Consider the following 142,192-nt stretch of genomic DNA (forward strand, 5'->3'; position numbering starts at 1 on the left):
GTAATGTTTCATATTTTATAAACTGATCATAACTTTAAATGTATTTGGAGTAAAAATAAAAAGACAATATCTGCCTCTGAAATTTAGTGGACTATAAGTATAAAGTAATACAAAATGAATATACTGAAGCATACTTCACTATCAGTGCTTTTACTTTCCATCATAATTTAATACATAATATGTGAAAAGTGCATGTAGTTAACAGTAAGTAATAGTTTCTTTACCCCTCATTACTTCTTCATGAAGGGTCTCAGTCCACCTCAGTCTGGACACAGTTCAGTACAGATAATGGTCATGTTGTTTTTGCCCAGTTGCCCTTGGGGCTCAACTGCTGGATTTCTGTTTTATCAGCTGGGTCATTGCCTTCACCTGCAGTCCCAGGTGCAAACTGGTCTCTGGATAGACGGCTTCAATTGAAACAAAAGATTTATTATGACTTCAGTGAACATTTGCAGTTTTTTCTGACTGAACCTGTTGCTGTGTCCCAATTCATTAATATGTATTTATAGCCTGTACTAATGTTTAAATGCAATATTTTGACAGCTTGTGACACAAAGAAGTAGTTTTTTTTTTGTTCTCTGACTGTCAATGCACACATTTACCATGTTGGGCATTGTGAGTATTATGAAAATATAATTCTAATAGTAACATATGAGGGTATCTGGTGGTCTAGATATTGAGATGCATAGACGACTATGTATCTGCAACGAACCTGGTCACCTCTCTCTCTCTATATCTACACTGTAAACTGTCCAATAAAGGCAAAACGCCAAAAAGTAATCTAGAAAAAACTGCAAAATGCCTTCATGTTTTAATCAATTTAATGTTTCTTTTATTATCTATGCAGCTAAACCAGCAATTTAACAGCAAAGCAAACACAAATCAGTCTCACAGAGGCTCAATAGATGATTTAATGACTAACTGTTGGCAATAATCGTTGATTCATCGGAGTCGTTCTTGTTTTTGTTGTCATTTTGCATCAACGTTTCTGCTGCAGTGGCGTCAAAAAGCAGATTCTGTGTGTAATTTAAAAAGACTGCAGAGTGAAAAGAAGTCCAAATTTGAAGTTAAATGAAAACATTCAGTTTGCAAGAAAACGAGTAATTAATTTACAAATTAATGAAAATATTTTAATACATTTAAAGATGTTTTAAGCAGTCCCAGGCCAACAGAGGACACATGCAGCAGACATAGAGCAACATTTGCATTCATTTGGGGTCATTCCTATGGCCACCAGATAAATGTAAGTCCAATATTTGCTCTTCTTTTAGCTCAGTTAAGGTTCAAGTAGTTTCTAACTTTATATGTCTGCTGGTTGGTGGTGTGCAGGTAGCGTATAAGGTTTATTAGAGCTTTCTCACTGAAAAACAACTGCCAAAAGAGATTGATGACTGTACAAATACAATAAATAAGTCAGAGATATATATGTACTGTATATATATTAATGGAGTTTTAAGAAAAGACCTGATCAGACACTGGTTTTTCATAGTCTGAGGAACAGCTAGATTGAAAAAAATGTGACTGAAAACTGAAATGCACTGTGGTCAGTTAATGTGGTGATTTGCTTCAACAGATGCACTTTGTTACTGAAGTGTTTTGAGAAATTTACAGTGTAGTACAAAGTCAAGAGGTTGTGATATGTAGCACAACGAGCTAGCAAAGCTCAGAAAGCAGAACAGCAATCCTGCACATGCTCAGTGGCGTCTGCCTTACACAGAGCTACTCTCTGGAGTCTGAAAACACGATGGCTATTATTAGACTTTGGAGCCGTTTCTAAACAAACTAAAGTGACCAAACTCTTCATAATGAAGGAATATGTCACCCAGTGCAGTGGTGTGGCTCAGTGATGTGTTTTTAATAGTTTTTGGACAACACTGGAGGTCTACGGCACAGAGGAATAAGATATATCAGACTTTGGATACACATACAATACTTGTTGGTTTGGCTCTGCACATGAGATTTGTTGACAATAAAAAAAAATATAGTAAATTGCAGCCTTACCCTTTAATTTCCTCATCCTGTCCACACAATAATACCTTCATTACTTCAATCACTTTTTCTTCTTCTTCTTCTTCTTCCTCTTCCCATTTCCAGTTACAGTACCACCTGCTGCTCCTGCAGGACAGTTATCAGCAGCCTCATTTCAGCACACTTGCTCCATGCTGTGTAAATGATTTAGGCCCCCTGGTTGAAAATCTTTACTATTGTCGCATTTTACCCTGCAGACAGTGCAGTAGAAGCAGCAGTAATGACTGAGCCTATTCACTCAGCATGGTGGTAACAGTAGGAGGGCTGAAGGAAAGACAGCACACACACACACACGCACACACACACAACACACTGTCTTGAATAAGGTGGTGCAACCTTTAACAGCTGAGTTTATGCTCATTTTTTGAGGCATTCAGCTGCAATTCTCTTCGACTGTATTAAATTTAAATTTCAGATGCTCATTATGTTAATAAGGTTCTTATCTGCTTTTTCACCCAGAGTACATACATTTCATCAAGGCGCCTCATTTAATATTCAGTGCTGCTGTCTATTCAGTTTTAGCCACGCTAGCAGCTCTATGAATGCCAAAGTCAGTTTGTTGCTTCACCGATTCGGTTCAGACTGAAATATGTCAACATGGATTGACATTAAATTTGGTGCAGATATTCACGGTGTAGAGAAGATAAATCCTACATTGACATTTGTGGGTTTTGTATCAAATGTCTCAACAACTGTTCGATGGATTGTCATGAAATTTGGTTCCCAGTCAAGATAAATTATAATAATTAAAACTGAAATTAAATTTTCAATTTTGATATAATTTCTCCTTTTTTTTCTTAGCTTTACTATTTAGTTTTATTTTCTATTGATTTATTTTTTCTGAACTCTTATTTGACTATTCAGAATGCTTCTACTTTAGCATTTTACATTTTTTGTTTTAATGTCATGTGCACAAGGACAAAAAAGGAAATTTGTCCGAAAGTTTGGTTCGGAGGATTCACGTCATATTGGGTTTATTGTAATTACGAGATTCTGACTTGTAAATATTGTTCACCTCAACTTCTGAGTTGTAATTACAAAAAAAAATGGGAAACTCTGACTTTTCTGAAGAGGCCGACATATCTGACTTGATGTTTCATAACACGGAAATACTTGAAAATAGCAAATAAGGACTCCTCACAAATCGCTTTGCAGTCTAAGACAATGAACATTATATCTGCTTAGCATCAGCATGTTAGCACTGTCATAATAAGCATGTAGCATGTAGCTAGTAGAGTCTTGTTTCATATAAAGTAGTGAATGCACCAGGAAACATTTGCTAATTTTCTGATATACTGACAAATCGTCATCAATGCACTGAACTCAAACAGACATAAATAACTGAATGTAGCTGCTTTTTAAAGCTCATTAACATTGTCTTTCTGTTTTTCATTCCAAGCAGCATCTACCATGTCTTGAGGCTGAAGCTAAAGTACCTTAAACTAAGTTGACAGTCACTTGCTGCTCCAACTGACTCCCATTCAAAAAGCCTCCACTTCTCTCTAGAAATACTGAGTCAATCAGTGTTTTCAATGAGTCATTATGGTCTCAATCTCTAAATTCAGGCTCTGAAGGCAACTGGTGGTCATTTTGGAAATTATTGCTCCGTTAATAAGATTTGAAGACTTTTATTAACTTTGATGTCTGCTGTGGTGGCGTTGATTGACAGCTGTGATTGACAGTTGGCTCACCTGCTGCTCTCCTCGACTCCGGGACTCACACTGAGTCAGACTATTGTCGCAATATTTAAGCTGAATGTTATTTGATTACGATACCTTCCCTGTTAGCACAATTTAGCTTAAGTAGCTAACGTTAGCCCAAGTGTGCACTGCTTGTTGTGGAAGAACCTTAAAGCCTCAACTTCTCTCTAGAAATACTAAGTTAATCATTGTTTTCAACGAGTCATTATGGTCTCAATCTCTAAATTCAGGCCGTCTAATTAGTGTGCTGGTGGTCATTTTGGAAATTATTGCTCCGTTAATAAGATTTGAAGACTTATAGTAGCTTTGATGGCAGCCGCGGGGGCGTTGATTGACAGCTGTGATTGACAGTTGGCTCACCTGCTGCTCTCCCCGACCCCGGGACTCACACTGAGTCAGACTATTGTTGCAATATTTAAGTAAAATTCAAGTTTAATGTCATTTGATTATGATATCTGCCATGTTAGCACAGTTTAGCTTAAGTAGCTAATGTTAGCCCAAGTGTGCACTGCTTGGTGTTCCCAGTAAGTTTGCGTTAGCTTGGGTCTGAGGTAGCGGGCTGTGTTTCCGGAGCATGAAAGGCAACAAACTCCTTATTTGGAAGCTCCTGACTCCAAACGGAAAAGATGGCGTTGACCATAAACTGCAACTCCGGGCTTCAAAGAGACTCCAATACAAACCTGTGTTTTATTCACATCACATATCCACAAATCTCATAACCGCATAAAACATCCAATTTGAACTTTAACAGTTTTATTTTGTATGTACACGGCTGAACTTTATTGTTCCTCATTGAACAAAGACCACGCATCATTTCTTGCAACATATTTGCATCATATGTTTTACACTATTCAGGTATTCAGGCATAAAAGATTCTTTAAGACTCCCATTAACATGATTTCTATGGATGGACTCTCTCTGTTCAGCTGAGATGGCTAGTACGGGTGATAATGACACTCTTGCTCACTCCTGGGGGTAATCAAACACACACACACACACACATGCACACACACGCATATGCACAACACAAACCATAGTATCCTTTCACGCTGGGCTCATTTGCATCCTCATCAGTATGCATGAAATTTCTCGCTGTACTTTAATACCCTAACTGCTGCATAATACACTTTAATGAGCATAAAAGTGAGCATGACAATTAAAACTCGCATTAATCACTAAACGCTGAGGGGTGGGGATGTGGGATGAGATGAGAGAGGGAGAAGAGAGGGAGGGTGTGGGAGGATACTGAGGACTGGAGGATAAAGAGCACTCCAGAGAGGATGGCGGTGTGTGTGGGGGGGGGATAGAGAAAAGACACTGAAGTGAAAAATGAAGAAAAGGATGGAGCCAATGGATGGTGAAGAGCATAGAAAAAGAGGAGGGGAAAAAGAGAAAGAGGATGGCGGTGAGAGCTCTTCAACATTAATGTTGGAGGTTGATGAGCTGGCAGAGTTGTCACCACGGGAACAGCGGATGAATGATGTGTTTTCATCTACAGAAGTGTGTGTGGACAAGCGAAGCCCTTCTCCTGCTTCCTGTTAGTGCCCCTTTATCCCTCCATCATTTCCTGTTTTCTCACTTTCTCCCTTTGTTCCTCCTCCTCCTCCTCTTCTTTAAAAGACTGACGGGGAGTAGAAGAATCATTCACAAAGAGGATTATGTTCCCTGAGAATGAAAACCAAGCAGTTTTTGCACCTTTACCTTCCCCCCGCTGTGCTCTTTTCCTCTCTGTGACACTGAGGGGAAGGAGCATATGAATATTCAGAAACAAATGCATGTTATGGTCTCATTTGGATTTCTCACACCTCTGATCTTCCTCCCCCCCTGTAGAAAAACACTCCCAAGCTCTGATGTAAATTTAATTTTCCTTTGTGGCTATGCTCGGTGCAAATCTAGGTTTTAGCAGCCAATATAAGCTGCAGCATTGAGCATGAAATCTTTCTGTCACACAAAGTCGTGCAGATGTCTGGTTATGTGCAAAAAGAAGGATTAAACACATGCATGTGAACAAACAAATTGCACTTTTTACTCCCCTGCATTTATTTGACAATTTAGGAACTGTTCAGATTAAGATTTTACATTAAAACGCATTTGATAACATTTGGAAATACAATGAATTGTTCAAGATTAAACCAGATTTGGTTTGTGACTCTTTAAAGCAGAAAAGCAGATTGTCCAATTGGGATTCCCTGTCACGTTGCAGATGTCTGTGAGTAGTTAGCAGTTTCATCCAAGAGAAAGTTTTGTTTGAGGCACAAAAAAGTGATTTTGGAAACAGTCTAAGAGTTTTTTTTTGCAGTTCGAACAAAAAGAAAATTCCCCTCCTAACTGTTTGAGACCCAAAGATGTAAAATTATCCAATATTCTCCACAAAAAACAAAGATTAGAGAAAAGTCTTTCAAAATTTAATAGAAATTTGTGTATCAGAACTTTGTTTTTTCTTCTTTCCTCTCCCATTAATCATCTCACGACCCCTCAGATTTATCTGCTGACCCTTTGGAGGGGCCTGACCCCTAGGTTGGGAACCAGTGGACTAAACTAGCTAACTGTATATAAAGTAGTGTAAACTAGCTCCACCTCCAGCAGCTACAACAGTAACATGCTGCTCTAACACTGATGCTTCACTATTAATAATCTAATGATGTCATATATAATAATATATCAGTCAGAGGGACCAAACCACTACTTTTACTGCAATACTTTAACTACATCAAGTTCATAATACTTATGTACTTTTACTGCAATACTTTAACTACATTTTACTGGTGTACTTTTACTTAAAGTGACTATAATCTACATTTCTACAATAATGTCTGATCTGTCCGTGTGTAATGTGTCAGTCGTGTCTCGTAGTGATGAACCTGCAGAGAATTATCAGCGACTCTGCAGCTCCCCTCAGCTTTATGGAGCTTTATAGTGACTTTCAGCTCATTGTTTATCTGTCTGGCTGCAACTTAACTGTTTTGATTCACTCTTTCAGCCGCAGCAGGCAGCTGTTTTCAGAGAAAAAGCTCTAAAAAGCCACTGTACACTACCTGCTCAGCACCAAACGGCAAACAGACACAGTTAGCTGTAGACTAGCTGGTGAACATAGTGGAGCATTTAGCAGCTAAAGAGCCAGATATTTCCCTCAGGAGTTGGTGGAGAACAAAAACAGAGCTAAAAGAGAGTGAATATTGGACTTACATTCACCAGGTGGACAGAAACACGACTCCAAATTAATGATAATGTTGCTCCGTAACTGCTGGATGTGGAAATAAGCAACTGTTAGCTAACAAGTTCAACATATCAACCTTAAAAGGTGACGATATGTCAGTGTTGTGTTCAACTCGTTTCTGCTGAATACGTGTGGACAAAAAATGCAGGTTTAAGTATGAATACTTCTTCTGTCACTGCAGAAAAAAACATAAATACAAATACTCACATGCAGACGACACACTGACCTGAACATGAATTATTTGCTGCCTAAAATACTGTATAATTTATGGTATTCTTTAAATGTTAATTACAGCAATTAAATATCAAGATGTCGTAGTATTATGCACGGAGCTAACACACACACATATGTTGGATTCACACACACACACACACACACACACACATAGAGCTCATGATCTAATCTAATCAGTTGACACATTTCTTACAGTGTTTGACCCTCCTTTGTCCTTCCTTTAGCTGAACCTATAAGGGTGTGTTGTGTGTGTGCATGTGTGTGTGTGTGTGTGTGTGTGTGTGTGTGTGTGTCAAGAGGAGGCACAATAAAAACTCAATCTGCATTTCCATAAATCAGAGAGGCAGGTTTGTTGTCACCCGGTTGAGGGGCCTGAGAGAAAGGCCTCAGGGCCTGTAGGGATTATAAACCATGCAGTGTGTGTGTGTGTGTGTATGTGTGTGTGTGTGTGTGTGTGTGTGTATGTATTCACTTACAGGATAACCGATGCTCTGTAACGGTACCCACAACTCATTGTCTGTGCTGCACACTTAATGTTTAAAACATATTTTCCCGTATTTTTTCCTTCTGTCTGTCTCTCTTCCTGTCTCTGTCCTCCACAGATCTCTGCCCACTTTTTTATACACCAGTCCTCCCACTACTGATGTACTGGTGCAATATTTCTTCATGTGGACAATTATTTATCATGTTTAGATCAAAGAAACCCCAGTCAGACAAAGAATATTGGGAAAAAAGGGACAATAAATGAAATAAAATTTAAAAAGCAGGCAAAATAAATAAATAACAACAATGATAAATATGATTAATAAGTATTAATAAGTAAAAGATGTAGCCCAAATGAACATTGAAACAGGTTTTTCTTGCTGTAATCATTCCTCCTGTTCCTTCATAATGCATTTACAGTGTAAGTGATGGGGGACAAAATCTACTGGTATGTTATTAACACTCATTTGGTGTCATTTTTGTGGACACCAGACTAATAAAAGTCCAATAGTCGCTCTTCTTTTAGCTCTGTTATCGTCTCCGCCAATTCAAGGGAAACATTTTGGTGTCTTTAGCAGCTACATGTTCGACTTTCTTCTCCAGGTATTTACTGACTTCTGCTGGTTGGTACGAGGCAGGTGACGGTCAGGTAATGTCGGCTTATCAGCACTGGCTTAAAAGAGGCTGATGAGAGACTGAAACAATCCACTAAATGAGGCCAAGGTGATGATTCTCTGAGGGCTGGCTGGTTGAATCAGTGTTAATATAAAAAAAATTATTCATTAATGGAGCTTCAAGAAAAGAAGACCTAATCTGGTGTCACTGGTGTTTCGTCACCCGAGGGAAAACTAAACTGACAAATGAGATGTAGTCTATCTTCACCTACCTAATAGAATACACCAAAGATTTAATATACTGTATATATATCTACATAAATGCAAAGTATTTACTTTAAAATTAAGTTCTAGTTAGGAATAAGCGACCACATCAATTTAAAGACTAAATTAAATAAGATTTCTCTTCAAATTTGACATATTCTTGAGGCTGTAAAAAAGGCTAATGTGCAATAAAGAATGACATATAGAATAACAGTAAAAATAAGAATGAGAAATATATATGTAAAGGATAAAAACTCAAAGATAAAACATTATAAATTCATGTAATATCAGTGTTAAAATGCTAAGATGTATATTGGCCCAGTGTGTAGCTGATCTGTGCAGTTTTCCCAGTAAATTAGATATAAAATGTAACCAAAGTCTACAATAAATTAGTGCAAATATACAAATCTGTAAAGGATTCACATTTAAATAAACATCCTGCTCCATTAATACTCAATATTTTGGCTTTAAATGTGGTCCATGTCTCAACTTTATCGAGTGAATCACGTCATTAACATTAATAAGCATCAACACCAGCGCGCTCAATCGATGCCTTTTGAAAATCTGATTACTGTGTGTTTTTGCTTGCAGCCAATCAACACGAGCTCTTTTTTCTATATCTAATGTGACGTGTGACCACAGCAGGCGTTCACAGACACTGAATATAACCATAATTGTTAATAATTCATGCTATAACGACAATATAATAATGTTAATATAACGATAATGTAAGCTATGTAGCAGACATGGTTTTTAAAATGAGCTGTCCGGATAAATAATTCATCTCATGAAGCTGATTAATAAATATTTTAATAATCTGTACGCTTTCAAAATCTATTAGTGTTACACAGGTTTAGATGTGTGGAGGTGCGTTCATATATTTCATTCACATCACAGACTGACGCTACCTGAATTTACTTTTACTGATATTTGTGTTAAAACAATCACCCAGCTCATTCACAACTTTCTCAAATGTCATTGAGTCCGTCTTCTTGTTTTGCTCGTTTACTGGAAGATTTAATAAACTACATTTGATGTGGATGTTTCTTTCAGTTTATCATACAGTTAACAGTTTGCTAACACAGTAATAATACATCACTGCTGTGTTTACAGCTTGTTTTGCTGCCCCCAGGTGGCCAAATTTAGATTAATGCCACTACAGTAGTAAAATAAGACACCAATAGGGAGAAATTTAAAAAAATATCATTGGTTTCATGATTGCGCCCCCTAGTTTTGCATTAAACTGTTAGGATACATTTAGTTCCTCACTTACGTAGCTGAAATCCTTTTTTCAATACAGCAAATCAAATCTTGAATAAAGCGATATCGTGTCGTTCTATCATCGGCAGAGCAGATGGTCGCACTGAGCCTGATTGCATCCGGCTACACAATAAACATCCTACGTTAGCTTTCCTTCTAAAGTCTCCTTCTTATCTAACTTACACTTCTTATTCTGCTAAAGTCTCCTACTTATCTAACTTACAAACATGAACACACATCTTGTCCTGCAGCCTAGCTTGTTGGATGAACCACCAAACAAACTTTCACTGGGGAAAAGTGCACCGCTGTTAGCAAGCTAGGTAGCTAATTAGCTGCTTTAGCATGTAAACATACCTGAATATGTCACTTCAATTTCTTTGTTTATGTTGTCTCCGTTCATACAGAGTAACACTAGTGGCCTGCCAGCTGCTGTCAATCAAACACAGACACCAACTCGCCCCTCCAGCTGTTTGAGACAAAACAGAGCAGTTCTGACATTTTTCCAAAGACCTTGTTTCTTCATTATAATAATACAAAACTGCAAACAACAACTTTTTAAAAAACATGTTGACATTATTTGTGACTACGAAGAGTGATGATTAAATGTGACTACAGTTAGACTCTAAAAAGAGGAAGCGTTTCTTCCAAAATAGGACTGTATGACTAATAATGCAAGAAGCAGTACAGATTATACTCAACCAACATGTCGATAAGTGGCTGCATCACAGTGTGCAGATGTCATCTTTAGGTCACTGGTGGCTTTTTGCACCCAGTCTGAAGATCAAGTAAGAGATATGCACACAATTCTGCGAAAGTATGTCTGGAAAAGTTTCTTCTTTGTTATGGCAACAGCTTCATTATCAAATATGATCAGAACATCAACATTTTAGAGCTGCAATTGCAATTATTCTCATCATTTGATTAATCTACAAACTCTTTTCTCAATTAATCGATTAATCGTTTGGTCTATAAAATGTTTATTTAAGCTCAAACTGATGTCTGACCAACCGAAACCCCAAAATATTAAGTTTACAAAGACATAAAACACAGAAAAGCAGAAAATCTTCACATTTCAAACACTGGAGCCATTAAGCATTTGGCACTTTTTATTGAAAAAATGACTTAAACAATGAATTGATTATCAAAATAGTAGTTTGTATCGTAAATTCAATTAAATAAAACCCTTTTCCCCTTGACCTTTTTACATGCAATTGTGTGACATGCTTCTTAAAGATTCATCTCAAAGTTTTATCGTCAAATTTTATATATTTTGTCTCCATTATTTATTTAAATAGCAGGTACAACAGGGACAGAGAGGAGACGGAGGGAGAAAAAAAAAAAAAAAAAAGGAAACTGACCCAGAACCTCTGGGCATGTCACGCAGCCATTTAAATTAATTTGAGACTCAAATACGTCTCCAAGCCCATCATTTAACTCTCATCATCATTTATGTTCTTTTCAATTACATGAAGGGGTTTTAAACTGTTATTAAACCACAACCTCTTCTCCCCAAAAGTTAATCAGAAAGTTTCAAAAAAGAGTTTTCAGAATCAACTCTTCTTCTCAGCGTGAAGAAGATCGTCCTCCAAAGATTTCAGCCCTCCGAGGGGCCGGAGGTAGTGATATATATGCTGTATATGTGTGTCCCATCTGATCTGATCCAGCGGGTTTGCAGTGGTGAAATTGATCCCTGTGGTAGAAACACTGACAGGCCCGAGGAGCCAAACGAATTAGGAAGAGGAGAAGAAGAAGAAGACGGTGAGGGCTTTCTGTTTGTTCTGCCTCTAAATAATACAGCACGATGACAGCTAGCAAACAAAAGCATTTGTGTAGCCAAGGAGTGATACTGGGGATAGGATATAACACAGAGGAATGCTTAAATTACAGATGAGAATAGAAACATCTTTTTTTTTTTTGCTGTTTTGTTTTCTGTGAGACATTGATGGCAGCCAAACCAGTGGGGACGGAGAGATAACCGTAGCGAGGAAGCTCAGTGTTTGACCATCCAAAAATAAAAAAAAAACACTGCTCTGCTCCCAAATGGACTTCCCTTTTTTAAAAATATTTGCAGCATAAAACGTCTTTCAACTTTTTTTTTTTTCCTCACAACTTAATTGCATTGCTTGGGGGTGCAAAAAAAAAAAAAAGCCAGCCAAATGATTGTATCCAAACTCCCTGAATGTGATTAAACATAAATGTGTAAAGTGTCGGTGGGGAGATTTATCCCTGAATAATTAAACAACGCTGTATTATATTGGTGTGAGAATTATTCTGCCTTAAAATGCTCATTTTCACTGTGCATGTGTTTTTTAACATTCATGCATCTGAAAAATAATTGAAGGGCCCTGCATGCTGAATATTTCATCTCCCCTCCGCCTCTTTTTCCAAAATTTCACAGGCTGAACGATGGCTTTTGCACCCAAAAAAAGAAGGATATGAATTTTTCAGGCATTTTAAATAATTAAGCCCAAAGTGTTTGGGGCGGCAAAGCCCTGATAAACTAATCTGAGGCAGAGGAGAGAAAAAGGTCTGAGAGGGACATTAGAAATTTATTATTTTATCAGCAGCTATTTATTATTAACATAGAGAGATCCCATTAACATTCATAGACAAAGGGACTCCTGGGAGGATGCCCTGTGGATTTCAAGGTGATACATTAAAACGGAGAAGTTAAAGGAGGGGAAAGTATCGGCTGCTGCCCCCTCATCTGCATACCAGCCAACATCTTTCAGTCAGTGGGGTTTCTTGAGGGGGGTTTTTTGTGTGAGTGGATGGCAGATTTAGGACATGAAAATGAATCGCTCTGGCTTCACAAAGTCACATAGTGAATACTTGATGTAAGAATTGCACAAGAAACACAGTATCAGCGCTGCAGCTCCGACTGAGGACACTGAGGTCAGTACTTTTTTTTTTCTCAGGATTTGGGTTTCAGCAGCTTGGGAGAAGTTTATACTCTGATACTGACAAATTAGACCATGTGACTCCAGAACGACACATAGGGGCGTTTTCTAATCTGGCGCCTCTATTGGCAGTGAACAGCAGGACTTGTCTGTGCTTTCCAGAACCATCACTGTTAAACAATAATGATATTTTATGATGTGACAATGTTGTGGTTAAGGTCTGGTTTGGTTTAGGCACAAAAAACACTTGGTTAGGTTTAGGGAAAGATCATGGTTTGGGTTAAAGTGATTTGTTAAGGTCAGAAAAACATGTGGTTGAGGTTAGAGTTATTTCGTCGCTACAATAATAACCGCGGGGTTAATGTCAGGGGACGATCATAGTTACGGTTTTTAAAAAACTGTCCTGACTCGCGGTTGGAAACGAACAGCGGTCTCCTGTGGTAAAGTCCACTCCCCCCTCCTCCTCTGAATGAGGAAATCTGTCCACATATTTACTATATAATTACTGCTAGATGGCATCTGTCACTCAAACGTAACTATGTCTTTTTTTGGGGCGACTGACATTATGACCTATTGTGACGTTTTTCTTGGGAACAGTCTCCTTTCAAGCTCACTATTTTTGGTTTTACGAGCCGTAAAACCAAAACAGTAAAGAAAAAAAGGGTCGTAAAAGGGAAGTTTTTCCTTGCCGCTGTCGACACGTGCTCACTCACACAGGGGGGAATGTTGGGTCTCTGTAAATTAAAGAGCACGGTTTTGACCTGCTCTATATGAAAAGTCCCCTGAGATGTTGTGATTTGATGCTATATATATATATATAAAATTGACTTGACTTGATTTGATGAACTAGTCCTCAGAATTAAACATGAAAATAAATCATTGGCTCATGCACTCTGATTCACCGGTGGGATGATTTCATTTCTCTGTGTCTTCCAAAACTGTTGGCGTCGCTCATAGTGATGAACCTACAGAGAATAACAGTGACTCTGCAGCTCCTCTCGGCTTTCAGCTCATTGTTTAGTTTCCCGGCTGCAACTTTACTGTTTTGGTTCACTCTCACAGCTACGTTTTGGGTCCACAGCAGGCAGCTTTAAAGGACAGACACAGTTAGCTGTAGACTAGCTGGTGAACATAGTGGAGCATTTAGCAGCTAAAGAGCCAGATATTTCCCTCAGGAGTTGGTGGAGACCAAAAACAGAGTTAAAAGAGAGTGAATATTGGACTTACATTCACCAGGTGGACAGAAACAAGACTCCAAATGAATGATAATGTTGCTCCGTAACTGCAAGATGTGGAAATAAGCAACTGTTTGCTAACAAGTTCAACATATCAACTTTATAAGGTGATAATATTTGAATGTTGTGTTCACTACTTGTTCTGCTGCCCCTCAGTTTGCCTTTATTGGACAGTTGGCAGTGAAGAGGCAGACAGGAAACAAGGGGAAAGAGAGAGAGAGATGACATGGCTGGGATCGAACGAGGGATGTTTCAGCAGCTACCATGGTGCTCCAACTTGACTGCTTTTTAAGCCATAATACAAAATACAAGGAGGGAAAAGTCAAGCGAGACCAGACAGAGAGATGTTTAACCATCAGTGAGAGATAAAAAAAAAAAAAAAAGATATCTGTTTATCTGGATTTAAAGGCACCTGCACCTTTAAATCCTACAAGAGAGGAGGAGAAAAGCTCAGAAAGACGTCCAATCCAAACCCCATCTCAGACTGCACACACACACACACACACACACACACACACACAGCTGACGGCCCTTTATGAAAATATCCTAAATTCAATCAGGATCTGCAAATTTCATGAGCCGGCCGTCCTCCATCTGAATTTCTTAACGGGGTGTCAGAACAATCTTGGAGGTGACGTCTGACGCTCTGCGCACTGAATCAGAAAATCAGCTTTTCCAGACCGAAATCGTCTCTTCTCTGTTATTAAAGGGGGGAGCGATCGGCTCTTATCTCACACCCTCACCGCCGCTCTCCTCCTACTGTAACCTCTCCCTCTCTGTTCAGGCCCCCAGAATCTCATTATACTTGATATGTGAAGGGAAAATGTAACACCATAGGATTGCCTATTATCATTTGGTGCTTGGAGGGAAAATCGAAAAGGTAAGGGGGGGGGGGTTGTTGATGTGTGTCTGCTGGTCTGTATGTGAATTAAAGCTTTGCATGTTCAACGTAGTTTCAAAAAGTTCGATCCAGTTTCTTTACTTTCAGTTGGTTCCTGAGACATGGAAACATTCAACAATCACCCAGAGTTCAAGATTAAAACACATAAAGAACTGAACAATTATCAAATGTTTCAGGTTCTCCTACATCAACTTCAACTTCACCCAGAGAGTCTCTGTACACTTTACAAGTCAATAAAAATGACAACAGAGAGGGCGGCCATTTTGGATCAAAGTTGCACCAATTTTGTCCTTTTTGGGCCGCGTACTTTAACGAACTCCTCCTAGAGATTTGACCTCAGCGACTTCAAATTCAGTCAGTATCATCTACAGACCTTGGAGATGAAAAGTTATCAAAACGGTGAGCGTGCGACATTCCCGGGGGGGGCGGGGGGTGTGGCTGGGTGGCGATTTTCAATCCTTCGCCATGAAAATTGAAACGGCCATAATTCCGGCATACATGATCCTAAGAGACCCAAACCTTTTGTGCTTGAAAAGAGTCCCGTCCTGAACAGATCCATGTGTCAATACTGGATCTGAGTCATAGCGCCACCTACTGTAACCTCTCCCATAACACCATAGGATTGCCTATTATCATTTGGTACTCGGAGGGAAAATCGAAAAAGGTAAACTGGGGGAAGGTGTTGATGTGTGTCTGCTGGTCTGTATGTGAATTAAAGCTTTGCATGTTCAACGTAGTTTCAAAAAGTTCAACACAGTTTCTTTACTTTCAGTTGGTTCATAAGACATGGAAACATTCAACAATCATCCAGAGTCTCTGTACAAGTCAGTAAAAATGACAACAGGAAGAAGAAAAAAGAGGCACACGATAATACAAGTAAAAGTACACACACATGCACTCACACATATATACTGGTAGTATAGATGTGCAGAGATCCCGGTATTTGTATTTGTATTTGTTGAGGCAGCAAAATTATTTGTGTTTGTATTTGTGTTCGAATAATCCTATTTTTGTTTTTATGACACTTTTAATTTTAGAATAGTGTTACAATAAGTGTTCATGAATAAACTACCTTATGAAGGAGGTCCCCACACCGGGTCTTGAACTGGAGTCTCCCAGATCATAGACGACTGCGCTGATTACTGAGCTAAAACTTTACTCATCGCCTCATGCAGACAGACCTCTACCTATTTATACACCCATAACACAGAGACAGCACAGTGTGTAATGTGTAGGGAGGAACTTCAAAGGCAATTATTGCTTTGCATTTTTAATTTATTGCCTATTTTTTACAATTTAACTTTGTGGAAAGGAGAAGTGGAACAACAGGTTATGGAGAGTCCCTTGGAAGCACTTTGCATGTGTCAGTAGTTCAGCTTTATCTCTGGGGAACACCCCCAACAAATCATTTTTAAAATATTTGTATGAAACAAATGTTCGTATAAAACCCACTATTTGTGCTTTGTCGAATAATGTATTTGTATTCGGGCACACCCCTAACCGGTAGTAATGTTAATATTACAACACAAGGTTTAGGAAATTGATTTTAAAACAGAGATAATAAAGCTTTAACAGGGTTGGAGTCGCTCCATGTTAAAGAGAAAAGCAATTAGTGATTTGGGTTCCCAGCCGGTGTAATTAGGAATAGTCACAGTAAACAGAAAAAACATATAAAAGTATCAACAGAGCTTCCCTCACAAATGTGCAGTGCTAGATTATTGTTACATGCTTGTGAGGGAGGAGCAGGAACAATAAAACTTTGATTTATTGTACTTAACGGCCTTGTTGAACACACCTAAAATAAACACGTTGTTAAAGAGGCTGAGTTCATCCAGGGATACTTCTATCTTTATCTTCATGACAGTCTCTGAGCTCTACTGATGTTTCTGTTTTAGTTTTCATGTGTGACATTTTGACATTGGTGTAACAAAATATACAGAAAATAACACAATAAACACAACTATTTCTATTTTTCACTGTTGTCTTCAGTGGTGGAAGAAGAATTCAGATACTTTACTTCAGTAAAAGTATCAATACAACAATGTAAAAATACTCCATTACAAGTAAAAGTAATAAAGTATTAGCAGCTAAATGTACTCAAAGTATTAAAGTAAAAGTACAATAACTGATATATTATTATATATGACATCATTAGATTATTAATAGTGAAGCATCAGTGTTAGAGCAGCATGTTACTGTTGTAGCTGCTGGAGGTGGAGCTAGTTTACACTACTTTATATACAGTTAGCTAGTTTAGTCCAGTGGTTCCCAACCTAGGGGTTGGGCCCCTCCAAAGGGTCAGCAGATAAATCTGAGGGGTCATGAGATGATTAATGGGAGAGGAAAGAAGAAAAAACAAAGTTCTGATACACAAATTTCTATTAACTTTGGAAAGACTTTTCTCTAATCTTTGATTTTTGCTGAAATATTGGATCATTTGAACATTTATTGAAATGAAAGCATGTGAGAAGTTTAGAGGGAAAAATCACTATTTGGTGGAGCTGTTAACAACTCATAGACATGTGAAATGTGACCCCGACTACACACTGCTTTTTGTAAGACGTCAAAAGCCAAAAAAGGTTGGAAACCACTGGTTTCATCTTTAACAATGTGTTGTATTTTAAAAGCTTGTTATATTATCCATTGTGTCAAATCTTCATCTGAAAAGTAAGTAAAGCTGTTAAATAAATGTAGTGGAGTGGAAAGTACAATATTTCCCTCTGAAATGTCGTGGAGTGGAAGAATAAAGTAGAATCACATGGAAATACTCAAGTAAAGTACAAGTACCTCAAAACTGTACTTAAGTGCAGTACGATTGTCTTTATGACTAATGTCACCATAACAACAAATACTGATTGATTGATTGATTACATATGTTTGTACAGTTTGCTCTCTCAGCCAACGGGTACATAAACAGTGTGAGAAATAATAAATATAAAACTGGAAAGTTTGACAATAAAAAGGGGAAGAACCTGAGTTTGAAAGGTAAATGTCATCGTTACCATGACAACGTATACGTTTGACGGAGGAAACACAGATTAAACGATCACCGGATTTCGTGGAAAATCGTCATTTGCAATTATTATTTTGAGGAAACACTCTCTTAAGCTCTTCTCTGCTTCTGCAAAATCATCCCGAGAGCAGAGAAAACCTACAGACTCTTGTCTTCGATTTATCCGCAGACGTTGCAGGGGATGCTGGGTAATGGCGGTGGATGATGTGCCTGGAGTGGTGGAGCTCCTCTGTGACCAAAATACTCATCTCCTCTCTTTCACCCAAAAGAACCCATTAATATTTCAAATTAATGCAAATAACCTTAAATGATGAATAATTGCCCCCGAATCAAAATTCAATTACTGTTAAACACTGACGAATTGCTGATTGAAAATTATGAATAATTTCTTTGACAGAGAAAGAAAGTCTCACCAAAAAAAAGTATCTCTCTTAATAAGGAGTGAGAGGTGAGACGTGAGGACAAAAGCACGTTGTCTGTGTGACGGATGTTTCATTCACTACCTGTAACTTTACCTTTGACGATATGAAATGTATTTTAATAAGAGAAGACCATGAAATAGTTTATAGACACTTCAAATTTAACCTCTTCTCATCTTTTTTTGACCAAAAACTAATCTGAAATGTGCAAAAAAAATACCAAAAAGACCATGTGGAGTCAATTAAAGCAGGCTTGTACATAAAGTTAGCAAAACTATGACTTTAAAGATGAAAAAAATCTTTTTCTCAATTCTTCTTTTAGGAGAAATTAGGAAATTAAGAGCAAAACAGCTCTTAAAAACAACAGTTTCCAGGTATTTTTTTGTTTTTTCATACAGACCCTTAGAAAATCACCTCCAAACATGCTCACAAATCCCTCTTTTGTGCAAAAATGCATTTAACCCATAAGAACCCATGGTGACACAGGTGTCACCAACCCTTTCTAAATGTTCTGGAAAATTCCTCATACAGTTTTTATCCTTGATTTTTCTGACCACATTTCTTGAACAAATTGATATAAAACAAGTTATGACATATATGTTACATTACAGATCTTTGACACTATAGGTAGAATTTCAAAATAAAATTCAGAAATGTGTTCCTTGTGGTCCATTTGGTCTGTTTTATATTCCCTATAATTTTCCTTTAAGGAGAAATTGGTTCTTATGGGTTAAAGTTTATTTGACACTATAAGATTTCAGCTGTTGTCAGTCTGAGTCAAATCATGTTACAGTCTTTTTAGCATCACGTTCCCTCTTTGTGTTTCCTCAGACAGTGTTTCCCTGTTGAGATGTGGTGGAAGAAAAAAAGAAGGAATTAGGCACTAAAAGGACAGTAACTTTGAAAGATTTGTACTTGATTTGACTCATTTTGACGATTGAAACTTGTGCTTCACACAAACAAAGGTTGTGGATTTTGTCGCCCATCACTTATATTGTGAGGATTTTTCAGTCAGTATGAGGAAGAGGAGGAGGAGGCGGAATGATCACGGACAGAAAAACCTGTTTCATTGTTCGAAAAACTATGAATCCATCCTTTAAAGCTTCACAGTTAGTTAGTATTTGTCTATATTGCACCAGTATTGGTACGATTCTGTGTCCACATGCTGTAAAAAACATGCAAACACGAACATCTTAACACGTTTGACGTCTTTGTGATATTTGGCTGCTTTAGAAATATATTTATTTTTCAGAAAACATGGTTTTATCTTTATTTTACTCTGTCAATACTGATAACAGAATGACTGATGATATAAAACTTCTACATCTGCTTTCTTAAAATCAACTACCAATGTGTCAGTTTTATACAAACTCTGTAATTGAAAAGCACAAAAAAATCTGCTACAAACATTGTGAAGCACATTTGATGTTTTGTTTTATATTATAATTTATCATAACTTATAATTTGAATAAGGAGCTGTTATGTGCAGAGTGTCTGTTATTCTCCCTCTCTGTTTGTAAATAAAGTTGTTTAAAAAAAAAGAAAAAAGAAAGAATAAGGCCCACAGGGAGGAGCTGTAGTGTGTTGCACATCTTCTTTTCCATTGCTCCTGTTTCTCCCAGGAGTCTCACAATTTTCACCTCCTCTCCCAGCGTCCTCCTGGGTCGTTACACTTCCTGTGTGCGACGCCTCCTTCGAGTTTCCACCAGAGTCGAGCGTTTGTTCTCGCCACTCCTCTCTCTCTGTGTGGTTACTCTGAGGAGAGATGAAGACACCAAAGAGGTTCGCTCTGTTATATATGCTGGTGTAGGCTTAAAAATTCAAGACAGAGACTTTAAACTTTGTCTTCAGTCAGGGGATCAATGAGATATTTGTCATTGGAGGGCCGGATTTGGTCCACAGGCCGCTAGTTGGCTGCCTGCAAAGAAAACAATAAAATTTGAAGCATTTGGAAGCTTCAACGCTGAAGAAGAGGAAGTTCATGCCCCAAAAATGAGAGAAACAAGTAAACGGATCCATCTGCAAATCAAGAATTCTTCTTCTGGATTCATATTTTTGATATTAAAGCAACTTCTTCTATTAAATCCTGTATTTCTACCATCATCCTGACGTCTGCTCTGTTACAAAAAAGTATCACTAGTCAGCCACTCATTCATCATTCACTCAGTGTAACATTTAAATGAATAAATGAATATCCTCTCAGTTAAAGACCTCCTCCCTCTTCTCTCAGTTCTGGTATCTGTTCAGTCCCCCCTGACGATTCTGTCAAAGATCTCGCTTCCACCTTTGATCCAGATCTTTCCTTTGAAAACTGCATCCAGGAAATAACTATGAGAGCCATTTGAAGTCCTTCACTGACCTAGAAAACTAATCTAAGCTTTTTGTTTCACGTCAGATCTAACTTATGCAGGAATTACTCTCCCAGTACACAAACTGTAGCTGCTTGTAAATGTGTCCATGTATTATTAACTGACTGAAGTGTTAAATCTACCTGCTGACTCCTTACAGGAGTTATTTTATTTCCTGCAGCCGAAATAAAAAGAGCTGAGACACATTTACATCCTCTGAACCCAGTGATTCTACTTTATACTTCCTACTCCACTACATTTATTTGACAGCTTTAGTTACTTTTCAGATGAAGATTTGACACAATGGATAATATAACAAGCTTTTAAAATACAACACATTGTTAAAGATGAAACCAGTGGTTTTTAACCTTTTTGGCTTTTGACGTCTTACAAAAAGCAGTGTGTAGTCGGGGTCACATTTCACATGTCTATGAGTTGTTAACAGCTCCACCAAATAGTGATTTTTCCCTCTAAACTTCTCACATGCTTTCATTTCAATAAATGTTCAAATGATCCAATATTTCAGCAAAAATCAAAGATTAGAGAAAAAGTCTAAAAAACTGAAAACAGATTTGTGTATCAGAACTTTGTTTTTTCTTCTTTCCTCTCCCATTAATCATCTCACGACCCCTCAGATTTATCTGCTGACCCTTTGGAGGGGCCCTGACCCCTAGGTTGGGAACCAGTGGACTAAACTAGCTAACTGTATATAAAGTAGTGTAAACTAGCTCCACCTCCAGCAGCTACAACAGTAACATGCTGCTCTAACACTGATGCTTCACTATTAATAATCTAATGATGTCATATATAATAATATATCAGTCAGAGGGACCAAACCACTACTTTTACTGCAATACTTTAACTACATCAAGCTCATAATACTTATGTACTTTTACTGCAATACTTAAACTACATCAAGCCTATAATACTTATGTACTTTTACTCTAGTAGGATCTTTCATGCAGGACTTTTACTTGTAATGTAGTATTTATACGTTGCTGTATTGATACTTTTACTCAAGTAAAGGATCTGAATACTTCTTCCACAGCTGTCTCTACCTGATTTAGAGCCAATTTTGTCTCAAAATGTACTTTTTCTAAATGCAATGAGACATTGTGAAGCAGAAATAGAGCAAATACATTTCTTCTCTTTTACTTTACTTTTCAGTTTAGCATATTGAATTTGAACAATGTCAATATAGTTTTTGGATTCTGCGCAGTTCAGTTTTTCTATCTGAATTTGTGAACCTTAAATACATGTTCATACACTCCCTGATTAAAAAGAGAAGAGTGGTTCTCTCATTCCCACATTTTTAACAGACTCCACCTGGATTGGATCAACATGCTGACATTACTCATCACTCTGCAGTTTCTTGCTAACAGCTGATGCAACTCCTCAGTCAGTAAGCATGTGTCATGTTTTTGCACTGGCAGTGAGAAAGACTTTCCTCTTGGGGGACATTACTCAGTAAGTAAAGGGCCAAAGACTGAAGACTGTCCGACACATGATGCAACAGCTCCATCTTCAGGCAAATAAGAGCAGAACAAGTTCACACAAACCAGTTTAAAGCAGGTTGTTTAATGACAGAATAAAACCAAACCAGTTTATTCTGTAGGATGATCCATAGATTTGTAGCTGACATTCTTTTCTACACCGTTTATTGACATTAGAAGACCAGAAGATTATAGACGGGCTTATTTCATCATGTCAGAGTATGAGATTTGCTGGGGGGGGAGTCCTGAAGAACTCTGTGGTTTCCTGTTTTTGGTCATGAGCTGAAATCTGGATTTAATTTATTATATTTATTTATCAGTTTACTGTGTTTCACTGTCTTTTGTTCCTGTTTTTCGTTTGTTTTTTGTTTCTCTGCAAACTGAGTTCTGTGTACAAAATATTTGATTTATTTATGGAATTTTTCAATTAAGGTTTTCACACACATTTATAAGCCTATAAACATGTGACTGAATTAAAAAAAAAACACATTCTGTGGGATGAGTTTAACATTATCAGAGGTAGTAATGATACTAAGACACAAGGGTGATATCAACAGCAAAAATAAACAATAATTAATTAACTAATTAATTAAAAAAACACAAATAACAAAAACAAAACAAAGAGAAAACATCCAATCTACAAGTGTTCTGTGTATATTAGAGTGACGTTAATTCTTCTTTTACCTTTCATGGGTCATAGTTGAGGAAAACTTCTAAGTGCCTCTTTATTTCTTTATTACTTGTGCAACAATCAACATGTATGATGTATGTTTTTATGTCTTTGTATGTTTTATGCTTTTATCTGTTTATCTGCACATTGAGCTAAGAGTAAACGCAGTTTGTTTATGGTCTTCAGTGACAATAAAGTCTAATTTGAATTCTGAATTTATTAACTGTAGTTCTGTTTTCTGCCACATGATGGAGTTAAAGAGACACTCTGTTGTTAAAGTGTAAATAGGTTCAACTGTTTTCTGATGCAGTATCAGAACAGATACTATATGCCAAACATATTAATGGAAAATGTACCTTAGACCCTTTATTTTTGTAAAAGTATCAATAAAACTACACAAAAATACTCAAATACAAGTGAAAAATCCTACATTTCAGCAGCAAATCTTACTTAAGTAAAGTAATATCAGCCATGTTTACGTAAAGATCCAAAAGTAAAAGTATTCGTTCTGCAGAAAAATGTCCCCTGTGATGGATTTTCAATCATCAGGTGGTTCTGATGCATTAATGAAAACTTTTAGTCGCATTTTACAGTTGCAGCTGGTTGATAAATCGATATTAAAAGATGATTAATGGGAGAGAAAAGAAGAAAAGTGCTGTTACATAAATTTGATTTATTTCATGGATTCTTCTCTAATCTTTGCATTTTTTGTAAAATATTGGATAATTTTACCTCGTTGGGTCTCGGACAGTTATGTAAATGAAACTATGTGAGAAGTTTAGTGGGGAAATCTCTCTTTGGGAAACTGCTAAAAACTCCTACAACTAAAAACCACTTTACCCAGTCTGTGTCAATATAGCACCAACACAATACTGGGTTAACGTTACCCAGTTTTTGACCCAGTTTTAGTGTAACTTTTTATTCTATTGATGTGTTTTTACCCAGACTAAAGCTTTATAATCTACTCTACTCTTTTTAAACTTCCATCACAGTTTGTTATTGATTGTTATGTATACTTCTGAATGTCATATGAACATTCTGTTGTACCAGAAACAACACATTTGTGACAGTTTTCAGCTAAAAAACTTGAGCTTGTTGTGTGTAACACTTAGTCAAAATAACAGATTACTACTTGGTAAAGTTAACCCAATGCTGTATTGGTGCTATATTGATCCAAACTGGGTAAAATCTTGATCCAGAGATTTTTAGTGTGCAGGCTGTGTCCAAAATCTCTCACTGTTCACTATACAGGCTGTTTTTGGTCGCCAGAGCTCCAAATCGGATGTCAGTGTGATCAAAGAGCACTGTTTTGGATTTATGACTGAAGATTTCAACACGTTTCTCTCATGACTGTCAACTTTCGTCTCAGACAGTCTATAATTGAACAGTGTGAAGAGGCTGGAAGGCCGCAGAAAATATTTGACGTTTAACCAGCTAGAAGTATAAAGTAGAACAAAAGGGAAAAACTCAAGTGAAGTGCAGTACTGTGCAAAAGTTTTAGGCCCTAAAAGTAAAGTGAGGATGCTTTCAAAAGTGACGCCATGGATACTTTTGTGCAGTAAACAGCAGAAACCTAAATTAAATCAACATTTACTGTGAGCAGCTTCGCCTTAAAACCAGCAGCAGTTCTCCTCGGTTCACCTGTGTTTCAGGTACTCGGCAGGTCGGTCGTTCCTGCATCTCGGAGAAGTTGCCGCAGTTCTGTGGATTTCGGCGTCTCAGCTGCTTCTCAGCTCTTCATGTGATCCCAGACTGACTCCATGATGTTGACATCAGGGCTCTGTGGGGGTCAAACCATCTGTAGCAAGACTCCTTGTTCTTCTTGTGGCTGAAGATAGTTCTTTATGACTCTGGCTGCATGTTTGGAGTTGTTGTCATGCTGCAGAATAAATCTGGGACTGATCAGACGCCTCCCTGATCGTATTGCATAATGGATAAGAATCTAAACATCTAAAGTGCCTAAAAATTTTTTGCACAGTATTGTATAACAACCTCAAAATTGTACGATTTGTTCCACCACTGATCACACTCACATTTAAATACATGTGCACTAGATTCAATGACGACAACAACCCGACAACTTTCTTTTAAAATGAGAAAAATATAGACACTTTATATAGTAATACTGAACTCTAACATACAGTATGTTTCCAGCTGACTGAGAAAAGCCTGCAAAACATTTATATCAAGACTAATTCCAGTGGAAATGACAGGAAGTTCACAGAAAGTTCATAAATATCACCTCCATTTGTTTCCCCACTAGTCCACCTTTTGTTCACTACAGCTGAACCGCTCTGCCTTAATAGCTTTTATGAACCAACTCCCACAGCAGTCATTTGTTTTTAGAGCCACTTCCTCTCTCCCTCCCTCCCTCCATCTCTCCTTTTTTCTCATAAGCTGTCTTCCTCTCTTTCTTTTGCTCTTAATGGAGCATCAGATTCCTCGCGTGAGAACAACGCATCGGGTCCAGTTGATTGTGATATTGGGTTACTTTATTTTTCCTTGCCTTTAATCCCTCAATCAGACAAACCAGTCAGCCTTTTCTTCAGGGACAGCTTGGATTTCAGGACTGGACTTAGACAGCTTTTAAAGAAAACAGCTAAAACACAGGTCTTCTGCATATTTTCCAAAAAGCAGAATAATGGTTTAGCATTGCATTGGGTGATTGCTCACTTTTTTTTTTCCAGGGAAACCCCTCTAACCACCCCTCTTGAGCTGAGGGTAGGATGCATTAACCTCTTTGTTCCCGAAAGGAAAGAAGGTGTATTCAATGACCGCAACAGGAAGAGGGACATTAACCTCTATTGTAAGTTAGCTTCCATTTTAAAGGGAATCAATAGCCATTGAAGGATAGTTTTACAGTTTAAGTGTGTCTTAAAACAACAATCAGGTGCCCATATGAACAGTGAAAGAGGTTTTCCTCGCTGTAATCGTGCCTCCTGTTCATACTGGCTATTAAAAGATCCCCTTAAAATGTGTTTTCGATGTAAGCGATGGGGGACAAAATCCACATTTAGTGCGAAAATGCATTTAAAAGTTGATGTGAAGCTTATATGAGGCTTAAGCAGTCTGTGTTAGTCATATCAAGTGGATATCTGACACATTTATAGTCTTTTTAGCATCAAATTCCCTCTTTGTGTTTCCCTGTTGAGCTGCGGTGGAAGTATAGTAACAAAAAGAGGGACTCAGGCACTAAAAAGACTGTAACGTTGAAAAATATCTACTTGATTTGACTCACTTTGGACAACTGAAGCTTCATATTAGCTTGGGATAAACTTTTAAATGCATTTTTACACAGAAGGACGGTGGATTTTACCCTCCTATCACTTACATTTTTATTACAGTGTGTTCCCTATGAGGTTATATCTACCCAATGAAGTGCGCAGACACAATCCTGCCCAGAGGAGACTGCAGAGACTTCGGGGGGAACATGCAGCGTGAGGGCAGACAAGAGGAGGGAGTCTGCTGGCGGTTACATAATGTCTTGTGGGAGCACATATCTCAGAGGAGGGATGATATGGGAGCAGGAAGGCTGGAACAAAAACATTATATGTGCCATCATGCCCACAGATACGCCACAGATAACAATACAAGTTGGCACTGGAGCCGCTGGATGGATCCACACAGACCACATGATCACAATGGGTTTAGCCTGATACCTGCTCTGCATCCTGGTGTTATAATGTCAGCTGATGACGCTGTTTGAATACAATCAGGACAGTGTCCTTACATGAACTGTGGAGATAACACTTCATGTGTGGCATAGGGAATAATACACGAGGCTAACGGCGGGGGTTACAACTCTTTTAATGGCAACATAAATTAGACTTGTCCCCCAACGGTTTTTATCTTGTACACAAAGAGCACAAAGCAGCTACAGAGTGTAACAGGACCGATAATTACAGAAGCAGAATAATACAATATGTGCTACAGGCAAAAATGCATAAATGTAGAGCATCTTACTTCCTGAATATGATCAGATTTGACAAGACAAACAAGTTTTTTTTCTTTGATGCAAGCTGAGATGGATACATGATTTATATAGTGTGCAGTTTGTTTACACAGTTCTGAATCACACCCCCCCCAGTTTAGATCCATTCACAGTGAGCATTAGAGCTGCCATCTCTCCCATATCCGTGTGTAGAGGTCAAAACATTACAAAGCCCTCTGAAATAATGAAATTATACTTGTTGAAATGTTATCTTATGAGTGCCATGAGTTCATTAATTCTCATAAACACCATGAGTTGATGATTCACTGTTAAACTGAAATACACTGTAATTTAGCATTTAGCAGGCATATTAACAATTAATAAATGGTTTATAACAAGCTACACTGTAGTTGTAAGCAAATATATGGACATTTTTAAGTGTTTATCGATGTATTTGTCAACAACTATAACTACATATAATATATAAACAAAATAATGTAGGATTGACAATATAATTTAAAACAGCTGTATAAAAATATTAAGTATTCATAAATTACGAATTATTGTTAAATTACTATATTGTATTTATTTATTTATTTAGACGCTTTTGTCACTGTCCATGAAAACTGAGCAAACTTCATCTGCTGATGAAGGTCATGAGATGTGGCTGAAAGCACCCGAGAGAAATCTGGTAAGTAGACCTTGAGTTAATTTTTTTTTTTTTAAATGAAATTACCATATCTTAGGTCAAGAATGAACTTTACTCTAAGTCCACCTATTACGTATTTATAAGCACTATACAAACATTTAATATTTACTGTATAAATATAATGTAGTTATAATGACATTTTAAGTGTTTATTAATGTTCAGTATTTGTAAGAATTACAACGTATTTTATATTATTACAACTGTATTCAACTATATTGTCGTTCATTAGTAACCTTTTAATTTATGGGTGTCCACAAGAGGATTATAGAGTTGTTGAAAAATACGTAAATAAACACTTATATCTGCTTATAACAACATTATAGTGTGTTATAAACCATTTATTAACTTTTTATTATAAATGATTATAAAAGCTAAATAAGGGGACTTAAAGTATTCAACATTTCAACATGACTGTGTGTAAACAGTTAATGTTTTATAACACTGCAATGATTTGTTCATGCATGTAATCATATATCATTAAATATGATTACAGCTGTGCTATATTGTGTAATAATCATTTATTATATCCCAGTTACAAACACTTAAAAGCACCTGTATACACTGACAAAAAATGTCCTTATATCTGCTTATAGCCACATTATAGTCTGTTATAAACAGTTTATTTTATTAAGTGCTTATATACTGCTTATTAATGCTAAATAGGGGGACTTAAAGTTAAGTATTTCACAAAATGTATTATGATGTGAGTGTTAATGCTGTGTATCATTTTGAACTTATTTCAGTCCATATTGGCAAAAACCGTCTCAGTTTTCTGTTAGCAGTAAAGCTGATCTCTAAACTTTATTCAAACTTATCTACAGAATGTTTGTGTTAGATAATTTAGTGTTGTTTGCCTTTGTTCAAGGACACATCAATGGTGGGTAGTGAGGGAGGGAAAAAATGCTCAAGTAGAATCTTTTATTACAGTATTTTAATACTGTATCGTGTGCGTTTCATGTCAAACATGCTTAATCAATACAAAACTAAGTTGTAGTTCGTTGAAAATTGATTGCCAGATAATTGGCAAGTCTAAATGTAACTATAACTCTGAAATGGTCAGATGTGGAACATCTGGCTCACAGTTCTTTCCAACAAAGTTTGGGAAAAGATTAGTTCCTACATTTCAGTCTCTTTAGTTTCACAGCTGAATATATCCAAACGTCTTTGGAGACAAAAACAAAACCAACCTGATTAAAGCTGAAAACAACAAACTCCCTTTGGTTGGGTTCAGAGGAAGAAGAAGAAGAAGGAGGAGGAGGAGGAGGAGGAAGAGGAGGAGGAGGAGGAGGAGGAGGAGGAGGAGGAGGAGAAGAAGAAGAAGAAGAAGAAGAAGAAGAAGAAGAAGAAGAAGAAGAAGAAGATGAAGAAGAAGAAAGAAGAAGAAGCTGTGTTTACTTTGATCAAACACTAAACAGCAAACATTTGCTTTGCTTTTAAAGCTAAATACATGACTGAATGATACTACTGAGTCCATGGCTTGATGTGTATAGACGATTAATCGATTAGTTGATCAACAGAAAATTGATCGGCGACTATTTTGACAATAGATTAATTGTTTTGAGTCCTTTTTTTAGGAAAAAAAACCTAAATTCTCTGATTCCAGCTTCTCAAATGTGAATATTTTCTGGTTTGTTTGATTTTCTATGATAATAAACTAAATATCTTTAAGTTATTTTATAGACCAAACGACTAATCGATTAATAATCGTTAGTTGCAGCTCTAGATGTATCCTCTAAATGCCACTCAAAGAACACACTGATATAAACTGCACATAAACTGGATATAAATGGATATTAAAAGAAGCAGAGATACTTGTAAGAAGTTGAGAAAGTGTTTCACAGATAGATTCACAGGAAGAGTTAAACTGATATGAAATGTCTTTAAATGAAGAGTAGTTGTACATTTAATTTATTCCTCACAGTTTATGTGATACAGGAGAACTGAAGTCAAGATTTCTCTACGTGCAATAAATCCTGTTGTTTCCAGCTTCCTCCGTTCTGCCGACAGGATACTTCAACATCGTCGGTTACTTGCAGCATATATATATATATATGTAAATGTGTTAAAAGCTAATTATTGGAAAAGGTTGCTTGATAAATATTTGAAGATTTAAACCTGTGTTATCAGCAAAAGACTGTAAAGACTTTTTTTTTTTGTTTGAAATGAGAAGGTTAATAATTCTCGGTGAGCCACAGCAGACGCTACATGTATAAAATATAATGATCCTTGGATATTGTTTGTGTGGAGGCAGATCCGGAGGAATAATCTCAGAAGTGCTTCAGTCAGTCCAGAATCCGAGCGCGGCTACGGGCCGGCGTTTTGGGAAAGGTTGATGCTCCCAGTAGGAAGGGAGGGGAAGACGAACGGGTCGATAACGCCGTTCAGGGGAACTTTGGGGATCTGTGGAAGAAAAGAAGAGAAAAGCTGTGATTATCTGATCGTTACGCTGAAAAGAAAGTCTCAGACTTGCAAATTAAATTCTTCTGGAAACTCACTTTTATTATAAAACTTTCTTATAATATTTATTTATTTTTTTTTACTAATGTTTGTTTTTAATGTCATATATGTGAGGATGTGTGTGTGTCTTGACTGCCCTGTAAAGCACTTTGTAATTGCTGGTGTTGATAAGGGCTTTATAAATAAACTTTATTATTATTATAAAAGAGAAGTGTTTGGTCAGGCTCAAATGTGGGAAGTTAGGCCAGTTTTTGACTGTAGTCATCTAAGGAGGAGAAATCTGGGCTGGAACTATAATAAACTTGAACTATAATAACTTCAAACCTGTTATGTATAATTTAAAATCTGGATCTTTATATAAGTGGATGCGTTAAACGATAACACGTTGGACTCATGACGGACGGAGTTTAAAGAAAAGATCAAAATTGCTACAGTAAAATCAGAGATATTCCACGCATTCTTCTTCCTTGTCAAAACCTGCCGCCTACATTACCCACAATGCAACTCAACCAACAGCAGCTCGGTCAGAGATTCAGGTGTGTTATGCTAGTAGATGCTAATGTAGCCTGGAGCAACAGAGGTCTGCTAACTTCACTCCTTTCTAACTCCACACCCTCAGATCTGTTTAATGTTCAAATTTGTAGTCTTCAGCCCCACTGACGCTGACTCAAGTGACATCACGCTGACTCAAGTGACATCACGCTGACTCAAGTGACATCACTTGAGGGAGTTTACAGCAGCTCCCTCTGGAGACACAAAATACTTTATATAACTTTTTACACACATGCAGTAGTACTCCCCAACACCTGGAACCACACGCTGATGTGTAAAATCGGCCTTAAAGATTAATTCCTTTTTTTGTACCGAACATTTTTAATACTGTTTGACCAAATCAACCAGAAACAAAAAAGTGATAAATATCAAAATCACCAACAGCTCATGGTTGAAGGTCAGAAATAGTGACTGTCAGAGCAAACAATGTCAAGATTTGTCAGTAATTTATGAATTTTGTTGTAAACATTTAGGTCTGAAAATCTGACAATTATTCAAAATGGTTTTCTTTAGTTTTAGACTTTTTTTTGGGTTGTTTAAAAAATGTACACACAGCATTCTGGATCTGGCTTATATGACTCTGTTGTCTTGTAAGACCATAAAAGCTGGGTGTATCGTATGTGGGGGGGACCCAAAAATACCCAGAAGCCATTGATAGCACAGCAGTAGGGTGTAGCTATTGGATTTGCTGCTGGGTAGCGTCTGACTGCAGCTTGTTGAAACTAAAATTGGGAGAAGATTCACCACCGTGGATCAATTTTACTGTTGTAACCTGAGTCAATGTCGGATAAATTCAGCAACTATGGAGTGATATGTGGTTCCCAACTGCAACAATTAAGGATTCTGAATGAATTAAGTTTTTATTATTGTGTTGCATATGAACGGGGACCCAAAAAATCCTGGAATTACTGAAAAACTGTCATAAATCTTTCAGTAGCACCTTTTCTAAACCACTTCCTTTTTTTGTTGCCTTATCCAGAGCCACCTGAGTAGGTCTTTCTGTCTACCAGTTTATTACCTGACACACCCACTTGGTTAGGTTTAGGCATGTGGAGTGAGATGGTTAGGGTAAGAATAACAGGAGGGTGTGTTGTATAGTAAAGTGGGTGTGTTGTGTAAGTCTGCAAGACCCCTACGTTTCTTCCTGGTTTTCTTCCATGGTGGTGAATCTTGTCGTTTTCAGTCCCAGTGTTAGTTTCACCGAGCCGCAGGAAGACGGTACCTAGCGGCAAATCCAACAACAACGCCCTACTCCAGCGCTATCGATGGCTTGCAGGAATTTTTGGGTCCCCCCCTCATAAATAACGGTTTTTCCAAGACAAATCAGAACCATGTGAACAAAGATTTGGGAAGTACTTGTTTGAGTAATCCTGTAATCTGAGCCAGGCCTGAGTTAATGATTACATGCTCAATCGTTGGACAGACATTCAGTTCCTTTTTTTCCCCCCAAATGACCTCAAAATACTTAAAACGTGATTGTTTCTAACTGCAGTCATGTCTTACCTGAGCTTCACCGCTCCAACAGAAGAACGACGACTGTATCGATCCATTTTCAGGAGGATAATTTGAGTCGTCTCCGCTCAGATGACCCAGACTGATGTTGCCCACATCTGTACAGGCGGCCATGTGAGTTTTGGGACCGGACGACTGCATCACGCCGCCCTGGTTAGGAGCAGCAGGCCAGATGCCTCCGATGAAGGGAGAGTTTGTGTTTGGCCCTGCAACATGCACGCATCCTCTGGAGCCTGCGGGTCCCAGGAGCGGACTGTTTCGTCGGGGAGGAGGGACAGTAGCGGGGTTCGGTATGTGACCGTCTCTTTTTTCAAACATGCAGCTGCCGGATAATCGCTGCATTTGTGGGCTGCGCTGGAAGGACTGAGCTGCTGAGTTCACACCGCCTGGCGTGTGTGAGGAATGTGTGAGTGTGTGATGGTGAAAACTTTGCGGCAGCTGCTGCTGCTGCTGTTGTTGTTGCCACGCGGCCACACCAGAAGACTGCGGATCTGCGTGAGTCTGCTGTGAAGCTGCTGTGTGGTTTAGCGTATATTGTGCACTCTGGTAGTGGGAGTTTTGTGTAAACGGCGGCCATGACTGATCTGTCGCTTCAGGCTGTGAATGAGCAGAGCGGCAGGATTGTGTAGAAGTCATTTGGGTGCCACGGTGGTGAGCGCCGCTGCTGTTTGGAGGCCACAGCGGAGAGGTGAGTCCCTGCTGTGCGTTACGACACTGTGTGGGCGTCGCCCTGTGAGACGCGACTTCGGAAACACCTTTCAGTCCAGCTGAATGAGTCTGCTGTGCGAATCCGCTCCCGTTAGATTTCCTGTCCGTCGTTTTCTGCCTCTGATGCTCGTGGTTTGAAAACGCAGACGCGGGATGCTGCTCTTGAATCTGAGTTTCAGCGACGTGAGGCCCGTTCTGATCCGAACCCTGCACATACCCACCTGTCTCTCTCCTCAGAGCCTCCTCCACGTACGAGAACACGTCGTTGGCCAGGATGTGATTCAGCTCCCTCGAAGCGTCTTCTCTTTCTTTATTCATCCTGGCGAGAGTGTTCTCCCAGTCCCTCTGCTCCGTCTCCTCCACCTCGAGGCCCTCTATCCCTCCATCCCCAATATCTCCCAAGATCTCCTCCAGCGAGTCAATCATGGCTTGTGACGTGAGGTCGCCCATGCTGGACCTCTTCTGCGAAGCCTGGAGCTGGCCCGGCACGCTCAGCAGAGCATGGCTGTCCAGGAAGGCTTGCTCAAAGAGCTGCTGGTCGAAATCAGGGTCCTCTGTTTGGGAGAAGATCGGCAGCTGGGGGCTGGTTGTCTGCGGCTGGGTGTAAAGAGAGTGGTCCTGCCGGCGTAGGGATCCCAGGAGAGAGGTGGGGTCCAGAGGTCTCTCCGTTGTGGGCTCCGTGGTGTCCAGAGAACTGGGACCAGGAGGACCGGGGATGGAGAAGGCATCCAGAGAGAAGTCATAGAGGACACCTTCACCTGTGGTGAGGTTGAAGGGGAGCTGCTGTCTCCTCTGGCGCAGGTGTTCTTCTCCTTCCTCATTTCTGTGGGGAAATGTAGACAACCAACGGTGGGAATTAGACGCCATTTAAATAAAAAAATGTAACGTATAGTAATAATAAAAAGTAGTTGTAGCACATTTAAGTGCTTTATACTAAACTTACAATAAAAACAAAGATACAGAAATGAAATCAACATGGCAGAAACGAGCAAAAAAGATTAAAAAAAAGATAAAAATCTAAAATCTGCAGCATATAAAACATAATAAAATGTCCATATCTCACTTTTTTTTTTAACTTTTTTTTGTCAATCTGCACATTTTTCTCATCTTTCAGGTTGATCTATTTATCTTTTCTTTTAAACTCATCTATTCATCTTGTATTTACTGTTAATACCTAGATGTTACATCCAGTCATCTGACCATCATCGACACTAACAGCTTCATCACTTTTAGTCGTTTGCTGCTTGAATTTTGTTTTTGTTTACTTAGATTTAGTTTTCTGTTTATGTTGCTTTTATTACATGTTGCTTATTATCTCTTGGTTGTATGATGCTACTACAACAGGTGAATCTTCCTCTGGATAAATTATTTGTGACTCTGGTTTTTGTGCTATGATGTTTCCAAAAATTTGACAAAATTTTTGAAAACTACAATTATGGCAAAATGTCAAAATGTAACATGTAAGAGAGTTTAAAAATGCTTCAATACATGAACAGATCGAGCTTTAGATCCCCTCCAGATATGTTTTAACATATATAAAGACACTCTGCTTGGAATAACACTTTGTTTCTCCACAAAAAAGCCATAATACTTTCCTTCTGTCGAGTATATACTATGATGTAGAGCTGCAATGATTTGTCGACAGAAAATTAATCTGAAACATCTATTTTCATTATTGATTGATTGTTTTAGTTACTTTTCAAGCCAAAATGCCAAAACATTCACTGGTTCCAGCATCTCAAATATAACTATTGATGTTTATTTTTCTGGTATCACAGTAAAGTGAATATTTTTGGGTTTTTTAAATGCTGATTGAATGAATTATGACACTTGAACTCAATGGGCTTTGGGGAAATATAACAAAATAGTTCAGCTAACTGATAAAAATTCTTAAAATTAGAAGTTTAACAGCTGCACACAAGATGTCTCCTCCTTCACTGTAAAGTTCATTGTCAGTGTTTGTGCGCCGGAGGCTTCAAGTTTCCACATCACACTCGTGTATAAGTTGAATACTGGACCACGATTGGCTCCGAACTAGACGTGATGTCACAAATCCTGCTCGTAGGTTTCACGTGTTAAACTGAGATTTAAGGTGAAAACACATTTTTGAGCGGAGGAGGAGTTTAAGATGAGAAGCCGACGCTTACGTGAGGGCTTTCTGGCGAGCGATGATGAAGTCTGGTCTCCCTCCCTTGAAGACGATCCTGGCGGAGGCCTGAACCCACAACCAGTGTCCCGTTTTGGTCAGAAGCCTGAAGAAGGTGAAGCCGCTGTCTCCGGTCTTCATCACTGCGGGACAGAACAGGCTGACGTCAGAAAACTTCATCGACCGCGGTAAAATTAAGAACAAGTGTATAATTGACACAAAAAAAACTACACTTGTCGGATAACTCACTCCTGAGGTGGTTGTCAGCGCAGTACATCATGTCAGCAGCGTGGATGAACTGGTAGCCAGATCCTGTTGTGACCAACTCCATCTCTGAATAACCCAAAACCAGCTTCCCTCTGAAAATTAAAGAAGAAACACAAGGGAATAATGTAACAGGAGGGTAATTTACATGTTTATATAGTTCCAACCCATTTTTGACTCACTGACAGTGAACGCATCACCAGTCTAGAAAGAAATGCGAAGCCCTACCTGGTGTCTATGCCCATGGGAGCGAAGTCCATTCTGTGTTTAGTCTGGAAGATCAGGGTCTTGGTTCGGATCTCCATGACCGAAGGAGGCTGCACAGGAGTGGCGATGGTGAACAGAGCCAGCTGTGGAGGAGCCACGGTACCATCAGCTCCTGGATTCTCCTGCAAATGCAGGTACTTCAGACGCCCGCTGAAGTTTAGAGCCTGGAGCAGAGGAGGAGACACGGTTACGTTTAGGCAGGTAGGTGCATTCATAAATATGATGATGACATCCTTCTATGTGTGAGTGGGAGTTTTAGTTAAGCCAGCAAACGTCCAAACTGAAATATCCCAAAAACTATATTATATAGATTGTCATGAAATTTGGTCCCCGTCAGGATGAAGTGTTCCTATTAAACATACATGAGGGGACAAAATATTAGGAACACATCAATATAAAACATACAATATAATGAACATAAAGTAGAATTATCACCTTTCTGGCAATGTCATCAATAACTGAAAATGTATAAGCTTAATAAGAGTAGATTTCATGGCAGAGTTGTTGTATTGGACTGCATTAGATTGCACAGCTGTTCCTAATAAAGTGCTCAGTGAGTGTACGTGCAAACTTTATTAAATATGTAGATGTTTGTCTTATGTATAAGATTATATATGGTTTGGCCTCTCCTCCGCTCAGACAGTTTGTCAATATAAGGACAACTGCATCATCCCACTCAGAAAAAAAAGTACTTTCAGTCAGTCTTCATTCTCTGTTAGAGAACAGGACACGTATAGTTCATTTAGAGCTCATTTAAAGAAATGGTTAATTAGTACTCAGCTCTGTCAGCACTAAGACTTAAGCAAGTGACACACCAAACCGACATCAAAGTCACGTCGCCTCACGCCGCCCTGTGTCAGTTGCATTTGAACACACTACAGAGACTACATCCGACGGCCAACTAGCACATACGTCCTGCGCCTGCGTGAACTCAAAAAAGGAAACCAGAAGACGTAGGAATCCATCAGAAACAAAGTAGCGGTTGCCTAGCATTTTCACACCACTCCCGCTCGCTGCAGATTGTTTTGTTTAGCTACTAAAATGTCTGATAAGTTGCAAACGGCACTGGCATTGTCAGCCCTTGGTCTTTTGCTTGTGGAAGAAGAAAGGAAGAGGCGGAGAGGAAAAATAAGGAGAAACTGCATTAAATGGGTGAAATCATGGATATTACAGCGACAGGCTCAAGGGGATTTCCCGAACCTGTGTCCAGAGCTGGAGACAAATAAAACCCCCGATTTTAAACATTTCACTCGGCTCTTTCCTGACCTTGCTGTCCTCAGTCTGTCTGTGCTGAACTTCCCTCGCTGTCTACCGTCACCTGTCGCTATCTCGCTATCTCGCTACCGCCTCCATGTACCAGCATGCATGTCTTATTGTGGTTTTTGCTTTTATTGTGTCAGACTAATTTATGTATTTTACATAAACTGTGCATGCTTTTTGTATCTGTGCTTCTGCTTTGCATGTTCTAGTTAGTGTCTAACAACGCAGCTCACTGTGGTTTTATTCAATCTACTTTTCTATTAACATTAATATCTTCATGTATTTATTGTCTTGCATATCTTGTATCATGTTTTAAAGATGTCCTGAATGATGTTTTTTTTATTAATATTATATATGTTCTTCTTTCTTCATTTTATTAATTGTTCTACATGCTTATAAAAGATCTCAGTAATTTCATATTCTGTTTTTAGGGAGAGTCTGTAACATCTGTCCAGGGACTACAGATGGAAAATAGCCTCTTGTCTAACTGTTAAATAAACAAACAAATAAAAAACATCCCATTCTCTTCATTTTAAACTCTAACAGCTCTTTTCAGTTTAGAATATATTTTACAATGTAATATTTTTATTGTAAATGTATATCTTCCGAATTTGCCAAATCCTTGTATGTGCAAACCCTCTTCCCAATAAACCGTACAGATACTGTAGACTCTTAATCTTGTTGAACAAATCCTTTGATTTACCATGAATCCGGAGGTGTTGTCCAGGAGGCAGCGAAGGCGGCAGCAGAAATTTCTTTCCAGGAAAGAGGAGTTCTCTGGAGGGATGTACTGAGGCAAGAGACTCTCAGAGCTGCTCGCAGCTTTAATGCTAGACTGCATATCTGCCGAGAAACAACATGTTTCTATATTAAAACATCTGCCTTCTGGGTTCATCAGCATCTGGTATTCTGACAGTCTCTAAATAAGATTATACATGATGGTTACGTCCCCTGGTTTCGTGCCAATTGATTAGCAATTGGTTTGTGCAAAAATACATTTAAAAGTTGATGTGAAGCTTATATGAGTCTTCAGCAGTCTGAGTTAGTCATATCAAGTGGATATCTGACACATTTACAGTCTTTTTAGCATCAGATTCCCTCTTTGTGTTTCCCCGTTGAGCTGCAGGTGGAAGTATAGTAACAAAAAGAGGAACTTTGGCACTAAAAAGACTGTAACGTTGAAAGATATCTACTTCATTTGACTCATTTGGACGCTGAAGCTTCATATTAGCTTCAGATAAACTTTTAAATACATTTTTGTACAGAAGGAGGACTGTGGATTTTGTCTTCTATCACTTGGTCAGTATGAACAGGAGGAATGATTACAGCAAGAAAAACAGTTTTCAATGTTCATTTGGACACCTGACTGATGTTTTAAGACAGACTTAAAATTATGAACTAGTCCTTTATAAGCAGATATCGATCAATAGAATAATACCTTCTGCTCTCCTGTCTGAGTTGGTCTCACTGGGGTTGAGGGCAAAGTGAAGCTGACATTTGAACATCTCTCTGTCGTCCATGTGAACGAGGTCATACACACTCTGATGGACCACATCGGACTGACGACGGAGGAAGAGAGGAAGGGATGAGTTCACATTTTATCTTGACTTCCTCTCAGAATAGTACGCAGTAAGATATTTACACCATATGTTTGGCGTCACAGTGTTACCTGCTGGTATCCCAGGAAGTCCTGGATCGTCGAGGACGTGTAGAAGATCATGCCGTCAGTCGTCACGACCAACACGAAACCATTCAGCGCCTGCAGAGATAACAGCGATACAGCATGTGAGGATAATACAGATAAAAACGACACACATGCACACTGACAAACAAACACAGCGTTTCCTGTACCTGAAGAAGAAGGTCTCCCTCTGAGAAACCGACTCCATCCAGAGACACGGACTGTCCGTTTCTGCTGCCGTTTGAAGAGACGTGAGGAGCTGCTGACCTCGCGTTCCTCTGGAGCGCCGCTGCAACACAAACAACAACAAACGGTTCAGCCGGAAAACAACTTATGCACACTACTTTGACGTTTTCATAATGTTTTTCTGTGTCATAGCACAAGCAGAGATTGAACTTTAATGTCCGAAGCTGCCTGGAGGGGAAAAAAAGTTAAGGAGGACAGAAAAATGAAAAATATTGGTTTGCACAAAAATATGTAAACCAAAGTAAATGAAGGGAACAGAGACATGATGTCCCTGCTGATCTAAAAAGAGCCTTGTAAGTGTTTTCATGGGGTTTCTGGTTTAGTATATTACATAAAATGTGCTCTAATCTGTGTAGTTTAGCATCAAACATTTAAAGATAAGTTCATACAATACTAACATGCTAATATAAACATTGCAACTGGACTTTAAAATGCATTTTCACACAGAATACATCTCACGGTTATATTGAAACTGTGTTGACGGTCACTTCATGGAATGATTACAGCAACTTGTTCACATGTGAGTGTTGTATTGAGACGGAAAAGAAAAAACACAAGCTGCTCTTTAACTTCACTGTGGACGTTCGTTCACGATACTTTAATTCTTAATAACGGCAACTGTTAGAAATAAGCAAAATGAGCAACATTCACCTTCACCTCAACAACACAACCAACATGTTTCACTGCATAACACTGAGGAGCACTGGTGCACTATGAGTGTTATGATTGCAAACGTCACCTTTTCTTCCCCAATCAGTTTCTTACTATTACTGACGGGGTCTTGTATGAACACATTTTTTTGTCAAACCTGTATATAACATGTTTTTAAATGTTTTATGTTTTGGGAAATTTCTATCTTCATTTACCTGCCGAGAGTTAGATGACATAATCGATACCACTCTCATGTCTGTACAATAAATATAAAGCTACAACCAGCAGCCAGTTAGCTTAGCTTAGCAAAAGACTGGAAACAGGGGAAACCAGCTAGTCTGGCTCTGTCCGAGCTAAGGGGTTATGTGCCACACTATTTCTTGTGACCTCCTGGAGTCTTGTTGTCACTATGAGCTACGTCTTTATGCTAATATAAGCTAAGCTAACCATCTCCTGGCTGTAGCTTCATATTTAGCATCTTCTCATCTAACTCTGGAAAAAAGTAAATAAGCACATTTCCCACAAACTATTCCTTTAAACCTGCAATAACTGATTTTTTTGTCCACTTGTCCGAAGCGGAAACAATTTGTGATCATCATCTTTTAAGTTGAGTTTAAGTTCAGACTGGAAGACTACCATTTTATTTCTCACGCATGCTCATTCATGATTTCCTTTGCTGTCATTATCCGAGGCTGTCAGCTGAGTGATCAGCTGGTCGCATCTATCCAATAGCGCAGCGACACAACTACATTGTCAGCCGATCACTTTGCAGCTGTCTTTTTAAATATGTTTTCTCCCTCTCTGCCTTCCATGCTGCCATTATGCTCCACATCACCACCCAGTCTTCACAGATTCATCACTTCATCAGCCTTTTTAGTCTCATTGACGTCATCAGTCGCCTCCACCAGTGTCCTCGATTATAAAACCTCCCTGTCGAGTCTAAGAACCAATCAATTATCAATATCATCTGTTCAATAAACAAGTAGCTTCATTCACTTGTTTCTCCTGATTGAACTTATTTCCACATCCAGCAGTTACGGAGCGACATTATCATTCATGTGGAGTCGTGTTTCTGTCTACCTGATGAATGTAAGTCCAATATTTACTCTCTTTTAGCTCTGTTTTTGTTCTCCACCAACTCCACCAAAGGGAAATATCTGGCTCTTTAGCTGCTAAATGCTCCACTATGTTCACCAGCTAGTCTACAGCTAACTGTGAGCAGGTAGTGTATAGCAGCTTTTTAGAGCTTTTTCTCTGAAAACAGCTGCCTGCTGCGACTGAAAACGACACTATGAGAGCGCTGAGAGTGAACCAAAACAGGAAAGCTGCAGCCGAGCCACGACCAACACGCTGTCAGCTCAGACATAGTTATTATAAAAAAAATGTTTAATATAGCTGCTTTAAGATGTGAAACTGAGTTTAATTCATTAATAGTTGCCAGTTTTATTCATAACACAACTGGTTTTCAGTTTCCTAAACTGCATTCAGTATGTTTCTACACTTCAGCTTTTTCCTTTCTGTACTGTTTATTTAATTACATACTGCATATTAATTAATATTCACCACTAAACAGACATCTTTGTCTTCTCAACGGCCACAAAAACACGTCTTTGAGCCTTTCACTTTCAAACAGATTTTGTCCGACTTCTCAGCGTCACCAATGAAAAAGATGACTCTCTACATGTTGTGACTCTGAGCAGCAGCAAAGTGTTACTACAACACTCACACTGCATGTGATGTTGATGTGATGTAATGTTTCACTGGTTTATTTGTGAAACAGATAAAGTATCAGTGACATCCTACAAGCCAAATGCAGGCAGCGTTTCCCTTCATGAGCAGATCAACAGGAGACAACACAACACCAGAGAGCATGTGAACACATCCGCATAGTGTGTATATACAGTATTTGTGGTAGAAAAGAATCAAATAGCGCAAATTATTGCAGATGTTTAAGGCTGCAGCTAACGATTATTTACATAATCGATTAAGAGATTATTGTAAAAATGTAAAATGTAAGAAAAGTGTCAGAATTTCTAAAAGTTCCTGGAGACATTTTCAAATGTTTTGTTTTGTCTCATCAACCGTCCAAAATTCAAAGATATTCAGTTCACTGTCATGTTTGACAGCAGTGCAGCCTAAAAACAAAGATCTGAATGTATAACAGAAATGTTAAATCAGTTCTGCTGTACGGCTCAGAAAGCTGGCGAGTGATCGAGAGTGACATGAGAAATATCGATGCATTCTTCAATCGATGTCTCTGGAAGATATGTTGCATCTGGCCAGAAAGATGTGTACAAATACACAAACTGTCGCAACGTGGTGCTGGAAACTAAACATCGGCGGCTCCGATGGCTCGGACACGTCCTCAGAATGGACCAGGACCACATTCCTAAAGCAGCCTTGAGATGGACTCCATCTGGAAAGAGGAAACAATGGAGGCCAAAAACAACCTGGCGGACAAACTGTGACCTCGGAACTGAAAACGGCGAATCTGACAACACGCTGCGAAGGACAGGACCAGCCTGATGTTCCACAGGGAATGAAGACGATTAAATAAGTAACTAAGTCATGTTTGACACAGAAAAGCTTCAGATACTCACATTCGAGAAGCTACAAAGAGCAAATTTTTGGTATTTTTTGACTAAAACGACTCGATCGATTGTCAAAATATTCTTGTTCTGTCCAACCAACAGTCCAAAACCATCACAGTAGACAAAGAAAACCATAAAATCCTCACATTTTAAAAGCTGCAGCCAGCACATTTTTGGGCATTTTTTGCTTTAAAAAGTAACTGAAACATCTAAGCGATTATCAAAATTGTTGCCGGTTAATTTTCTCTCAACCGTCTAATCTGTTAATCGTTGCGGCTCTACGGAATGAAGCAATCAACCCCAAATTAGTCAGCACAATTAACTGGAAAAAAGTGAATTAAATACTTTCAAATCAGCTCCTGTGGTTTTTATTTGACTCCAACAGGACAGAAGAGCATTTTTCCTCTGTTTTAAAAAAGTAATTTTTAGATGTATTTTGTGTAATCTAATCTGTGATCACTGGCATTTAGTCAGCTAAGCAATACCTCCTTTCCTTTCCTTACAGTAATGACTCTATGGCACGCTAACAAACTTCCCTTCCCTCCCCCTACTCCTCCTCTCACCGCTCTCCCTCCCCCTTTTTAAAACAAACCTACTGGGTCTGCCTCTCGTCGCCCCCCACACCCCCCCAACCCCCCCCCTCCCCAACAAACCCAGGAATTTGCCTTGACATCTTGGTCCAGAGCAGCTTTCTCCAACAGACGACTGAAAGAATCCCCGGTTTGTTGTTGCAGCATGAACTGTAACCACCACAAGGGACCTGCTCAGATTGGTGTAATACATCATCATGTTGCCAAGCGTTAAACTCAGTGTGACACCAAAAGGAAAAAAAAAAAATCGAACAGTGTGCAACATACACGACCGATGTGAAAGGCTGAAACAAATGAGACAGTAGTGCTAAAAGGTCGGCTTTGTCCTTTTTTTTTTTTTTATGTTAAATTACAGAACCTGAACCTGTAATCTGGCCTCCACTTCCATCCTTTCCTGCCTCCCTTCCTCTTCCTCTCCTCTCCTCTCTCCTCTGCTCTCTGGACTTTTTTTCGAGGAAGAGGGTTCACACGCAGAGTACAGCACACCTCGCCAAAAAGAAACACGGTCCGTCGGTCTGGAGAGGAGGAGGGGCTGAAAACTACGAAGAGATTAAAACCTTCAGATTCTGTGGAAACGAGTGAGAGAAGAAGAAGAGGTGAAGTGAGGCTGCTGTACCACAGAATGTATTTAAAGATGGACGACATGACTTGATCACAGAAAGTGGAGGTCAAAACATCTGGATCGCCCCCTTGTGATTGGTTGCAGTATATGTCATAAACCCCGCCCCCTCCATGTTAGCGGATGGGACATGAGCATGGATGTATTGTAAGAGCTGGATATCAGACTAAAAATGGTGCCCATTCAGTCCTATATGAATTGCTCGCCTGGTGCATTCGCCAAAAAAAAGTTTCTAGCTTCCGGGTTTGCTTTCGTGTTGTGCGGCCCACTGAATATGCGCAGTAGTGTTTCCCCCGCTGGCTCCGCTCACGAGCTCCCACTCGGCCCATAGACTTTTTAAATCGCTTTTCTCGGCTCGAGGAAAGTTTTACAAACATAAAAACCTCCATGGATCAAAAGTTCATAATAGAAAGAGTCATAATTGATGTTGTTTACCTGTCAACAGTTTTACAGATGTCTCTTTTACAATGGTGGTCTATGGGGATTTTTCGCTGCAATACCGCGAGTGGCCACTGGGAAAAATTGGCTGCCAGGCTGAGCAGCGGCGCATGAGCCGAACTAAAAAAGTTTCTGTCATTTTAGGTCGTTCTTATCACGCTGATGTATGTTCATTTTTCTGATAAGTTTGTTTTTAATTATATATTTGATGTTATAAAAAGGGGGGGGTTGTGACATCATGATTGACAGCTGCCCTCAAACCAGATGATGCAGACAAGCTGCAGCGGTTTCTGATGGAAGACGCTAATGTACGTTTGTGTGGCTGCTGGTTAACGGCTCCTGGCTTCACTCTGCTCACGCTGGCGGGACGGCTGTCAGTCAACTTGAGGAGGGCGGGTCCCGCGTGTCTTCATCCCGCCGCCTGACTCTACTGCTCAGACTCTGGTTGCAAATGACGTCACATAAACGAGATAGCATATCTTGGCTTCACTTCGCGTAGCGGATAGGAAGTGGAGACACGCCGTCCATTGTGTATGATACTAAGTCACAGAAAACTCCATAAACAAGGAAACTACGGTGGGAAAAGTGGAATCTTCTCACTCCCGATGAATGTTTTTACTGCTTTAAGCTAAATTAGTCTTAAAGTCTGGTTGTTGAGTGTTTCTGTCTTCTGTCAGCAGGGACGTGGCAGCAGCTTCGGGCTCAACCATCTGTTGTTCGCTTCGAGGTGTGTGGTCTCTGTGAGAGGCCTCGAAGGGTGTGCAAATATACACAGACTGCACCAAAACACACACACACACACACACACACATTGTGAGCAGTCCAAAATATTCTCTTAGCAGATCTTTCACATCTGTTTTCAATTAAAACAGATTGAGCACTTAATTTAGTGTTATTTCCACCCACCAGAACCAAACCTGAAACAAAAAACTTTAAATGTAAAACTAGAAGAAAACTCTGCTGCTTTTCTGCTTCTTTAACGTATCTGCTTCCATTTTTTAGTCTCTTTAAATAATTATTTTAATTCTCACATGTGTCAAAATTAAGCATAAAGTATGTGCAGCGTACAGTATTCAGAGCTGAGCATCGCTGAGCCTGTTTATGACTCAGCAGAGCAGACGCAGATTTATCTTGCAGGAAAATGCAGCTGGAGGCCGAGTTAATGACAGCGATGACCTCGCGGCGACCTCCTTCACCCCTCGTTATCGACAAACACAGGAAGCAGACATGAACAGCCAGCTCACCGCCCTATCACCCTCCCTCCCTCCCTCCCTGTGCCCCCCCCCCCCCCCCCCTCCCCTCCTCCCCCCCTCCTGTGGTGTCAGACTTCCTGGACCTGTTGCTACGGTGAGAAGGGCTCACCATGGTAACCTCCAGTCCTGCAGCAGCAGCAGCAGCATCACCTGGGACCCATTCAGGGATGTCGAACAACAGACGAGTCTCTGCTCAGATGTGGCTTCTTCTTGTCTATTGAGTGCTTACGCCAGACAACAGAGACCCCGACTGTGTTTCTGCAGGGCTGACGTCAACCTCCGCACACACACACACACACACACACACACACTGCCAGACAAAACAATCTATGGCACTAAAGGATGCACACAACATATTCATTAGAGCAGAAACTCTATCGGAGCTTTAAAAATGTTTAGATTTTGTTGTCTTAAAAGTAGAATCAAGGCCAAACCCTTACACATTATATTCTTTATATTCTTTATATTCTATTTATTTATTTTATTCTAAAGTTTAAATACTCTTCCTTTTCACAAAGCTTGGGGAAACACAATTTCATGTCCTCATAGGAAGCATTAGTAAGTATTAATTTAACCGTGGTGAGATGCGGTGGATTTAAGGGCCTTGAATCCTTTAATCAGACCTCAAACTTTACATAAACTTTACTAAACTAATGCCGTAGATTTGGTTTTATCTTTTCTAAGGACATTTTTTTTATCAGACGGACAAAACAAACAGTTGTGGAGGTGTAAGGTTTCCAAACTTCACCTGAAGATGCTTCTTTCAGTTTGTCGATTTAGGCGACACAACTCAAGACTTTCATGACACTCAGCCACAGCAAAGCTTCTTTAAATCATATTATTTTTCTATTCATCTGCTGAACTTACGGCTTCATCTGTCACTATGACATCAGAGCTCACCTGTTCATATTTATTAGAGTATTAAATTTATTTTCTAGCACAATCACCCAACTTAAAGTTGTTTTTTTCCAGCAGTCCGAAAAAATGTGATCTCATATTTATATTTTACAGCAAAAACACACATCTAGAAAGTCAGTCAAATGACAAGATCTGTAAAAATATTGGTCGGCAACACCTCCGCCTGAAGAACTGATGACTGAAAAGCTTGCTGAAGCCGCTACAGAGCTTCATTTCTTGGCGAGACGAGTGAAAAATGGGAAAATAATATGTTTGAATATGAATAAATATTTAGATTTTTGAGTTAAATGTTCACATGTGGTTACAAACATAGCCGGAGGAAAGTCTGATGATAATGGACGACATCAAAAAGTGTTTCCGAGTCAAACGAGAGATTTGTTTTCCTCTTTCACACCAGAACTACAACAACAAGCCCCGATCGTACGACAGCCTCCTTGATGTAACGGCATATCAAAAATATTCCGACTATGAATTAAAAGAGGATATCAAAGATCGCGTGAGGAGGACCGAATGAAAGTGTTATTTTTGCGGCTTTGTTGTGTACAACAACAGCCATAAGGCCTAAACATCAGTCCCCATTATTCCTCCCTGACAAACATCCTCCACAATCAGAGGAAACTGCTGCAGAAGATTAGAGAATTAAGAGAAACAGAAGAGGCCAATCAGAGGTCCGTAAATGTATTAATAAATTCTATCTCACTCCGGCAAGGATGCACAAGATCTGACAACATCATTATCCAAACTGTCCTACATGTGAAAACAAAAACAAAAAAAGGATCATTACTGCAACTTATTTGGCAGCGTGACTTTCACGCTGTCACTAAATAAATACTAGATACTGAAGTTAATGTTAACATCTGTATGTTCTAAACAACATGTCTGTTCTTTTTCTAGGTAACGGATGCTAATTATGATCAATTACTTTGCATGGATGACCGGCGCTCCACCCGGCTGAGTCCTTGTAATCAATGAGTCCAAACTTGATGAGATAGATTTCTGCACACTAGACCGAAAGCTCAAAAATAAAGTGACTACTGCATAGATGTAAGTGTGTAAATCTGTCTAAAAAAGGGTTATCTTGGAAGGAGAAATGGTCCTGCAGCAACATGTAAGCTATTCTGTGATAAATTATCATCATTTTTACCATTAGAGAGCTTCTTGCTTGTTCACAGTCAGCTCTTTGTGTTGTAAACAAACCAGCTAGCCAACTGTTTGCAGGGTTGGAGTGGAGATTCACGTCCAAAAGAAAAGCCAACATTTCAGCTCAGAAGGAGAAACACATCGACTTCTAAACATTTTGAAAGACTTGGATCAAAAGGGTTTTTTTTGGATATGTGTAAATATCACAATGCTGACCCTTTCAAGAAAGTAGCTGAATGAATGAAAAAGGGAGGCCGTGTTCACGCGGTCGAACAAGTCCAACACTTGAGGAAAACTTTGAAATACTCATGTTTTGATCGGAGTATACACAGCTGCATGTAAACAGGAATATTAGTGGAATATTCATTATCATTAGCCATGTTAACAGCTTTTTGCAGCAACTACCATGAAACGTGCCGGTGGTCATTTTTGTAAATTATTGCTCTGTTAATTAGATTTGATTTAGCTTTGATGTCTGCTGTGTGGGTGTTGATTGACAGCTGTGATTGACAGCTGTGATTGACAGTTGGCTCACCTGCTGCTCTCACACTGAGTCGGACTATTGTTGCAACATTTCTGTAAGTTATAATGTTACTTGACTACGATATCTACATCTACAGCTACGTCCACAGTTGAAAGAGTTGAAAACAATCAAACATTACGAGTTTAATGGATGTAGTTTTTATTTAAGGCCTAATGTGGTATATTGCATTGGATTGTATGTTCCTGTTATAGTGTCCACCTACTGTGTTTGTGCACAACATTTGGTCTTTGCGCCGTAGGGTGCGACACAACCAGGAAATGAATCAGTCTGAAGGGTCAGAGGTCAGAACTAAGTGCCCAGCTAAGTTATCTCTACTATCAGATTAAATAGGGCCATCGTATTAAAAGTGAACACCCTCACACATAATAGATTCTACACTTCATGAGCAAATCTGGGTCAAGATGATTTAGTGTCGCCACTTTATTTCAAGCCCCAAAGGAAGAAAAAAGCTCTGTTACTTCTAGCGGGTAGATAAGAAATAATGGAAACTGGAGCTTAATCAAACCAATAACAAGCTCAAGTGGCCACTTATGTTTGAATAGGATGTCTCATGTAGTTCCAAATATGATAAGAAAACACTGTTGAAACCTGAAACCTGTTTTTGGTTAAGTCCACGTGCCTCCAAATCTCATACTAGTCGCAATTCTGTCTCTGAAATGATGATAATTAAGACGATCTTAGAGAAGCTTCAGTGAATCAAGAGTGGACTGGGGAATCACGTCCACCTCACTGTAAAAAAATCCTATTTACAATAAAATGTTTACAAGCAGCAATGAGTAACCAGGGACTTCCTTGGCCCTGGGTTTCACCTCTCAGGCACAGAAGAGGTTTCTCTTATTTATTTACTTATTGTTGGAGATTGTTGGGGGTGTATGCAGCCTGTGAGGGATACTGCAGTCACTACTCAGGACTTCAAACAGTCCTTCCACATCTTTTGTATGTTTTTCCGGGTAAAAAAACCATTTAAAGGGGATGTATCAAGCACATTTCAAAGGCTATATTTTTTTAATCTGGTGCTCTATTAGAATATCATTACTTACAGTTAAAAAAAACTACTTATTTATCTTATATTGTCCCTTTATGCAGCCCCTCAGTTCAGCCTCTGTCTGAAACAGGCCGTTTTAGCTCTTGTCTCTTTAAGGCCCGCCTCCTGATGAGCCCACTCTGTTCTGATTGGTCAACTTCAGGAAGCTTCCTCTGGTTCTGGAGGCTACGTAAACAAACTATAGTAGCAGGATTTCACTTCTTTTTATTGTTCATTACTTGAAATGTCAATTTCTTAAATACATCCGTACATGTTCGAGCCGAAATCCGAGCAGAAATATGCGAGTCGACAACGTGAACAACACATGGAAAAACCGTAGCGAGCGATTAGCCAGGTTGAAGGCCTGGATTTTGACTTGCAGGGAGCGTTTATCATGAAGTATAATTTTAAGTTAAGTTAGTGCAGTAATTTACATTATGGCTGCAACCAACAATTATTTCATTATTGATTAATCTGTTGATTATTTTCTTAATTATTTGATTAGTTGCTTGGTGAAAAATGTCAATCACTGTTTCCTAAAGCCCAAGATGACGTCCTCAAATGTCTTGTTTTGTCCACAACCATATATATATTCAGTTAACTGTCATAGAGGACTAAAGAAACCAGAAAAAATGACTAAAAACAATGAATCAATAATCAAAATAGTTGGTTATTAATTTAATAGTTGGCAACTAATTAATTAATCAACTAATCATTGCAGCTCTACTTTACAAAGCATTTCTACTTTCTTCATTATAACCAATTTCATCATCATTTAATTGCTTTATTAACATAAACGTGTATAAATGCAGAAAACAGCATTTTCTACATCCTTCATTGTCAAAAACAAGCGAGTGTTTACTCACAGATTAGTTCTGCTTGTGAGTTTGACACTCAAACATCCATTTATTTGTTTGTTTTCATGTGTGACGCACGTTGACCAACATTAAACAAGACGACGGTGGTGTTTGACGACAGCTTGTGTGAGATGTCGGGCCGCGCCAGCATCAAAGTTGAGGGCAGATAACGTGTTCGGGGCAGAACGAGCTGATGTAGATACCGTCTTCATCTGATAGGCCTGAAAACCAAGTGATTCCACAATCTTTACTCTCATTTTCACCACTTCTCTCCTCTAAATCATCTCATACTTGACTATTTGTACACCTTATGTTAAGCTACGTATGTATTATTATATAATCTTCCATTCTTAAGACGTTACAGCATCACAGCTTCAGTCTATCTCTGCTTCTAAAACCAGCATGGTGGGAAATAAATTAGGCTAAACGGGAAGCTGCAGTGTGGAAGTTGTTCAAATCAAACGTCCTCCGTTCACAAACATCTGCACGGCCTTGTCAAGAGCCCTCATGTCGTGCCACAGTGCTCCAGAGCCTCGGGCCCTCCTCCCTCTGCACCCCCCCCCCCACCCCTCACCTCCTCCCCCCCACCTCCCCCACCCTCACCCCCTCCCACCCCCCCACCCCACTGCTCCATCGGTGATCAGCAGGCTGATAGCAGAGACAGAGAGACACAGAAAGAGAGGGAAAGCTGTCTGGACTCTGGTGTTAAAATGGTGTGAAATATGTGGTCAGAACAGCACCGGTTAACTTGTAATTTGGGTAAAATAAAGTGGAAACATTTTGCTTTGCATTGACTGTCGGCTTGACAGAGATGTGAATAACTTACCAATCAAACTGAGAGTATGAATGTGACTCACAATCAGTCTATTCACACCACACAGGAGCAAAGGCTAGATATGATCCAAAATTAGGGGTGTCCCCTTTAAATAAATATCTAAAAGCAAAGTGTTTCGAGATGAGTTTTTGTTCCTATTTTTTATGAAAAAAAAAAGAAATTACACATGAAGATCAGTTTAATAGTCATATGGAGAGCTACTCGGCCTGTGAAAACAGCTGCATGATGTCCGTAGCCAAGGCTGAGAGAATGATGATGTCATAGTGATGTCATCAGTGTTGTCTCGTGTTAGGCTTGACGACTGAACATTTATAACAAAAAGCCTTTGTTACAATCTGGGGGAAAACAGAGGCTTTAATATCTAGGCATTTACCAGACAGGGACAATATAAAGAAAAGATTCTATTGAGTTGCATTATGGGAAATGTAGGATCCAGGGTTGTGGGAGCTTTGACTGATCTTTATTTAATCTTCTTGTGAACTTGAAGCTCATTGGTTTAGAGCTGCAACAATTAGTCGATTAATAGATTAATCCTTCATGAGATAAATAATCGGCAACTGAATGATCGTTTTAGTCGTTTTATTTAGGAAAAATGCCAAAGTGTTGCTGTTTGCTCTTTCTTAAACATGACGATGATGATGATGATGATGTTTTGAAGCTTTTTTGAGACACAAAACAGATGATCTTTGGATTTTGGACTCTTGATCAGACAAAACAAGACATTTGAAGACGTCATTCAGAAATTATAACAACATTATAACAACAACAATTATAACAACTATTTTCTGACATTTTATAGACAAAATGATGAATCCATTAATCTAGAAAATAACTGTCAGATTCGTCAGTAATGAAAATAATCCTAAATTGCAGCCATATGTTGGTTCCCATTGAAACAAATACATGATTTAATTTTTTAGAAATGAACTGGTCACTGAGTTTATAGCAAAATTTATTCAGACAGGAGTAAATAGTGTGTTTGTTGGGGACTATTGACACACTAAAGCAAAATGCAAAACGTCCAGTGAAGAGATGAAAACATCAGATCTGTGTGGAGCAATGATGAGACTGTAACATTGCTCAAATTAATACATGAAACAAACAATAAATGTCATATTCCCATCATGTTTTCTATGTTATTTTACACCGTTTGAGGTTTTAAAGTCGCTCGTTTTTGCACCGACTTGACAATTAGCAACATCAGCTTTTTATCTCAATGGACGGCAGTGGATGGAAACGCACATTCATTCCTATTTTCTCAAAATTCTGTTGAAATTTAAGCTATATCTGGATGGAAACTGAGCTAATGTGACGATGCAGCCAACCACCTTCCACGTTTGACAGGATGTGTGGGGTATTGAGTTGTTTTTGATCTGTGTCAGAAAAGAGGAGCTACTGTTAAAGGCTGCTGCTGCTACAGTCTCAGGTTCCTGTGCCTAGACTCCATCTGGCCTCTCCATCTGCACACTCTCCTGTTTCCCTCCCAGCAGGCCAACTATTCATTATTCACTGTGTCAAGTTTGTCTCTCTGACACCCTTAAACACTCTGAGCTCCGCCGCAAAAATGTCTGGAGCAGCGTATTTGCACACCTGACACACATCGTCCCTCACGCCGTCTCTCACTTTCAATATTTCACACACATATTCAAGTTTCATCTGACATTTTTCTGTGTAATAGTAGAAGTTCACAGTTTTTCAAGTCTGTCTAATGACTTAAAAGTAGTCGGGTTTCAATATGAGCACAGAAGCAGGTTTTGCTCGCTGTAATCATTCCTCCTGTTCATACTGACCGTTAAAAATATCTCAAAATTCGCTTACAATGTAAGTGATGGGGGACAAAATCCACAGTCCTCGTTTTGAGAAGTTGATGTGAAGCTTATATGAGGCTTCAGCAGTCTGAGTTAGTCATATTAAGTGGATATCTGACACATTTACAGTCTTTTTAGCATCAAATTCCCTCTTTGTGTTTCCTCAATGTTTCCCTGAAGCTTCATATTAGCTTCAGAAAACTTTTAAATACATTTTTGCACAGAAGGAGGACTGTGGATCTTGTCCCCCATCAATTCCATTTTAAGTGCACTATGTGTAATGGTCAGTATGTACAGGGGGAATGATTACAGCAAGTAAAACATGTTTCAGTGTTCCTTTGGGCTCCTGACTGACTTGAAAAAGTGTGAATCTATCCTTTAATCTTTATTTTTACGGCGCTTTCAGACCTGCGTTTTTTAGTCCAGTTGAATCGGACTCTTCAGTTTTCCTCCTTGGTGCGATTCGTTTCTGGACACGATATTCGTATTCGGGTGAGGAGGTGGTCTCAGTCCAGTCCCACACTAACTCTGGAGAGGTATGTTTGTGGTGGGAACGTGATCCGACCTACATGTACTCTTGAGTTTGAGCTGAACGGCTCCAAATTTGCAACATGCAACCTGCGACTTGCAACATGCGATCATTTCACATTCATTTTAACACAATTAACCAAACAAAATAAAACACCAGACTTTCTTCCCATCGATGAACATGTGAGAGGAATGTAGTCAATCAATTGTGAAATGGGACAGTAGTGCTATGTGCTAAGTTCTTTCATGAAACTGGCCCCAGGTGCACATTGCATGCTGGGATGAGCGAAATCATCGGTTGCTTGCAGCTCGCCGGAGAGGTCCGACCTGGACTAGCACGACCAAGAACGTTCAATTTGGCCAGAAGAGCTTCTTCCTGTGTTTATGTTCTTTTTCCCGCCCCAGACACATCTGACCAATGAGAGGAGCAAATTACCGACTCATCCACCGGTTCAGACCAGAGCTAACACACCACGACTGCAACTAACGATTATTTTCATTATCGATTAATCTGCTGAATATTTTTTCGATTATTCGATTAGTCGTTTCGTCTATAAAATGTCAAAAAAACAGTGAAAATGCCTGTTTCCTACAGCCCAAAAAGACTCTTCAAACGTCTTGATTTGTCCGGCCAACAGTTCAAAACTAAGCATGAATGATATTGGATTTTTTGCCGATATCTTTTGGCTGATTGCTGATGCAGATACTGATACATACACATATTTTTTTCCACCTGGCTGAGGAGACTATTACACATGCAACAATACATTGTACTAAGTACAATGAAGAAAGACAATATATGAAGCAAGAACTTCAGAAGACTGGAGTTCCAGACCTGCAAACCCTTTGAGAACCACTTTCATGACCTAGATGTGTCAGGTGAACTGAATTGAACCTGAATTGTCATGTGAATGAATTATTATTGTACACAATTTGCAAACATATGCGTGACATCATTTGCATACATGAAGCAGTCAACCACACAAAATGTGAGGGTAGCATTCATATGAAAATTCTTGATACCAATAAAAGATTGTTTACAAAATTGTATGCAGATGCCAAAACTGTTAGTTGGTCATTTATTCACCTGCCTAAACGCAGCTTTCCGAGGAACACAGATTCACTTAGACTATACACTAACCTGCCACTACTGCTGCATTTATATAGTTTCTACTGTTTACACCTCCACAACAATCAAACTCTAAGTCAATTTGATGTGAAATAAATATTTTAGAGCTGGTTTATACAGCTGTTCTCATTATAGATAGGCTATTACATAATGGTATGATGACCTCATAACAATACAGGCTGAATATGAACATGGCTGCTGAAACTGTAGAAGTAATCACATCCCTTCTCAAATATTGTACTAAATTTGCAACGGGAGGGTGTTTCCTTTCCTTGAAATGTTCCTAAAACAGGCAAAGTTATAGACTACAGTGCCAACACACACACAGAGACACACACACACACACACATCTTGGTAACTTTCTAGGTAACGTTATTTCTGCTGCACATACACTGAATACAGTACTATGAAAAGTCACATTTAGCAACCTGCGACACATGGACAATATAACTTAACATTACTCTGCCAATTTAAACGCCTGGTGAACAGTCAAGCTAGCTTGCAAATTACATAACGCTGTGTTAATGTTAAATATTTTCCCAAGGTTGGCAGTTCTGCATTAACTTAAGTTAACTCAATTCATGATTTCAACTTCCCGCATCCACCCCAGTCTGTTTACCTTGGCAAAGGAGTTAAAAGAACCTAATGCACTGGTTGCCATTATAAACCAAAAAGAAGACGTTTTTTCTGTCAGCCGAGGTGTTTCCTATCTGTGCAGCCAAACACAGCAGCTCCTCCATGGACTGTTTCACCCTGATGGTCCGAGTGAAGATCAAACTGGGGGTCGGTGCTCCGGTTGGATCCACACAGACAGCCAGGGCTAGCTAGGGGGCTAGCGGAGGCTAGCTGGCTGTGCTTCCCTCCGGCAATGCTGCAGCTAATGTTCCACTAGCTAGCCCCAACTCTCCGTGTGGATCCAACCTGAGCACCGATTCCCAGTTTGTTATTCTGGTTAAAGTGGGAAGAAGCATCGGGTCTGTCTGGCAGCTGAGTGAAGTGGAGCCTGCAGAGGAACCACTGGGTACATCAGGGTGAAACAGTCAGCCAGGTGATGGAGGAGAAGGCGACGAATCGGCCTGTCATATCGGCAGAAATGTTCATTTTCGGCCGATGCTGATATTTCACTTTAAAGCCTTTATCGGCCGATACCGATAAGGTGCCGATATTATCGTGCATCCCTATTCAAAACCCAAAGATATTCAGTTTATCATCACAGAAGACAAAGAAAACCATAAAATCCTCAATATTTGAGAAGCTGAAACCAGCAAATATTTGACATTAAAAAAATGACTAAACCGATTATTCGATTATCAGAATATCAGAATAATTTTCTGTTGATAAACTAATTGATTAATCGACTTATTGTTGCAGCTCTCTAGGTTTGAAAACGTTCTTAGTTACCACAAATATCTGGCTGTCTGTGCTCACAAAACTATGTACAAGAGGTAGAAGTCACTCACCATGGAAGTAACTCTTAACCTTCAGGTATCCCACACTGAGCCGGAGCACTGACAGTTTGTCCAGGCGACCTCTGACCTCCTCGGCGAAGGGCAGCAGGCTGGTCAGACGCTCCAGCTCTACATTCAGACGATCCCGATGGCGTTTGGACGGATTGGTCTTCACAGGAGGAGGCTTTACTCTAGGAGAAGACACACAAGACAAGGGGATATGTTCGGAGATGCTGCTTGCTAAAACATGTTTGCTCAGCTTGACAATCTGTAACACAAGAAGAATTTACATGTGGAATTGAGTTTTTGGTAGAAGGTAGATCTGAAAGTCTTAGACCTGTGTGTCAACAATACGTCAGTTGAAAATTCCAGTTTTGAATTTCTAAGAGACAATGTGGGTTGCTGCCCAAATAAACTCTGAACCACATCAAAAGGAGCTCCGACTTCCTGTTTTTAAGAGCCAGCAGCAGAGGCTGAAAGAGAGGTTCATACTTTTATTATTACAAGACTGGAAAACACCGAGAGAAAAATGTTATGTGATACATTAGTCAGCATATTTCACTCTCTTAGTCTGGGACATATGTTTGGAGTGAATACCAGTAATATTTGACTTACTAAGAACTCTATTTAAATGAAGCCCACAGAGTTCAGTAATGATTACTCATGAGTATAAGCAGAACAGTTAGAGTTGGTCTGTTTCAATGAGACCTGCATGAGCTAATGCTAATTACAAAAAAGTAATTAGTGACCTAGAGTGGTAACCGACACAGCTCTGTGGCAAGAAATTAAAGCGTAAAATAGAAAATGTAGCTTAATTATTTTATTTTCTTCTCTTGAATTTACATAATTTACCTGTCCTGCTTGTATCAAGTCACTCAAAATCTGTAAGTAACAAAAATAAGATTCTACAGCCATGCTAGCTGCTCTTTGAGCTAAGTGCTAACGTCAACATGCTAACATGCTCACAGTGACAATGCTAATAGAGCTGCAACGATTAGTTGGGTAATCGATTAGTTGATTGACAGAAACTAAACTATTTTGATAATCAAATAATCATTTAAGCCATTTTTTAAGCATAAATGCCAAATATTAGCTGGTTTCAGCTTCTCAGATGTGATGATTTCATGGTTTTCTTTGTCTTCTGTTATGATAAATTGAATATCTTTTGGTTTTGGACTGTTGGTCAGACAAAACAAGATATTTTAAGATGTCAACTTTGGCAGTGGGAAATTAAGAAGGCCACTTTTCATTATATTTCGACATCTTATAGACAAAACAACTAATCGAAAAAATATTTGGCAGATTAATTCATAACGAAAATGACTGTTACTTGCAGCGCTAAATGCTGATATGCTGATGCTAAGCAGGTTTAACGTAATGTTTACCATGTTCACCACATTTCAGTTTAGCGTGTTAGCGTGCTAATATTTGCTAATTAATAATTGAACTCAAAGTACAGCTGATGCTGATGGGAATGTCAGTAGTTTTGAAGATATCTGGTCATAAACCAAAGTAACATTTTGACCTGATGAAGCTGCTGGATGAGAAGTCAGGGGCTCACCAAAGAGAGGAGGACATGAACGTGTGTACAAAAAATTATTGTAATCCATCTAATAGTTGTTGAGATATTTCACGGTGGCCCTAAAGAAAAAGTCAGGGGATCACTGAAGTCAGTAGGATTCATCCTCGGGGGACCATGAATGTCTGGACTAGAGCTGCAGATTAGCTGGAAATTAACCAGCAACTATTTTGATAGTCAATTAACCGTTTTGAGCAATTTTCTAAGAAAAAAAAGTCCAAATTTGCTGCTTCCACCTTCTCAAATGTGAACATTTTCTGGTTTCTTTGACAGTAAACTGAATATCTTTGGGTTGTGAACAAAACAAGACATTTGAAGACGTCATCTTGGGCTTTGGGAAACTGTGACCAACATATTCCATCATTTTCTGAAACTTTATAGCATATCTGATCAGATAAATTATCAATAGACTGCGGTTGGTTGAGGTCAAGCGTCTCTTTATTTCAAACAGAACACGGAGAGTCCGCAAAGTCTCCGTGGAGAATTCTAAAGAAGGAAAGAAATTCACTGGTTTATATATTGATAGCCTTGGGAGGCACCTTCAGTTGTTTACAGCTTTCCACCAGACGTACGAAGCTTTACAGAGCTCTCCCTTCCACATGATATCCATATGACTTTGTCCTGCTGTTACCCGTGGGACCCTGCCGTCTAACATATAACCATACATGGATGCAAGGTACAGATTTTTCTATCATTATCAAGAAAAGCATTGACAGATTAATCAATAATGACAACAGTAGTTAGTAACAGCCTTGGTCTGGACAAAATTTCATGCCAATCCATCTAATAGTTGTTGAGATATTTCTGCCTGGACCAATGGCTACATTCATATTACCGCCCTGATGCTCAATTCTGCTTTTTTCTACTCAGATCCGAGTTGTTTTATGTGTTGATGGTTCACATTCATGTTTGTAAGTGACACATATTCTGGTGTGAACACCGTTGAGATCCTAAACTGCCACGCATGTGCAGATTTAGCTGAAATGTGAGCGTCATTGAGTACAAGAATAACAACAATAACGTCAGATCATGAATGACACGGATGACATGGCTGCGCTCGCATTCATGTTCAGGATTATTGTTTTGTTGTGGAGGTCGGTAGACAATACAGACACTGAATGATGACGACAGGTGATATGCGATAAGTGTGACGTTAAAAAACCCCCACATGTACTCCGATCTGACCGTTCTGACAGCGAGACTGGATATGAATCAGATCTAAAAACCACATATGCCAAGTGGCCCAGATCTGATATGAAAAAATCTGATTTGGTTTGTTCACACTTCTGTGAAAAAAAATCTGATCTGAGTCACTTGAAAGCAAAAATATTGGATTTGGGCCACTTCTGTGTGTAATCTGATCATAGCCAAAGCGGTTTACTGACCATCCTTAGAGCCAGAACAGCAGCAGAACCGCCAATTTACCCCAAACACAGTATTACATCATGATGTGTCTGCTGATCTTCCACTTGGCCTGTGTCATTACTACGAATCACCACAACGTAATTCCTCTCCGGCATGTCTCGACATGCAGCTGCCCTGTGTGCCCTACCTCCTCCACCAAACACAGAGATCTAAGAAACGAGATGGAGGGAACAAAACAGACTGGAATGAAGAGAGGGGTGAGAAAGAGGAAAACACGGCGAGACGGACTGACAATCAGAAAAGTAAAATGTTAGAATTCAGAAGTAGGAGGAAGGTGGTGGAGCAACTAGCTGAGAAATGTATCATCTGGAATTAAACCTCTGTTAGCTGCTGATGAATGATAGCAACACAATTTGATCACAATACTTGACCGAAACATGCTGTAGATTCATTTTCAAGGCTGCAACTGACCATTATTTTCATTATCGATTCATATTTATACACTTTTTGATTAGTGGATTCATTGTTTGGGTTAAAGAATGTCAAAAAATAATGAAAAATGCCAATCAAACAGTCTAAAACCCAAATAATATACAATTTACTATCACATACGTCAAAGAAAAGCAGCAAATGTTGCATTTTTGCTACAAAAACTGACTTAAAATGATTCATCGATTATCAAAATAGTTGCAAATTAATTTTCTATTGATTGACTGATTTAATTCCGCTCTATTAACTGTTAAAACTTAAAAGTAGTTTCTGATTGTGACAAATATTCTGCAGCCAAAGCTAAAATGCAAAAATTGACAAACAATAACAGCAAATGCTGAAGGGAGTCAATCAATAAAGTACAATTCTGTATTGATTTATGATGAAATTATGATGTAAACAGTTACATCAGTGAATTATAGTATGTATTAATAGTCAAAATATATTTTTTTAAACTCAAAATATATTACAGTATATAATATTTATGGAATATTTATAGAACTGTGTTTAAAGATCATAAGGAAAATATTAAAATTATTTGACAGGATGAAGAGAGACTTGCCCACCATACACACACATCTGACATGTAATACCTGCATTTACATTTCCTTCTTTTACTAAGTCCATTACCATTATAAGGTAACATTTACATGTACATTTCATGCTGTTAACTGATGCTGTCATCCATCACTGCCTTCAGTGAAAGAGCAGGTAGGAGTTTACTGTCATGACATATGACTCACACCGCTGTTAAAGGTACGCTGGAGAGTTTTATGCATCCTTAAAAGGGAAAAGTCAAAGCTGTGAATATGATGATTTCTTAAAACTAGATCACCTTTGTCGTAGAAATGTGCAAAAAATGTGAGAAAAATGAGAAAAAGGTTGTAGATTCCCCATATCGCCAACAACGACAAGTCCCGTCCAATCAGCTACTGATGGACGGGAACGCGGGGGGGCGAGTACGTTTCCCAGCAGAGACAAAGTATTATCGCTCTTTACTGAGGATCTTTTTTTTTTAAAAAACGCTTCTGGATATATCGTACAGGTGTGCAAGGATCATAAAACAAACGGCATGCTGGAGTCATTTATAGGGATCAGTGCAAACTTAGTGAGAGTTGCACACAAGCCAGAATATTCACGGGCAGTCAAAAAACCTCTGAGACTAATATCTTCATTTCAGTTTGGTTTGGGAAACAGTCGTGGACGAAGGGGTGAAAAACTGCAAGCAAACACTCTTTCTTTACCTATTTTTGGACGACGAAGAGCGGAACCGGATTGTGCTCGAGCTGAATGTAGCTGCATAAGCTCACTGTTCTCTGTATTCAGAGTTAACGTCCGATATAATATTCTATCAGAAAACAAAGTCATGTTTACCAAAGCGCCGCAAAGTTTGTTGCAGCACAGAGTTTTCTGTCTGACGATCCTCACAGATCGATGCTGCAAAGCCTCTCTTTCGTCTGCCGCCGTTACAGCTTCTGTTGTGTCTGATTCCGCAGCGCCATGTTCGGCCTCGTAAGTCGTGATAGTAACACCACATCTGTGCTCTGACAAAGCTAGTAGTTTGTGTTAAATTCAGCTTTTCTGTCCACCTGAAATCACTCTGCAGCTGAAGTTTGTTTGTCAGGCTGCGGCTGTGACGTCACTTCCTCCTCCACACTCTGTTGCGTCTGATTCCTCATTCAGCCTCATATCACGAAACTAGCTTTCTTCCAAATATGCTGATATTTAAGTGTTTAGTAGTATGATATTTTAGTGTGTGTTTCTCCCTGTCGCTAGTGTAACACGGTAGACGGAGTGTTTTTGGAACTGTCTTTGAAGGCACCGCTACAGAAAATCAGAGACGGAGACTATAAATCCAAGCTGAAATAGTCTGTAGTTCTTCTTTTCCTTCCCTAAACTACGTCACTGTACGCGTCAAACGGTGCCGGAAGAACAACAGATTTTGCAGCTGCGTCCCTGAGACACAGAGAACATTAACAACTGTTGCTGTTCACACTATATCCCTCGTTTAGAGAGAAAGCTGAAAATAGGCGGAGTGATCCTTTAATATCTGACAAACATATTGAATTCATTTACTCCATCAAACATTTGCAAAGCTTTTTTTTTTGTGTGTGTGTCTTGAACCTGGATTGTTTAACTTTCAACAGACCGCTACATACAGTACACAGATTTCACTCATAAAACTAATGGAGAAGCTTGCTGGAAACTTGTTTGTTATGACTCTGCTGTTAAGCTTTTGGCTGATGATCGCTGCGGTAAACAAAAATTCTTTGACTCGGATCCAGAGCCAGAACCGCCAGGCCGGCTGAGTCAGGTTACACAAGCAGCTAATGTGTCTTGGGTGGTAATTTGGCACACGTCTCCTTCTTACACTGTCAAACAGGCCACGCCATATAAGTTTTTTAATTTCTTTCCAAGTTCAGAAGCCAAAGTGCGAAAAGGCTTGTTATGATGGCGTCTTTGTTTTCAGAGAAGTTGGTGAGACTTGTCTTGAGTTATCTGTCGAGTCAAGTTGTTGCAATAACACCAAGATTCTCAGAACTATGGATCTATAACTTTAATAATAATCCTAGTAATTAAAAACGGTTCCCTGCACTGTGAGCCTCTAGCTCTGAATAAATTCCTAATAATTACAGCAGGAATCCTGACGCCGTTTACACAATTCTGACTTTTTTTACAAAAAAAAAAAAAAAAACTGTGAATGAGCTGTTTATCTGCAATCACACTGTGAAATCTGCAGCAATTTGTTTAAAATGCAGAATGGATGGATTCATCTCTATAACCCTAATTTCAATTTTATGGAGTGCTGTACGAACAACCGTTTTATTTTTAATCATATGTGAAGATGGTAAACACTGTGCAGCAGAAGTAATCTTATTAGAAACATAAAAACAAACCTACATGTGCTTTTCCAGACGTGTAGCTGTCTTAAAATGAAATAGATTACATAATATGGCTTCACTATTTTACATATTTGGATTACTGCTGAAGCAAGTTCATTAATCAATTTAATCAACTGACAGAAAAATACTCTGCAACTATTTTGATAGTCCGTCAATTTCAGCTACTTTCCAAGAAAACGCCAAACATGCTGGTTTCAGCTTCTTAAATGAGAGGAGTTGATGTTTTGTTTTGGTCGCACATGACAGTAAACTAAACTAGTGTCTTGATTTTGGACTCTTTGGTGGATGAAATATGCAACACATCCTCTTGGGCTATTATTCACTATGTTCTGACATTTTATAGAAAAAAAAAAGATACTCCAGAGATTAATCAATAATAATAATCATGCAATTACCTACAAAATGAAGTAACAGATAAAAACATCCATAGATAAAGATAAGTCAAGTTGTGGAAGAAGTATTTAGAGCCTTTACTTAAGTAAAAGTACCAATAAGCAATGTATAAGTACTCCATTACATTTCCTGCATGAAAAATCCTACTACAGTAAAAGTACATAAGTATTATGAGCTTGATGTAGTTAAAGTATTGCAGTAAAAGTAGTGGTTTGGTCCCTCTGACTGATATATTATTATATATGACATCATTAGATTATTAATAGTGAAGCATCAGTGTTAGAGCAGCATGTTACTGTTGTAGCTGCTGGAGGTGGAGCTAGTTTACACTACTTTATATACAGTTAGCTAGTTTAGTCCACTGGTTCCCAACCTAGGGGTCCGTCCCCTCCAAAGGGTCAGCAGATAAATCTGAGGGGTCGTGAGATGATTAATGGGAGAGGAAAGAAGAAAAAACAAAGTTCTGATACACAAATCTGTTTTCAGTTTTTGGACTTTTTCTCTAATCTTTGATTTTTACTGAAATATTCGATCATTTGAACATTTATTGAAATGAAAGCATGTGAGAAGTTTAGAGGGAAAAATCACTATTTGGTGGAGCTGTTAACAACTCATAGACATGTGAAATGTGACCCCGACTACACACTGCTTTTTATAAGACGTCAGAAGCCAAAAAAGGTTGGAAACCACAATGTATTGTATTTTAAAAGCTTGTTATATTATCCATTGTGTCAAATCTTCATCTGAAAAGTAACTAAAACTGTAAAATAAATGTAGTGGAGTAGAAAGTACAATATTTCCCTCTGAAATGTAGTGGAGTGGAAGTATAAAGTAGCATCACATGGAAATACTCAAGTAAAGCACAAGTACCACAAAACTGTACTTGAGTACATGTACTTAGTTACTGTTTTGCCCCCATGTAGCCATCATAATGAGCTCCGCAGCCACCATCACCTGCCCGACTCACCTTATCTACTGCTGACGTCATTACGTGCGTGACAGCATTTGCTGAAGGCGAAATATACCTGCCCCTCTATCCGGAAATCACATATCATACTATCGCAGAGAGTCATGTCTCTGTAGAAACACGAGGTGGATGTAATAGAGAGGTGCTACTCAACAATAATAATAATAATAACAATAACACCGTAATGATTACGTTGATGATGAGTGATTGATCCATTGACAGCGAGCAGCATTCAAGCCTGTTTGGCGATTTAAGTACAGTATATTTCATAGCCTGCGGTGATACATCTCGCAGTAAAAAATAAATAAAGTTTTTAAAAGCATTTCAACTTACTGTTTTTGAGCGGGCTTCTTCCTCCTCTTGGTTGCGTAAACTCCACCATTCCCCAGCATGCTTGCAGACAACTTTCTCTCCACTTTCACTTAAAAAAACAACAACAACAACAACCCTCCACAAAAAAAGTTGAAACTAGAATTAAAAGTCTGATTTGTGAATGTGCAGACACACCCTGGCTGCTCTTCTTCTTCTTCTTCTCCTGCCAGGGAACCGCGACGCTTCCAGGTTTCACTTTCATCCAGCTCACTTCGGCTCAAGCGACAAATAATCCAAATATCTCGAGTGCAGCAGCATTTTGCGGCGAGCCTGTCGCTGAAAGACTCATTTAAAAACTCGCAAACTTTCCAAGGGATGTGCAGCACACATCACAGCCAGCCCTCCGTCTGTGTTTCCTCTCTCAGCCAATCAGATCCTCTGTGACATCACGGCGTGTTTGTCTCGCGGTTTGTGATTGGTGCAAACTTTAGCTTTTGTTTATCTTCCTCGACTGTAAAATACACATGCTGTAAATGTACCAGTGTGTTTTCTGCTGTCTCCTGCTGTTGTCGGGGAGGTTATAAACGTCTCAACATGTTGTTTTCTTTCCTGTTAAGCTGTAAATTTCTTACCTTCAGGTGTATTTTCCATCGTTTTCCTGCCTCATGAAAAACATTGTGTGACCCGCAGCGCCATCCAGCGGCTGTGACAGTTATAGCAGGTTTCAGCCAGTAGTGAAAGAAGTACTGAAGTAAAATTAACAGTACTATACTGCATAAATACTCCATTATACGTAAAAAATCCTGCTACTTAAGTACAAATATTCACGCAGTGGTGGAATACAATTAAGTACATTTACTCAAGTACTGTACTTAAGTGCAATTTTAAGGTACAGGTTTACTTGAGGCAAGGCAATTTTATTTATACAGCACCTTTCAGAGACACAAAACAATTCAAAGTGCTTTACAAGGGCATAGAAATACATTGAAAATAAGATTCCATGATTGCATTTCAAAGATATTAAAAGCAAGAAGACAAAAATACATTAAAATTGCATTTAAAAGACAATAAAGACAAAACAAGCAAATAAATAGGGTAGTTAAAGATGAAAAAGAAATTGTGTAATTAATTTAGTGTGAAGTTGCAGTAAACGATAATGTTTTAAGTGCTCATTTGAATGAACTGACAGATTTAGCAGATTAGGTGATCAGGAAGCTTGTTCCACAGGTGGGAAACATAAAAACTAAAAGCTGCTTCACCCCTCTTGGTTTTGACTCTGGGAACACTGAGTAAACCTGTCCCAGCTGACCTAAGGGTTCTGAGCGCTTCGTAACGTACAAATCATGAATGTGTTTGGGTCTGAGATCATTTAGAGCTCTATAAACTAGTGATAGGATTTTAAACTCTATCCTTTGACACACAGGAAGGCGGGGCAGTGATTTAAGGACAGGTGTAATGTAAAGTGTAGTGTAAAATAAATTTCATGGATATTTAGAGTAATTTGCAGGTATTTAACGGTTATCTTTTAGGACATTCTAACATCCGTGGACAATCCTGCACCTTACTACCTTAATATTAATCTGACTTGTACTAATATACAGTCTACTATACTATAGCATATTAACATCATTGAACAGCATATACTCAGCAAATAGTGAATTATAGTTAAGGTTATATACTTATTATTTTTTACAGTATATAATTTATCCTTTAATTTGTTTCTTTTACCTTATTGATGTCAAGTGGCTGCTGTAACACTTTAATTTCTCTTTGAGATTAATAAAATACTCCATCTATCTATCTATCTATCTATCTATCTATCTATCTATCTATCTATCTATCCATTTTACAGAAAATGTGCAATTTGGTACAAATTATGAGAAAAATGAAGGAACAAAGTCAAATTGGTTGAGTTGTAGTTTCATATGTAGTTTTTCAAACAATTTCCTAAAAGTAGTTGCTGTTCATTTTTACATTTCTTTGAAAGCGTTGTTATTTGGAAGTGGATTATGGAAAATGCGCTCATTAGAGTTTTTAAGAAAGAATCTAATATGCCAATGCTAAATTAAGTATTTTTTGTCAGTTAAAAAATTGTTAAGAGTCTAATTTATTAAGAATTTTTACAAATTAAGAACTAGAAACTCAAATATAATGAGTGGGTACTTAACCCACTAAACCACCTTTTTTATCACAGAATATTTGTTATAACTTGTTACTAAAATTCATTATTTTATAAACGTGACAATGTGTGAGTTATTCCACGATATTCATAACATTTCACATTTATTGCATAATTATTGTTTATAGTTACAGTTTCTCTTATAAAAAAGGACATAACATTAAAGAGAAATAAAAATTCATTCATCAATGAAGACCACTGCCTTTACAGTTTATTACAGATAATAGAGAAAAGACATGTATGTCGTCAGTTACACAGTTATATACACATAATCTAAATGTAGAGTCTGTCACTCAAATGAGACAATTCTTGATCATTTTATGACTGATTATTTAAACCTCACAAAACTCAATACACCAGATTCTTTGGTTTCTCCCAGGGAAACTCGTCTCTGCCAAAGTGACCATAGCAGGCAGTTGCTTGGTAAATTGGTCGCTTCAAATCCAGCTCTCTGTAAAAAAAAACCCCAAAAAGAAACACAGTCAATATTATATTTACAGATACAGACAGAAATACAAAGCCTCATGTAATCTTCTTATACGTAGCTACACATACTTCACAATGACTCCAGGCCTCAGGTCAAAGTTCTTTTGTACGATTTGCAGCAGCTCGTCTTCGTCTCTGTTCGACGTGCCGTAGTGAAACACTGAGATGGACAGCGGATGGCTCACACCGATAGCGTAGGAGATCTACAGGGCATAACAGACAAGACATACATGTTCTCATTCGTTATAGACAGGTTTCTGAGCGACGTCATCATGAGAAGTGTACGCACAGAGCTGAAAACAAGCAAGAGTGACTGAGAGCTTAAGGGAAGATCAACAAGAGGGTTGTTTTTGTACTATAAACTGCATGAATAACTAAAGTAATGGGTGGAAAATGTTCAATATCCTGAAAAGGAATCAGCGAGTGCATTATTTGCTAATTGCATCTAGCGGTCTGGTCAGAACCCTGGATTTTAACGAGGTGGTGAATAGTTTTTCCACAGATGCTGGTGATGAAGAAAAGTCTGTTTTAAGGTAGAACAGCTCACTGGGGCTACAAGTAGCGATTATTTTTATTATCGATTAATCTGACGATTATTTTCTTGATTAATTGTTCAATCAATTTGTCTGTTATGTCTTCAAATGTTTTGTTTTATCAGACCAACAGTCCAAAACCCCAAATATTCTATTTACTATCATGTATGACAAAGAAAAGCAACAAATCTTTATATCTGAGAAGCTGAAACAGGAGAATTTCTGACATTTTTGCTTAAAAAGGTGACTAAAGCAATTCGATTATTGATATTTTGCAGATCGACCAATCGATTAATTGTTGCAGCTCTACAGTTCACACTGTTACTGTGTATTTATGGCAGTTTAATAAATAATGCAAATGTTTGTCAGACTCTAAGATCAATGCTTTGGTGATCAGTTTGACAAGAGTTTTATTGTGTGACTTGGTGGCAGACTGGGGCTGTGGAGGGAAACTGCATCATGTTGTTACACTTGTAATTTTCTGAGGAAAAAAAAAAATCAAGCTTGTTTTGCAATGTCAACAAAGAGTAAAACTAGCGATAAGATAGTAATCCTGAGGAGTAAGGTTCCTTTTACAGCAGACACAACTGCTCATGCACGGAAACGCGGCTCTGTGTACGGAGCTTCGCTTGTCACGGGTTCATCATCTTAGTGACTATTTTTCATGTTGTTCACCTGCCTGATCTCTAACTCTCCTGTCATTGCAGATCCTGCCACACCCATCTGCCCTGTAATCACCTCATTCCCCTCACCTGAGTTTCCCTACCCATCTCACCTCACCTGGATCCCATTAAGCTCATCAGTCACTCCTTATATATACTGGTCCACATTCACATGCTCCTTGCCAGATTGTCTAGTGTGTTTGCCTAGCTTTCCAGCATTTCTTTATCTACCTGTTTGCTCACCTGTTACCTGAGATCCTGCCTGTTTCCCGGTCTTGAGATTTGCCTAGTCCCTTGGAGTTGTCTGCCTAGTTTGTGACCCCTGCTTGTTTTTTTGGACTGATTAAAGAATATTGGACTCTGCTCCTGTCTCTGAGGTCGTGCTTTTGGGTTCCGAAGTTCTGAGTCGTTACATCGCTAGTTTGTTGTGCTACATATCACAACCTCTTGACTTTGTACTACATTGTAAATTTGTCAAAGAACTTCAGTACAAATTACTGCGTAATGTAGCACAATAAGCTAGCGAAGCTCTGTAAACGGAACCGCAGTTCATACTAGGAACCTCACTCCTGTTTTTACTCTTTGAAGCCGTTTCTGAATGAGCTACAGCAACCATCGTCTTCAGGGATGAAGCAACATGTCACCCAGACTAGCGGTGTGGCTAACTGATGTGTTTTTAATAGTTTTTGGTCCAACAATGGAGGTCTACAGCACAGAGGAATAAGATATATCATGCTTTGGATACATACATAATACAAGTAGAGGTGCAAGTTTTAAATTCTAAACTTCCTCACCTGAACGAGGGCTCTCCTGCACAGTCCGGCTTTGACCAAAGACTTGGCCACCCAGCGTGCCGCGTAAGTCCCGGAGCGATCCATTTTGGAGCAGTCCTTTCCAGAGAAAGCCCCTCCTCCGTGTGCGCCCCATCCTCCATACGTATCCACTATGATTTTACGCCCCGTGAGTCCCGCATCACCCTGGTGACACGACAACATCAGAGACAGCTCACGCATGTTCACCTACAAGAGACAACGTGGTTTAGTCCTTTCTAACCTGTGGGCCTCCGATGAGGAACTTCCTACTTGGCAGTAGATGGTAGACGGTCTTGTCATCCAAGTATTTGGCAGGAATGACGACCTTCACCACCTTCTCCATCAGATTACATCTGATCTCCTCCAGACTGATGTTCGGACTATGCTGTACTGAGATGACCACAGTATGAACACGCAGTGGCTCCATGGCTCCCATGTTGTTTTGATACTCCACTGTGACCTGCAGAAAAGAAGGGAACCTTGTTAAAAGTGAACTCTTGGCTCCACAATATTAAAGCTAACAGCAGAGTGGAGGTACAGTATGTTTTTAAAATCCCCCCAACTTTATTCCGAAGTGGCTCACCTGAGATTTGGAGTCTGGTTGTATCCAAGGACACTCTCCTGTGCGTGACAGCTCCTTAATCTTATAGTTGAGTTTATGAGCCAAAAGGATAGTCAAGGGCATACACTCCTCGGTTTCATCTGTGGCATAGCCAAACATCAGACCCTGAAGCAGTCAGATAAATGACAGGAAGTAAATAAAATTGTTAAAAAAAAAGATGGGTAAACATAAAAAGAGTGCCCGTAAAAGACGTTTGTACTATTGTTTTTAGCCACGCTAGCAGCGAGTTGTTCCATCACTTTGTCTCAACAACTGTATGATGGATCACCATGAAACTATATACAGACATTCGTGGCTCCCAGAGGATGAATCCTACCGACTTTGTGATCCCCTGACTTTTTCCTCTAGTGGCACCACAAGGTTGACATTTGTGGTTTTCAGTGAAATGTCTGAACGACTACTGAATCAACTGCCATGAAATTTGACACAGACATTTATGTCCCCGTTAAGGTGTTTTCAGACAGTGAGCGGTTGCCGGTGACGCCTCCATTGTTTTTAATGTAAACACGACAGAAGCTGTGTCGTCGGCTGAGAGGAAGGGCAGCTGGCGTTCTCTTGAATGGGCACAGGTTTTTGTTGCTGCTGTTGGAGTTTATGATGGTTCAACTCTTTCAACCTGCTGTTGTGACTCGCTGTGTGACCATGGCACCAACAGAAACTACAGCGAAGGAATATCTCATTTGGGAAACGGTACAGGAACTGTTTTACTGGTAACTGAGTTTCCTGAGTGATACACCTCTTCACCAGCAGAGAACAGACAGATTAATGAAAAGGAAAGAAACGGCATCAGAAAAACATCTGCTTCAAAGTTTGATTATCCAGTTTGAGACAATAAACAACATTTATGATACTAGTTAAGTCACACCCTGCTGTATTTAGCAGCACGATGAGATTGTACTAGATGGACAGCTGCGGCTGGTAGGATCGGAAGTAGCCGGATGCCACGGCGGCACCTTTAGGATTAATGGTAATAACTTTGGTGAACCTCTCACTTTTCATCTAGCGCCATCATCAGGTCAAAATTTTAATTTGTCCAATACTTTCATTTATGTCAAAATACCTGTGAAACTGCTGGCGAGGCTTTATACATATTGATGCCAAAGGAAATGTACGTGGTGCATACATTTATAATCATATGTATATATAATCAATCAATCATTGGCTATCTGTCTGATGAAGAATCAGCCTCTAGGGGCAACGGCTAATATTTCAGGGTTTCCAGTGGAGCCAGCAGATATCCAGATAACGGATATCCAGGCCAAGACTTCCTCTTCCATGCACTAGTCATTGTTTATAGTCCAATTAGCAACTTGAGACGGTGTAGACGACATTTCGGCTAATCTCTATAAACAGATATATGCATATGAATGCAGATACTATTAAAAAAAATTGAATAAAAAGCTAAATCGTCATCAGATGAAAGCCGATAGGTTCTGAGATTGCATTTTGGCCAATGCATTCTGTCTCTTTTCCTCTCCGCATAGACTGTTTACCTGCATGCAACCAAAGCCTGCTCAAATGTGATTGGTCAATACTGCTCGGACTACAAACGGACACCAGAACGCTTCCGGTACCAAAATCTTATCCCGTTGCCTACAGATTCTGCATTCATATACATATGTCTGTTTACAGAGATTAATGCATATATGACGTGTATGCATGTGCATGTGTGTGCTACGTGATTGTGATTTTAATATGGACTATATGAGAAAAGCCTTGAGCTAAAAAAGATCCAAATAAACAAAGTAAACAATTAAAACTAGAACCGAACCTGGTCTCCTGCACCGACGTCCTCCTGCTCCCTGCCTTCAAACACACAGTCTGATATCTCCACACACTGCGGCTCCAGCGCCAGAAGCACACTGCAGGTCTTATAGTCGAAACCTACAGATCACAGTTGGGACAAAACCAGCAACAGCCTTTGAATAATTGACTTAATTTCCTGAGACAATTCTGCACAAACTTAAGTTATGAAATGAGACTACTGAATTCAACCATGCTGTACCTTTTGAAGAGTGATCATAGCCAATCTTCTGAACAGTATTTCGGACCACTGACTGGAGATCAACTTTGGCCTTAGATGTCACTTCTCCAAGTAATAAAATCATGCCCGTCTTCGCCACACATTCTGTTACAAGATATTATGTTTTATTAGCCAAGAATATACCTCCAGCGCTGTATACTGTTTGTATATCATGTAGAATAAACTGTTTTATTGTTTCTCTTATTAATTTAATTTGAATATTCCCTGTATTGTCTATATTTAATAAAATAATCAATTACTGTGTACCTTTTTTCATGACCAAGTCTAAAGTAGCATCATAGAGAATAATAAAAGAGGGGAATTTCTTTTTTTTTAAAAAGACTAAATTTAATGTTAAAGTCATGTCATGTGTTAATATCATGCTTTCTGTTAAGATGTCAGATGTTAAACATGTAAAAATGCTCCCTGCAAGTCAAATTCCAGGGCTTTAGGCTGCTCTGGCACTTTATTTGCTAAGTTAATTCTACTTCCTCCTCGTGATGACCTTATATTGTTTGCACATGCCCACAAGCAGCCATCCGTTCTGCAGTCTTTGTTGCTAAGGTTGTTCTACGGGTCGTTCGTGTTGTCCAGCCACATATTTCAGATTGGATTTGCGTACTCAAACATGTACGGATGTTGACGTAGCCTCTGAAGCCGGTGGAAGTCTGCTGAAGCTGGCCAATCAGAACAGAGTAGGCTCATCGGGAGGGGGGCCTTATAGAGATAGGAGCTAAAACGGCCTGTTTCAGACAGAGGCTGAACCGAGGGGCTGCATAAAGGGCCACTATAAGATAAATAAGGAGTTCTTAACTGTAAACCATGCAAAGATATTCAAGTAGAGCCCCAGAATATAAATATAGACCTGGAAATGTGCATGATACGTCTCTTTAAAATCAATGTCTTTGTCTTTTCTGAGCCACTAGGTAAGTGATATCTGTTAAGGTTATGTGCACTCCTGTGAAGCCTAAAAATTTTTTAGTTGTTCCAATAGTTGCTTCAATCAGTTATTTGACAGAATTTTGTCAAAAAAAACAAGAACAAAAACAAGCTTAAAGACATTTTTCATGTCTTTACATATAAAAATACTCTGCACTCTTATACTCTTGAAATAATAACTTGTGATGATGTAGTCTGATATGGGTTTTCCATAAAAAAGTTCAATTACCTAATTAAAATTCCTTCTCCCTTGTTGAAAAATCCAGAATCTATGAATAGGTTGATATTTTTCATTGTTTTCCAAGTTTAACTCCTGGACAACTGCTAAAGTTCATTCTCAGTGTTGGTGTACTAGAGGCTTCAAGCTTCCTCATCACACTTGTGTAAGTTGCAGACTGGACCACGACTGGCTCCAAACTAGTTCTGATTTCACAAATCCTGCTCGTAGGTACATGTTTAAAACTGAGAACTGAATTCAATATGCTTTACATAAAACATAAAAGGCATCAAGACGGAATGTAAAAGCAACACAAGGCAATATAAAAAGACATTTAAATACAATTAAAGAGTGTTAAATTGGAAAAAAAGCTAAAATAGAATAAGACAGATAAAACAGGAGAGTAAAAGTAACAGTGCAGTGTAAGATATTAATCAAAAGCCTCAAATTTGATTTAAAAAAAAGGCACAGTGAACAAACACATTTTGAGTGGAGTGGGACTTTTTGTCTAATAAAAACTTTAACCTTAAATAGAGTAATATGATAACATCAATATAATAAAACACTTACCACAGGCCACTCTAGAGTCCGGGTCTTGTCTCAGGTATGCATCAAGTACAGCATCACTGATTTGATCACACATTTTATCTGTGAACACAAAGTCAAAGTCATTCTGTCATTTTGCACCACAGATATAAAAAAAAAAGTAGAAAACAGAGACAGGGAACTCTATACATAACCAAAAATATAACATTTTTGAGGTCAGAGATTATTAACAATGCAGGCATGGCTATTGCACCAATGAGGGCACTGAGGTCATGTATTTTTTCAGGGAGTTTGGGGAGTTTATACGTATTGCAGGATAAAAACTTGTGCACACAAGATAATAAAAAGTCACTTCCCAGTTTGAAAAGTGATGTAAAACCATACAATAATCAAGATAAAAAAGTATAATCTTTCAGGATTTTGGGGATCTGTAGTTTTATAAAGCTTGGAGAAAACAGTTAAAATCATCAGCTGCAGCTTAAGTAACCATATTTGGTGACCCATCAGATCTGTGACCTGTAGTGACGGAGGAAATACTCAGATACTTAAATAAAAGTATCAATACTACAATGTAAAAATACTCCATAACAAGAAAAAAACTGCATTTAAAATCCTACTTAAAGTACTAAAGTAAATTAATGTTTTCTGCAAAATTAGTACTTTTACTTTAGTAGTTTAAGTAAATTTAGCTGGTAATGCATCTATACTCTTACTTAAGTAGGATTTTAAATGCAGGGTTTTTCTTGTAATCGTGTGGCATGGTATTGATACTTTTACTCAAGTAAAGGATCTTAGTGCTTCGTCCAACACAGGCCACAGAATATGATGAGTCACCAAATACAGTGTAACAGGGGTTGGAGGGGCAGGGGACTAGGACACAAGACCTCAGTTTTCCAATGCTACGGCCATGAACTTACACTCATCAGCCACTTTATTAGGAACACCTGTGCAATCTAATGCGATTCAATACAACAGCTCTGCCATAAATTCTACTTTTACAAAGCTTATACATTTTCAGTGTTTGTTGACATTGTCAGAAAGGTGATAATTCTACTGTCCAATCCATTAACATACATGAGAGGGGCAAAATATTAGCAACACCAGTCATATAACGCACTCCGGTACACTACCACCACCCGCTATGACCTCAATAATAGACCTAAAGCAGAATTATCACCTTTCTGAGAATGTCAACAAAAACTGAAAATGTATGAGCTTCGTAAAAGTAGAATTTATGACAGACCTGTTGTAATGCAATATATTGACCAGGTGATCCTAATAAGGTGAGTCTATGTATTGATTTACAGGTTTGCACATGCCCAGATATGTTCCTGCAATGTACACAGTAAACTCATACAGGACAGTTAACACAGTACCGGCGTGTCCTTCTCCAACAGATTCAGATGTAAACAGGAAAGTCTTCCCGCTGCACAGGTTCATCTTCAGCTCTTCGTTCGATGCAGAAAAGTTGAATTTAACCGGATTAAAGTCATAGAAACGCTAAAAGTGGCGGTGCTGCGTCGTTAGCCAGTGAGTGAAGCCTCTGATGTTAGCCGTCAGTGATTTTATGAAGCAAACTCTGGACCTCACAAACATCTGGGCGGTGGAGCCAGTCGGGTTTGGAAATAGCAGATAACTGATGCAACCATCAGGCAATATAAAGTGTAATGTTTACTTTTCATTGGGCTTTCTGTAAATGTGTGAAGGAGAAGGAGGAGGGTGAGCAGCCTGGACAGTCTCAGGTGGCACTGTTATACAAATTAAACAGTTTTTGTGTTTTAGTTTATGTCAAGTGGCTGCTGTAATAATTTAATTTCCCTTTGGGATTAATAAAGTACTCTGTCTATTTATCTATGAAAAATCCTACTACAGTAAAAGTACTTAAGTATTATGAGCTTGATGTAGTTAAAGTATTGCAGTAAAAGTAGTGGTTTGGTCCCTCTGACTGATATATTATTGTATATGACATCATTAGATTATTAATAGTGTAGCATCAGTGTTAGAGCAGCATGTTACTGTTGTAGCTGCTGGAGGTGGAGCTAGTTTCAACTACTTTATATACAGTTAGCTAGTTTAGTCCACTGGTTCCCAACCTAGGGGTCGGGCCCCTCCAAAGGGTCACCAGATAAATCTGAGGGGTCGTGAGATGATTAATGGGAGAGGAAAGAAGAAAAAACAAAGTTCTGATACACAAATCTGTTTTCAGTTTTTGGACTTTTTCTCTAATCTTTGATTTTTCTGGTGAAATATTGGATCATTTGATCATCATTACAATAAAACATACAAATAAAATTTTATTTCATGAATGTTTTGGGAATAATTTCAAATTTGGATATCTGAAAGGGAACATTACTTGCCTCTTTTCATTTATTATGGTGTGAAAGTTGGAGTTTTAATGGAAGAATAAAAGTGTGAATGTTGTACAATTGTTTAAATTTGATTTAGTTTTTTTAGTGAGTTATTAATTTGTGAAACGTGCTATAATAGCAAAAGAAGCTCAGAGTATTTATAAAACATTACAGATTTCTGACTAATCCTCACTTTAGTTGTACTTATTTACATTTTTTATTACTTTAGTTGTTTTGTCTGTGGATATATGTATTTCTGTGTTATTACATTGTCTGATGATCTAAAATGTTTATCCCTCTTATAGCCTAAGTGGTTTGTGGTTTAAGTGGCTTTTCATTAGTGAGACAGACCATCTGGAACATTTTAGTGTAATATTGTTTTTTCCTCATTTCTTTTATTGGCAGCTGCGGATAATCAACCAATGTCTTTCTGCTATAAAGAAGGAATTGAAAATAGTCTCAGGTTGATGATAAGATAATATTTTATAAACACACAAAATATGTTTTTTTAAAATAATGAAAAGGCCCCATTAACCCGATAAGTTGCTATTATTTTGTTCATAAACATTAGAAACTCCGACAGTGTTGTGTGGTGCAGGCTGACCAAAACACCATCATAACCTTTACACAGACAGGATTTATTGCAGTATAGTTGTATAATGAATTACTTTACAACACACAGGTGATCATGTTGTTTTGTTCACCTGCTGTAACTCTTTAAACATGACTATCAGTGTTTGGTGCTGGACACGTAGAGTTTCGTGGGGTTTTTTGCTGCAACACCTTAAGAGACTACTTTCACATTACACATTTGATCCATTGTTAACTTAAAATATTTATTATGGCAGCTTTAAACTTTAGCAGAGACTCCAAAGTTTCCAAAGATAACAAATACATCAGGCTGAATTTTGATTAAATGTGTATAAAATGATACAAAAGACATTCTGTCTGTATCACATGCGAACACACACACACATTAGTGTGTCCAGACTGTGGTGTTCTGGTTCATTTACACATGAACAGAAGAATCCAGGACCAATCAAACTCTCAGCAGACTAACAGTCTAATAAATGGACATATTTGACTTATTGATGAGGTGATTGAGTATATAAATCTGTCAGATATTTTCCTGTTACTGTTCCTCTGCAGATGATCAACTCTGTCATGCACATCAACATAGAATTAACAGCTCTTTTTGAATAAAAAATGACTATAAATATTTAGTCGACTGGTTCTGAAAACTGCTTTACATCCCCTCCTACAACAACACAGACAAGGCAGAGAGGATGAGTGTGTAGTCTGGATATGTTGGTGTTTTATAGACTCTCACACACACACTCAACCATGAAAAAGCTTGTGAATGTTGACATCCCAGCTGCAGATCAGCTGACGCACAGACAGACTGGTGTTATGTACATAATAACCTGATTAATTAACATGTTTCACAGAGTCCTGTTTGATGTGATGAACCGCAGAAACAGGATTTTTAATGCTGATGAATTCGTTTAATTCATTCATTGAAACATGAAAAGTATCTTTACAAATGCAGCTGCTGATGTAAACAAACTGTTTGGGAACCATTTCACTCCCGAAACTGAGAAATTAATAATATGACATCAGCGTGGTCAACACTTTTAGCTCATATGAGCTTATCACAGATGTATTGTACTGGTGTATATGTAACATACTACCAGTAACATCAGAGTAAATCCATGCAAATTTTTCACATAAAGGTCAACACTAGATAACTTTGACCTGCAAATTTGCATTGTTGCCCAATAACAAGCTGACCTTTGAGATGACAGAGAGTCAGAGGATTTTACCCTCTGCTGCATTCAGACTGAAAACCACCTGGTGAAATTTACCCAGGCCATGTGGCGAAAAGCAGGGAGGACAGGAAATAGTGTGAGTAGGGTTGTAAACATAAACTGTTAGGAGCTAACATGCAAAATCCACAGTCCACCATCAGTGCAAGAATGTATTTAAAAGTTTATCTGAAGCTAATATGAAGCTTCAGATAAACTCGTCCAAATGAGTCAAATCAAGTAGATATCTTTCAATGTTACAGTCTTTTTAGTGTCAAAGTCCCTCTTTTTGTTACTATACTTCCACCGCAGCTCAACAGGGAAACACTGTTCGAGGAAACACAAAGAGGAAATTTGATGCTAAAAAGACTGTAAATGTGTCAGATATCTACTTGATATGACTAACTCAGACTGCTGAAGCCTCATATAAGCTTCACATCACTTTAAATGCATTTTTGCACAAAATGTGGATTTTGGCCTCCATCACTTACACTGAAAGCACATTTGAAGGATCTTTTAATAGCCAATATGAACAGGAGGAATAATTACAGCGAGGAAAACCTCTTTCGGTGTTCATATGGACACCTGACTGTTGTTTATAGACACACATGAAAAACTGTGAACCTGTCCTTTAATGTTATTTATCTTATACTGGCCCTTTATGCTGCCCGTTAGTTCAGCTTCTGTCTCAAACAGGCCGTTTTAGCTCCTGTCTCTTTAAGGCCCCCCTGCAGATGAGCCCACTCTGTTCTGATTGGTCAGTTTCAGGAAGCTTCCCTAGGCTCCAGAGGCTACGTAAACAAACTATAGTAGCAGGATTTCACTTCTTTTTCTCGTTCCTTACACAAAATGTGAACTTCTCAACTCCATCCGTACAATGAGAATCAGATCTGAAGTATGAGAGTGGACAACGTAAACAACACATGGAAAAACCTTAGCAACCACCTTAGCAACAAACTTAGCAATAGCCTTACGCCATCAGCTCATCAGCAAGGTAGAAAAAAACGTCACAAACAAGGTGTTCATAGTGCATTGAAGCCCTGACTTTTGACTTGCAGGCAGCATTTCTACATATATTCACCTCAAGTTTTGGAACTTAGATCATGTTTAACATCCGACATCAGAACAGGATATAAATAAGAGAAACCCGCAAAAAGCTGAATATGACCCCTTTAATAGATCATAACCTTATGAAACACAAACTTCTCTGAAACTTTTAATTAATGAATAATTAATTATTGTCTAATTAATTAACGATTAACTGAAATGTTGGACTATTAACAATTTAACACACAAAAACAAAAAACACTGGTGATGTTGGGAACCAAGGTTTAGTAAAAATGTGAGGTTCAACCTTTTCAGACCCCCCTAAACACCTACATCATCATCATCATCAGTGCATCACATCACATGATCAGCACTCAGCCAATTATATGAGAGCTGTCGACCCATGTTAGCTTTATTTCAAACTAAGAGTGCACTACAACATAACTGCATTCAGGGAACTTAATAAGCTGCATGAGAATTAGCAGGATGGATTTAGCCTGATAACAGCATGTTAGCCTGGATTAGCTACATTTGGACGCTGGTGACAGACCAGAACATCTTCAAAGAACAAAAAAAAATCAATATTTCCAGCAGACTGTGACCAACAGATTCCAGTGAGTCACTCAGGTTCAATGAGTTTGATTTCCTTCAACTGAATGATTCAGAAATCCTGGATGTTAATGTGTCATCGTCGACATCATCAGGCTGATATTTGAATTTCCTAGAATCTCCCCGTCACTGTTAACCAGCGCCGTTTATAAAGGTCATATTTAATTACCTGATGTGTGAATGGACTTTGCTGTGATGTTCTCTCAGACAGAAGAGAAACAGAAAATGTTCAGCAGAGCTGGTTCTTTCAGTTTGAGGTTTGAGGTTGATTACAAAAAGAAAATACAACTAAATTTAAGATCAATGAAAACACAGCCTGCTTAATGCAGTGGTTCTCAACCTGGGGGTTGGGTCCCCCCATAGGGTCCCTGGATTAATCTGAGGGGTCACAAGATGATTAAAGCAATGCAAAAGAAAAAACGCCACCACTGAACCCTGTCTTGTCTGTGCTTTGTCCCATGACAGACCCATCTCATTGTCCTTCATCACGTGGTTTTTGGTCTGCCTCTCTTTCTCTACCCAGTCGGGGTCCATCTCAAGGCAACTTTAGGTTTCCTTTCATTGGGCATCCTCAGGACATGATGAGCCATCGTAACCTGTTTCTTTATGTGAAGGGACATGTTAATGCTGCCTGTCTTCCTATACAGTTCCTCATTTGAGATGTTGTCAGACCAGTAAATATTGCAGCAATAGAGAGTTTATATAACTTCAAACATTTTAAAACTTTTCCAGGACCTGCAGATAACCTGGACTAGTTTGTTTCTTGTTGACAGTGAAAACTTGTGAGCATTTGAATCATTTGAAGTCGATTGACAGAATTCATCTGCAATTTTTTTGATGATCAATTAATCGTTTAAGTAATTTTTCAGTAAAAACCACCAAATATTCTCTCAGAATTTTCATTTTTTCTCTGTTTTATATTATTTTAAACTGAATATCTTTGTGTTTTGGACTGTTGGTCGACAAAACAAGACATTTAAAGACATAATGATTGACTCTGGGAGACTGTGATGGATGTTTTTGATGAATCATTATTTCTGATATTTTATAGAGTAAGCGATTAATAAAAAAAATCATCAGATTAACCAATAATGAAAATAATAAGACGTATCAGCTGCACTTGACACAAATTGCTATATTGCAATAAGGCCAAAACATCAAATACGGAAAAACAAAAGCTCTGCAACTAATGATTATTTTAAATAAATAAAAGAAGAAAATACTGTCAAACATCAGGAAAGACAACATGAAGTGCAGAGCTCTGAAACACATCAGTGAACATGAAGCTCAAACCAAAGTCCATATTTAAGAGTCTTTTTTTTCTTTATATTACCCTCCTAACTGCCCAAACAACGAATGAATCAATAAAAACAACTAAACCAACCATAAACTACCGTCACAAACACAATAAATATCTCTGCAGCTACTCTCTCAGCAGTCAGACACTCCCAGCTGTAAACTGCAGTTTTGCTTTTTATTTGCACCACCGATAACACCTGCGTCATGTGACTGACCTGCTTTGAACATTACCTGCTGTCAGCTCACACTATGATGAATCTGCTCACCAGCCTGACTGTCGGTACAACACCAAAACTTCGCTTCATGAACTGTAATATTAACAGAATTAAACATCACATTCTCCACTGAAAAAATAGTCCCAATAAATCCAGTTCACAGTGAAGTCTCTTAATGTTTTCAATGCCTAAAATTACATATCCAAATTAAAATGTCTTTAGCCCCTGACTCCTGAGTGACTATCTGCATAAATAAGGTCTTTCCAGAAAATGAAAGTGTCAGAAACACTCAAGATGACACAGAAACAGAGCAGAGGGTCGTTGAAGACAGTAAAAATTGAAAAATGCTGTCCGGTTGAAATAAAAATGTGTTTTCAGCCTAGCGATGTGCCGGTATACAGTTTTGTTATAAAAAGGTTGGAAACCACTGGTTTCATCTTTAACAATGTGTTGTATTTTAAAAGCTTGTTATATTATCCATTGTGTCAAATCTTCATCTGAAAAGTAACTAAAGCTATCAAGTAAATGTAGTGGAGTGGAAAGAACAATATTTCCCTCTGAAATGTAGTGGAGTGGAAGTATAAAGTAGCATCAAATGGAAATACTCAAGTAAATACAGTAAAATTCATTTTGTTGTAATCTGCAACTTCACCACTAGATGTCACTAAATCCTACCCTTTGAGTACATTACTTGTGTAAATTTACTTAGTTACTTTCCACCAATGGGTTTATTGCATGATTACTAACATCCTTCTTTATATGAATTCTTTCTGGTTATTATGAGACAATTTATGTATCTGTGAACCTCCTTTGTCCAGGGTTAAACTTTAAACATCCAGTAATAATTTAATATGTTACTGAGTACCTTATACTGAGTAGCTGTATAAAATCAAGCATCTTAACTGTACAAAGTCCATGATTACTGTCTTTGTTACTTGTCTTTATTTTGTTATGTAAGGGTATACAGATGGCTGTCTTATATATCTTTATTTAATTTTAATCAGCCACTCCTGTCTCCTCAGTATTTGGCGAGCGTTCACAAAAGAGCAGCACCTCCCTCCCAATGTTGGCTTATATGACTCATGCACAGATCCATTTCATCAGGGAATTACATCCTCAGCTCAGTTAAGCTATAATGACATTTCTTGACCTGTTTAAGCTGTGTAGTGTTAATATTTGGCTTTGCAATTTATGTATAGTTGACATATAATTTTTTGGACTTCTGTTACAACACAGGCTTCTGTTATTCCTCTTCCCCCCAACTCTGCTCTCTACTTCCCTTTGCAGGACTGATGATACAGACTTCAGTTGTGATGCAATTAATGTTGGGGAAAGGCTGAAAGAGCGGAACAAAAATTGGAGGGAGATTCAGCATTGAGTGAGGCTGTTAATGTTAAAATGTGGTGTGAGTGAAGCAATATTTTGTTTTACACTGCAGATGGAAGACATGCAAACTACTGCTTCTGACAGCAGTACTCAGAATATTTGGGAAACAAGATCATGCAGCTTTGTGAAGATGTACTTTGAGCTAAATACTAATGTTAGCATGCTAACAGGCTCACAATGAGTAGGTATAATGTTTACCTTGTTCACCTAAGCATGTTAGCATGCTAATTAACACAGTAGCTATAGCTGAGGCTGAAAGAAAAGTATTGGACAGGCTGAAATTTTGACCTGATGACTGTGCATCCTGAGGGGAACATGAAATGTCTGGACCAAATTTAATGAAAATCCATCCAATAGCTGTTGAGATATTTCACTCAAAAAACATAGATTTCAACCTAATGTTGGCGCTAAACATTAGAGGATCACCAAACTCACTAGGAGTCATCCTCTGGAGACCATGAATATTTGTACCAAATTTCTTGGCAGTCCATCCAAAGTTTGCTGAAATATTTCACTAAAAAAACAAAAATGTCAACCTCATGGTGGTGCTAGGGGGAAGGTCAGAGGATCACTAAATTCAGTAGGATTCATCCTCTGGAGAACATGAATGTTTGTACAAAATTTCATGGCAATCCATCCTACAGTCATTGAGATATATCAGTTTGAAGTGGTAGACTTGGCATTTTTAGCTAGCTTGGCTGCTAGCTAAAAACGCTAAAAGCCAAACAAGCTAATTAGAGCAGTTGTGACCAGAAATGTTCAATTTATCTCTTAAATATATTTTAATTTCACTCCAGTTTATAGAATCAAATCTAGATTTAATATATCCATTAAAAGGGGGTTTAATGGCACCTGGTTTAAGGGGGAACTGAGATATTCCGTTCTGATAAAAAGCTAACATGCTAGGATAAAATGTTTGAACTGTTTAAATAAACAGTTTAAGATACTCTAATGACAGACAGAAGGTGTATTTCTCAGGTCAGCTTGGTTGTCTGCTCAGAATATGTCAGTTTTAAGTCGTGTAATTACATTTACTCAAGTACTGTATTTTACATGAGTATTTCTATTGTATGCTACTTTATACTTTATACTTTTTAGTCCACCACATTAATCTGACAGCTAAAGTTATTAGTAAGTATATAAATATACAAGTATATAGTGAGCTTACAAAATACTATTATGCATTGTTCTACTTAAACTACAAAACAGTATATAGATAATTTGCACTTATTAGCACTACAACTGTAAAATATTACACACACATCAGTCTTAATAATCGAATTTGTCGCCAGTCCTTCCTAGGGTCCACATAAAAACAGCGTCAATAAAACAATTTACAACTTAATGATCAATTAACACTGATCAATAAAACAAGATGCAAGAATACAAGCCTAATATGAAAATCAGAAAATAAGTGAAATAACTCTACATATGAAAATGTAGACAATACAAACTTACATTAAAAACCAAAACCTTAATAACTAAACTTACATCTATGTGAGATTAATCAATTTTTGTTTTGGTGATGATGATAATAATTATATAATTAAATTTATCATAGTATATAACACATACACAGGGGCCATTTCCTGCATTGAGTACTTATGTATTTTACTTAATGTTGAATTTAGGACTTTCACTTTGACGTAAACTGAGTATTTATATGTTTTTGTGTTGCTACTTTTACTTTACTTAACATTTTGAATATGTCATCCAACATTGCAGTTTCATAAACACAGATTACTTTAGATTACAGACTGCTGGTAAGATGACGTATATTTCTTTATGAGATATGGTGCTTGTACGTGACTTTTTATATAATATAAAAAGTTTAAAAAATAAAGGAACAATCATATCCTGACACTGAGCACTCATCTGAGCTACAACAGCATGAATTAAGCACGTTTGCTGAGCGGTTTCTGGTTTCTGCACTGCTGAAATAACAAGCTGACAACACAGGACAAGGAAATGAAGTTAAGCAACCCGAGTGACTTCACCGCTTTATTGCCTTGCAAATCTCTCTGTGCTGCAAGCAGCCCTTTGCCCGGACATATCAGATCAGTGCTGACCTGCATCCTGACGGCTGATGGTATGTAACTCATACAGAAGTGCCAAACTGTTTTTGTTGGTTAAACCGCAGCGTGATCTTTTTTTTGTCTTGAATGACGAAACCTGTAGTCGTGTAAAGATGATATTTTTTGCTCTTGTGTGATGTAGCAGAACTCATGAAAAGCAGGAAATGAAAGCAGCTCTTGGCGACTGAGACCGGCTCCTCCTAAAGCCAATGAGACTTTGATTAAGGCAACAGGTAGTTAATGATTAACAGAGAGGAGGTGCAACCTTCAGCAGACATTTGTTCTGCTCTTACTGTATGACTCATGCAGTCACAAGAAGCACAGATCTCTGTATTTGTTTTTTACACTGGCTGACAGAACTTTGTGGAGGTTTTTACTTTTTGTATGAAGCTGAATATTCCTGTTGGTTGTGATTGAGAAACAGTTCTGCTATGGTAAGTGTTGTACTTTAAATACTGAAATACTATTAAACACTGACATTTAGCTCAGTTCTCATCTTAAAAATTGTTCTTTTCCACATCACCAAAGTAGATTTGTTCTTCATCTTGATATTATCTGAAACTACTCTTCATTGCGGTGAAATCTGGCTGTTACTTCTCTTTGTTAAGCAGGTTTAGTTTCTAACTGTGGAAGTTGAGGTTTTCATATGACAATCACACAGGCCCTTGGTAAACTAAGTCAGGCCTGATAGCACTCTTTCCTGTTCACACAGTTACAGGAAGTGAGGTTTGGTCATTTAAAATCGCTGCGTTGCTCCGACAGTTGTCTGACAGACTTTCAGGGTGTAGTTTGCACGCTAGTAAATTTGTGGAACACGTGACAGACTTTTTTTTTTTATTAACAGGCTGACCCAAACTCTCAAGCGGAGGCCCCTAGCTCATCTAAGCTTGACCAAGTGCAAGGTCAGGTCAATGAGGTTAAAGTAATTCTGAAAGACAACATCAATAAAGTGCTGGAGAGAGGCGACCGATTAGATGATCTGATCGGCAAGACTGGTGAACTGCAGGCATCTGTAAGTATGCAAAGCAGGACTCTACTCTGTTGTTAAAACAGTCTTCATATATGACTCCTTCAAAACACAAGAAAACTGTTAGTAAAGTGGTGAAGAGTAACTAACTACATGTACTCAAGTACTGTACTTAAGTTTTTCTATTTTATGCCACTTTATACTTCTTCTCTACTATATTTCAGAGGGAAATATTGTACTTTTTACTCTACTACATTTATCTGACTGCTGTAGTTACTATTTACTTTTATAGATTAAGATTTTCTTTTTCAAGTCTATCTTATAACAATACTACCATGCCCATATTTACATTAAAACAGTTTGGTTGCTGTAATCGTTCTTGTTGTCCATACAGGCCACAAAGAAACCAGGTCAATGTAAGTGATGGGGGACAAAATCCACAGGCCTCGTTTAGTTAGTCCATAACTGATTTGTAAAGTTCTTTAAGCTCAGTCAAGAGGATATTTTCCAAAGTAACACTCTTTTTCAAACAGAATTCTTGCTTGGCGTTACTATTTCTCCACTGCAATCCAGCATAAAAACACTATCTGTAGAAGCCAAATTTAAATTTAATACTAAAAATACAATAAATTTTGAAGATTTCCATCCTGATTTGTCCAACTCAGAAGACTGCAGCTGAACTTTGGAATATATTTTCACACAGAAGCAGGACCGTGGATTTTGTCCTCAATCACTTACGTTGAAATTGCTTTAGGAAGGGCTCTCTTTGTGGCCAGTATGGCCAGTAGGAGCTATTACAGCAACCAGTAACCCTTTCAATAAACATTGTCAGTATTGTTTTAAGATAGACTTGGAAAAAATGTAGACATATTCTTTAAACCAGTGGTTTTCAACCTTTTTGGCTTGTGACAGTGTTTATTTTGGGCTCCTTGTCACATTTCAGATGTCTATGAGTTGTGAGCAGTTCCAACAAAGAACGATTTCCCCTCAAAACTTCTCAGATGGTTTAATTTCAATAACTCAAAGGCCAAAGAGGTTGAAGAATCTGATATTTCACAAAAGATGCAAACATTTGACCAAATTTCAAAAAATGATTATAAATTTGTGTAGCAGAACTTGCGTTTTCATTAATCATTTCATGAAACCTCAGATTTATCTTGTGACCCTTCAGAGGGGCCTGACCCCTAGATTGGGAACCACTGGATTAAACAACCTAATTGATTATACAGTACTACAACAGTAAAATGGTATTTACCCCTTAACTCACCAGTATTAACAATCTTTTTATGTCATCAATAATATCTTTCACAGTGACTACTTTTCTGCAGAATTAGTGCTTAAGAGTTTGATACTTAAAGCTCATTTTGCTGTTAATACTTCTGATGAAAGTCTTTTACTTGTAATGGAGTCTTTTTACATTGTTGTACTGGTACTTTTTACATTTTTATGTAAAAGATCTGAGTACTTCTTCCATTACTGATGTTTTATTATGTTTCTGTTATTTTTCTTTTCAGGCTGACTCATTCCAAAGAACATCCACACGGGTGGCCAGAAAATACTGGTGGAAAAACATTAAAATGATGATAATAATCGGCGTGATTGTGCTCATCATCGTTATCCTCATCATCCTCTACGCTACAAATGTTATATAAATCCGAAATCTGAACTCCTTTATCTGCTCAGGACTGAAAAGTATGAAGATGGTGGCATTTAATAGCTCCCATGTGATCATTTCAACTCACACAAAGAGATGTTTTATATATTTGTAAAGGACCAGTGTGTTGGATTTAGTGGCATCTAGTAGTGAGGTGGCAGATTGCAACCGACTGAATACTCCTCCCTTTACCCTCCTCTTCCAAGCGTGTAGGAGAACCTACGGTGGCCGAGAAACTTGTGAAAAGTCCCTCTCGAGAGCCAATATTTGGTTTGTCTGCTCTGGGCTACCGTAGAAACATGGCGGTGCCACATGGCGGACTCCACGGAAGAGCACCTGCTCTCTATGTGGATATAAAGGGCTCATTCTAAGGTAACAAAAACACAATGATTCTTATTTTCAGGTGATTATACACTAATTAAAACATACTTATGATTATTATATTCCATTTCTGCCAAGCCCATTCAGCTAGATGCTACTAAATTTCTACACACTGCACCTTTAAGATCAAAATATTTATGTAAATTCAACAGGTACACAATGTTGTGACCTCTGAAAGCTTATCAGGTTAGTCTGCGATGTCATTTCATTTCATGTCATGAAGATAAAATTCAGCAGAGTTGCATAAATTGTGATGAAGCTGACTGAAATGCTTCCGTAACACTCCAACATTCATTAACTAGAGACGTAATACTACTAAATTAATATTTCACAAAGGATCACAAATCCAAAATGAGTGTTTATTATTTTTATTTTGTCACATTTCTTTTATGTTCAATACACTGTGTATATATTCTGTATGTTTATGACTGTCAAACTCTGTAATATCATATGTATTAAATGATTGATGACTATGATTAAGAGGATAAATTGTAACAACACATTGTGTATCTTTGCTACCACAGTACTGTATATATATATATATATATATATATTTGTGATCTGTTCCAACCAATCTAACATTTCAAGTTATGTAATAAATGAAGCAATTCACAAACAGCAATTTGAGAACATTAAATACAAAAAACGAGAAGGGATGAGGAACGCAAAAAAACAAAACAAAAAAAAACTGCTAAAACTTTGCTGTGTTCTAAAATAAATGCAAAAAACGTCAAAAATCCAAAAAAAAGGTTTAAGATCCAACAAATACTCCGGTAAGTATAAGAGGAAATGTAGGTCATAGTGCTCTTCAGTTATGTTCTTACAATCAGCTAGTGATCTTTGCTGGATACCATCATCACTGTGGCCAATTCTCCACCAGCTGACAGCAGCCTTTCATCACTCTGATACCTATGAAAAACAAACAGACACAAATCAGCTATAGATGAACACAAATCTGTTCAAAACACAAACAAAATAGGAATCCCCGTGTTTATAATGTCCAAAATGTAAAAAATAATAAGAAAAAACATAATTATTTTAACATTTTTTTACAGTTTAAAAAGTCCATAAGCTAGAAATCCTGAAGTGAGATGTCAAAAAAGCCAAAAATATTAAATAGAAGAAACCTTCGATTGGTCGAAAGTACACATTAAAGAAAGCATTACATGCAAATTTCTGGAAATGTGGTGACACTTTGATTCTTCTTGTTTTACAAAAAGGTTAAGAGGAAAATTTGTTACAGGAAAATTAAGAAAAGAGGAGTCTTTTCCATCGCTGTCAGTAACACAAAACAGAACAATACATGTACACAAAAGTAAAGCACTTTATCCCCCAACACAGTAGCCTCCAAATACGAACCAGGATTTAGCTCATGGACTACTGGCTACAAGAGCTAAATAAAGAAACAAGCATTTTAGATAAGATTAGGAATGCATATATTAACAATAGGAACTGGAAAGTCCAGAGAATGCTGTACGTATCCTTTGAAAAGCAAATAGTTATTATTATTACTTTCATATTTATAATCATTACTTGTGGGGGAGTAAGGGCCTGTAAAAAATGACAATTACATGTGTATATTTTAAGTTTTACATTACATACAGTTGCAAACAAATTAAAATGGAAAGAAAGATGACAAAGCTGGACGTGTCCCATATTGTTTAGTTTAGAAATGCTGATACAGGATGTTGTAAGACCATACCAAATGGCAGCATTCGAGAGCGTATGCTTCTCGTACCCGGTCCGCATTGAGCGGGCCCTGAGAGTATCTGGGAGTCAGCTCATGGCCTGCAAGGAAGCTCCGCTGGCAGGTACAAACAAGGTATGTCAGAGTTAGGAGACAACATACTTCCTTTTCTGTTTCCTTGCACATCCATAACTTTGGCATCCATTTACTGTAGTAGCAGTACTTTACCTGTTAACTTTACAGTTTAAAAAAAAAAAAAAAAAAAAAAAGGTGCAAAAGAGGCAGCAGAAGGCCGGCTGTTAAAATAATCGCCACAAGACTGTAGCCTCTATGTTACCACTACTGTAAAGCACTTGAGGGTGCTGAGAAAAAGAAATTTATAAGAGGAAATTATACATAATGTTACCAAACAGCAAATTAAATATAACTACTTTAAATTTTAAAGTAAGTAGTGTATTTTTGTTCTTACATACCTACTTGAATATGAGGTTTTTCCCCCAATTAATACGGCTTGTAACTGTTGGTGTGACCACCACGTCGTGGCGACTTGCCATATCCAGCAGATTGATCTACAACAGTGGTACAAAATAACAGAAAGTAAAGTAATAGAAGAAGTAATAAAGAATAAAAAGAATGGCTGATATGAAGCTGAAGCACATTGCGGCACATTAAAGGGTGTTTTCACAGATGAGTAAACTTACTGCTGTCATCACCATATCCATAATAGTTGTTGTAACCAGAGTAATCATAGCCACCGTATCCTCCGTAGCCTTGATTACTGTATCCATAATTTCCATAGCCTTGATTCCAGTAGTTGCCATAACCCTGGTGCCAATTTTGATTGGGACCTGCAATTAAATCGAATTTCATCACATTTTTGATTATACGACCTCAATTCTAACATCCAGGAACAATCAAGCACCTTACTACTATAGAAATCTCCTCCTGCACTAATGTACAGTGTATTACAATATATAAACACCATTAAACAGTGTATACTCAGAAAACTGTATATTATAATTATGGTATTTATTTTGTATATTTAAGTTAGTCTATTTAGTTATTGTACATAATTTAACCTTTTAATTGTAATGTTTCTTTTACCTACCTCATTGTTTTTGTATTTAAAGTCATGTCAGGTAGCTTTAATTTCCCTTTGGGATTAATAAAGTTCTCTCTCTCTCTCTCAACAAAAATATTTTCCAGCATCAAACCCTCATGCTTGTTTTTCACAAGCTCTTTGCTCTTCTATAAAAAAAAAACAACAACAACTCAGATAACTTTTTTTTATTATTACATTTTTGGGTATTTTACGCTGTTGTTACATATCAAATGATAGAGAAATGAGAGGAAATGAGAGGAGAAAGAGATGGAGAATGACACGCAACAATGGTCCTCAGCCAGACTCGAATGAAGGACACAGTGAAGCTTAAGGCCATATGTATATATATGTAGTCACTTCCCTTCCTAAAAACATTGTAAATCAAATGAGATCGATTATCTCTGTAGAGTGAAAATTAGTCGTAAATGTTCCACACTAGCTAACTTGCTATATGGAGAAGACGAGTTTCTTGTGGCCAGCCATGATGATTGTTTGCATTTGGCTTTGTGAGTCGTGAAACGCTTCAAAATCTGAAGTCGGGATTGTAAATTTCCGACTTCAGACTTGAATGGACACACCATTACTCCACCTAAACTCTAATCCGCCAGAATAAGTGAAAATATTGAAAGTCTTCTTAGTTTTTTTTTTTTTTTTTTGATCTTCACATCTTTGATTAACTTGTCGTGCTGCTTGAGTTCAACAATAAAACGATGAAAGCAGCATTTGGAGTCGGACCGTTTAGATTTGTGGATGTGAAATTTACAGAGCTGATTTAGCAGCTGAATTAAATACTGAAGGTAATATTACTTTCCATTCCACTGATCACATAATATACCAGCAGTACCTGATTTCCTATTGATAAAATTTTGCATATCTATCGAAAATAAATGTGTGTGTAAAACAAAACTTGTTATCTTCCTAAAGCCAAATGTGATGTCATGAAATGGTTGTTTGACAAAACCAAAGAGAAGCTGGAAGCAGAGAATATTTGGGGTTTTTGCTTGAAATTTTAACAAAAACAATGAATCCATTATAGAATAGTTGCTAATTATTTTTCTGACGATCAACTAATCATTTAATCAACAAATTATTTCACTTCTAATTCCTATAAAGAACTAAAGTTTGATGAAGCCAAGTAGTGATGCAGCACTGCTTGTTATTGAGAAAGTATTGTTCAGTAGGGACTCAAAAGGTGAACAGGTAGCTTGATTTACGTCTTTCTGTACCTGCTACACACTAAGCGTAACCACCATCATGTTCTCCACTCACCACCACCTCTTCCTCGAGACCTGGATGAGTATCCACCTCTGCCTCCCCAGTACTGCTGCTGCTGGTACTGTTCCTTGGACATTGCCACCTTTATTTCACACTAAAGGAACGAAAATTAAGTTGATTTATTTCCGTACCGGTCATGTATGCGTTATGGAAGTTGTCAATAAGAGCGCGTACCTTGCTTAGTCCGATGTTGTGGTACTTTTTCTCCATGATTGTCTTAACTGGCTCTTCCTCTTTGAACGTTATGAAGCAGAAGCCTCTCCTTTTGTTTGTTTTGTTCTCCATGGGAAGTTCAATTGACTCCACCTGTTCAAACCATACATTTATATATTAAATACTTTGTGTTTAGAGGAAGAAACTAGGGGGCGGGATTTACCAGCACTAGACAGTCATGCAGACACACTAGAAATTAATTATTACTGTAGATTAAGAAAACATAATAAACCACAGTACAACTGACAACTAAATCTGTGAATTTAAGGAGACACGTACCTCTCCGAAGGCACCAAAATACTCTCTGACTTTCTCTTCAGGAGTGTCTGGAGAGAGACCGCCAACAAAGATCTTCTTTACAGGCTCCTTGCTCTTCATGGCCTTGGCTTTTTTGGGGTCAATGACCTTTCCATTGAGTTTATGCTCCTTCTGTGTGGCAACCTTCATAACAAAGTAACAGTTAACAAAAAAAAAAATCATGTAGTAAATCAGTTTTAAGTGTTCGCAACTTCTCACAGGTGATGTTTTTATTGAAGGCATCAAAGCTTTAACAAATTAAACAATTTAATTAACAAACTATTTTCATTACCAATTAATCTGCTGATTAATTTCTCAATTAATCAATGAATTGTTGGGACAATAAAATGTCAGAAAGTTGTGAAAAAGTTCCCAGCACAAGTTTACAGAGCCATATGTGAAATATTTAGCAAACCAGCAGTCCAAAACACACACATTTATCAATTATGTAAAACAGAAAAGCAACAAATACTCACAATAAAGAAGCTGAAACCAGAAGATGTTTGTTTGCTTGAATAGTGATGATTATTAATTATCAAAATACGTGTATTTGCCAATTAATTTTCTGTTGATAGACTTATCAATTAATCCACTAATCGTTTCAGCTCTACTTCATTCATCCACTTTTTGAATCACTGAACAAATCGGAGACAATAATTTATCCCCAGTTTGTGCCTCTCATGTATTTCCATTACATTTAACAACATTTACAGCTGTTCTTAAATTATTTCCAAAATCCTCAAAGACTCCTCAAACCATCTGGATGAAAAAATATTCTGTCTGCTGCATGTTTCCAAATATGCACCTCTTTTCCCCCAAATCCAAACACAGATGGTAGCCAGACATTACATATCTCCTTGCTCAATTTGTACAACGTGAAACAAAATTTACATTTTTATTATCAGATAATATGGTATGTATTCATATAAACAAATGTGTTCATATTTTGCATGTGCAGGGACAAATGTGTCTGGCTAGTAAACAAGCTCACAACTTGGTAAACGGGTGTCGAGCAGTGGGCAGAATATTTTTTCAGGCAGATGGTTAAAAGAGTATTTAAAGATCTTGGAAACACCATCAGAAAAGCACTAAGTGTTGTTAAATGTCCCTCTGGTTTTTTCAAATCTTGCCAGGTATTTATTTCCGTGAAAAGGTTGGATGCTTCGCTCTGTGACTTGAATGTAATATTACACGAGAGGTACAAATTGGAGACGGCAATGATTCAGGCAATAACCCAAAAATAGACTCATTCCCTATTTAACAGCTACATTAAACATTATAAGTCAGTGCTGCACATGTGGTATTGCATGAACCTTGATTTGCAGAGTACATGTGATGTAAACACTACTTATTGGAGCAGGACAATACCTTGTCAACACTTTCAGCTTCTTTGAAGAGCACAAAGCCAAAGCCTCTGGAGCGGCCGGTCATTGGATCCAGTTTTAAAGTGCAGTCTACAACCTCCCCAAACTTGGAAAAGTAATCTTTCAGGTCCTTCTTAGTTGTATCCCAACTGAGCCCTCCAACAAACATTTTCCTAATGACAAAACAACATGTTTAAGGAAACCATACTGCAGTAGTGGAAGAAGTAAAAGTACCAATACAGCAATATAAAAATACTCCATTACAAGTAAAAGTAGTGGTTTGGTCCCTGGACTTATATATTATTATATTATGATATATGATATTAGATTATTAATACTGAAGCATCAGTGTTAGAGCAGCATGTTACTGTTTCAACTACTTTATATACAGTTAGTTAGTTTAGTCCAGTGGTTCCCAACATAGGTGTCAGGCCCCTCCAAAGAGTCAGCAGATAAATCTGAGGGGTCGTGAGATGATTAATGGGAGAGGAAAGAAGAAAAAACAAAGTTCTGATACACAAATCTGTTTTCAGTTTTTGGACTTTTTCTCTAATCTTTGATTCTTGGTGAAATATTGGATCATTTGAACATTTATTGAAATGAAAGCATGTGAGAAGTTTAGAGGGAAAAATCACTATTTGGTGGAGCTGTTAACAACTCATAGACATGTGAAATGTGACCCTGACTACACACTGCTTTTTGTAAGATGTCAAAAGCCAAAAAGGTTGGAAACCACTGGTTTCATCTTTAACAATGTGTTGTATTTTAAAAGCTTGTTATATTATCCATTGTGTCAAATCTTCATCTGAAAAGTAACTAAAGCTGTCAAATAAATATGATGGAGTGGAAAGTAAAATATTTCCCTCTGAAATGTAGTGGAGTGGAAGTATAAAGTAGCATCACATGGAAATATTCAAGTAAAATACAAGTACCTCAAAATAGTACTTCAATAAATGTATTTATTTACTTTTCTCCACTGCCATACAGTAACTAGTTGCAGGCTGAACAGCACTTGTTTGGTGTTTACATGAAAAAAACACAGCTGTGGTATATTAATGACATCAAACTGATTGGTTAAATGTTTAAATGTGGAGACTAATTTCACTGTAACATCGGTGTGGTGGATGTTTTCGTACCCTTCATCCTCCTCATTTTTACTGGCGTCAATTCTTGATCCCTCGGCCTCTCCCCCCGTCGGGCCGCAGTCACCGGCCGCAGACATCGGGTCATCACTGTTTGCCTCTCCGTCCTCTTCCATTCTCGTTGTGGTCGGATCTTCGCTGAATTCATAATCGTCCGACATGTTTCGGCCTTTCTAAGTAACTAAAGTTGTCACCTAAACAGCTCGGAAACTCAAGCTACGTCAGAAGCCGTGAGCTAATGCTATATCGCTAATATTTTGATATATCGTTAGATTAAACCGCTTGGCGCTAATTACAGCAAGCTTATTAGTTAGTCTAATTGAATTTAAAAAGCAACGTTCATCTGGATTCAGGCAAAGAAAAAAAATGTTGTTTCAGTAAGGCAAATTAATTTCAGTTGCTATAATTTGTAAGGGGTGATTTTTGTGAGCGTCGGTTTTGTTTTCATCAGGCTCTTCTTCTTCTTTGGTTTTATTGGAGGACTACAAACCAACGATAAAGCTGCATGCCGCCACCTTTTGTACCGGAGTTTGTATCTTCATGACTTTATATATATTTTGGATATTAAACCTGTTTCGTTTAAGCATTTAAATAAAGCCCTTTGAACCTGTAATTATTTTTCCCCTTTCTCTAACAGACCTTTGATGCTCCACTCCCTCCTCATGTCTACCATCCTGCCCTTCAAGCTTCCTCTTTCTACGTTCAGCAGACTCTTCTTCTTCTTGAGGTTTATTAGCGGTTGACAAACAACAAAATGGTGGATTACCGCCACCAACTGGAGTGTGCTTCAGGAATCTATACTGTTGTAAGCTGTTATAATAATAAAAAATAAAATTTTCTCAGTCAAAGTCGTTTTCTTCGGATAATTAAACAAAAATCGTCACAATAAAATCAATTTTAGGGTCTTTACATTCAAAATATATTATAACATCTTTAACAGAAAGTTCAAAATTATGTTTTATAGAAATGACAACTAAAATCAAACTTAATCAGACTACAAAATTACAACTGAAAAAAAGATGAGTCAATGATTAATTTTCATGTTTACAAAAAGTACATTTAACATATTTATCAGCAAAATGTAAAACAAATACATTAACATATCTTATATGTTATGTAAGATTTTTAAATATATTTCTCTAGCCTTATTAGGTATACAGAATTTATATGGTAATGACCAAGTTTTATTCCAATCAATATTCTCAATTAATTGATTCCAAAAGAACTTTCCTCTTGGAGTGATCTTTGTTTGTGTAATTCATTTTGAATATGTTTATTATTGCATTTACAATCTGTGATATCTAAACCTCCGATACATGGTTTGTAGTTTAAGTTCTTCATATCTTTATACCCAATGTGGCTGTTCATTAAGTGGGACAGACCATCTGGAATAGCTTTAAAAACAAGCAATTCTCGATGTGTGAGAGGGAAGTTCTGAACAATCAGATATGCATTGTAAGAACACAAAAGTCCCTTATCATTAAACAAATCAGATACAAAAGCAATACCATGAAGGTGTCAGTTTCTAAGGAATATGGATTTGTATTTTGAAAAAATCATTTCATTGTTCCAAATTTTAATTTTATGGGGACTAAAGTTGTGTAGAAAATGTTACTTCCAAGTTGGTGAGATCTAGAAACAGTGGTGGATTTAGTGTTTGATTGTACTAAAGACCCTCTAAGGAGTCGGCTGGTCAGTTTTTCCGTTAAGTACGTTTTGTTTTAATGGTTTTAAGCCTGTTTTTTGCTAGTGAAAATTAGCATTATCACAGTTAACCATGGGCCGTAAATGCACCATGCTAACAATGCTAGCAGCTAGCGTTAGGGTCAGCGCTACCCTCTCTTCCAAATATGGTCACTTCTGGCTCCAAAAAAATCAAAGATGGCGACGGTCAAATTGCCAAATTCAAGGCTTCAAAACTGCAGTCCACAAACCAATCAGTGACGTCAGGTTAACTACGTCCATATTTTTTTACGGTCTATGGACTGAACTGAGGGGCTGCATAAAGGGCCAGTATAAGATAAATAACGAGTTTCCTGAACCGTGAATCATGCAAAGCTGCTCTTGCGGAGTCCAAAAATAAAATGATAGAGCTGGAAATGAGCATAATCCCTTTTAAAGTCAAAGTGAAAACAGATCTTTACAAAGTGATATGAATTAATTACAAATATATATTAGATCTGAAAAGTAACTACTAACTATCGCTGTGAAATAAATGTAGTGGAGGAGTAAAAAGTACAATATTTCCCCCTGAAATGGAATAAACTAGTAGTGTAAAGTAGCATACAATGGAAATACTTAAAGTACAAGTACCTCAAAATTTTATAGTACTTGAGAAAATGTCTAGTAATTTTCCACCATTGCCTGCATGTTTGATTAATGAAGGAATGCTGCCCTGTAATAAATGTATCTCAGTGAGTTTATGTTTTATGTGTGTGTATGCCAAAAATAGAATAAAACACAACATGAAAGTGCCTATTAATTGGTAAAATTCTGTGAATTCTTCAAATCATAGCAAACTTTCTCGTAAGCGTGTGGCCCAGGATGACTGTTTGACCATTTTTGAGTGTTACAGTAAACATAACCTCGCTGGTTTGTCACTGCCTCTCTCTTCTCTGCCTCTCTTCCACCAAATATGGAAACAACATGTTTATGTTTTGGTATACTCAACTGCAGTGCAGAGCAGATGCGTTTCATTTTGATCTCAGTTTCGAGTCATCTGTAATGTTTTTAGTTGCATATCTGTGGTGACATCACAGGTGGGAAGCGGGCATCCACAAGGGTGGAAACATCACTTCCCACGTATAGCATCTAATATACGTCTGTGCGCAGCTGGATTAGTGCACAGATAAAGATCAAATAACAAAATATCAAGTGGAATGTGCAAATAAAACTCTTCAGACTCTGAGTCATAAATATAAAAATGCAGTGTTGGAAGTGTGGCTGAGAGATGCTGACAGGATTGGCCTTCTGAGGAAATTCATGGCCTGGGTTTATCAACACAGGATTCTGCCAAGGATCTTCTGACCGCTGCTCCTCCATGAGTTCCCGATCTCCACCATCTCAGACCTGGAGAGGAGAGTCAGCAGCTACCTGAAGAGATGTCTAGGTCTACCGAGGGGCTTGAGCAGAGAAGTGTGTTGCCAGCTGAAGCATCAGAAACACAGTTTTCTAAAGGGTTGATGAACCAAAATATGACATGAAATACAGTATCTTCATGGAAAAAACAAGACAACAAGATGAAGACTAAACAAAACCGCTCATGTTCAAACACGCTCATCATCTCCAGACAGGCATTTCCCCACTTAACCTACTTTTTTTAGCATGTATAACCTCACTAAATCCCTCCTGGCATCACACTTCTGGGGGAAAAAAATTCCAAAAACGTTTCCAAAGACGCCAAAATGTCAGGCTGTAAACATTTATCTTAAATATTAATGCAGTGATAAAGATCAAGATCAAGATCAAGATGTGAAACTGTTGGTTCACAAGAACACACAAAACACAAACCAAGGACAACCCACATTCCTGTTCAGCGAAAATGTCAAGTTTCTTTTTTTTAACGTGGTTGCATTTGAGTGATGACAGAGCAGCATCGGACCAAGGTGACTTTAAATAGCGATGAAATGTGGAGCTGAGTGTAGATAAGTGAGATGTGACTGTTGTGCTTGAGTTGAGTGCTGTTCAAAGATAAGAAATTATGGGGAAACTTCTGTTTTGTTTCATTTTTGTTCTCTGTCTAAGTGGTACACTCCAAAAGAAAGGTAAGAAATGCTTTAGTTTAAGAATATACTTCTGTATTGTTTAACTATGAACCTTTCATAAACTCATCTGGTGATTTTCTTAAGTGTAGAATATAATGTAAAATATTATTTGCTGATACACTTTGCTGACATCTATCAGTAACAAAAGTGAAGAGTTGATTATATTGTATTAGATAATATATATTACATATTGGACAACACATTATTGTAACTGGGACAAGGTATTTTATTATCAATATTAGAACTGTTTAGTCAATAACTTGATATTTCTTTAATTGTTTAAATCCTTTTTCAACTCTTTTTTATGGATAAATCTGAGAGGTCGTGAGATGATTAATGGGACAGGAAAGAAGAAAAAACAAAGCTCTGATGTTTTTTTGTGAATTATTGGATCATTTGAACAGTTATTGAAATGAAAATGAAATGAAACCATGTAAGAGGTTTAGGGGGGGAAATGTCTCAGACAACTCAGACATCTGAAACATGACAAAGTGACACAGTTAGACACTGATTTTATACGAGAGCTCACAAGACTGAAAAGTTGGAAACAACTGGTTTGATCTTTGACAACGCAGTGTAATTTATAAGCTCATGTTTGTTAATTTATGCAAAATTTAAATCTGAAAAGTAATTAAAGCTGTGCAATGAATGTAGCCTAGTATAGTAAAAAGTATATTTCCCTCTGAAGTATCAAGAAGCATAAAATGATAATACTCAAGTAAAGCGCCTCAAAATTGTACTTCAGTACAGTACTTGAGTAAATGTACTTATATTTTGCACCACTGAACACACAAAAAAATGGTGGTTCTTCAACGGTTCTTCAGGTGGTTGAGATGTTATATAGCACCGCTGCCGTACAAAGAACCTTTTAAGCCCCTGTGTGGTTCTTTAGAGGTTCTCTACTGGTTCGGTTCTTCAGGTTAGTTTAGTTGGGGAAAAAAGAAGAAGGCCTGAAAAGGAGACATGCCTGCCTGTCATCATTGTGGCTCCATCTGTACACGCCCCTATGATTACAAGCCAAATAACCACTTTTGGGTACTATTTAGCACCATTTTAGTTAAAGTGATATAGTGCTATATGGCACCTTTAATGGTTCTTTATAGCACCATTTGACAAAAGTGCTGTATAGCACCTTTAAAGATAGGTGCTGTATAGCACCAAAAGTGGTTTCCCTATGATTATGAGCCAAAGAATCAATATAATTGTTAGAATTCTTGTTAACTTTTGTATTTTGTTGTTTTTGTTGCAGGGGAAGGGAAAGTAAAGGAGCAGAATTTCCGCTCTGGGCGTGCATCATTTCTCGGGAACATTCAGAGTCAGCTCCCTCCTGACCTTAACGGGACACAAGCTCCCATTTCACCTCATTCCCCTCCAGCACTGCTGTTACCAAGCAGCAGCACAACAGGCTACCTCAACGGCTCTCTGAGCACGAGGGTCATCCCCATTTTCTATATGTTTGTCGTGGCTTTCGGGGTCCCAGCCAATGTTGCCATTCTGTGCACTTTGGCCACTAAAATTAGGAAGGTGTCCTCGGCCATACTCTACTGCAGCCTGGCTGTCTCCGACCTCTTCCTCCTACTCTCCCTCTGCTTCAAGGCTCACTACTATCTCCATGGAAACCACTGGGAGCTCGGAGAGGCTGCCTGTCGAGTGGTCACAGCTTGTTTCTATGGCAACCTCTACTGCTCGGCCCAGATGCTGGCATGCATCAGCATCAAGCGCTACCTGGCTGTAGTGCACCCGTTCATGTACAAAAGTCTTCCCAAGAGGATGTGCACTGCCTGGGTCAGCTTGGCCGTATGGGGGGTGTTTGGTGCCGCTGTCATCCCTGAGCTCCTCGTTCAGCAGACCTATTTGCTCTCTGAACTGGGCCGAATCACCTGCCATGACGTATTGCCTCTGTACTACAGCTCCCATAACTTCCTGCTCTACTACAACCTCTTACTAACCATCTTTGGCCTCCTGGTGCCGCTGGTGGTCACGGTTGTGTGCTTCGCCCGGATCATCTGTGAGCTCAACCAGTCACACCTCGACTGGACGATGTACATCAAGGCCAGCTCACTGGTGTTTGTCATCTTCCTGGTGTGTTTTACCCCCGCTGGACTCCTGCACTTCCTCCATTACATGCAACTGTCTGTGAACAGAACAGATATTTTGAATGTGTACTTTAATGTGGCAGTGTGTTTGTGCTGCCTCCATGCCTGTCTGGACCCCTACCTCTTCATCTTCATGTCAAAGTCTGCAGGCTCCAGGCCTCACTTAAAGCCCCGTAAGAAAGACCGAGAACACATAGACTTGAGACAGAGTTTATGTTCTCCACAGATTGAATAAATATTTTTATGTAGCAATACAGTTTTTCTTATGTGCAAGAGAAGGAATGATGTCAACATGTGTTAATGTAAATAAAAGATGAAAGATGAAAGGAAAGTATATTCAAATAGTTTATGATTATTGTTTATATTTTGAACATGGAACATTTGGAGCCTCTGTATCAAATGGCATCTTTCCAATTATGCTCTGTTGTTATACATATTTGAATTATGTGAAGTTTGAAGGAAAAACTTTGAAGTGAAGTTAGTTTAGAGGCAAATTGTGCTTGAAATCAGTATAGCTGACAAGGAATGATGTGAAACACACTGACTTTGGAAAATGAGCCTCTCAAGCTTTTGTATTAATAATAGTTATGTATCAAGCTATAATAAACAATGTCGATTAAAACATATCTCCTACATGCAATGTCCAGTATTCATGAAAATGTATATCCATGTCAGTTGCCCTCTGGTAAATGTATTGCTGCATTAATATTTCACTTATGTAGTATTGCAACAGGAAGTGAAGCCTAATTGACACATAGTTCAACAAAAAACCTGTTTTTGTTTTCTGTGTCGTGTCTTTGCTTTGCATTGTGCCGCTTCTGCTTTGTCTGTCAAAGCACTTTGTAAACTCTGTTTTTAAAGGTGCTATATAAATAAAAATATTATTATTATTAAATGTATATACAGCAGGCGTACTTGTGGTTCCTAGAGTCTCCAAAAGTAGAATGGTGTGGAAAAGCTTATAGTCAGGGCCAGCCCTTAGTTATGCTGCTACAGGCCTAGACTGCTGGGGGACTACCCATGATGCACTGAGCTCCTCTCTTCTCCTCCTCCTCTCCATGTGAATCTGTACTGTTTTCACAAGAATAGACAGAGGCTAGAGTGCCAGAGATCCAAATCACTTCCCAGAGCAGGATACTGGACCCCCCAAGAGGGTTTTCTCCACAGAAAAGGAAATCCTCCTGAGAAACTACCTGACACATGCAGCTGATTATGGATTGAGCCCAAAGGAGGTAGACTATTAAAGAGGACCTATTATGCTCATTTCAGCTCTAAATTTTTATTTTTAGACTCCACTAGAGTAGCTCTGCATGATTCAAAGTTTAAAAAACTCCTTATTTATCTCATACTGGCCCTTTATGCAGCTTCTCAATATACACAGTTTCTCTTTCACTCCGTTTTAGCTCCTGTCTCTTTAAGGCCCGCCTCCCGATGAGCCCACTCTGTTCTGATTGGCCAGCTTTTAGCTGCAGAGTTATGTAATTTTACCGTCACTGCAAACCAAACATTTCCTGCTTCACTGTTTCAAATCAAAAGCTTTTACATGACTAACTAACGGGAGACTTTTATTCTGAAGAATTTACAGGAAGTAAAAACGTGTTCCTCACTGACTTAGCGGAACTTTGTTAGCGGCGCTAAAAAACGGTTGAAATCAGTTACAAATAATGCAGGGAGGAATAATACAAGCAGAAACAGCTACAGCGAGATGTTTTCTGAAGAGCTTCAGACAACCAGCACACCTTCAACAAGTAAACTACTTATTTTACTTTGCTGTGCTGTATAATGGCGTTGTGGCTTGGCGTAACTACTTGCGGAGCAGAGCAGCGAACTCGCGCGTTGTGCACGTAGCAGATGTCCATATAAAGAAATTTGTCACGAACTGATGTCAGCTCAGGCTGAAAGTAGAAAAAAATGTTGGAAACCAAGTGTTCAGAGCAATCTGAAGCTGCAGCTTTTTGCTCACAGGGATTACTGCTACATACGTTTACCTCGTTATTTGACACATCGGCCACTTTTAGCATGAACATCCGACATTGTGACATTATATATATACGTCTGAAAATAAGGAAAAGCATAATACGTCCCCTTTAAGCTAGAGTAGGCTACAGTGTTTCCCCTATATCCATTCAGCAGCACCGCACCGCCACTGCAAAATTATGAGTGCTAAAAGTTCAGACGATCATTAATATCAATGGGCTACTAATAATTTTCTCTCAAGCACAATAACACTCTACGTTATTGTGGAATTGTTTTGAGTTATCCTCCCTCTCTTCGTTCTTCAAAGGACATCTACGTGAAAGGTACAAGACTAGCATAGCTCCGTTAAAGAATAGGGCAGTGCGTGCGTGCATGTGTAAATGAGCGCGTGTGGGTGAGCGAGTGCAGAGAGCGCCAGAAAAGTGACGTGAATACGAGCGGAGCAGATGAAAAGTTTATCAGTAAGTTGTCAATCTGGCAGTACAGACTACATTGTGTCAGTTAATAAATGCTGCAGCTCCTCAAGACAAAGAAAATACTCGTCCAGCTTGTCAAGTTAGCAACAACGCGTTAGCCTAACCTGACCAGGCTCACTCAAGGTGGACTGACTTCTAAGATGGACCACCAATTCTCATTTTAGTGTCAATCTCAGCTGCTCTTTAACAGAGAACGGACAAATGTCTGGCTGATGAGTGTCTTGAGTTTTTCATATGACCACCTCATATTTTCTGATATTTTACAGACAAAAAAATCTATTAATTAATAAAATAATTGGTAGGTTATAATCATTAGATGCAGCTCTACAACCATTGTTGATTCAGAGGAAGTATACAGGTAAAATTTACATGTTTGAATTAAATATTTGATTTATTAGTTTCTTGATGTTTCTGTAGTGAATGTGGACCAAAACAAGTACTGCCTCCAAGATATGCTGATATAAATTCAGTAACTGCTCAAAACCAGTTTATCTCATTTGCTCCTAGACTGTGGTAATTGTGAAACACCACTACAGACAAAGTACAAGTCTTCTGAGCAAACATACCCACTCAAATCTGAAGTGAAGGCACAGAAAATATGATCGATCCACTTTGTTTTAGGATGCACATTATTTCATTTTTAAATGCAGCCCTTATTTTACTTGAAATGAGAAGAGAACATGTATTTACTACCATAGTACTGTGTGTATTATTCATATAATCTGTGTATAATAGAGTGTTAGTTTCTTTCCTGTTTTTGGTGTATTTACTCATTCACACATCATATCAACTGTATTCATTGTAACATTGTAACATCCGGAGGCCAAGCAATCAGCCCTTTACCAACAGACATGTTTTGAATGTGCACTGCACTGGTTTATTTAATGCAGTTAAGCATTACAGACAGATATTACAGACACTGATTTTATTTAGTCTGCGTTGGTCTCCAGTCTTAACATGGAGGTCGTCACAGTGGTTGTCTCCTCATCCAGTGTGACCTTCCTGCTCAGGAGCTGTGGAAGCTGCTTCTCCTCATTCAGCTCCTCCTGGACCTCCTGCTTCATTTGATGGAGACAGAATCTCCTCGCTGTGGTCCAGGCCTGTCAACAACGCTCAGTTAGACTGAAGTCTGGAGATTCACTATGTTTTACTCACCAGTTCAGCCATGAGGAGATGTTTTGTCTCTGGTCTCCCGATCATTTCTTGAAATCTGTAAAACTAAAAAAAGAGATTGTGTTATTTTTTTTACAACTGTTTTGTAAAAAAGCTGTAATATAATATGTCAGTTTTCTGTCAGTATATGAGTCAAATAAACGGTCAGTTTGACTTACAAAGTTTCTTCCTGTCAGCAGCCAGGTCTTCATCTGTCTGACATTGAAATGATCAGGGACTTGATTCTGGTCGTCACAGTGGTTGTCCCCTCATCCAGTGAGGAAACCTTTGTATGACCCCCCCCCAGAAGTCTCCCTTTTTGGTGTTCTATAGCAGAAACCTCTGGAGAAACCCCCCTGCCCCTAGAAGTCCCTCTTTTTGGTCTTCAGTGGCACAGACATTGCTATTATTCTTATATAAGTACCCTCCCTCTCCTTCAGATGTCCCCCTTTTTAGTCCTCTGTGACAGACACTTGTGAAGCCTCTCTCCCCCCTAGAAGTCCCTCTTGTTGGTCTTCCGTGGCACAGACATTGCTATTATTTAGTCTTCAGAAGGACAATGGAAGCAGCGTGACATTGCCCTCCAAATGCCACGGAAGAAGGCACGCACTCTCTTCTTCCTCTTCATCTGTCTCTTAACTCCGAAGTCCTCAGCCTCCAACTCCTCCTGCAGGACTTCCAGCTCCGGCTCCATGTATATAATCACGTTGGTCTCCAGTCTTGAGGATGAGGATGTCCTCACAGGGGTTGTCTCATCCAATGAGACCTCTGGAGAAGCCGCCTTCTCCTCCAGAGGTCCCTCTTGTGACCCTACCGCCGTGCTGAGCTGAGGCTGAGGTCTGCATGCGGCAGCCTGCACTCTATTTTCCATATCTTGGATCGCAAAGATGACGTCCTCTCTTGCAGAGAAGAAGCTGTCATCATAGTCCATTATGTGGAAGATCTTCTGGGAGTAACGGTCAAACTCCTTAAAGATGGATTTGACCATGAATCTTGCTGCTATAGTGCAGACCCCGAGCAGAGGAGCTGCAGAGAGAGGTCCGTACTGAGGCAGACAGGGAGCTGCTGAGTCCCTCAGCAGTCTCCCAACCTCAACGCTGGCTGCTTCAATTTGGCCTGCAGACTTTGGTTCCTCCAGGAGGAACTTAAGAGTGGTGTTAATCACCTCCTGGATGACTGGTGCAGTGCTCTTCTGGAGGTCTAACAGCTCTCGTGGCTTTGCATCCCCTGAAGAGACGGGAGGGATGTGAGATCCACCAAAATATTTCAGCAGCTTGCTGAACAGTGATGGTTGATATGTTCGCACAGCCTTCTCTGCTTTTGGTCGGAAGACTGTAACAAACATCTGAAGGCCCTCCAGTGTGACCTTCCTGTTCAGCAGCTGTGAAAGTCGTTTCTCCTCGTCCAGCTCCTCCTGGACCTCCTGCTCAATTTGACTGAGGCAGAATCTCCTCTCTGTAGTCCAGGCCTGTCAACAACATTCAGTTAGTCTCAGCAATAAGATAATAAAGGTTTATAGTAGACTAGTGTTACATACAGGTTTACATATCAAACTACAGTCTGAAGATTCACTATATTTACTCACCAGTTCAGCCATGAGGAGATGTTTTGTCTCGAGTCTGCCATCATCATTCATTATTGTAATTTCCTGAGACCTGTAAAAATAAAAAATAAATTGTATTATTTTCTACAACTGCTACATGTTTGTAAAAAAGCTGTAATATAATTTGTCAGTTTTCTATCAGTATATGAGTCAAATAAACTGTCAGTTTGACTTACTCCTCCACAAAGCTCCTTCCTGTCAGCAGCCAGGTCTTCATCTGTTGAACAGTTAGATGATCGGGGACTTGATCCTGCCGCTTCAGGAGCACGAATTGCCTGAGCATCATTTTCTGCAAGACAGATTCAGCAAACAATCAGCTCACAGAAACACCATATTATACTCAAATGTAACATTAAATTGAACAGTGCACCTTTACATTTGACAGTGACTTACTTCTGCTTGGTAGCGGCATCGCTCTTCTTCAGAGAGAGAGGATGGTCTCTTTTGTTGGACTCGTTTAAAGATGACGTTGGCGTCCATTTTTCAGAGATGTCAGTTTTCCACAGAGAGAAAAAAAACAATCAGTAAACAGGTTTGTCGAACGCAAGGAACGAATACGTCGGTTCAGAGGGTTTGGACAGCTGAGCGATCAGGTACCAAATGAGTGAGAATGTGCAATTGTTCTTCAAGTTAAGAATATTCGGAATGTAGATGTGTGTGACATCATCGACATTCTTGACACATCAAAGGACAGAACTGATGAGCAAATGAGCTTAACTCCGCCCACTGCATACCGTATTTTCTCTAATAGTGGCCGGGGCCTTTATTTTAATTGAACACCGGCCACTATTAGAGAAAATACGGTAATTTTGAAAAATGCTAAGAAGTGGTCAAGGGGCTGAGGGGGGGGGTTCATGGAGTGGGGTGAGGAGGGGGTGTGGGGGTGGGTTATAGGGCCCCGCCGCTCAGCCTTGCAGACAATTTTTCCCAGTGGTCACTCACAGTATCGCAGCAAAAAATCCCCCTGCGGCCCAAAAAGCATTTTCCCCATAGACCACCATTGTAAAAGAGACATCTGTAAAACTGTTGACAGGCAAACAACATCAATTATGATTCTTTCTATTATGAATTATTGATCCATGGAGGTTTTATATTTTTGTTTATATTTGTCCGGTATCCAGCTCTTATAATACATCCATGGGCAGGAGGGCAGAAGTTGCTCAGCGACATATAATAGTAGTGAGAGGAAGACAAACAGTGCAACGACATTTAAATGAGCCAAAAGGCAAGTTTATTTGTATAGCACATTTGAAAGGCAATTCAAAGTGCTTTACACAGAGCATAAAAGGCATCAAGACAGAATATAAAAGCAAGACAAGTAAAAAGACATTTAAATATAATTAAAAAGTGTTAAATTTGGAAATAAAAAGAAGCTAAAAAGGAATAAGACATAAAACAGAAGAATAAAAGTTACAGTGCAGTGTAAAATATTAACCCTCAAATTTGGTTTAATAACAGGCAAACCGAAAAGTCTTCAGCTGTCAGAACTGGGAGTCACAGCAGACCTGCAAGTTTTCTGGGAGTTTTGTTCCAGATATGTGGAGCATAAAAACTGAACGCTGCCTCTCCATGTTTAGTTTTTACTCTGGGGACAGAAAGCAGACCTGTCCCAGACCACCTGAGAGGTCTAGATGGTTCATAATGTAGCGGCAGATCAGAAGTGTATTTTGGCCCTAAACCATTCAGTGCTTTATAAACCAACAGCAGTATTTTAAAATCAATGTTTTGACAGACAGGAAGCCAGTGTAAAGATCTGAGAACTGGAGTGATATGATCCACTTTCTTAGTCTTAGAAAGGATCTGAATCAGCTGAAGCTGTCTGATCGATTTTTTAGGGAGACCTGTGAAGACAGTGTTACAGTTGTCAAGTCTACTGAAGATAAATGCATGGACAAGTTTTTCCAAATCCTGTTGAGACATAAGTTCTTTAATCCTTAATATATTCTTCAGGTCATAGTAGGCCGACTTTGTAATTGTCTTAATGTGGCTGTTGAAATTTAGGTCTGAGTCCATGACGACACCAAGATTTTTGGCTTCGTTTGTGGTTTTTAACATTATGAATTAAAGTTGAGTGCTGATTTGCTCATTTCACATTTCGTCCTGTAGCTGTTCGACTTTCCGGCTGTTTGTTGCTGTTATCAGCTGATCATTATGGTCACGCAATACATGACCGTAACGGCATGTTACACAACACACCCCCCTGACCCCTAATGCTCACCATCCCCCTCCTCATGCCTAAACCTAATCAAGTAGGTGTGTCGTGTAGATGCTGCGAGTCCACAGATAGACCCACTTGTCAGAATGAGACGACCTTGGTGCATTCAGTCTTCAAATGGAGCCTTCGAAGGATGCGGCCCTTGAATTGAGACACAGCTAATAGTAACTGTGCTGTTTGGAAACAAATATAAAGTCTATTTATGGATTAAATCTGTTGACTCATACTGTATATCAGTGTTGTACGATTCTGTTAATATTGTCCTAAAATTTCAGATTAAAAAAAACATTGTGGATTGTGTTTATCCAAATCAATTACCGTTTAATGAGGCACTCCAGTAATTTTACACATGAAGTTCAGTTTACTCGTCAAGAGGAGTTCCCCAAAGTCTAAAAAAAGTGATTTATGTTATTATCATAAAGCCTCCATTACAAATTGAAGGTGTGGGGTTTAAAAGAATTATTGCATTACTGCATTAAGGGAAATGTAGGATCCATGAAGCATTTTTGGAGTTTGAGCCAATTTATCTCGGCCTCTGCTTCAGTTTTGACCATTGTTTTTAATCTCTCTCTTGTGAGTCCCTCAACTTCATGGAAATGCAATTCTAAATCACTTGAGTACAACTTTAGGTTCACAGTTTTTCAAATGATTTTCTTAAAATGATCGTCAGCTGCCCAGATAGATATTTAAAGAGGTTTTGTTCGCTGTAATAATTCTTCCTGTTCATGCTGGCTATTAAAAGATCCCTTCCTAATCTGCTTTCTCAGCCCTCGTTTTGTGCAGAAATGTATTCAAAAGTTTATCTGAAGCTTATGTAAGACTTCAGCCACCCAAATTAGTCAAATCAAGTAAATATCTTCCAAGTTTATGTCTTTTTAGTACAAAATTCTCTCTGTTTGTCTGGACAGTGTTTCCCTCTTGAGCTGCAGTTGAAAGGTTGTAAAACAAAAAAGAGGGGAATTTCTATTAAAAATGCTATAACTATCCAAGATATACACTTTCTTTGACTAATTTGGACAGCTGATAAACTTTTAAATACATTTTCACACAGAATGAGGACTTTGGATTTTGTTCCCCATTACTTGCATTGAAAGCACAATAGGAAAGGATCTTATAATGGGCCAGTATAAACAGTAGAAATGATTAGAACCCGACTATTATTTAAAGACAGACTTGAACAATTGTGAATTTATCCTTTAAGCAGACAGCAAAACACTGAATCCCTCCCAGCTCCAGGATAATATTCTGTCAAAAGTGTTTGTGGTTTTGAGTGAAATTACTCAACTATTAGATGGATAGCCACATGATTTGTTGCAGACATTCATGTTGTCCTAAGGATGAACTGTAATAACTTTGATGATTAACTTTTCAGCTAGCGACACCATCAGGTCAAAATTTAAAGTTTTCCAATACTTTAATTCATGACCAAATACCTGCAAGACTAATAACACTTCCATCACTCATCAACCGTACTTTGTGTTTAGTGCTAATTAATGAACATGCTAACACGCTAAACTAAGAACATTATACTTGGTAAAATCAGCATGTTACAGTTGTCGTTGTGAGCACGTTAGCACCTTTATGGGCCCTCAAGCTGTAGAGTGTTAATCTTGTTTGTCTAGAAAAACAAACTTTATTGATAAAGGAATCGGCCAAGCTCTGATGTTTTGAGTTGCTTTGACTAAACAACCTGTACATGGTTTGAAGATCTGGGAAAGCGACTTAAAGACAAAGTAGAGATCTTTCAGAACAGGTTAGTCAGGGTTGCTCTGGGCCTGAAACCAAGACCACATGTTGACAAACAGCAAATTCCAACAGCTCCAGATGTTATCCTGATGTCAAATAAACTACACTAAAAACTAGGAATCATTGCGATCTTTGACCACAAAACAAACATGAAGACTCACAAGAGAGCAGTCATAAAGTGATTCAGAAGTTAGTAATAAAATGAGTCTCTATAACAGTCTTTGATTAACTCATAAACCCTGACAGACGTTGGGTCCTGCCATGGTTAGGCTTGTGTAAATAGTGCCATCTGCTGGTGTGAGTGAGTATATTTGGACTGAATAAACTGAACAAAACTCCCACAAGTGTTCAAATGAAACTCTTTATTCAGTATGTCTAGACACCAGAGGAATATTAAAATAAATCATATCAAGGAGAGGTAATTGTTTTTTCACACATCTCCTCTTATTGTTTGACAACAGAGGTTTTCAAATCTGAAAGTCACAACGTTCAGGTAATTTCATCCCTGTTTAAGAGTGATTTTATGATAATGACTCATCTAAATGGAAATCTCCCTCACTAAAATGGAAAAAGTGCACACAACAGAGGGACTTCAGCAAACATGCAGGATTTCTTTATGGAAACAGTGATGAGCACAAGAGTTTGGAGGAGGGGATGAAAGCAGACAGAGAGATAAAGCATCTAACATCTGGAAAACTAGATTCATACCTTCAGTCACATTTCAGTCATAAAAAATGTCATCTTAAAAGGAAATAGCTGCATGTAGGAGGTTATTTACTGCACAGAAACATTTGAGACATTGACACTACGTATCTAGTTGGAAAATAACCAAATAAAACTGTTCTTTACTTTTATGATTGAACAAACCCAGAAAAGAACACATTATGTGGTTTGTCCAAGCGGTGTTACCGTACTTAGCTGTCCAAGATGGCTGACCCGCTCGCGCATGCGCGGCGCGTATCAATGGTAATGACAGCCTCCTCCTCTGAGCTGGAGCTGCACTGACAGTCTGAACATGTGTCCTCACTGTTAACTGCCAGGCGGTGGTAATGAAAGCGAGCTGGTGACTAACAGCTAACCAGGTGGAGACGCATTTCGCAGCAGCAGTAAATAAAATCCGTCTGTTTGCTCCGTTCAGAGAACCAGCGAAGACCTGCCGGTGTGAAGCTTTCTGCAGCAGCTGGTTAAGCTAACGTCAGCTAAGACTCGCCTGAAAATGGCCACTGTTTCAATTCCTTCTTGCACCAGTGCACTCTTGCTGGATATTGAAGGCACAACAACACCAATCACGTTTGTAAAGGTAAGTTTTGTTGCTGTTTCTTGTTAGTTAATTATGTAACGTCCAACAACGGTTTTTAGAAGCCGCTAATAGATGCCTGTCATCGAGTAGCAAGCAGCTAATAGCTTGGCGGTGTTTGGACCTTTGTGGACTTGTAGCATATTGAGTGATCTATCTCAATATTACTCTTATTTTTCTTTCTTGTTCGTACACTTCACTGCTTTTTGTCTTAATTATTCACTCTATATTCCATCTGCATAACCAACTCGTTAAAAATGTATTAGTCACAATATTTAGAGTCCCCATCTGGTTGATGACAGACGCGTTCAAGTCGTATCGGAGTGATCGTAAATAAAGGTTCCTACTTTAAAATAGTATCAATATCCAAGTCGTATTTATGATTAGGAAACACTGACTTTTCTAAAAGCTCATAAATATCCGACTTTCTATTTTATTATGCGTAAGCGTCAAAAACGAACAAACAAACATGAATAACTCAAGTAAGCCAAAACCCGTCGTTCAGTGTATTTAAACACACACACATATATATATGTATATATAATATATATAATGTGATATTGCACAGTAAATGCACAATATTTTTGACCCTCAAATAACCAACTGAAATCTACTCCTTAAACTTGACTTAACAGCTTGAAAAATAACATTTCCCATCTGTCCCATATGGCGTGAACGCAGCACAGTTCACTAACAGGGCGAAATATTATCCAGCAGAGTAGGGCTGGGTGATACGGACAAAATCAAATATCATAATGTTTGTGTCCCAACACCTCCATATTGATATGATGATAACATTATAGGGACTACTGACTGGTGGTGCTTTCGCAAAATATTTACACAATGAGATTTCAGATAAATAATCATGAGTAATGTGGATATAATGACTAAGTGAGTAAAGGCAAATAATAGAACAGCTACAACAGTGTGATAAGTTCAGAAAAAATACCTCAGTATATTGGAATGCAGCCTTTAAAACCAGAAAAAGACAACACATGCTGTATCATGATGTTACAATATCCAAAATCTAAGATGATATCTAGTCTTATATCATGATTTTGATATAGTATCAATGCCCAGACCTACACCAGAAGCACACAAACATAAATAAATGATAAATTACTCGCATTATTTTCAATCTCATCTTGATTTTGTAACTAAATATGACCCAGTTCATTTTGTATATGTTTATTTTTATCTATAAGGAGCATCTGGTAACACACCTCATGAGTACGCATTGTCTATTTATTTTCCCAGGATATCTTATTTCCGTACATCAGGGAGCATCTGGAGGATTACCTGTCTACTCACTGGGAAGAAGACGAGTGTAAACAAGATGTTCATCTCCTAAAGAAACAGGTAAAAGGATTTTCATGTGTGTCTGATCGCTGATAGAATCACATTTCAAAGTTATTGCAGGTCGTGACTCAGCTTGGCAGTCACTTAAGTCTATATCCTGGACATTATCAGCACCCAGAAGTATTGTGTGTGTGTGTGTGTGTGTGTGTGTGTGTGTGTGTGTGTGTGTGAGGCCAATCCTGGCACCAGTCTCTACCCACAGTCCACTTGAAGCCCATAACAAATACCTCAACAGCTTAGCAGCCAAGGAGGGAAGACTTTGCCCCTTGTCATGTTGATGGTGGTACAAGTTGTTCCAACAAGCTTTAATATGTTGCATGTTTCCTTCAAGTGGAAGATTATTTATTTCAACAAATCCTCCTTTTCTGCTGCATCATTTTATTGCTGGTACATTAATTACACAGGCGATGGATTTATTCTCTTTTGTTTGTATCGCAATCAAATATTAAATGTCACAAACTTAAGTTTAATTTGTCCAGTTACTTTATGTCTCCTTAAAATGGAGTCACTATAAACCTCTATACTGTTTACTTAATCGAGTGGTTGATCAGCAGAAAATCAATCAGCAACTATTTTGATAATCGAATAATTGTTTTAGCCATTTTTAAAGGAAAACATTTGCTGTTTGCAGCCTCTTGAACGTGAGGATTTGAAGCTTTTCTGTGTCATACATGACAATAAACTGAATATCTTTTGGATTTTTTGGACTGTTGATCAGAAATAAACATCTGACATTTTATAAACTAAATAATCAATTAATTGAGAAAATAATCGGCAGATCAGTCGATAATGAAAATCATCGTTATTTGTAGCCCTGAAAGTACAAACAGCTGCATGAATGAAGTAAAAAATAAGTGTAAAATGTACCCAATATACATGTCAACACCCTCAAACAAGCTGTATGTTGGAAATTTAACCTCATAGTTGCAGGATTATGCAGATTATCCTGCAGAATTACAGTAAAGTGTATCGAATTTCTGTGTGTGTGTTGAAGTGACATGAATCCTGACTCCTAAAATATCTTCATTTTGCTCCAATTATTGAGACTTGAAGCAGGAAATGTAATATTAGATCAACAAAGGGCTGGAACTAACAGTTATTTTCACTATCGATTAATCAGTCGGTTATTTTCTCTATTAATTTATTAGTTGTTTTGTCTATAAATTGTCAGAAAATGGTGAAAAATGTCAGCCACTGAGATGTCTTGTTTTGTCCACAACCTGAAGATATTCAGTTTACTGTCATAGAAAACTAAAGAAACCAGAAAATATTTACATTCAATGTCTTTTTCTGGGACTTCTCAAGATTTTAATCCACATTATCAGCCTTACTTTATCGCCAAAGAACATCTTAAACACACGCTGTAACGCTTCTCTAATAAAAAAGCCTGACTGTCGTTGCAGATCGAAGAGGACATGAAACAGAATCGGGCGTGCCCCGTCCACGCCGTGGACCAGACAGTTCACACAGATGAGGAGAAGGCCATTAGGGAAGTAATGGAAAATGTGCTGTGGCAGATGGCGGCAGACAGGAAGTCAACGGCACTCAAACAACTCCAGGGTCATATGTGGAGAGCAGCTTATGCTTCGGGGAGAATCAAAGGCGAGTAAGTACACTGATCGTTTTCCTTACATTTATACAGATGCTCTGTTCAAACCTGAGTAATTAAATATGTAAAACCTCTACTGTTGTGTCAGTCATGTCTGGTTAAAGTGGTATATATATGGTCATCTGCTGGCCAATTGGAATAAATATAATAATTTAGTGTGTTTGTCAACTTTAGGGATTGGTTTGATATGCAGAGAGGATCATGGGAAATTTCTAACGCTCCATTCAGACAGGATTAACGTTTCATGTGCTCCTCTAGGAGTTAACGCATCGTTCCAGGCGGCATTTTAACCATGACAGGATATGGTTTGTCAAAAAATAGACTTTTTCAGAGTCTTAACTCAGTCAGATCTTAACACAGAGACATGAAACCCAGATTAATATCATTCAGTGTGACTCAACACTTCCTGAGGATATCATTATCTCGTTTGTTCATCGCCAATAAACCTCCAGAAATACACTTAGAAATCAGAGGAAAAAAGACTCTTCAGAACATCACATTTTTATAGTTAGATAGTCTGTCTATACATCCATGGCTACACTGCAAACAGGAGCTGCTAGTAGCTAAATCAGCATATTTTAATGGAGGCAATTTGCCAAAATGTAAACAAATGTAGGCAAAAACGTGGCTCAAACAAGAATATCTGCACGCACCTGTAGCTGACATTCGAACAGCCCGTTTGAGGAGCTTTTACTGGGTCTTGCTCTCCTGGTGGTGGTTTTTATTGTTTTTCTGTCATCATATTGGTTCCCAAATAGGCCTGTATGTTGGTGTTAGCATGTTTCCATCTATCAGATTTAATAAAAACATATGTAACTGTAAAATACTGTAACATGCGTGCTCTTGACTGTTCAAATCATCTCCCCTTGAGATGCTCCCTATGCTTTATAAGAGGAATTAAATCTTTTAATGTCGGTCTTGTTGCAAACAGGATCTACCCGGATGTCATTCCATCCATCAAAAGGTGGAGAGGACAAGGCCTAAAAGTCTACATTTACTCCTCCGGAAGCGTCGAGGCACAGAAACTTCTGTTTGGATACTCTGTGGAAGGAGATGTTTTAGATGTAAGTAGCACCGCTTCTCTCATCAAATATCTGATTCTCACAATACAAACAATTAAGACTTTTCAATACAAACACACTGATATTGACATTAAAATAACATTTTCTGGCTTTTCTGTTAATTTTGTCTTGGAAATGCTATTTTAAATTTGAAAAAGTCAGTGTAAACTCTTTATGTCATAGGCCTTATTGTGCTTAATTAGATGTGTTTGTGTTTTTTTCCCCCCCAGTTATTTGATGGTCACTTTGACACCAGTATAGGGCCAAAGGTTGACAGCAAAAGCTATGAAAGAATTGCCGAGAGGATCGGATGTCAGCCTGAGGAAATCACATTCCTGACAGACGTCACTCGAGGTTCGTACTATTCTGAACTACTCACCTATTTTAGCATCAGAAAAACATACAGTAGTAGCCAGAATATGTTCCCTCTAAAGAAGTTTGTCTGATATGGTTCTTACATCAGGTTTTTATACGTTAATTCTGTCTTTGTATTAGTTATTGTGATTCTGATATGCTTTTCCGAGTAGCAGGAGCCAGTACAGCTCATTATAAGAACTGTTGCGCCTGCAGTCATGTGTAAATAAAAGGTTCCCTGTGGAGTTTTCCTGAAACAACAGTTCTGTTGAGAGTATCCTGGATGTCGTTCCTCTTAAAACATTTGCAGAGTATTTAAATTTTGCGTCATTTACATCCTTGTTTACTAGCCTGCAGTCGTCTTCTTCTTCTCCTCTGCCTTTTCTGGTGCATTGCTGTGTTTGTTGTAGGGCTGAACCATTTTGAAAAAAACATCTAATTGCAATTATTTTGACTGATATTGCAACTTGCGATAGTAGAGAGAATGATCATTTTTACATTGTTATTCTCATTTTCATTGAAAACCACATTAAAATGATTATGGTGTGGTTTTTGCAGGTATGTTTTATTAAGTCTGTAGAATATGATGTGTAGGCCAGAACATCAGCAGCACAATGATATTTAATTTAAAATGGTATTTTGAGACACATTTCTCCTTTAACAAATATTGCACCTCCTGCAATTTGAAAATTGCAGGTCATACTGCAATTTCTATAAAATTTCCATAGTTCAACCCTAGTTTCTTTCCACATTACACCTGTAGATCAGTGGAATAGTGTAAAAGTAATTGGCAGGACTGTAACTGTTCTTTGCAAGACAAAGAAAACAGTGACCCATTTAAAAAAAAAACTGCTCCAGTGTTACTAGAGGTCAAAAACTCCACAGGGTTCCTTTAATCCAGAAGAATCTTCATCTAAATAGCTTTCTACTTTTTAAGCCCAGACTTTCGACATTATGTTTAGATGATGATCCCACACAGATCTTTTTCTTCTTTTAGTTTGTATCTTGATGGTTTTGTTTTATTGTAAGCTTGTATTGTTCAACGTTTCAGAGTTATTTCACTTATTTCCTCATCTTTATATTTGGCTTGTTCAGCTTTCTCTAGTTTTATTGATAAATTTGATTTTAAATTCCTGTTTTTATTGCTGCTCATGTTGTTTGGGCTACAGCTGCAGCAATGAGTCAATCGATTAGTCGACCGAAAGAAAATTACTATTTTGATAATCGAATAATTGACAAAAAAGTCATTTTGTCAGGAAAAAATGCTAAAATTCTCTGGTTCCAGCTCCTCAAATGTGAATTTTTTTCTGGTTTCTTTTGTCCTCTATGACAGTAAACTGAATATCTTTGGGTTGTGGACAAAACAAGACATTTATTGGTTGCCATTTTCTGACATTTTATAGACCAAATGACTAATTAATTAATCAAGAAAACATTTGACAGATTAATCGATAATGAAAATAATTGTTAGTTGCAGTCCTAGTGTGGATCTCAGAAAGACCAGCGACCACTTTATGGAAGCTAATAAAGAATTTAGTTGGATGGGTTGATAAGTTTTGATCTACGTCTATATATTTATTGGTGGGTTTGTCGTTGCAGAGGCTAAAGCGGCTGAGGACGTCGGGGTGAACGTGGCGGTGGTCGTCAGGCCTGGAAACATGGAGCTGACGGATGAAGAGCGAGCCCACTATAACCTCATCACATCCTTTAGCCAACTGGAACTGACGGGACGCGCTTAACACAACACGACGCAGAGGACAAGAGAGAGAGCGAGAACTTCTCTGACTTAATTTCATAACGACCCATCCCGTCTCTTCTTTGCTCCCCCTTCCCCTCCTCCTTTTTTTTTTTTTTTTTTTTTTTTTTTTGCAACTCTGATGTTTTTGTTTTGTCCACATTGACAGTTTAAAAGGTGCAGGAGGTGCTGCTCGGACTACAGTTAGCCACCAACACGGCTAACGAAGTCCGAGCCTCGAGGAAGTCCCGTCATACGGTTCTTTCAGGATGACTTTCAAACGGAAAACGGAGGAGAGGAGCAGGAACTCAAAAAAAATAAAAGAGGCTTAAAAGAAGCAACGAAGCCTGAAGGAAACTGCACATTAACACGTCGACTCTTTTTATCTTTTTAGATGAACTATGTTCATTCGCCACGTCTCATCCTCTTTAATCAAAACTTTCCAGTCGTGTGTGTATGTGTGTGTTATATTTGTCACCGTTTTTTGTAAACATGTTCCAGTCATGCACATAGCAGATGTTATGAAGTTTTATTCAGTGATTGAAACTGTTGGACATTGTAATGTTTTAGTAAATAGATCAACAGTATAGATGCATTCGCTGACAGAAAGTTCTCATTTCAAACTTTGTTCGGATGTCTTAATTAATCCTCTTAATTAATGTCTATTTAAATGTGCCATCCTTGTTGTTTATCTGTAATGTAGGTCATGAAAAAAAGTTAAAAATTGCCAAATTGATGATTTATGTGTGAAACATAATTGGTATAATTCAGGAAATGATGATCTAAAAAAAAATCTTCCAATAAATGCCTTGTCTCACATAAAAGCCGGTGTGAATGTTCATGTTCAGCAGTGTGTAAAAATCCTTAAAAAATGTTGCCTGTAATGAAAAAACATCAACATTTAACCACTTTGACTGTAAAGCTAAAATGGTTAAAGGGTCAGTTCACACAAAACATAAAATCATAAATCAATTTCTAGTTGGTTTTGAGTCGTCAGAGAAGTTTTGGTTTTATGTATTTTTAGCTTCATCAGGACATAAATGGTTCAGTTCAATCTAATCATTGACAGTATGTAGTACAGTACTGTGAACACCCTGGTGGTAGAAGCTCCACCTCTTGGGAATTGTAGTTTTTAAGTGAGGCATACAAATGGAAGCCATATTTGTTACAGAGTACAAAAAAAGGGGTGCAACACAGTAAATAAAGGAAAAACATCAAATAAGGAAGCATCTTTGAGAGGGATCAGACTTGAGCCTTCATAAATCAGATATATGAGAAAAACAAGCATCTCAAACAAAAAATAGAACAAAGAGCTATGGAGGGGTGTCAGGCAGGGCCATCATGAACCATAAACCCCAAATTATACACTGGAAATGAAGAAAACATCTCAGATTACAGCATAACACTCATTATTGTGCCAACATTATTAAAAAGTGACCACAGCACCCCAGTTCAATGGAGCTTATTGTACATTTTCTTTCTGAGAGTTAGATGAAAAGATTCAACAATCTTCTCATTTACCTCTCAGCAAGAAAAGAGAACAAGTTTATTTCCCAAAATGTCCAACTGTTCCCTCAAAGTTGGTGTTTTAAGGTAATTAACAAACAAAAACAAAATGTTTTGGTTACTCCAATAATCCACAGACAGCTTTCATTGGAACGACACCCCACCTGAGAAACAGCAGCTGTGAAAACTCAAAGGTGATACATTTATAGACGCTATAAAAAAAATAAAATATAAAAGCTCATTTTACTATATTTTTATTGATACTGATTGGCTGCTGTGCAAAGCTGCATTTTAAGAATAACAAAGTAAGTAGTCATAGATCTGTATAATCCTACAAAACTAAAACATCTGAAAAGTTACAAAAGCTTATAATGGTTAAAAAGAAACAAAACTACATCAGCAATTAAAACGTTCTTGTATAAAAATAACATGATTGATAAACTGAGCTGATTTTGGTGTGGCATTTTAAAAAAAAGGTCACTTTTTAAATGTTTATGAATAAAAATATATAACTTTTAAACATGCATACATGAAGTAGTGATAATGTCACTAACGGTAACACTAGTGTGACTTAAAAAAAAACACTTTTTGTCCAGATGAAATGAAAACATCATCGTCAGATTGCGGATACACGCGTCTCGTTCAGCTGGACTTGAGGATCTTGAGTCGTCACGGTCAAATGTCCGTGCGCTTGATGCCGAAGCGGCTGTGACGAAACTCGATGGCAAAAGTGCCGATGAAGGTGAGGAAGAACATGACCAGAGCCCACTGGCTTCGTGATGCCTCCATGAGGAGGCGCTGAGACACCAGAGAGAAATCTGCAGCAGCTGAGTTAAGAGTGAGACACTCGAACGAAGAATTACAGTAAGAAAAGAGAAAACGTTAAAAAAAAAATGAGGCCGCAATTTTCTATATTTTTATTATTGTCAACAAAACTGATCTGTGTGTATCCAACGATGATATATCTTATTCCTCTGTGCTGTAGATCTCCGTTGTTGTCCAAAAACTATTAAAAACACATCACAGCGATCACATTTTCAGTCTCAGGAGAGTAGTTCTGTGTAAGTCAGATGCTAGCTTGTTGCGCTACATGTCACAACCTTTTGACTTTGTACTGAAGTTCTTTGAGAAATTTTACATTGTAGTAGAAAGTCAAGAGGTTGTGAAGCTAGTAAAGCTCTGTAAACGGAGCCGCGTTCCTGCACATGCTCAGTGGTCTTACAAGGAACTTCTCTTTGGAGACTGAAAGCTGCTATTCATCAACGGAGGTCTACAGCACAGAAGAATAAGATATATCAGGCGTTAGATACACACACAATACTTGTAAGTAGATCAGTTCATTGTTGGTTTGTCTCTAAACATGAGATCTGTTGACAATAAGAAAAATATAGAAAATTGCAGCCTTGTCCTTTAAATCTTCAAATGAAATATATGCACATATTCATAGATTCTGGATTATTCAATGAGGAACAAGGAGTAATTTGTAATTTTGAGTTTTTAACAGGTAAACTGAACTTTTTTTGTGAAAAAACCATCTGATTCTCACATTATTAATCAGTATTTTTATGTCTGTAGGGGATCTTTCACTGATTTTTCAAGCAAAAGTGCCAAATACTTGATGATTCAAGCTTCTCAAAGTTGAAAATTTGCTGCTTTTTCTTGTGTTACGTGATGATAAACTTAATATTTTTAGGTTGGACTCTTAACAAACAAAACAAGCAATCTGTCACTATGTCACTATGGGCTGTAAAAAAAATGCATTTTTCACTATTTTCTTACACTTTACAGACAATCAGTTAAAGAATCTGCAGATTAATTGATAATAACAATAATTTTTGGTTGCAGTCTTATAATATTTAAATTAATAACCAGTGGTAGAAAGTAATGAATACGTTTACTCCAGTACTATATACTGGTTGGGGTACTTGTAGTTTACTTGAGTATTTCCATTTTCAGCTACTTTATACTTACTTACTACTCCACTACGTTTATTTGATAACTTTAGTAACTAGTTATTTTGCAGATTCAGATTAATAATCAACAAATATATTATGATGTATTATTACAAGATTACTTTACATACTGCAGAGTAACTTAGGAATTTCCCTCGAGGGTTAAATAAAGTCTTATCTTCATAATTATCCAATAATAATCTAATAAATATAATAATCATTACTCTGAAATTTGCCATTCTGCATAGTGAGTACTATTGGTACGTCAAGTATATTTTGATGCTAAGACTTTTGTACTTATGTAAAGTAAAATATCTGAGTACTTCTTCCATCATTGTTTATATACAATATGTCAGTCATCACCTTTTAAATGTGTCCGTTACTCTTATTAAACTGGTTCCAGTGAAAGGATACAGAGGATCATGCAGACAGTGATGGATGCCGACAACAGGAAGCGGATGATGCCGACAGTCTTTCCTTCATTCTTAAAGTTAGCTTTCAGAGTGATATATGTCTGCACCCAGCAGACCAACGTTCCCGGTACAAATGTCATGAAGGTGCCCAAGTTGTGAATCATCTCTTCGAGGAATAACTAAAACACAAATAATACAGATCAGTTAACTCGCTCTCTACCTGCCACGCCTCTGGAACTGGAACTGCAGTCGAGACCATCTATGACTTGGCGTATAAACAGTTATCTGTCGGTGGTGGGTATTACCTGGAAGTTCCCAACAAGCGTCATTCCAAAGCAGCTGAGAGAAAAAAGCGCCAGACTGCAGACGTTCAGCCAATGTTGTATTTCTCTTTTCAGCTGAATATATCTGAGGACGGCAATAATTAACCCTGAAAGAGAGAAGAAATATAAATATGAACAGTCGGCTCTATTATATATGTATCTTATAAACATAATCTGTTCATAGATTGAAGGATGAATTTGGTGATAGTTTAATTTTTCTTATTGTCAACAAAATCAGATGAAAAGACAACTTATTGGTTCTACTAATTGTCTGTGTAGCCAAAACCTGATATATGGTATTCCTCTGTGCTGTAGAGCTTCATCCTATAAATATCAGTGTTTGTATCTGTGCGATCTTTGTATTATTAACATTTAAACAGGATGTATTAACACTGGTGCATAGCTGCTTTTACCCAGAAACGCTGCCAGGTTCATGACCTCACTGAAGACGAAGCTGGCTGGTGGAAAGTTTCCTGCAATACTGAGAGAAGACGAAGGAGGATTTTTTTGTATTTGCTTAATTAGAATAAAGCTCACTTACAACAACAGCAGAGCTTTTCTCATTAAAAAAGTAAATGATGTGGACGTACCTGATGAAGGGAGCATATAAGGATTTGGATCCATTTCTTCTCCTAAAAACAAATTAAAAATTATAAACTTAATCCAAAGATATACAGTATATATGAAAAAAAACATTATTTGCTATGCTGGAAAGAGAAGTTGCTGATTTATTTTCCAATCATACTGAGGTGGAGGCAGAAATCTTAAGTTAAACTAAAAATATCTGCTAATATTAAGAAATATTTCCATGCAATTTCTACTCAACAGTTTACCGGAAATTAAAACTTGTAATATTGTTTGATTCTTACTTGTATTGGGAGCTCAGAGGTACAATCTTCTCATCTGCAACAGCTACAAAGTATCTGTTAAAACATGTGCTGAACATTAGCTGAAAATACTTCAAAACTTGCATTTAGAGTATTTTTACAGTTCGGTATTGCTATTTAAGGATCTCAGTACTTCTTCCGCTGCTGTGTATGTGTGACAAACTGAACTTACACCATCCACAGTCCAGCAGCTGTGAAGATGGAGAAGATAAGAGGCAGAAGAGCCCACAGGCTGCACTTACACATCTTGTCTGTGAAGCACACAAGGGAAATAGAAAGAGAAAGTCCATTATCAGTGTTTTATCTGCTTCTGTTCTCTTTTTACATCCAGGGACATGAGAGGGCCGACTGCGTGAGAAACATTTTGGAGCTCTTCAACACTTGGATGAAGTTTTCTGTTCAAAAATGTGTCTCTTTCGTGGTTTCACTAATTCTTTAAACTGAGCAGAGGCAGGTTCTGATATAGTTCACACCCAAATCTCAGCCTGTAAACTGTGCATGCAGAGCAAGCAGACTGGAAAAAACAAGCAGTAAACAAACAGGTAAACAGTCTGCTTACCTCCAATTTTGCTGGAATCTGTAACTTGCGCAGATTTAGTCCACAGTTTGGGAGTGAAGGAAGCCGCGAACAGTTCCACACAGCAGCTCAACTCAGGAGGAGCTCGTTCAGTATCCTGTTGTCTGCTGACTCCTCCTCTCTTCTACCTAGTTTCTGCTGTGTGGGTGGGTGGGTTTTTTTTTGTTGGACACATTACAGCACACTATGTTCATTTAACAGCCGTCAGATTTCACTTTGGTGCCTTTTAAAACCCTTTATTTATTGTTTAGACATAGAGAAACATGTTTTTATTCATTAGAGCGATCCACAACCTTTACTGAAATCTGCTTTTAAGGAATTTTATTCATATTTTGTTGATTGAAATGTTATTTTTCTTTTTCTTTGCAGCCAACAAAATGTTCCGTGCAAATACTTTGATATGTAGCTCTGATATTAGTTTTCAGTTGAAATTTCTGTTGTTTTGTGGTCAAGTCTCACTTATCGTTGATTTATACAGGAAACGTATAAATATAACTTATCTCAAAAGGAACCAATAACATGTTGGCTCATGTATCAACAGGAAATCTGAGCTTTAACCATCATTCAGAGTATTTCTCTGTGCTCTCTGGAGAGCAGCTACATGCAACCTCTGTACGCAGTTGACTTTCAACAAGCTGCTGTGAGTAAACTGTTAATGTTGTAGCAGGAAGAGAGAAGAGATTGGTCAGATACAACATCATCCTCAGGGCAGATGTTTGCAGCAGCATATCAACAGTCAGTCAGGCCCATAGACTGTATAAAAGAAGTGGATGTAGCCACCGTGACATCACCCATTGGTTTGTGGACTACTGTTTTGGCATTTCGGTCGTCGCCATCTTGTTTTTTGGAGCCAGTGCCCCCTGCTGGCCATTAGAGAGAATACAGGTTTAAGGCACTTCCGCATTGGCTTCACTTTTCAAAGCTCTAAGATGAAAACAGCAACACCGAAAAGAAGTTAAATGTTTACTGAGGTAATAAATCACATGAGAAGTAGGGTCATTTTCTCATAGACTTCTATACAAACAGACTTCTTTTATGAGCCAGTGGAGTCGCCCCCTGCTGGCCATTAGAGAGAATGCAGGTTTAAGGCACTTCTGCATTGCTTTCACTTTTCAGACCCGGATTTAGGCCTACCTACTTGTTTGTAACGCATCGCCTGCCCTGCTGCTACATTCACCTTCTTGGATCTGATATGTACAGCAAGCAGGACATTATTGTGTAATGAACCCTGATAGGATGATGCAGGACCCTGACACGAAGCAGAGGGGTCTTGAATCGCCCCCGCTTCCACTAAAAAAACAGTCTGTTACTAAAGAAATCAATAATACGACACAAAATATTGATTTAAAAATGATTTTATTGCTTCTGCTAAAAAAATAGTCTGTTAGATTCTACAGTTAACTGCGTGTATAGCAACGTAAATATCTACGAAAACTCTGTATCCTTTTTAAGATTAGCCTATTTAGCATTATAATTCACATTAAACTGAACATTTCCGTTGATGGTGAAGTGAGACAAGGTGAATGGGACTTCTTTGGGAATATTGATGTTGACGTTTCTGTCCTCATTCATCTCTATGTTTCCTCTTGCCGGCGGCTTTGCGGTTGACACACCTGGAAACACAATTGTTACTGATGTTAAAACTGGTAAAAATATTACTATTATCACTACTGATTATCGCTCAAGTTAGTATGTAGCGATAGGCAATTAGAAAAGGCGCTCACCAGATGGATTGGAGGACAGGACTTTGCTCCAATTTTCCCTTTCTGTAATAGCAGGAGTCCAGTAGCTCCTCAAGCTGCCCTCACATCTGTGCCCAGTCACAGACATTAACTCCCCTCTCTCGAGACCAGCCTGAGAGAGGAGTTGGACAGCCGTGCTCTTCAAGCTGGGATTGGAGTACCTCCTTGAAAGCCCGGCCGTCTGGCTGATTTGTGGTAACATTTGCACGAGGAAATTGTGCCCCACGGGCTCACGAGATTACCACACTGCTTGTCTGTTCAGCAGCTGTTGGTCTTTTTTTAGTGGTTGGAGGTAGAAATCAAAGAGATACATACTTCTAAAAATGGCAACAGGACAGTTTGGATCGTCAGGCTCAGCAAAGATGCACCCCTTGTAATTTTCTTTACATGGATCTTTGGCATCTTTGTGGTTTTTGGTCTCAGTGTTGTGGGCGAGAGAAGTGTACTCATTGCCATTCTCATCCTGTTTCAAAATGAAAGAGTCTCTCTGCCTCATTTTGCCAGATGCAGCTGTACATCGTGGTGGCTGATGTCGACATATCCCAGCCCTAATTGCCATGTAACTGGCAATCGAATAAGTTTTGAACAGATGCATAAAATGACAGCAGCACCTGATTGAGGTTTTCTGCCCCGTAACTGTCAAAGTCTATTGACATTTTCCTTTCTATTAACCAGCCTTTAAACATGGCTATAGCCCACACCATGTTCCGTTTGGTGTTTATTTCATGTCTGTCTTCTTCAATTTTGTCGATTTCTCTGTCGTCCAGATTTTTGTGTCTTTTAACCTCTCTTGCTTCTTCTGCGCTGTTTTCCTCTTATCTTTCTCTTTTCCACAAATTGAAAATTTCCAATCAGAATCAAGTATTTAACAAATCCATGTAATAAGCATATATAAAAAAGATACACATAAGAAATAATCATTAGTTAATATGAGTAGTAAATTAAAACATTCATGTTTAAGTTACTTTCCTGACTTGTTGTATTTGTGTAGTCATATTTGCATCCTTACCAGAGCATTTATATTCTCACCTGCTCATCTGAAACTCCTCTGCCTGCTGGACTGCTGCCCTCAGTCCTGTCTCTCACTGTGAGGAAACCACATGGTCCACAAAAAACAAATGTCAGACACTTTTATGGAAAACTTACATGTCTTTCAGCCTGCTCAACAGTGTCTGTTTGCCACAGCATTTTAACTCCTTGACCTCATTACCTGGTCACCTGTGACTCCTTTCCCTCTCTGGTCATCTTGTCTTCCCTGCTGCTACATTCATCCTCCTGGATCTGATGAAATATAAGATACAACTTAGATATAAAATCTAATTATACCTAATATTAACAAGACACTAGCAACTAGCTAGTAGCTCCAGTAAAAGTAGTCTGATTATATGATGGCTAGCGTTAGCCTTGCTAGCTTACAGTTCAGCTAACACGATGACACAGCTGAAAATAGGACTTTCATTCAGTTATTTGACTCATGAGTGGTAGGGCAGTTGCAGTAGCATACCTCCTGTTGGGAGGAGATTTTTCTCTTTTTGTTGTTGACCAACCAACGACTTAAGACTGTTGGTTGATCCTCTGTTGCTCCTCCTGCTATTACTCTCACCGGCAGTAATTGCTGCTGCTGCCTGAGAAGACGCGGGAGGATCGGTTGGGCGCAACCATGTCTCACAATACAGGGGGAGGGGAGGGGTTGAAAAATGTTATTCTTTGCTTCAAGAACACCAACCACTTTCTCATGTTTTATAACAGTTAATATTTTCCATTCATCATTATGATATGATAATTGGGGGGGTTACACTGGCCGGTTTTAATTAATGGGAGGGTTACAACAACCGCCCCGTCCCCTCCGTTATTTATACCTATAATTGTGCCTTTAACCCTATAAACCCTGAGCTATTTTCAGAGTAATTTCATAACTGGTACTAGTCTGAATGCTTGACCCCTACAGTGAGGGGATCTGGTTGCTCTGTTATGCTTTGGGGGGCATTTTGCTGGCATGGTTTAGGTCCACTTCCCTTAGAGGGAAGAGTCACTGTAAATCAATACAAAGTTGTTCTGAGTGATCACCTTTATCCTATGATGAAACATTTCTATCCTGATGGGACTGGTCTCTTCCAGGATGATAATGCCCCAATTCACAAGGCAGGAGGGGTCACTGAATGACTTGATGAGTATGAAAAATGCATCATATGCTATGGCCTTCACAGTCACCAGATCTCAACCCAGTTGAACACCCATGAGAGCTTTTGGACTGACGTGATAGACAGCGCTTCACCACCATCATTAAAACACCAAATGAGGGAATATCTTATTGAAGAATGGTGTTCATCCCTCCAGAAGAGTTCAGAGACTTGTAGAATCAATGCCAAGGCACATTGAAGCTGTTCTGGCGGCATGTGGAGGCCGAACACCTTACTAAGACACTTTATGTTGGTTTTTCTTTTAATTCGTCACCTATCTGTAGACTACTGATCTGTCATGCCAATAAAGCTTATTTGAATTTGATGAACCATACACAGGTGTAGTTTTCATATGTTTTGGTCCAATTAAAGGGTTTTTTTACCCCTTAAAACTGACCAGAAAACATGAAAACCATCCTGTAGTTCATACCTTAAAATGCCTTAACCTCCTAATTAAAAGTATAAATAAAGAGATGATTTTCATGGTTTTTGCATGTTTGGGGTGAACCTCTGAATTTGAAAATTTAAGATCCTTTTTAAAAGGTACAAATCAAGTTAATTATTCACCTCTAATTTTAGCATGTTAGCATAATATCTGCTGATTAGCACTTTCCACCAATGTCTGTGTAGGTGTTGTCTTATGAGCATATTTTACTCTGTCTAGCTGTTGGCTACATCTTAATGTCATTGACAATCTTTTATTTCACGCATTAAAAACAAAGCAACTTAAACCAAAACCACGCAACATCATATTGTAAATAAATACTATTTATTGAAAATATTGCATGTAGTCAATCTAAAACAAAGACTTGTTTTCTTTTATTAACAACATAAACTGAGACTGAGACAGGTCGACCACTCAGACTGCAGCCCTCATCATAGTTGGAATGAAAATCAAGTACATGTCTCCTTCCAATTTCCTTCTGAGGTCTGATCTGATGAATTAGCAGATAATTATTACCTCCAATACCATTTAAGACGACTGCTAGCGTTTTGTTTAAGCATGCATACTTTAAATTTCCATAAAAGCACAGCCTCTTTTTAATAGTCCATTGCACTCTGCTGAGTATCAGGATTACACTGAAAAAAAAAAGAATTAAAAAGAAAAAAAAACAGAAATAAAGTGAAATAAAACAACTTTAAACATCCTCAACAAATGGGATTGCATTGCTTTGCATTGACATATCCCACACAATGACAAAGTCTTGGTCCAATGTGCATTAATGTAGTGACACCAGTGGTGAAAGTAAGTCGGTAAAAGCAGAATGAGGGGTTTAGGGGTTTTTACAAAAAAAGTCAGATTAGGTGTTAAAAAAAACTGGCACTCTGAGTATTTATCTGCTTGTAAGAAGGACTTTTATGTCCCAATTTTAAATGAATCCATATTCTGTCTCCTGATGTTAAAAACAACATTGAATCTCTTCTCTAAACTGCATCACACTGTGTTTATCTGCTGCATGCAAGCAATAATGCATTTAAATGTAAAAAATAAAGCATGGCTTTGTACTTTTAAGAGAAAATTCTATGTCTTTATAGATTATAAGATATCTGAGCTTTGTTGTAGTGCACGAAAACCAAAAGACTATAAAGACGAATAAACTCGTTATTTCTTTAATGACTGCATCATCACGCAGTTTAGCCAAAAACATGCTAGTCTGCTATTAACCTAATTTATATAGATTAACTTGATTCTTTAAATTGACTAGTTTTATTTTTAACATCTCAATGTATGTAGCTAGAAATGCCCTTAAAATTCCTGAATCTCCCTTTGCTTTTCTTATTTGTTTGTTTTAATTCCTGATTAAAACCAGTCTTCCCATCCTGCCCAATCATGAATGAATGAAAATATAGGTTTTTCCATATTTGGTGGGAAATTATCCAATAAGCTAGAACTACTTGTCAGTTTGGAGATTTCATTTTTGATTCATTTGGATTGCTGCTTTTTCATAAAATTCATATGACTACAAGTTTGACTTTAAAACAGATGTTTAGTGTAACTTGTTGTAGATTAATGTAGTACTTTTGTTAAATAGTGTCTAGCCCTTTTATTTGTTGCTCTTTGCAATAGAGCTGCAACCATTAGTCGATCAACACAAAATTAATCAGCAACTATTCTGATATTCGATTAATCGTTCGGAGTAATTTTTTTGGAAAAAATGCTAAAATTCTCTGGTTCCAGCTTCTTAAATGTTAATATTTTCTGGTTTATTTTGCTCCCTGATAATAAACTAAATGTCTTTGGGTTGTGAACAAAACAAAAACTAGAGCTGCAACAATTAATCAATCAACAAAATATTAATCAACAACTATTTTAATAATCAAATAATTGATTTACTCACTGTTTTAAGCGAAAATACCAGAAGTTCTCTGGTTTCAGCTTCACAAATGTGAACATTTGTTGATCCTCTTTGTCATATATGATAGTAAACTTAATATTTAGGGTTTTGGACTGTTGATCAGACAAAACAAGACATTTCAAGACGTCACCTTTAACTCTAACTTTAATATCATGAAACTTTTTTTTTTTTTTTTTTTTACTTTTTACTGATATTTCATAGACAAAATGATAAATATATCGAGAAAATAATCGCCAGATTACTTGATAATGAAAATAATTGTTAGTTGCAGCCCTAAACAAAACATTTGAGGTCACATCTTGGGTTTTGGGAAACGGTGATCAACATTTTTTAAAGACCAAACGACTAGTCGAGAAAATAATCAACAGATTAATCGATAATGAACAATCATTAGTTGCAGCTCTACTTTGCAAAATCTTTGCACAGGGCTCAGAATTTACTTTCACCACTGAGTGAGACTGATATCATGGCTTGTGTTTGAGTTGAAAACATTAAAGGACCAGTGTGTAGGATTTAGTGACATCTAGTGGTGAGGTTGCAGATTGCAAACTCATGAACGGCCCTCTGTAGAGCCAGTGTTTGGTTTGTCTTTTCCGGGCTACTGTAGAAACATGGCGGTGCAACGTGGCGAGCTCCGTGGAAGAGGACCCTCTCCCCCATGTAGATATAAAGGGCTCATTCTAAGCTAACGAAAACACATTGATTCTTATTTTCAGGTGATTATACACTAATTAAAACATACTTATGAATATTACGTTCCATTTCTGACGAGTCCGTTCCGCTAGATGCCACTAAATTCTACACACTGCACCTTTAAATGGCACAAAGAAGAATTTAACGGTATTTTCATACATCTCAGAATTCTTCATCATTTGCATTACGAGTCAAACGGAGCTCTGTGTGAAACGAACGACCGACAAATTTTAACGCTGACATCCAGCTCGACCCCGGACCAGTCACTCTCTCCGCCGTCCACCGGTCGAGACTCAGAGGAGTGGTTGGGGATGTTTCTCTTTCTGCTCAGACCCCGAGTTTGTTGGCTTGTGTCAGCACCACCTTGAGCACGGGCATAAAAGCCGACGTCTCGCTGAAGTTGCTGCTACTGACGATGTGGGTGTGGATGTTGAGGCCCTCCGTGTAGGATCGAGACTCTATACTCCTGGCTATGTTATGCAGTCCTCCGACGATGGCGGGAGAGAGCTGCAGAGAAGAGCAGAGTTGTGATAAGTCATCACATTATCCTTTGCAAACTTTCTAAACTGCAGTTATTTTGCAGGATGTGCTAGAGATGTGATCATCTGCATAAACAAAGCCCTAAAATCTCTATATAAGACAATCTGTTCTGCTCTGTGTGCAAGTTTCATTTACAAAAATGTCATTAAGGCACCTGATTAAATGGAAAATTACTGAGAGCTAAAACAATTAGGTGATGAATCAATTAACTAGTCAACTATTTTGATAATAGCTTAATCGTATCAGTAATTTTAGAGGCAAAAAATGCCAAATATTTGATGGTTCACAATTTGCAGCTTTTCCTTGTCTTACTTGAATAGCTTTGGGTTTTGGACTTTTTGATGATTTTGTTTGTGCCTAAAAATAATGAGAAAATTGAAGGTGACAACTCCTCTTTGATCACTCGGACCTGCCACCTACAGTAAGAACAAATCTGTCAGATACTCACTGTCTGCTCTCTGAGTTTGTCGTAGAGCGCCTCCAAACGTTTGTTGGCATCGTCGAGCTTCCTCTTGGTTTGCTGTTAACAAAAAGAGTACGTTAGACACCCGATGATGTACTTTGGTGTTAAGTAGAGATTGATTTAACTGCTATCTGCAGCAGATAGACTCACAGGGTCGGTAGCTACAGCCAAACACTTCTGGATGAGACCCTCGAACGTGGTCTTCAGGACCAGGTGCTCATCAGGGATGGGCTTCTTCATGATCTTCTCAGCAGGTATGGACTGCAGAGGCTGAAAGGGTCAAACAGGGTCTAATGAACTCTTACAGCCATTCATCAAAATCTCTGAGGGTGACACATGTTCATATGTTAACACAATAAATTAAAAACTAAATAAATGAGGATATTAAGCCTCAACTTTAAGGACAAGACACTTCGTCACAGACACTTGTCCGTCTAAAGAAACAGATTCATCAGATCACATTTTTTACGCTCCAGGCCCTCTTCTATTCTCTGGTTCGCTTAGTGAAGCGTAAACTTCACAGGTAGCTGTTCAGATCACACAAATCTCCTGCTGTTCATATATTGTGTCCTTATTGACGGTATCTATGATGATGTATCAAGCCCCCCAGTTTCTCAACTTTTCTAATGTTTCTGAATTAAAACATGCAATATCCTGTGTCAGAAACAGTAGAAAACTGAGTCAATAACATATTTTCACCCAGTTATCTTCATATTCTGTGACACATGAGAGCTGCAACGACTAGACGATCAACAGAATATTAATGGCCAACTATTTTGATAATCAATTAATTGTTTTAAGTAGTCATTTCCACATTCTGTGATTTCAGCCTCTCAAATTTGAATATTTTCTTGTCATTTTTACTCTTCTATGATAATAAACTGAATATCTTTGGGTCAACTCAGGTTTTGGGAGACAGTGATAAACATTTTTCACCATTTTCTCACATTTTATGGACCAAACAACTACTCAGTTAATGAAGAAACTAATCGCCAGATGGTTAGCTGCAGCTCTACTATACCTGTATGACGTCTCCTGTAGGTGCTCCTGGTGCACCCTCCATACTGGTCTTGGGCATTGCCGGGTTCATAGTTTGTGGGGGGAGCTGCTGCTGCTGCTGCTGCTGCTGGTGCATGCCTGAGTAGGGGGCCTGGACACCGTGCGGGCCCTGGACCCCTTGCGGGCCCTGGACCATGGCCTGAGGGGCCCCAGAGGACACCGGCTGGGCCTGAGGGTCACCTCCCAGTGGGGCCATGATGGGAGCAGTGATGGGGGCAGGTGGGGTGTAGTGCTCTGGAACCTGCTGAATATATTAAATATATTCTATTTAAAACATGCAACATCTTCATTTCTGTCTCTATCTGCAACTTGGATGCAGACGGAGATGAACAAAAGTCAGATTTTTAGATTTACCTTCTTTTTTAGTGGTCTGCTCAGAGCTGGAGGGTCGTTCCAGCCATTCTGAGGCCCTACAGGAAGAAAAAACAATCCTAATCATTCACTCACTCTCACACTAATAGACCACAGTATATGTTTTGTTTTGAAATATGTCTGATAGAAGCTTCAATTTGTTATTCATAGCTTTGATTGCAAGACTTGACAGATGATTTTGTTTTGATTAAAATAAAGCAATTTGTGATCATATAATGATTAAAGTAGTTTTCATTGTATACTAATTTAAAGATTTATCAAATCAGTCCATGCAACATACCAACTGGAAACAAGATAAGTGATTCCAGCAAACTGTAAACAGAATTATAATCATGATCCATCCCTGTTACCTTAATCCAGGTAATGTCTTTAATTTTTCTTATTCAAAGGTAACTGGTTCTCCTGAAGCTGTATGAATTAAAATCTAATTCATATTTATAAAGTCATTAAGTTCAACCTGGGAAAGCTTGTGTGCAGACAGTTGATGAACTCTTCTAAAACTAGAAATAAGATGATGATGACTCTCATTGTTGAGTCTTGCTGAAAAAGTTCTTGCATCACTAACTTTAAGTTCCTCTGCTCATAATGGCCTCTTTTTATCTACTGACGATGACTTAGAAGCAGAAAAATTATTATCTTGAAGCAGATAAAGTGCAATAAGTAAAGTAACAATAGTAAAAGTAAGTAAAGATCTTAAAATAAATTAAAACTAGACATCTTGATGTCCTTGACATCTTTTATAAGACACAATCTGCCTTTGCTTCTGTATGGAGATTGCAGTGGAGTGATAGTCTTTTATACGGTTTAATTACAATCAATTTATAAACTGAAAAAAAAAAAACTATTAAAGTAAGGTAAGTAAGTAAGTTTATATTTAATGATGCATTGATAAAATTAAAGTAAAAAAAAAGTAAAAAAGATTATTAAATTTGCCATTTAATAATTCTACTTTCTTATTCTGACTTTAAATGATGAAATAATTATTAAATTCTAAAATCCAACTGCAAAATTGATTTTAAAAAGGCTTCTTTAAATCGATTAAGAAATAGAAACTGTAAATGTTTAAGCAGCAGACATGTCATGAATTGTGAAATGTATAAGTATTCACAATTAGTGAAAGAAAAAGTATAATCACTAGAGTACTTCTGCATATGTGAAAAAGTATTAAAAAGCCTTTTGTAGAGAAATACAATTAGTGAATTAATGGACTGACTGACTGGCAGTTAAACGGAGGAAATGACAACCAGAGTTGAACATACAGGGTGAGAGAGTCAGTGAGGATGAGGATGATCAGAGCCATGCAGACCTGTTCTCTGAGAGGCGGGGATCAGCTCAGGGGAGAGCTGTGTACCTGAGACTCCGCTCGGTGGAGGCGGCGGCGGCATGTACGACACAGGAGATCCTGGCCCGCCATGCTGGAAAGACGCTCCGGAGGAGGGAGGAGCAACAAAGGAGGAGGAAGAGGAAGGGGCGGTCGGAAAGAAAGGACGATGGGAGGGAACAGAGGAGGAAAGGCACTGGCTGATAGGAGGTTGCCCGGGATAGAAGGGTGCTGACTGAGAGGGGACGGGCTGCGTGTACTGAGAGAGAAAGCCGGGGGGCTCAGCGGGAGGTGGAGCAGCAGAAGAGTATTGAAGAGGGTTATAGATAGATGCCCCCCCAGCTCCAGGTGGGTATTGGTTGACCTGGGGGTAGGCTAGGAGTCACACGGGATACAATAGATGCTATTAGTGAAAAACTAGCACAATTGCAGGTTATATTAAAGGATAAGGCTGCGATTTTCTATATATTTCTTATTGTTAACAAATCTCATGTGCAGAGCCGAACCAACAATCTACTAACAAGTATTGTGTGTGTTTCCAAAGCCTGATATATCTTATTCCTCTGTGCCGTAGACCTCTGTTGTTGTCCAAAAACTATTAAAAACACATTAATGAGTCACATTGCTGCACTGGGTGACATGTTTCTTCATCATGGTCACGTTAGTTTGTTTAGAAACGGCTCCAAAGTCTAATAACAGTGATCACGTTTTCAGTCTCCAGAGAGTAGTTCTGTGTAAGGCAGACGACACTGAGCATGTGCAAGAACAAGGTTCTGTTTACAGCTTTGCTAGCTTGTTGTGCTACATATCACAACCTCTTGACTTTGTACTGAAGTTCTTTGAGACATTTTACAGTGTAGTACAAAGTCAGGAGGTTGTGATGTGTAGCACAACAAGCTAGTGAAGCTCAGTACTCAGTGGCGTCTGCCTTACACAGAACTACTCTCCAGAGACTGAAATCTTGATTGCTATTATTAAAGTGGCTGTATACTTCTTCAGACATGCCCAACCTGTTAAACCCCCTCCCCCCGCACTATTTCGACCGGGGGTTCACACAGTGATTGGACAGCTATGCGGAGGTGAAAGAGGAGGAAATTCTCTCTTTAGCTTTTTCCACCCATGACGCAACTATTTTCTGTCGCAATCGAGTGCAACGCTATGACTGCCTTCCAGGAGAGACTGTCTGAAAATATGCGCTGTTATCTCCGTATTTAAACGATATCACGACTCCCCTGTCTCCCTCCCCTCTCTGTGATGATCGGCTTTTCACTCCGCCTTTGGGAGAAGCCTTTGGAACAACTATAAACACATTTGACTTCTGACATGGGCGGACAACACGTCATAAGTGCTGGTTTGGCTCTGCATGAGATTTGTTGACAAAATGAAAAATATAGAAAATTGCCAGACATATCCTTTAAATGTATCATGCAACAGGACAGACTGTAGAAATATACAGATAAAGACTAGATTTAATACAGTACATGCTAACGTGCTTTAAGTTTAGCTCAAGGCAAAGAAATAAACATACTGAAAAAAATATTCATACTTTGTGTTAGTGACTAATATTAACTTCAACAGCACAGAACAGAGCAGATATTATAGAGTCAAACATTTCCAAAATGAAATGCTTGCCACGGCTGTGTATAAAACTTGCTTGACAGTTAGACTCAGAAACAGTGATTTTCTCTAAAGTTAATAACCTTTGTAGTAAAGACTTAAAGGTGCAGTGTGTAGAATTTAGTGGCATCTAGCAGACTTGGCAGAAATGGAGTATAATATTCATAAGTATGTTTTAATTAGTGTAAAATCACCTGAAAATAAGAATCATTGTGTTTTTGTTAGCTTAGAATGAGCTCTTTATATCTTAAGAGGGAGCGGGTCCTGTTACACGGAGGCCTCCATGTTGCACCGCCATGTTTCTACAGTAGCCCAGAACGGACAATCTGCAACCTCACCACTAGATGCCACTAAATTCTACACACTGGTCCTTTAACTCTTCTGCTTCGGTTGCTTGTAGAGTTTATAAAACACTTACGCTGGTACTGATGGGAGTACATGTAGGCAGGAGTGGTGGAGGCTGGGGGAGGAGCAGTAGCTGGGCCAGAGGCTGGCAGCCCATAGGGGCTTGAAGGCTCCACCTGCGGACGCAGAAAAAGAAATCTGAAACCGGATTTTAAAATAAAAGATAAAGAACTGACCACTGAGCTCCACAACAGAGGATGAAGATGGGCTTTTTTTTCCCCGCTGTAAGAACAAAGTTAGGTGTTGAGTGAGAGCAGAATAGTTAGTTAAATAGTTCAATTAATAGTTCCTAGGTGGGAAAATCCACAAATAAAAAGGCATGCAACTACATTCAATGGGATTATGTTTGATTGTGAGGAGCAGCGTGCATGTTAGCAGAGGCAGACAGATGTTAGAGTGTGAAGAACAAAGACTAATCTCATGCAGTTAATCACATTCATAATCAGGGTGCAGGAGAAACAAATGACTGAGTGGAGATGGTGCATGCATCACAGGCTGAGGAGACGGAGGAGACAGTCTGGCTGATTTCCATTCTGGTAATTATGCTTCGTCTCATCTTCCCTCCTCCAGCTTGTGACCCAAAAACTCATCAAGGTTTTTCCAATCTCTTAAAAGCGTCTGAGAGGAGACGAAGAGGCACGTGGAGGAGCTCAAAGTGAGGAACCGTAGATGTATCGTATGTGGAAGATTTTTACAGGACGGCAACATCTCCTCAGTGTTTATTGGTTGGTCAGCTGATCTGACAGGATGGTAAAAGGAGCGGTCGGCTGTTGAGGAAACAGCTTTACTGTAATACTAATATTATTGCATTATCTAAATACTGCAGATTAGTCAAACTACCTGTGGAAACAGGAATAACAGTATCATGAGTAAACAGGTGTGTTTCCATCCACCTGTTTTTATTTGTATTTTCAATTTGTGTATTAAAAAAACCTGAGTTAAAATGCTGAAAATGAGCATAAAAAAGCTTTTATGCTTGGCTGAGTTGGAAAGTTGGTGTATCCATAAAAAGCAAAATGCAGTACAATGGAAACAGTGTAGCAGAATAAAGCATGACGTACATGAACGTGACTCAAGCTTCCACTGAAGAGACAAAAATAAATCTGTGTGGAACCATGAGGAACATTCCCCAAACTAATAAATGAAACGTCATGTTTCCATCACGTTTTCCACACGGTTTTCCATCGTTTGTGCTGCAACTTTTAACTCTTTTAATGACTGATTTTAATTCTTTTTTTTTATTCTAACTGGAGAATTAGCACCACCAGCTGTTTATCTCAACAACCTAAACCCCAATATTCACATAACATCTGAGATGGAAACACGCTTTAATTCGATTTTTCTTTTTGCTGACTTACATTTGGATGGAAACCTGACTATTGTCTCATTTAGTGGATAAAAAATCCTCTATCCTCATATCTCTTTCTCACATCTCTCTCTTGCATCTCGGCTGGAAGGAGCTAATAAGCGAGTGAGGGGAGCAAGGAGTCATGTTAGCTGAATAGAAAGCACCCTCAGAGTGTCAGAAGAACAACAGGAAGTGAGGTCATGGTCGGTAGCAATGGGGGGGAAAAGCATTACCACAGACGTATCACAGCAGCCAAACAGAAGAAGTCTGGGATTTCAGGCGATTGGTCAACAGTTTGTGCAAGAACATCAGTAAACATCAGTCAAGGTGTGTGTCGGGGTTGGTTGGGCGGTTAAGTATACCTGCTGGTCTGAGGCGGTGCCTACTTGCGGAGGAGGAGGAACATTGGGGAGGGCTGTGGGAGTTTGGTTACTCCAGGAGGTGACAGTGGAGGCAGCCCTCACCTGAAGCACACAAAGACACACAGCACATACCAATGATGGCCGCACCATGGAGGAGAGGGGGGGGAGGAAGGAGGAGGGAGGGAGAGGGATGGGGGACACCAAAAAACACCACAACAAAGCATTGGACAAGTGGACAGAGCCAGGGTTCAAATTACAGGAACACAAAACGTTTGTAACATATAAAGAATCTGCATTTTTCCGCTAAAGCATTTGGGAATCAGCGTGTGATTTAAACCCTGGCTAGAATGGAAATAATCCAGTTAATGAAATGACTACAACACAACAGCAATGAACGCTTCAGGTGGTTAGTTAGTATGTGACCTGGAGAGTCTGCCCTTAGGTTTAATAAACCCTGAAATCTGCGTGAATCCTGATGTCTGACAGACAAAAAAACACAAATTTGAGCCTCGCTATGTGAGGTCAGGGGAACATACTGGTTGGTAATACTGCGGCTGCGGTTGCGCTGGTGCGGAGGCAGGTGTAGGCATGGGAGCTGGAGGTGCTACGCTGGGCTGAGGCACCATGGCAGGCTGGACCGGAGTGAACGGGTGCCGGGGCAGAGGAGTTGAGGGGTGCTGAGCCTGAGGAGCCGGCATCCGAGTCTGAGGTCTCGGGGTCTGAACCGGAGCTGCAGGAGCGACTGCTGCCGCCGCCTGCTGCCCGAGAGCCCGACTGAGTCGGTCGCGAAGCTGCTGCACGGCGACCTGGATGGAAGAGGAGAGAAATGAGGAATGTGGAGTTAGAAAGTGAGAAATCACGTAACCTGGACATTTCAACGCACATTGAAGTGTGGGGCTGATATTTCAGAGTATTTTTAGTTAAATGAGCTGGATTGTTTGTTTTTTGCTTGACAAATTGTTCTGTTCTGTTGGACTAAATTAACATATTACAACATATCACAACTTTATGCATGCTGGGTTTTCCTTAAAGCAAAGTCTGCAATCTTGCAGTCCTACAGAAAGTTTGCATAAAAGGCTCAAAAAGTCCGTTCCAGCTCTGGACCCTCGCTGACTTAGTGAGAGTTTGCCCCAAAGTCTGCGAACGCATGAGGGGAACATCTGAGTTTGAGTCGACACTCACTGCTTAATTGTAAATAATTAGTTTCACAGTTAGTTTTTAAATTTGTCATTTTGATTTCACACATTGTCGTGAGTGATTTTTCACTAATGACAGACAGTAAGAGAACTACAATAGACAGTTTTATTGAAATAAAAGTTCCTGTGTGAACTAACTAACATATGATACAGCGTATGTTTGATTGTTACCTTATTAAATAATTCTATGTTCATTTATCGGTCACTTCTTTTTTTTCTATTTTGATGCTATTATCTCTATTATTTACTACCGCGGTCTCAGTGAAAAGATTCTGCTGAAGTCAACACCTGAACAGCTACGAGATTCTGTTACAAGCAACTAAGTCGTCATCGGCAATTCCCATCTCAAGTGAACGCAGCGTATAAATCACACTTTAAAATAACACCGAGCGAGCATGTCAGTGATTGTCATAGTCATCATGAATGTAAAGGTATGGTTTTTCTAGCTGTTCTACTATGGTAACGACTTTCACCTTGCTTGAGGTAAGTGTACATTTCTTTGTGACTAACTTGTATCCTGTTTTTACTAAATTACAGAATAACTTCCACACTACCTTCAAACTGAGCTCCATTTGAACTTACATACAGCTGCTGCAGGTGTGTTACGTACCTGGTTGGTGTTGTCAGGCAGGTAGGTGATGGCGGTGGACAGGCTGCCCTGGGAGGCCAGTAAGTTGGCGTACTGGCTCATCTTCTCAGCCAGCAGGATGCCGATAGCAGCGGGACCAGAGCGCTGAGTCAGCTCGACCGCACGACGCATCACCACCACCTTCTCCACCAGGTCCTGAGAGAGAGAACCACAACATTTTATATAAGCATGATTAAATAATAAAAACAGAAACATTTTTTTGGTCACTTGGAGGTAACAGAACAAGATGAAAAGACAAAATTCGACATATTATTACAGGGTTGTTGACAGTTATGGTGTTAGCAAAACTTTCACCAGTTTTTATACATCCAGCAGACAGACAGCAACATTAGCATTCACTTGGAGTCTTGTTTCTAACCACAGTTTTTGCTCTGTTTTGGTCTCCCATCAACTCCTGAGGGAGATATCTGGCTCTTTAGTTGCTGAAATACTCTGCGGTCTTCACCAGATAGTTGCTATATTTGTCCATCTGCTGTTTGGTGAAAACAACATTGATAAGGGAAGCTGAGGGAAACTGCAGTTAGGTGATAATTTTCTGTGGGTTTCTCACTGCGAGTGCCACCTGAAACATTGCACTTACTGATCTGATTCATTGTTGATATAAAAATATTGTTTAGTGCAGCTGTAAGATGCAAAGCTGGAGTCCCTCTTTCTACACACTCCCTGCATACACACCTGCAGAGAGAGTGGACAGTGTCCGTCCTGCGCTCTGGTCCAGCAAGACACGAGTTTCTCCACGTTACCGGCACAGATGTAACACAGACAGGCCTGAGCTTGAAGCTGGGCCTCCTGCGCTGCCTCCAGTCTGCCCCCGAGAAGGTCTAACAAACAGAAAAGTTCAGTTAGCGGGCACAGATTCATTGACATTTAATAAAAAGGACGGACAGCACACACTGATGAACTGCTGCAGGCTGCATGTAAGGTGGAGCACAGGAATAAATGACCCCAAGAGACTAAAATGAAGGCCTGTCAGTAACACTTTAGTACATTGAGGTCAATCCAAGGTAACCTTAAACTAACCACAGAGAGAAGAGAACTCCTCAGGCTGAGCGTAGGTCATGACGGCAGCCAGAGCCTCCTTCCAGTTCTGCAGCTCGCACGTCTTCAGGATGTCGTGCCAGTCCTTCATCACCACTGCACTGATCAGCTGCAGGACAAAAACACGGTTATGTCATCGATAATAAACACTGAATTAATAAACACTTAGTAACAGAAAAAAAATCCTCCTTGGTTGTTACCTTGGTAATCTTGCTGTGTGTTTTTGTGAAATACTTCTTCTGGGTTCTCTCAAGGAGGTTGGCCCCGCCGGCGATGGCCAGGATGATGCTGTCTGCCATACGGTTGTCATGGAGACAGAGCTCCACGGCTCCCTCAAAGTCTCCGGTCAGCAGAGCTTGTGTGATCAGTCCGTCCACATCTGGCACGCAAACAAAAACAGGGTGAATATTTTTCAAACCCTCTCTGGCTGAAGGCGATACTGTAGACTGACGTTATAAAACCTTGAAGGAGTGATTACCTTGACTGATGCTGAGACTGACTCCTTCTGCAGGAGCTGGAGCTGGAGCAGGAGCTGGAGCAGGAGCAGGAGCTGGAACTGGAACCTCAGCGGGCTCCTCGACTGGAGCCGAGGTCTCAGCGGGACTGAGCTCCTCCTCCACTGGTGCTGCCGTCTCCTGAAAAAAAACCCTCATGTTTAATCTCCTTCCCTCATGTGTTGTCAGTTAAAAAATGTCTGTCTGCTGCCAATTCAATATTTCTACTTGTGCAGACATCACCTGAACACACATAACAAATTAACAACTAGAATCAATACTATGCTGATATATGAGCAATATACGTCAAATATTATGATTAAAGCTCGATAACACCCGATACTTCTGCCCATTAATTTAATTAAAAACAATCTATTTACCCCAGTGCGGGAAGTAGAAATAACACACAAACAATCTGATTATTCAGTTTGCCTTAAAGGCGTTTACACACCCATACAGGTGTTTTGAAGTTTTCTGGCTGATTGAACCTCATCTCAGATTGAAGATGGGCGGATCTATGCTGGAAATTATGTGAGGCAAACAAACAGACGCAAACACCAGATGCACACAACTAACACGAGAGTCTGGATTAATACCCACACTTGCAGTCTTGAGAAGTGGATAGTGATAGCAGGCAATTGTGTAAAAAACGCCAACATGCAGTAGACTTAACGAACACTTGATGCACACGTCCCCCAAATACAGCTTCAGTGTGTTATTCAGAGCTAAGTGTGTCCCCCAAGCTATAAGCTGGTTTTAGGACAAACAATAATCAACATACATGAAAAAGTTGAAATGTTACTATATTGGATTCAGTGTGAATATTATCATTTATTTCCGACAACTATGTAGTTACCTCCAAATATCTATAAATATAAAAAAAATTCTTGTTGGTGAGCAATAAGAATGATATGGCACACCTGACACTGTAAAAAAATAAAGATTAAAGGCTCTTCCTAAAAATGTTATCAGAAAGAAACCATTCACAATAATATCATGTTTATCATGATATGTTTATCATATTTTTCTTTTATGCACAGTAGACCAACATGGTAGATATTGATAACTTGATTCAATTGTTTTAATAATTGTAACTGTCCTCTGATTGTAGCTGTGATGCTGTAGGGTTAGGGTTAGGATTAGGGGTTAGGGGTTACTTATTTGTTCATTACGTGGAAATTAAATCAAACAAAAAAGGCGTCTGAGCTCAGCTGAACTGTGTATTTGAATAACTGATGGAAATAAAAACAACGGGCACTAAAGTACTGTGGAAGTTACCAGAAACTTGGAAGTAAGCACTTGACTAGTCACAAATACCTCAAGTGTGGATACTGGGACAGAAGTGTGAACATGCCTCAGTGCTGAGAAGAAGTCTTATCAATCAAAATAATTTAAATCATCTGTGTGGGTTTACTCTGGGTGTGCAGGGCCTTTCATGATGCTTATATTAGTCATTTTGAAGGCAGTTACACTGAGCTAGAAGATAGCATCAATGTAAATGTGACATGATGATAATGTACCTCTTCCAAGGGGATCTCCTCCTCCTCCTCCACCTTAGCCTCCTCCTCAGCCTTCTCCTCAACCTCCTCCACAGCCTCCACCTGGACATCCTCCTCAGCCTCCACCTCAACATCCTCCTCAGCCTTCTCCTCAGCCTCCTCTGAGAGAACCTGGTCCACATTTGCCTCTGGTTCGCCAGTAAGAGCGTCCTCTGGATCTGCTGCAGCTGGCTCCTCGGTGTCGGGGTCAGGAGCAGAGGAGTCCAGTTCGAGCGTGGCGGCTGGCTGAAGGTTCGCAGCGGCAATCATGTCGAACGCTGCCTCTGGAGTGTCGACAGGCGGCACGAAGCTGAGGTCTGCGATGGGCGGCGCAAGGCTGAGGTCTGCGACAGGCGGCGCGAAGCTGAGGTCTGCGACAGGCGGCGCGAAGCTGAGGTCTGCGACAGGCGGCGCCAAGCTGAGGTCTGCAACAGGCGGCGCCAAGCTGAGATCTGCAACAGGCGGCATGACGCTGAGGTCTGCAACAGGCGGCACGCTGGCTGGAGTGGGCACGTCCACCTAGATTTCAAAGGAAAGAGTTGTGCACCAACAGGTTCGGAATTAGACACAAGATAAACTCAGACAGTGATGGTGTAAAAGCAAGTTCAGTAACAGGCACAAGCACATCAACATTAAGTTTAGATTAATCGTTGGAGTCAGGATCATGTTTGAGTTCAGTGGTGGAAACAGAAGTACGAGGACGGATCTGCATCCACAGAAAACAGTGATGCAGAGAGAAATAAAACATAAACCTGAAGCAGAATAAATTGTTGCGAAGAGTCAAATGATTTCCAGCTTCCTCTGAGTAGTTTCAAAAAGTGAAGTAGCTTTACTAGCAACAGACCAAAGCTTCATCATTATGAACACTTGCAACACTTCCTTATTGCAAAACCAGAGACAGACACGTACAGTTTGCAACAGTTCAACAAAGAACTGTAGCAGCAATGGGAGCAGAACTAGGCTGTAAGTCTTGTTGTACTATCAGTGAAAGGATGTGAACGGCACAGTAAGCAGGAACAAATGGAGCGCAGTGGTGTGCTAATGGGGCAATTTGGAAGCATCTCAAGTAATTATGAAAGCACAGCAGTGTCTATTGTAGTCCACTTTGTGAATTAAGTTCGATTTTTTTATATAAATAAAATCCTTCCATGTGCATTTTTTAACATGTTTTGATGCGTCTGTAAAGGCCGATAACTTCGTTAAAGCAGGATCATATCACATCATTAAATAATTAGAGGCCATAATAACCAAACAGGCATCAAAAAATTGCATTATCATACATTATCGTCATTTTAGCCCTATGGATATAATAACAATAGCGCCTTTCAGGATACTCAAAGATGCTTTACAAAGGAAACAACAAAACAAAATGAAATTATGTCCATGATATATGTAGTTATAACGGAAATTATACTGTAACTACACAAAGAAAAACTGCTTTTGAGTTAAAATGTATGAGAGTAACGTACCTTTGGAGGATCAGCAGGCTTTTCCTCTAGTGCTGCTGAAATCTGACAACAAAAAGGACACAATTATCACAAGATGTAAGGAAAGACTCTTGAAGAAAATTTATATTTACAGCAAATATATATATATATATATATATATAGTACCATATGGGGCATACATTAGCCTAGAATATATATAAAGTATATGTCTCACCTTTAAAGCTAGCTCCTCTTTGTTGTAGCCCAGAAGTTCCAGGAACTTGCTGCGGATATCACTTTCAAAATTAGCCTGAAAACAGAAATAAGTCACATTTAAACAACAACATTATTCATATGAAAAGCATTTATTTCCTATAGTGTTCACAATTCTTTGACTAACAGTGAGTTTCGTACCTTGAGGAAAGACCAAACCGTCCTTTCAAACTCATTTTCGGCCGCGTCGACCTTCTCCTGGCAGAAATCCACAAAGCTGCCAGCGCTCAGGGTGGCC

General features: G+C 38.6%; 9 protein-coding genes across 22 annotated transcripts in view; 3 read left to right on the plus strand and 6 right to left on the minus strand.

Annotated features, from left to right (window-relative positions):
- Positions 1–27,294: 27,294 nt before the first annotated feature.
- LOC137171055 (aryl hydrocarbon receptor-like) lies at positions 27,295–63,314 on the minus strand. The gene is made up of 11 exons (XM_067574789.1): positions 62,915–63,314; positions 54,898–55,076; positions 38,437–38,555; positions 38,255–38,344; positions 38,024–38,144; positions 37,289–37,428; positions 35,287–35,489; positions 35,044–35,153; positions 34,796–34,937; positions 31,932–33,471; positions 27,295–29,819 (listed from the first exon to the last, which is right to left on the minus strand). Exons 1-11 carry the CDS (start codon positions 62,971–62,973, stop codon positions 29,724–29,726), a joined length of 2,799 nt encoding a protein of 932 aa, XP_067430890.1. The 5' UTR covers positions 62,974–63,314; the 3' UTR covers positions 27,295–29,723.
- Positions 63,315–65,159: 1,845 nt separating this feature from the next.
- mat2al (methionine adenosyltransferase II, alpha-like) lies at positions 65,160–73,632 on the minus strand. The gene is made up of 9 exons (XM_067574792.1): positions 73,289–73,632; positions 71,937–72,014; positions 70,193–70,315; positions 69,959–70,071; positions 68,149–68,292; positions 67,807–68,025; positions 67,548–67,730; positions 65,628–65,761; positions 65,160–65,523 (listed from the first exon to the last, which is right to left on the minus strand). The coding sequence occupies exons 1-9, from the start codon at positions 73,350–73,352 to the stop codon at positions 65,421–65,423; spliced, it is 1,161 nt and encodes a 386-aa protein (XP_067430893.1). The 5' UTR covers positions 73,353–73,632; the 3' UTR covers positions 65,160–65,420.
- An 8,919-nt stretch (positions 73,633–82,551) lies between these two features.
- On the plus strand, positions 82,552–86,446 carry si:ch73-234b20.5 (uncharacterized protein LOC449923 homolog). 2 transcript variants are annotated; one of them, XM_067573701.1, is made up of 3 exons: positions 82,552–82,710; positions 83,541–83,708; positions 85,178–86,446. In XM_067573701.1, the coding sequence occupies exons 1-3, from the start codon at positions 82,708–82,710 to the stop codon at positions 85,313–85,315; spliced, it is 309 nt and encodes a 102-aa protein (XP_067429802.1). In that variant the 5' UTR covers positions 82,552–82,707; the 3' UTR covers positions 85,316–86,446. The 2 variants fall into 2 exon arrangements, with proteins under 2 accessions (XP_067429802.1, XP_067429801.1); XM_067573700.1 differs by lacking the exon at positions 82,552–82,710 and adding an exon at positions 82,738–83,130.
- Positions 86,051–93,419, minus strand: hnrnpd (heterogeneous nuclear ribonucleoprotein D). 4 transcript variants are annotated; one of them, XM_067573699.1, is made up of 8 exons: positions 92,773–93,419; positions 91,641–91,809; positions 90,255–90,416; positions 89,937–90,068; positions 89,757–89,856; positions 88,087–88,233; positions 87,863–87,954; positions 86,051–86,607 (listed from the first exon to the last, which is right to left on the minus strand). In XM_067573699.1, exons 1-7 carry the CDS (start codon positions 92,937–92,939, stop codon positions 87,887–87,889), a joined length of 945 nt encoding a protein of 314 aa, XP_067429800.1. In that variant the 5' UTR covers positions 92,940–93,419; the 3' UTR covers positions 86,051–86,607; positions 87,863–87,886. The 4 variants fall into 4 exon arrangements, with proteins under 4 accessions (XP_067429800.1, XP_067429799.1, XP_067429798.1 ...); XM_067573698.1 differs by having other exon boundaries at positions 86,051–87,502; XM_067573697.1 differs by having other exon boundaries at positions 86,051–87,502; positions 87,859–87,954.
- Positions 93,420–96,182: 2,763 nt separating this feature from the next.
- Positions 96,183–102,217, plus strand: LOC137171289 (proteinase-activated receptor 3-like). Its single transcript, XM_067575213.1, has 3 exons — positions 96,183–96,192; positions 97,792–98,811; positions 102,102–102,217. Exons 1-3 carry the CDS (start codon positions 96,183–96,185, stop codon positions 102,215–102,217), a joined length of 1,146 nt encoding a protein of 381 aa, XP_067431314.1.
- LOC137170718 (uncharacterized) lies at positions 101,942–104,545 on the minus strand. Its single transcript, XM_067574264.1, has 5 exons — positions 104,240–104,545; positions 104,023–104,135; positions 103,829–103,898; positions 102,423–103,711; positions 101,942–102,301 (listed from the first exon to the last, which is right to left on the minus strand). Exons 1-4 carry the CDS (start codon positions 104,324–104,326, stop codon positions 102,785–102,787), a joined length of 1,197 nt encoding a protein of 398 aa, XP_067430365.1. The 5' UTR covers positions 104,327–104,545; the 3' UTR covers positions 101,942–102,301; positions 102,423–102,784.
- Positions 104,546–108,756: 4,211 nt separating this feature from the next.
- Positions 108,757–115,543, plus strand: enoph1 (enolase-phosphatase 1). The gene is made up of 6 exons (XM_067573808.1): positions 108,757–109,107; positions 110,362–110,463; positions 111,867–112,069; positions 113,004–113,136; positions 113,364–113,487; positions 115,087–115,543. The coding sequence occupies exons 1-6, from the start codon at positions 109,024–109,026 to the stop codon at positions 115,224–115,226; spliced, it is 786 nt and encodes a 261-aa protein (XP_067429909.1). The 5' UTR covers positions 108,757–109,023; the 3' UTR covers positions 115,227–115,543.
- On the minus strand, positions 115,311–124,266 carry tmem150c (transmembrane protein 150C). Of its 6 annotated transcripts, none has more exons than XM_067573811.1 (11): positions 124,127–124,266; positions 123,833–123,903; positions 123,652–123,707; positions 120,863–121,015; positions 120,476–120,554; positions 120,286–120,339; positions 120,007–120,048; positions 119,830–119,897; positions 119,399–119,523; positions 119,095–119,272; positions 115,311–117,546 (listed from the first exon to the last, which is right to left on the minus strand). In XM_067573811.1, the coding sequence occupies exons 5-11, from the start codon at positions 120,547–120,549 to the stop codon at positions 117,404–117,406; spliced, it is 684 nt and encodes a 227-aa protein (XP_067429912.1). In that variant the 5' UTR covers positions 120,550–120,554; positions 120,863–121,015; positions 123,652–123,707; positions 123,833–123,903; positions 124,127–124,266; the 3' UTR covers positions 115,311–117,403. The 6 variants fall into 6 exon arrangements, with proteins under 6 accessions (XP_067429912.1, XP_067429910.1, XP_067429911.1 ...); XM_067573809.1 differs by having other exon boundaries at positions 120,863–121,018; XM_067573810.1 differs by having other exon boundaries at positions 120,863–121,018; positions 123,632–123,707.
- Positions 124,267–125,552: 1,286 nt separating this feature from the next.
- The window catches only part of sec31a (SEC31 homolog A, COPII coat complex component), a 24,318-nt gene continuing 7,678 nt past the window's right edge, over positions 125,553–142,192 (minus strand). The window contains exons 11-28 of one of the 5 annotated variants that reach the window (XM_067574784.1): positions 142,096–142,192; positions 141,917–141,991; positions 141,724–141,765; positions 140,237–140,773; positions 138,701–138,857; positions 138,423–138,601; positions 138,205–138,331; positions 137,860–138,005; positions 137,146–137,319; positions 135,876–136,145; positions 135,340–135,441; positions 133,643–133,745; positions 131,593–131,982; positions 130,269–130,324; positions 129,877–130,158; positions 129,006–129,125; positions 128,841–128,912; positions 125,553–128,359 (exon numbers count right to left, since the gene is read on the minus strand). The exon at positions 142,096–142,192 is cut by the window's right edge and continues 134 nt beyond it. In XM_067574784.1, the coding sequence (XP_067430885.1) occupies positions 128,180–128,359; positions 128,841–128,912; positions 129,006–129,125; positions 129,877–130,158; positions 130,269–130,324; positions 131,593–131,982; positions 133,643–133,745; positions 135,340–135,441; positions 135,876–136,145; positions 137,146–137,319; positions 137,860–138,005; positions 138,205–138,331; positions 138,423–138,601; positions 138,701–138,857; positions 140,237–140,773; positions 141,724–141,765; positions 141,917–141,991; positions 142,096–142,192 (3,109 nt within the window). In that variant the 3' untranslated portion in view covers positions 125,553–128,179. The remainder of the gene's footprint in view (positions 128,360–128,840; positions 128,913–129,005; positions 129,126–129,876; positions 130,159–130,268; positions 130,325–131,592; positions 131,983–133,642; positions 133,746–135,339; positions 135,442–135,875; positions 136,146–137,145; positions 137,320–137,859; positions 138,006–138,204; positions 138,332–138,422; positions 138,602–138,700; positions 138,858–140,236; positions 140,774–141,723; positions 141,766–141,916; positions 141,992–142,095) is intronic. The other 4 variants (XM_067574785.1, XM_067574786.1, XM_067574787.1 and 1 more) reach the window with 4 other exon arrangements.

The sequence above is a fragment of the Thunnus thynnus genome, chromosome 19 (genome assembly GCF_963924715.1).
Source record: "Thunnus thynnus chromosome 19, fThuThy2.1, whole genome shotgun sequence".
Taxonomy (NCBI): Eukaryota; Metazoa; Chordata; class Actinopteri; order Scombriformes; family Scombridae; genus Thunnus; species Thunnus thynnus.

Coding starts and splice junctions, on each gene's coding strand:
- LOC137171055 (XM_067574789.1), bottom strand. CDS start 62,973: ATGCTGGGGAATGGTGGAGTTTACGCAACCAAGAGGAGGAAGAAGCCC. Junction 38,145..38,254: donor ACTTCCTGGGATACCAGCAG/GTAACACTGTGA, acceptor CTCCGTCGTCAG/TCCGATGTGGTCCATCAGAG. Junction 37,429..38,023: donor CTCAGACAGGAGAGCAGAAG/GTATTATTCTAT, acceptor GTTTCTCGGCAG/ATATGCAGTCTAGCATTAAA.
- mat2al (XM_067574792.1), bottom strand. CDS start 73,352: ATGAACCTGTGCAGCGGGAAGACTTTCCTGTTTACATCTGAATCTGTT. Junction 70,316..71,936: donor GGACTCTAGAGTGGCCTGTG/GTAAGTGTTTTA, acceptor ATCTTGTAACAG/AATGTGTGGCGAAGACGGGC. Junction 65,524..65,627: donor AGGCCTGGAGTCATTGTGAA/GTATGTGTAGCT, acceptor TTTTTTTTACAG/AGAGCTGGATTTGAAGCGAC.
- si:ch73-234b20.5 (XM_067573701.1), top strand. Junction 83,709..85,177: donor CTGGTGAACTGCAGGCATCT/GTAAGTATGCAA, acceptor TTTTCTTTTCAG/GCTGACTCATTCCAAAGAAC.
- hnrnpd (XM_067573699.1), bottom strand. CDS start 92,939: ATGTCGGACGATTATGAATTCAGCGAAGATCCGACCACAACGAGAATG. Junction 90,069..90,254: donor ATTTTGGTGCCTTCGGAGAG/GTACGTGTCTCC, acceptor TGGTTTGAACAG/GTGGAGTCAATTGAACTTCC. Junction 87,955..88,086: donor TGGATATGGTGATGACAGCA/GTAAGTTTACTC, acceptor CCACTGTTGTAG/ATCAATCTGCTGGATATGGC.
- LOC137171289 (XM_067575213.1), top strand. Junction 98,812..102,101: donor CAGGCCTCACTTAAAGCCCC/GTAAGAAAGACC, acceptor CTTCCTGCTCAG/GAGCTGTGGAAGCTGCTTCT.
- LOC137170718 (XM_067574264.1), bottom strand. CDS start 104,326: ATGGACGCCAACGTCATCTTTAAACGAGTCCAACAAAAGAGACCATCC. Junction 103,899..104,022: donor GGAAGGAGCTTTGTGGAGGA/GTAAGTCAAACT, acceptor TTATTTTTACAG/GTCTCAGGAAATTACAATAA. Junction 103,712..103,828: donor ATCTCCTCATGGCTGAACTG/GTGAGTAAATAT, acceptor TGTTGTTGACAG/GCCTGGACTACAGAGAGGAG.
- enoph1 (XM_067573808.1), top strand. CDS start 109,024: ATGGCCACTGTTTCAATTCCTTCTTGCACCAGTGCACTCTTGCTGGAT. Junction 109,108..110,361: donor CACCAATCACGTTTGTAAAG/GTAAGTTTTGTT, acceptor TTATTTTCCCAG/GATATCTTATTTCCGTACAT. Junction 112,070..113,003: donor TCGGGGAGAATCAAAGGCGA/GTAAGTACACTG, acceptor TGTTGCAAACAG/GATCTACCCGGATGTCATTC.
- tmem150c (XM_067573811.1), bottom strand. CDS start 120,549: ATGTGTAAGTGCAGCCTGTGGGCTCTTCTGCCTCTTATCTTCTCCATC. Junction 119,524..119,829: donor GAACCTGGCAGCGTTTCTGG/GTAAAAGCAGCT, acceptor TCTCTCTTTCAG/GGTTAATTATTGCCGTCCTC. Junction 119,273..119,398: donor CGCTTGTTGGGAACTTCCAG/GTAATACCCACC, acceptor TTTGTGTTTTAG/TTATTCCTCGAAGAGATGAT.